Source organism: Hypanus sabinus, chromosome 1 (assembly GCF_030144855.1).
Source record: "Hypanus sabinus isolate sHypSab1 chromosome 1, sHypSab1.hap1, whole genome shotgun sequence".
NCBI lineage: Eukaryota > Metazoa > Chordata > Chondrichthyes > Myliobatiformes > Dasyatidae > Hypanus > Hypanus sabinus.
Genome location: NC_082706.1, coordinates 154,720,059 through 154,864,237, shown reverse-complemented (window position 1 = coordinate 154,864,237; position 144,179 = coordinate 154,720,059). Strand labels below are relative to the sequence as shown.

The following is a 144,179-nucleotide window of genomic DNA, read 5'->3' as shown; positions in this document are numbered from 1 at the left end:
ACATCGTAAATGTAGGGCATTGAAGAATGCAGTAGAACAGAGTGATCTAGGAATAATGGTGCATAGTTCCCTGAAGGTGGAATCTCATGTGGATAGGGTGGTGAAGAAAGCTTTTGGTATGTTGGCCTTTATAAATCAGAGCATTGAGTATAGGAGTTGGGATATAATGTTAAAATTGTACAAGGCATTGGTAAGGCCGAATTTGGAGTATTTTGTACAGTTCTGGTCACCAAATTATGGGAAAGATGTCAACAAAATAGAGAGAGTACAGAAGAGATTTACTAGAACGTTACCTGGCTTCAGCACCTAAGTTACAGAGAAAAGTTGAACAAGTCAGGTCTTTATTCTTTGGAGCATAGAAGGCTGAGGGGGGACTTGATAGAGGTATTTAAAATTATGAGGGGGATAGAACGAGTTGACGTGGATAGGCTTTTTCCATTGAGAGTAGGGGAGATTCAAACAAGAGGACATGAGTTGAGAGGGGGCAAAAGTTAGAGGGTAACACGAGGGGGAATTTCTTTACTCAGAGAGTGATAGCTGTGTGAAACGAGCTTCCAGTAGAAGTGGTAGAGGCAGGTTTGGTATTGTCATTTAAAGTAAAATTGGATAGGTATATGGACAGGAAAGGAATGGAGGGTTATGGGCTGAGTGCAGGTCAGTGGGACTAGGTGAGTGTAAGCATTCGGCACAGACTAGAAGGGCTGAGATGGCCTGTTTCCGTGCTATAATTGTTATATAGTTACTTTCCTATTTGCACCAATAAATTTCAGTAGCAGCACTTCTTATTTTCCTGTGGAAGAGATTTGGAATGATATATATTAAAACACAAGGAGGTGTAAGCATGTAAAGCGGTACTGTGTGTTGCCAACAAAGAGAACCAAAGGAAAATGTAACAATGTCTTGAATTGTCTTTCAGCACATCTTGCTCAGGTTTCGCATGCTTCATCTCTTCGGGCAAGGTAAGGCCCTGAAATGGGTGACATTGTTTTGTAACTTTGTAAAACTGTCTGTTATCACAGTAGAAGATGTAATGTCAAGGAGTCACACTGCCCAGAAACAGGCCCTTCAGTACGTATCATCCACGCCTGACTCTTTTAATCCCATTTGGAGTAACACCACACAAAATGCTGTTGGAATTCAGCAGGTCTTTGAGCATCTATGCAAAGGAATAAAGAGTCACCATTTCTGGCTGAGACCCTTCATGAGTTCTTCCAGCATTTTGTGAGTGTTACCCTTGACTTCCAGCATCTGCTGAATCTATGTTTGTGGCTTTTAATCTTATTTCCATGCCTTGGCTTTTTCCTGTCTAAATGTCCCTTAAATGCTTATATTTTTATTTAAAAGGTAGAATATTTAGTTATCTGCTATTCCAAAGTACGCTTAGCATAAAGTGAAAGTTAAGATCTTTCAAAATTGTTAATTTGTCAGGAGGCTGCAGTTAACTGCAGATTTTTTGATAATCACAGTGCAATAATAACAAGGGGATTTTTTGTATACAGTCGGCCCTTCTTATCCGCGGGTTCCACATGTGCGGATTAAACCAACTGTGGATCGGGAAAACCCAGATGTTCTCTCTCTAGCACTCGTTGTTTGAGCATTGTTCACCTCGCGTCTTGTCTACAGACTTTTTTTTCTTGTCATTATTCCCTCAACAATACAGTATAACAACTATTTACGTAGCATTTATATTGTATTAGGTATTTTTAGTAATGTAGAGATGATTTAAAGTACAAGTTTACCCGCTATCCAAAAGTAGAGCGCTCCTATGAAACCTTTCGTAAGCCGAAATGACGTAAAGCAAAGAAGCAATTACCATTCATTTATATGGGAAAAATTTTTGAGCGTTCCCAGACCCAAAAAATAACCTACCAAATCATAACAAATAACACGTAAAATCTAAAATAACACTAACATATTGTAATTGCAGGAATGATATAATAAATACACAGCCTATATAACGTAGAAATAATGTATGTACAGTACAGTTTCACTTACCGGAATCTGGAAGGTTCACACATTTTCCTATCGTACAGTTCTTTGTAAGTGCTCAAAACATCCTTCAAACCTGCCTTAAACCTTCGTGCCCTTTCAAAGTTAAAGTCATACTTTTCTGCAATCGTTGCAGCACTGTCAGTCATAGCGAAAATCTCACGCAATTCAAAGCTGTGGCGGCTTGAACCTGAGTGTAGTTCCTGGGGAAGGAGCTTGGTGGCGCCACTCTTGCTGCTTGGGGTGCGTGCTGCCTCTATAACAGCTCACTGCAAAACAAATGCTGTACGCTATTTTCACTTTTCGCCTTTTTTTGTAAATGCAAAAATCCTCTTTGGATTTCTTTCAGTTAGCAAAAACAGGTACTAATGTAGTTCTTTCATAAAAGCGAAGTGACGTAAGGCAAACTCTCGTAAAGCGGGGGATACCTGTATACGGGAGGATGTGTGTAGGTTATATGCAAATACTATGCCATTTTATATAAGGGATTTGAGCATCCACTTTTTTGGTCTCTACGGGGGGGGGGGGGGGGGGAGGTCCTGGCACCAATACCCCATGGATAAGGAGGGCCAAATGTATTTCTTTAAATAGTAGCAGTCTAAGATTTTTTGTTTTGAAAACTGAGACAATTTGGGAAGCTGGGATGTTGGTTGGAACATACATGTTCTCTGCAGAATAGACAGATTGACTGAGTAATACAAAATAAAGGTCTAAGCTGGCACTATTGGTAGGATGTTGAAGGCCAATGCAACATTTATTGATAGGCAGCTTCCATTATAAATGTGAAAATGAAAATTAATGAGGGGAAATTGGTCAGCTTTTATACCAGTATGAGGTTGATTTTATGTATTAGCTGTTGTATTTATTTTGAACACAATAGCAATTAGAACTTTGTCTTTCTTTTTAAATCTTTTTATTGATTTTAAACAAACATAAATGAAACATTGAGTACAAAGAGCTTGAGAGTACATAATTAATAGGTTAAGGTATAAATACAAATAGTTGATAATCCATATATAATAACCTCTCAAACTCATAGTGGTTACAGAAAATGGAAAAAAATAAGAACCCCCTCCCAAAAAAAAAGCGAAACAAAACCTAACCTATAATGGGCCATTGCATTATATCAAATATACACAGTCTGCAATAACTCTGCACCTCTATCCAAATAATTAAAGATGATAAGAATAAGGTTTAGGAAAAGTCAGTTTAACTGATATGAAAATATTGAATAAATGGTCTCCAAGTTTCTTCAAATTTAACTAAAGGGTCGAAGGCAACACTTCTAATTTTTCCTAAACTCAAACAAGAAATAGTTTGAGAAAAACACTGAAATACAGTTGGAGGATTAATTTCTTTCCAGTTCAATAGAATAGATCATCTAGAACTTTGAAATAAAACAAAACCAATGGATTAAGATCAAAAAAGGATCAAGGAGTCATGAAACCAGCCTCTCCCAAGTGACATGTTAGTAATTTAATATATTGAGGCTAGCAATCAATGATCTGGAGTAAAAATATTCACCTTTATCTTATTTCTTGTGGTCCAGGAACAGCCTGACCTAAACACATCCCACAGTGATTAGAATTGTGATCCTCCCTTGTGCTGTCATAGATCAGACAACCTGTTCCTGCAGTCTATGTTAAAGATATTCCTCCCCAATGCTGGGTCTCTCAATCAAACTGACTTCTAGACACAGAAAAGCTGTCAGTAATAAAATACTGACATAACCTGTAGTTTTCAATTATCCAGCCCATTGTAAACATAAACCTGCAATTTTGTACTGTTCCTCGTTTCAGCTGTCTGCTGAATATCTCCATCCTGCTTTGGTTTTATTCCCATAATTGAATTTTATTTCACAGAGTGTTTTTTTTTGTGTGTCTGACAAGCACAATAACACTAAATTTCTGCCACCACGGAATTTCAGACATAGTACAATTTCCAACAATTCAGTCAGCTGTTGATATGACAGTAATTATTGAGGCTTTCTTTGTGTCTTTTGTGTGATTGATCGTTCCATGAAGTAGAATTTAAAGGTTTTAGAACTCTAACGACATTATAAGGCTGGGTCACGTTTTTTGCTAAAATTGAAGAATTGTATGGAGTTTTTTGTGGTGGTACTGAATATCTGGATATGATTTTATTTCTTGTGCAGTTCCAGTCTGTTATCTGTAAGGCCACAATATGAAGCTCAAAAAGGAAATTCTGGTATGTTTTCCTGTTCTATAATCCAGCAGTTGTCTAAATCATATCTCATTTCATAATACTACATTTCTGTATGTAACTATTAAAATAAAGCTCTGAATCTGAGAAATAAAATATTTTGCTTTACTTAAATATTTAATTCGTAACCACAATGCTCTAATTTCCATTCATTCTGATGATAGTTTGTCTGCAAAGTAGTTAACAATTAATAAACCAGGTTAATGAATTAGTTATCACCAGTTCTGTTTTAGGAAAAACTGCACCTAGTGATGTTTGATTTGATTGAGTGATTTCAAACAGTCTTTAAAAACAACTCTTTTACAAACATTTTCATGGGTAAATGATCAAGTGGTCGAGTGACAAGGACACCCTGTAGCAGCAGATGAAATAAATGTGTTTGTATTTGAAAACTGCCATATATTTTTGCAATGCAAAGAATATTTATTCTTATTACAGTGCAATGGAGTTAAGACTAAATACAGCTGGTTGGATGAAGTATTTCTATCAAGACATTGAAAATGGATCCTATACTCCAGAAATTAGGAGCAGGAATAGGGCACCTGGCCCTGAAGCTTGCCAGTATCCCATTCAATATCATCATTGCTGCTCTGCCCCACTCTCCTTTGCTATCCCAGTTCTCCTATCAGTTCCCCATTCTTTTAAAATGTATCCATCTCTGCTTTAAATGTCTTCAGTGATTCAACCTTCACAATTCTCCAGGATACAGAATTCCTGAGGTTCATCACTCTATGCGAAAGAAAATTCAAACATACATAATTTAATAACTATGTGCCCCCTCCCCAGTTTAAGATTATTTGACTGGTGGAAACATCTCATCTACCTTGTTACCCCTCCTTAGCAATTTGTGTTTCAATAAAATCATTGTAAATTTCAAAGAATGCAAATCCAACTCTTTAAACTCTAATGATAGGAGAACTCTCTCAAACCAAGAAGTACCCTTGTAAACCTCCCTCTTTTGCACCACTTCTGACAATGTGGTGTCCACCTCCTTTGGACCATCGTACTTTCTAAAATAATGGAACTAAAGTGTTACCCAGCTGTAACCTTGCCAGTACACTGTGCTTTTGTAATATATGTTCTTATTCTGAACTACAAACTCCTTGTGTGGCAGTAGAGGCCATTTGCCTTCTTAATTACTTGCTGTACAAGCCTGATAGTTTCTTGTGATTGAAATTACTTATTTGAAATCCCTCTCCATTAAAGTAGAAGTCTGTCTTTCGATTCCTCTTATCATATGTGATCTCACATTTTCCCTTATGAAAGTACATGCAAAGTAGGGCCACAGTGTTTAGCACATAAGTGCATGCACTGAAACAAGATCCCTGCAATTACCCTCAAGAACTAGGCAGAGCTTGCAGCAAGCTGAATTATTGCTGCCTTATAACCAGTGGGATGTGAATTAGTGCTTATCTATGAATGATACAGTACAGTGGTGTCATAAAATTGAGCAAAGAGGGGATGCAGGGTTTTCTGGTACAGTTTCTCTCACCCACTTTCCCCCAAAAATGTGGGCTGATTAAATAAAAAGGAATCAAGTTTGTTTTAATAGGCTGCAAACCAATGGAAGGAACACCAGTGAATTATCTAATGTAATTCCAGGTATTGAAAGAGATTGTATTCTCACATCTTCCGCCTTCCTAAAGGAGGGTCTCGGCCCAAAAAGTCAACTGTTTATTCACTTGCATAGACGCTGCCTGACCTGCTGAGTTCTTTGTGTAAGCGGGATAAGTTTTAACATACTTTTGAAGTTAATCTTTTATAGCATTATCATCTATATCAGAAAATATGGCCTCTCTGTTCCCCTGCTTTATTTTGGTGTTGTGGGTTCTTTTTGCTTCTCTCTAGTTTATAGTAATATTAACAGCAATATATAATAGGAACATAACCATAGTAGGCAAAGTGATGAGGACAGGAGCTTTGTCAAGCTATAGGACTTCTAATATGCTGTCAGAGAAAAGTAAGATGGTATTCAAATCCCATTAAGGTAGATTGTGAAATTGAATTAATACAACTTAAATAAAAAGAATCAGGTAAGTGGTTGAATGGTTGTAAAAACCCATCCGCTCACTTAGTCCTCTTTGCAGACGGATTGCTGGTTACCGTGTCTGATACAACAGCAGAAACCATTGATGCTACTCAGTTCATTTATCACTCTTGTGTGAGCAGGTTCTTATCTCTGCTCTATTGCTACTCCCATTGAAAGTAATTTAGTAATTTGTAATGTAATAAGACTTTAACTGTAACAATTCAATCACCAGGCTTTCTTTGTAATCTAAAGTAATATTTTGGTTAGGAGCATTCATCTGTTCATTTTAACCTCTCAAGCCATTCCTTAATTCATCTTTCTTGACTAAAATCAATGCTTATATCCATTTTCTTGGGCTTGATCTGGACTTCGTTAGAATCTGTGGATTCTTATGTATCTTCACTGGTAATCTATTGTATAAAATGTTTTCTATAATATAATTTTACTTTTATTTTATCTTTCAGAGGTTCATTGTATTGCAAAAGTGTCACCGTTTCATTCTGGGGAGAATGCTTCAAATAGTTCAGGGAAGAGATCTTATGAAACACAGCTGATGGCTCGGGGGATCAAATTATCACAGCTCCCTGCAAAAGCTTCTCCTGGTAAGGGTATACATTCAGTTGGTACAGTATGTAATGGGAGCTGTACACCTCACAAAGAATGAAAATATAAAGACGCTTTCAGATTATTCTTTGGTGAGCGAGTTTGCCGGAAGCATTATCCATGAGATACAAAACCTGAGGGATAATTTTTCATTTTTTTGTCACAGTATATTCATCCTTCCTTTGGGGGGGGGGGGGGTTAGAACAAAGATGGGCTTGGTGACCTCTGTTTCAAATGTTGTTCTTCTGGAACACCGTGCCTGGTACACACTCTGAGGCACGTCAACCTGCTGTATTTCTCTGAGCTTCACAGTCCTTTTTAACTTGAATGCATTCCTCCTTTTCACATGGCTTACTGATAATGTGCACTGAACTCATTATTATTTGGTTCAGAGGAGAGCAGTGTGTATAATAGGTAAAGAAACTTCTGTTGTAAACCTGCTATTTTGCTTTATCTGGTGTAGTGTGTAATATCTCTGCTATTCCCTCATTCCTTTCCCACCCTTCCATTTCTATTAGTTAATTTTGGATCCTTTAGGGACTTTGTCATTCTATTAGAAGATTTAATACTAATACTTTCTCTTTTTCTTACTTCCCATACCTTCCCTTCATTCTACAATTAATTCGTCTGATCATCCCCTTTGCCCTGAGGATAGAGATCTATTCTGTCTTTGTTCTCATCACAAATACCCAATGTTGCCATGTTTTTATTTCAACTTTGTAGTATTTTGTTTTGAAATTTACAGTTCTGCTGAATTGAAAAGAAAGACAACATTATTTTTAGTTTTTGTATTAGCTTGTCTAACTGAAGGATTGGGATGATTGTCTTGCAATAAATCTGTGTACAGTGCACCTTTGTCTTAGTGGATAGCATTTTTGCCTCTGCTCCGAAGTTTGCTGTTTCAAATCTCATTCCTGAACTGAGGTTGTGATGCTGCATGGTGACAGTGCGCTCTTTTGGATGAAATAATAAACCAAGGACCCAACTATTCCCCTAGGTTAATATAATAATATGCTCCGTGACCTCATTTTGAAAGACACCAGGCCACTTAACCCTTCTGTGCTAGCTAATAGTTTTACACGATCAACATTCTGGAAAAAAAAAACAGATTTCCTGATGGTTATCGCTTTGCTACTTATGGAAGTTCAAACTGTGGAAATTATTCATTATAACATTATTCTCTGGCTAGGTGTGAAAAGGTGTTTTATAAAAGCACATTGATTTCTTTAATTTTGCTTACACTGGAAGATCATTAAGAGATGTGGAAATGTGGAACGAACTTGACTGTCCCCTTTACAGTAGTTTGACTAGTTGGTCCTATTGCCCCAAGCTGCCACACACCAGCTTACTGTCAATACCTTCTGCCTTTGTGTTACTGCATGGTGGTGTTCATGTAGTGTGTATGAGAGGAAAGTTACCGACTGACTACGTGGGCATCATTGCTAACAGACTCCCATGAAAGGCGTTTAACTCTCGTGCATGATATTTTCACTAATCTGCAGTTTCCTGATGACTTCAGTCATTACCACTTGGTGACCCTAAACATTAACTCATTTTCTCTTCCTGTAGGTACAACCTGACCTGCAGTATTTTTGTTCTTGTTTTAGATTTGCAACAAATGCAGATTTATTTATTTTTTACTTCCTTTAAATTGTTCTCTTTCCAAGATGCTGCGTGGAATATTTCCAGCATTTTCTATTTTTTTGTATTTATATTTATTCCAGTTTTGATAGTTTTAAGTGCTCTGTCCTTGCCTACTTCATTAAATAGATGAATAGGCAGCATGGTAGCATAGTAGTTAGTACAACATCTTATAGCACCTGTCGTTAGGGTTCAGTTACCATCACTGTCTATAAAGAGTTTGTATTTCTCCCTACGACCACTTGGGTTTCCTCTGGGTAGCCCGTTGTCTTCACACATTATAAAGACGTACAGGTTAGGGTTAGTAAGTTGTAGGCATGCCATGTTGGCGCGGAAGCATGGTGGCGCTCACAGGCTGTCTCCAGCACGTCCATGGACTGTGCTGGTTGTCGAAGCGAGCCATGATTTTCACCATGTTTTGATGTACACGTGACTAATAAAGCTTACCTTTATCTTAAATAGATCGTGTAGCAAAGAAGAAAATTGATCCTGTAAAGCAAGCTGTAGATCTCTTTCATGATTTGCATATTGACAAAGTGGCTAACACGTTTGACTTGCTAAAACCTCCCCCAAAAAATCAAGGTAAGTAATCAGCTTGAAATTACATGTTTAAAATAAGTAACTTGCTTTTTCTTAGTTGACCTGGTACTGTATTTCCGTACATTACTTGGTGGGCTAGGAATTCACTTAGATAGAAGTTTTACTGTGCTGCTAGGTACTTGAAGCACGTAAAAGTGATTGTTAAAGGCAGTCAGAGTTTTCATGTACTGTGGTAAAATCACTGTGTAAATCAGACAGGTATTGAGTCCACTTGGCATACTGTACAGCAGCAATGTTATTCATTATACAGTGCAAATTTGGCGCCAGAGTTGTAAAATTTTATTGCCCATTGTCTTGCATGAAACTGTAGCACCTTTGAACGCAGGAGTAGGCTTTACTTGAAGGTAACATTCCTAGCCACTATCTTACTTAAAGTGGTGATATTAAAAGCCATCAATGAGAATATATACTTCAAAAAAATCATTGAATGTACTTATCAATTATTATACTGCACTACTAGTCTCAACCTAGTATTTATGAAGTACAATGTGCAGTGGTCTTCTGCTGCTGAAAAGGACAGCCAGAAAGAAATTGTGAGCAGTGTAGATGGATTCACGTAAGGCACTGTACTCTCTGACTGATCATTTTTAGCAATACAACAAAAGCAGAAATATTCTTTTTTCATTCTGAAAAATCCACCAAATTTCCAGGTGATCAAAGGATCCTGGGCAATTCTGTCCTATATTCTTGCATAAGACTAGAATTATGGTGTAAACAAGTTTAACTTTGTAAAAAATAATGCATCCAGGAGTGAGATTGTTAGTTGGCTATAACACCAACTTTACCTTAATGTGTTTCCATTTACATAAAATACCCTTTGTTTTAAAAGAGATCAGAATATTTATTGAGTATACTAAGTCAAGTAATTGATTAGAAATGAGGTGGAGTGTTGGACTCACAGCATTTCGTCTGTTGTATTGCTAGCTAATTTAAGAGAATAAACAGCAGCAATGTCTTCAGCTAGGAGGAGGGAATTATTTTTCTGTGACAATGCTATGAGGAAACAATAGTTGCAAATAAATAATATGCATTAAATCAATCTTAGTCACTTAGAACAGTGAGGTTATTTGATTGACAGAATTGTAGCCTCTGTCCTGGATGGGAATACTACTGTCAATGTTTGCAGCCTATAATGAAAACTGATCTTTAAAATAAATGTGCTCAAGAGGAAGGATGCAGTTACGGATGTTTCCCACATGCAGTCTGATAATACTAAATTACACAATTTTGACTTTACGTTTGCTTTACTTCCTGAAAATATGGCTGATTTTACATTTTCTTCTGCTGGTATTGAATCAGGTTTGACTTCACATCGTACTCAGAATACAAGCTTGTATGAGGACAAACGGAAAGTGCTGGTACTCAACATTCCTGCTGATTTACCAGAGCACAGGATGAAAGATAAACTTGTCATGTTTTTCCAAAGCTGTAGAAATGGTGGTGGGGAAATTGCTGACTTTCACTATCCAAATAGGAACGCAAGATCTGCCGTTATCACCTTTGCCGATGCCAAAGGTAAGGTAAAGTAAGGTTTGGGTGTACTTTAGATTATGTAATATGTTTCTAAACAGTAATATAGACTCTACCTTTTGTACCCAGCCATATGATTTTCTAAGCATTATTTTGCATTCAGATTTAAAGTTTGCAACACACCATCAGTGTTAAACCTATCCCTGATCATAAAATAACTTCATAGTTTTGTAGCCCAAAGCAGCTGAAGGAAGGAAGGAAGAGGGGTGATCAAATTTGGATGCAATCTGCATGGACAGTAGTTTCATACCCACCCAGCCTAGTAACCAGCACATGCTGGTTGCCAGTTTAAAATTTAATTGAAATGCTGTGCATTTCTGTTACTTTCTAAAACCAGCTGATGTAGTATTAGCAGTGGCCAGGTAGATCGTGTGGAGTAGGGAGGTCAAATGAGCTGGTGAATGAAGGGTTGCAGTTTCAAGATTAAAGGGTGAAATCATGATTTTTGAGGTTTGGGTCAAGGCACCGAGGGGCCTAATAGCAAGGTAGTTTCATGGTCACATCCATCTGGTATGGATTTCGGGTTAACAGGAGCTTATCTACGGAAAATAGCGCCTATGGCAAGCACTGAAATTGTGCCAGACCAAACATCTGACTCCCATCTTTTAGATAACCTTACCATAATATCAGCTCAAAAATATGAGTCAAGCTTGTTAATCTTTTAATTAACAAATTATGGCACTACATGAAAATTATAAATGCACCTTCCTTGCTTTCACTGATGCAAACTGGTCTATGATGTGATCAAAGTCAGTTTTTTCAGTTTATTCTCTTTCTGCACTCAGCAGAGCAAGATCACAGAGTCTGCCTTGACTCACAGAGGCTCTCAAATATGAAAGTTTAAGTTCTAACTTGCTGAATGATGTCTCACGGCTGGCGATGGAAACTGCGATGGTTAGCATTATCTGAATAGCAATGTGAAGATTGGGGAAGACACTTTCATCTCCATACTGAACAATAAATTCAAGAAGCTGTTCAGGCCTTGATAGCAACATTCTGCAATCCAAAATTTCTTCATATTGCTGCTGTCCATCAATATCAGAGCTGTACAATTCGCCCAAGTCTTTGCACTTCTTCTTTAGGTCACTAGTGTCGGTGCTGTAACACAGTCCGTCGACATCGAGAAGGAAACCAAACTTGGTGTCAGTGTTGTGCAAATGAGCGAACCTTTCGTCCATTTCTCTGACGATGGTCGTGTTCCCTTCGAAACTCTTTCCATTTCCTCCTTAGCTGTTAACCCGGCGTCTCTCAAGTTCTCATCAGCCATTCGTTTCTTTCTTCTCTGAAGTCTCTCAACTTCAATATTTCATTCTTGACAGAGACCGACTTTTTCTTCGAATGACTCACTGACCAACACTTCTCTTTCATCATAAAAATGATCTCAGAGGGCTTTCTAATCCAGGTCAGCATCATGAAAGTTCATGCTAGGATCCTGCCGCCTCTTTTGAATACAGTCAATGCGATTGAGTATTTTGTTCCAAAATCCTAGCAAAATCAGAAAATTGTAACTCAACATGCGGTTGTACAGCTGCCTTGCATCACTTCTTGTTTCACTGGTCTCATTTTCATTGTCTATCATGTCCTGGAGAACTTGAAGTATCTCTTTCTTTCTATTTCTTTTCACTGTGTGATGCATTCCCGAAGATTCTTGGCATTTTCATGAACACTGATCCTTTCAGGTGCTTTCCACTGGTTGAATCCACTTTCTTGCTCCAATGAGGATTGATTGTCTGACCAGGAATAGAGAAGACAACAGATACAAAATGCAGACTTTTTTGAAGAGGAATAGACCAGCCATGAGTGAGTCATTTCCTCACCATGACCATTTCCCAATTTCCTTTTGAACCATTGAGCGGTTATTTGTTGGTAAGAAAGGCCCCTCACTGTTCTGGAAATACTTTGAACCCAGCTTTATTATTTCTGTTCTCAACGCATCAGGCAGAATTGCTTTTCCAATATCCTTGTCAAACTTTAGAAGTCCAATGTCATGCTGTTCACTTCTGGTATGACAGTTCGAGGCTCTTTGACACCATCCAGTTCACTAGGTTCAGTGTCATCAGGTTCAATCTCGTCAGGTAAAATCTTGTCAATAAACTCAACATCACCACCACCACCATCGTCTTCCCCTCCTGTCACGTCCACATTCTCTGTGGCAACCTCATGCTTAATCTTGTCATACTCTGATTTATCTGACTTGACTTCCTCCTCGGCTTGTGAAGCATTTGTACTTGATCCACCTTTGGATTCTAACAAACTTGTAGCAGGTGCAGGTGACTCCATGGAATGTGTTGAACTACTTGTTCCGGGCTTTTCAAAGACGGGCATGAAGAACTTGCTCGACTTCTTGGCATCCTCCACCTCCAACTTCTGTCTTTTTTGTCCTTCAGCTCCACTTTCCTTCTTCTTCGTGAAGAAACGTATCATGGTCTTCTTACCCAATGCTCTGAAATAAGGCCATGCTAGTGCTTCTCACCCATGATAATCAAAGGCAGATCATACATCTGAAGAAAATGCTTTTTTCGCTATCCGAGGTTGGCTTGTCTGATTTTAATAGGAACTGCTCAGTGGTGCCCCCTTCAAGTGGCGCCCAGGACACGTGCCATACCTTAGATACACCACCGGTGCTTAGGTCATGTGAATTAGTAGAGTGGAGGCTGCACTTAGGAAAGGGAAACCGTGGTAAGAGCTTTTTGGACCTCTTCATGGGTTTTATGTAACCCTGCTTCAGCCTAGGAAAAACTGGGCAATACAGTCATGTTCCAGTGTTCTATACTATGTTCTGTTTTTGATCAAATTTCCTCGTGTTACACACATAGCATTATGGTATGTGTAAGAATTGCAAGAGCCTTGACCTCAAATACAAAATATGTATTCTAATAAAAATGACCTCATAAAAATGTAATCAAATGTAACCTATTTACTGTTGAGGCCAGAGTATAGGCATGGGCCAGCTCAAATCGCTGCTCCATGAGGTTTACTTGTCTCCACACTAAACTTCAACTCCTTACTCCATGAGATTTACTCATCTATGCACCGAACTGTGGCTGTGGCCTGCAGCTATCACATTGTGAACTTCAGTTCTGAAAGCTATTTTCTTACTTTTATTGTTTGTATGTCTTTTTTCTTTCTGCACGTTGGGTGTTTGATGGTTTTCTTTAGTTTTAATGGGTCCTATTGAGTTTCTTTGTTTTGTGGCTGTCTGTAAAAAGATAAATCTTAAGGTTGTATAACATGTACATACTTTGATAATAAATGTACTTTGACTTTAGAAATTGGATAGTTACACAATAAGGTTGAACAAAAATGTGCATAAATTATTTCATTTTTTTATTCAGTTGCAGAAAGAGTTGTCCAACAAAGACACCATTTATTCACTTATAATAATAAGATTTCTCCTGTGGAGTTGAAGTTTTATGATGAAAATAGAGTTTTGGCTGAAAATGACAGTGGTAAAAATATTTCCACTGTGGGTGGTGTACATAACGCCCAGAATTGGGTAAGTACTTTGAATATTGACATACTGATACATGTGGGCTAGAATTATAGTTTACCTCAGTTTATTGGGTTTTAACACCAACTACCTGCCTTGCAGATGCAATGTGGAGAGGCACATTGGTATAAAGCATTATGTGATAGTTTGAAATGTTTTCTTTTAATCATAGTATTTTTTTATTTGATAGCAGGGATTACCACCAAGACCTATTGATCCTTCAAAGAAAAAATCAGACCTTTTTCAGCAATTACTGAGCACAGAAAACCAGAATTTCTGTGTTGAGGATGTGATGGAAGTTGTGCAGTCTGGTTTAAATTATGAATCGGCTTTGCGGTATCTCTCTCATGAATGCCCCATTTGCAGCGAACACGTAATCTTTAGCAAGGTATATAATGTGCGGAATTTTTTATCTCTCTTTTTATGACTGTCCTTTGGCTGGGGTGAAGTGCACTAAACTTTGCAATATTTATCACCCAAGTATTACACTACCACCTCAGCCAGAACTGATACAGAATATTTCATTTCTGACCTGGTGTTTTATGTTATGGCAGAATAAAATCTGCTTTTTATGAACTTGGCAACATAATTTGGTAATACTAATTATGAGTCAATGCTCCCTAGTGGGTAGTATACAGTTCGTCAATACAATGCTAGAAATTCCTTTAAAGTTACAAATTTTTAAATAATTCCAGGTTTTTGCCCTAAGTAATCCATTTTGGGTATCTGTGTGCCTATGACCTTCTGACACTGATCTTGAACTTTTTATCCCCTTATGTCTGACTTCTCTTGGCTTTCATCCGTGAACCTCTGTGTATTTCTTCACACTTACTGATCCAGTAGGACATTGGGCCCACTACTATATCCTATCCCAATCCAGATTTTATTTCTGAGTTGCTGATCCTGGCAAGCCATCTGAGATTATCCAAAAAAAAAATAATGAATATATTGCTTCTAACTTTCTTCAGATCAGAAATTAATATATTGAACAGAAAGAGCTAGCACACCAAATTCTGGACTTTAACCTAGCTCCTATGTCCTGCATTATAAAACTGCCCATTTCAAACCACCCACCTTTTGCCATCCTTAAGACATTTTAAAAAAGCTTATTTTCCCTTTTACCCCAACATATTGTTGTACCTGAATCCTTGCCGATACTATGTAATGAAAAGCAGTCATTGCTATTAAAATTTATAGTGGAACTCAAATGTAATTCACTTTGTTTCAATTTAAAATGTATATATTGTGTGGATGCTTTTTCTCAGTAGTTTATCTTAAATAGAGTGAGCTAGATAAATGTGGTTTATTGCATAAATGACATAAATTTAAAACTTTACACTTTTATTTTTAAAGGTTGTCACAATGACTCACTGCAACTGTTCTTTCTGTGAAAATTGTTTTAAGAAATATTTCTCATTAGTCATAAAGGAACAAAGTATTGTCAACGTTGTTTGCCCAATATGTAGGACCCCAGATCTGCAAAGCCACCATCTCCAAGAGAATATCACAGAGTACTTCAGTTTCTTGGACATCCAGGTTAGAGTTCTAAAACCTAAGAAAAACGAAATTGACGTAACAATATTATTGCAATCATTGAAATGTGGTTGAGTGAAGGGCACGAGAAGCATGTTAATGTTCTGGACGAGTTTCAGATGTGGTGGAGGGGGAACAAGAAAGTAGGGGTAGCTGCACTCTGATAAGGGGGTGCAGCTCAGCAGTGCACGGGGAGGACGTTCTGGAGGGATTATCCAGTGAGACCATGTGGATTGAATAAGAGAGAGGGAATGACGTTCTTGGGATTTCACAATAGACCTCACAGCGATCAATATAAAATTAGAAGAACTGACATGTGAACACAATGCAGATGGGTATAAAAGCAATAGTTTATAGTATTGGGAGTTTTTAACATCCCCATTTATTCATTCATGTTGCCTAATGGAAAGGGTGCAGATGCAGCAGAATTTGTTTTTCATCTCAGGTAGTCTTTGAAACAATGTAGATAGTCATACCAGACGGAAGCCTTAACTGATGTGGTGTCAAGAAGTGAGACCAGGCAGGTAGTGGAAATGTTGCTTGGGAAACACTTTGGAAATAGGGATCGACTATAATCCTGTAAGTTCCTAGGTAGTTACGGCAAAGGATAAGGTTTGTACTCAAGTTTTGGTCCTAAGCTGGTTTGAAAGGTGAAAAAGAATATCTGGCAGAAGTAGATTGGGAACTGATGCTGAAGGATAAAGCATCATCTGACGAGAAGGAGTCTTGTTCAAAGTAAATTTATTTTCAAATTATATATGTGTCACCATATACAACCCTGAGAATGATTGTCTTGCAGGCACACTCAATAAATCAGTAGAATAATAACATAACCAGAATCAATGAAAGACCATAGCAGCTTGGCATTCAACCAGTGTGCAAAAGAAAAAAATATGTAAACACAATAAGAAAGAAATAATAATAAATAAATACTGGTATGCAAAAATAAGCATATTGAGAACATGAGATGAAGAGTCCTTGGAAAACGAGTCCATAGGTTGTGGGAACATTTCAATAACGGGCAAGTGAAGTTTTGGTTCAGGAGCCTGCTGGTTGAAGGGTAATAGCTGCTCTGAACCTGGTAGTGTGAGTGCTGAGATTCCTGTACTTTCTTCCTAATGGCAGCAGTGAGAAGAGACAATGTTCTAGGTGGTGAGTGTCCCTGATGATGGATGCTTTCTTGCGATAGCATTTCGTGCAGAAGTGCTCAATGGTGGTGAGGTCTTTACTCGTGATGTACTGAGCCATATCCATTACTTTGGCAGGACTTTCTGTTCAAAAGCATTGGTGTTTCCATACCAGGCTGTGATGAGGCCGGTCATTATACTCTCCACTAGGCATTTGACAGATACATTAACAGGCAGGGAATAAAGGGATATGAGCATAGTTGAAATTGGCATCCTGGTCGGCACAAACATTGGGCTGAAGGGCCTGTCATGCTGTGTGGTTCTATGTAGGCAAGGTTATCAAAGACACTTATAGAAGTTTGTCAGTGTTTTAGATGATATGCTGAATAATTGTAAACTCCTAACAAAGTAGAGGTGCTGCCATGCTTTCTTCATAACTGCATTTACATGCTGGGCCCAGGACAGGTCCTCCAAAATAATAACACAGAGGAGTTCAGTTGCTGACCCTCTCCACCTCTGATCCTCTGAGGGCTGATTCATGGGCCTCTGGTTTCCTTCTCCTGAAATCAGTAACCAGCTCCTTGGTCTTGCTGCCATTGAGTTGGAGGCTGGTGTTGTGAAAACACTCAGACAGATTTTCAGTCTCCCTCCTATATGCTGATTCATCATCAACTTTGATTGGGCCTACGAAAGCGGTATCATCATCAAACATGAATGTGGCATTGGAGCTATGCTTAGCCACAGTCATAAGTGTAGAACAGGGGCTAAGCACACAGCCTTGTGGTGCACCTCTGCTGATGGAGATGATGGAAGAGATGTTGTTGGCAATCCAAACTGACTGGATTTTGCAAGTGATGAAATCATGGATCCAATTGAACAAGAAAATGCTGAGGCCAAGTTTTTGAAAATTGTTGATTATTTTTGAGGAGATAGTGGTATTGAATGCTGAGCTGTAGTCGAAAAAGAGCATCCTGATGTATACATCTTTGCTGTCCAGATGTTCCAAGGTGAGTGAAGAACCAATAAGATAGCATCTGCTGTGCACCTGTTGCACCAGTAGGCAAACTGGAGCAGATCTGAGTCACTTTTCAGATAGGACTTTATATGTTTCATCAGCAACCTCTCATCACTGTGGATGCACAGTAGCTCCTACTGGATGATAGTCATTGAGACAGATTACCATAATTACCTTAGTATAATTGAAGCCTGTTTGAAGCAGGTGGGCAGCTCAGTCTGCCGAAGCACGAGGTTAGAAATGTCAGTGAACACTCCAGCCAGATGATCAGCACAGTTCTTTCGTACTGGCTAGGTACCCCGTTTGGGCCAGATGCTTTACGTGAGTTCATCCTCCTGAGGGCTGCTCGCATGTCGGCTTCAGAGACCAAAATCGCCGGATCGTCAGGGTTGTGGCGTTTTGTGATGGTTCCTCCATTTCTTTGATGGTCAAAGCAAGCGTAAAAGGCACTGAGCTCATCTGGAAGTGAAGCTCTGGTGTTGCTTGTTTTAACTTTATAAGAATTGATAGTATTCAAGACAACTATCAAGCATCATTTGTTGATTCAAGTTTAGTCCGGAAATTTCACTTTGACCATGGATTTCTGGAGAATGTACCTGGACTCTTGTAACTTTCTTGGTCACCTGACAAATGCCTCTGATCTGGCGCTCAGCAGATTATGGGTCTCATGGTTCACCCAGGGTTTCTGACGGGAAATCTCTGAATGGTTTTGTGGGGACAACCATGGGATTTTCATTCAAATCCTCAAGTGAGTCATTGAACATAGCCCCGTTCACTGACTCAGAGTAATCTTGTAGTTGCTCTGATCACCTCTTCGTAGTCCTCGTCTTTGGAGCTTTGCTCTTTGGTTTCTGCCTGTATGCAGGTAGGAGAAGGACAGACAGGTAATCTGTAGTAGGCATTCCTTGTCTCAGTATAACAGTGTGCTGGGACCTCTGATGCTACAGGTTATATGCTGTTGGTAATTAGGCAGGGTTTTCTTCAAATAAGGCTGGAAGTTGTGATCTGAAATGCTTCTTGTTTGGAGACAGCATCACACAATATCTCGAGTGCCTGATTATACTCAGCTGCTGGTGGTGTGCAAACTGCTGTCAAGATAATTGAGGAGAACTCTCTTGGTAAGTAGAAAAGACAGAATTGTAAGAGAGTCATCAGGAGTTCAGAAACAACACATTGGATAAGGGTGAAGGGCAAAGGTATTAAGATTGCGGATCTTTGGATGACAAAAGCTATTGAAAGTTTGCTCAGGAGAAAAGAAAGGAAGTATATGGCATGTATAGGAAATTGGAATCATTCAAGTTCCTTGAGGAATATACAGAGTGTCAGGGAGTACCAAAGAAAGAAAGGACAAAGAAGGGCCATTAAATACCTTTGGCAAATAATATTGAGCAAAGCCCTTTGTTCTACATTAGGAGCAGGAGAGCAGCTGATGAATGAGTGGGTACTCTGAGGCAACAAAGAGGTAATCTATCAGGGGAAAATGGGATAAGGGTGAAATCCAAAATGAATACTCCTCATCAGTAAATCACCACTGAGAAGGAAGGTGAAGGACAGTAAGTTCAGGGAGCGATGCTGATTGACTGGAGTATGTCATTATTGTGAGGAAGGTGGCAGTTGCCGTGGAATACATAATAGTTGATAAATCCCTAGGGTTGTATTGAGATCTGTGTTAGAATGCTATAGGAAATAAGGGAGGTGATTGCTGGCGTTTTGACAGATTTTTACATCTTCATTAGCCGCAGGTGAGGTGGAGGAGCACTAATGTGCCTTATGCTGTGAAATTATAAGGCACTGGTGTGGCCTTATGTGGAGTATTGTGAATAGCTTTCTGCCCTTCCCAGTGCCAGGGTCAGGGACATCTCGGATCAAGTCCACAGCATTCTAAGTGGGGAGGGGGTAACAGATTTGTTACACATTGGCACCAAAGACATTAGTAGGATAAAGGTGGTCCTGAAGAGAGAATTTAGGGAGCTAGGTAGAAAACTGAAAAGCAGACCCACCAGGGTAGTAATCTCTGGATTTCTGCCGGTGCCACACGCCAGCAAAGGTAAGAATAGGATGACTTGGCAGATGAATGTGTGTCTGAGGAACTGGTGCAGGGGGGCACAGCTTCAGATCTCTAGATAATTGAGATCTCTTCTGGGGAAGGTCTAACCTGTACAAAACGGATGGGTTACACCTGAACCCAAGGGTGATGGGTTTGCTAGAGCTGTTGGGGAGATTTAACTTAATTTTGCAGGGGGCTTGGAAACTGTGTGATAGGGCTGAGGAAGGGTAGTTGGTATACAAGCAGAGGCAGTGTTTAGTGAGACTGTCAGGAAGGACAAGCAGATGATAAGGCAAAATTGCAGTCAATGGAATGAGTTGCATTGTAACAGGTGGACAAAATTGAAAAGGGTGATAAATACAAGACTGCAGGTGTTATATTTGAATGTTCGCAGGATATGGAATAAGGTAGATGATCTTGTAGTACAGTTAGAGATTGGCAGGTATGATGTTGTGGGCATCACTGAACTGTGGCTGAAGGAAGAGCTTAACATCCAAAGATCAAGTCAACTCTAATTATCATTCAAGCCATACATAAAGGGTAAAAAAAAACCCATGGGAATCATATATAGGCCTCCATCTAGTAACCAAGATGTGGGGCTGAGATTGCAAAGGGAGCTGGAAAAGACATGTAATAAGGGTAGTGACACAATTGTAATGGGTGCTTCAATATGCAAGGGGTTTGGGAAAATCAGGTTGGTGTTGGATGGCAAGAAAGAGAATATATTGAATGCCTAATAGATGGCTTGTTAGAGCAGCTTCTGTTTGAACCTACTTGGGAAAGGCCATCTTAGATTGGGTGTTGTATAATAACAATATTACCCACAATGTGGGTAATAACCCACATCTTATTAGGGAACTTAATGTAAAGGAACCCTTAGGAGGCACCGATCATATGCTTGAATTCATACTGCAATTTGAGAGGGAGAAGCACAAGTAAAATGTATCAGTATCATAAGGGAATAAAGGGAATTAGAGAGGCATGAGAGAGGAGTTTGCCCAGGTGGATTAGAGGAGGATATTGGCAGGGATGACGGCAGAGCAGCGATGGCTGAAGTTTCTGGGAATAGTTCACAAGGCACAGGATAGATATGTCCCACAGAGGAAGAAATTCTCAAATAGCAGGGGTAGGCAACCGTGGCTGACAAGGGAAGTTATGCGTAAAAGCCAAGGAAAGGGTACATACAGTAGCAAAAGTGAGTGGGAAGTTAAATGAATAGGAAGCTTTTAAAATCCAACAAAAGGCAACTAAAAAAGCTATAAGAAGGGAAAAATGAAATATGAGAGCAAACTAGCCAATAATATAAAACAGGATGCCAAAAGTTTTTTCTCAGTTATATAAAGAGTAAAAGGGAGGTGAGAGTTGATATTGAACTACTGGAAAATGATGCTGGTGAGGTAGTAATGGGGAACAAAGAAATGGCAGATGAATTTGATGGGTACCTTGCATCTGTCTTCTCTGTGGAAGACACTAGCAGTGTCTACTAGCAGTAGGAGTGAGTGCCATTGCTATTACAAAGGAAAATGTACTAGGCAAACTGAAAGGTCTTAAGGTGGATAAGTCACCTGGCCTAGATGGACTATATCCCAGAGTCCTGAGAGAGATTGCTGAAGGGATATCGGATGCGTTGGTCAGGATCTTTCAAGAATCACTTGATTCTGGCATGGTCCCGCAGGACTGCAAAATTGCAAATGTCACTCCACTCTTTAGGAAGGGAGGAAGACGAAAGGAAATTATAGGCCAGTTAGTCTAACCTCAGTGGTTGGGAAAGTGTTAGCATCTGTTATAAAGGGTGAGGTTTTGAGGTATTCAGAGACTAATGATAAAATAAGTCAAAGTCAGCATGGTTTCTGTAAAGGGAAATCTTGCCAGACAAATCTGTTAGAATTCTTTAAGGAAGTAACAAGCAGGGTGGACAAAGCAGAGGCAGTGGATGTCATTTACTTGGATTTTCAGAAGACATTCGATAAGGTGCCACATATGAGGCTGCTTAACAGGATAAACTCCTATGGCGTTACATGAAAGATACTGGCATGGATAGAGGAATGACTGACAGGCAGGGGGCAGCGAGTGGGAATATAAGGGTCTCTTGGTTGGCTGCCAGTGACTAGTGGTGTTTCTCAGGGGTCAGTATTGTGACTGCTAATTTTCACATTGTTTTTCAGTTATTTGGATAATGGAATTGAAGGCTTTATGGCAAAGTTTGCAGATGATATGAAGATAGGTAGGTAGTGCTGAGGAAGCAATGTGATTGCAGCAGGCCTTAGCCAAATTGGAAGAATGGGCAAAGAAGTGGCAGATGGAATACAGTGTTGGGAAATGTACGATAATGCATTTTGGTAAAAGGAACAATAGTGTGGACTATTATCTAAATGGGGAGAATGTTCAAACATTCGAGGTGCAGAGAGACTTCGGAGTCCTCGTGCAAAACTCCCAGAAGGTTAATCTACAGGTTGAGTCTGTGGTAAAGAAGGCAATTGCAATGTTGGCATTTATTTCAAGAGGAATAGAATATAAAAGCAAGGAGATAATGCTTATAGGACACTAGACACTAGACAGGCCACACTTTGAGTATCACCAACAGTTTTGGGTCCCACATCTCAGAACGATTGTGTTGCCATTGGAGAGAGTCCAGAGGAGGTTCACAAGGATGATTCCGGAAGGATTAACATACAAGGAGCGTTTGGCAGCTTTGCACCTATACTCACTGGAACTTAGAAGAGTGTGGGGTTCTCATGGAAACCTACTGAATGTGGAAAGGACTAGATAATGTGGATGTGGAGAGGATGTTTCTTATGGTGGGGGTATCCAGAACTAGAGGGGTGATCTTTTAGAACAGAGGTTAGGAGGAATTTTTTTAGCTGAATCTGTGGAATGCTCTGCCGCAGACCACAGTGGAGGCCAAGTCTGTGGGTATAATTAAGGCCAAATTTGATCATTTCCTGATTGGTCAGGATATGGCGAGATGGCAGGTGAATGGGGTTAAGTGGGATCGAAGATCCAGGATCAGCCATGATGGAATGGCAGAGCAGACTCAATGGGCTGAATGGCCTAGTTCTGCTTCTATGTCTATGTCTTATGATCTATACATAGATACAGCTGAATGAGACAGTATAGTTCTGGCCAAGGTGCAAAACAATCAAAAATAATGAGTAACGTAATCACAAATAGTGAGAAAAGCACCATATTTACTCAAAAAAAAACACATTTGTAGTCCAGGACCCAGTGCAACAATGTCCTGCAATCAATGGTACAGTCCTCTGGAAGTGTCGAGATGCACGCAATCCAGCCTGTCATTCTACTGCTCAAACACAGGAGGGCAGCACTGACAGGAGAGACCAGATCCCAACCAAACTTGGACACAATGCTGTAAATACTTCCACATCTCTCGCCTGGTCTGAGAGACGTATAACAGAGCAAAAATTAGTGGTAAGCTTATAAAAGCCAACAGATGGCAACTAACAAGCTATAAAGAGATAAAAGGTGTAATTTTTGTGAGAATACAGTAGTGTTTAGCCTCTGTATTACTTTTAAACCCCCAACCAATCCACTTGATTTTATGATTTGCAGAATTTTAAATTATATGGATTGACAGTTCATTAAAATGTATTGCAAAATATTTAATAAATCAGATGATTGCAAGATAATTGAAGCTTAACATTTTTTAATTAAAAGAAAATTTGTCAATGTTGGGGAAAAATTTGAGGTGTGACATTTTTATTGAACATATATACAAATATTGCGAAATTTAATTGGTGACTTCAATTAAGTCATCATAAATGTATGTTTTTAAAATTAACTATTAAGTGTGATGGATGAGAAAAATTTGTTCTTTTATAACATGTAGATTCGCCATTATCTTGATGAAAAAACACATGAATTATTTCAAAAAAAGCTACGAGACCGAACGCTAATGGAAATGCCAAACTTCAGGTGGTGTGCACATGTAAGACAATTTATTTTATTTCAGTTTCAAAATAGGGGCATTATTTTAGCAACTCTTTATGCATGTTAAAATTTGTTTTTTTATGAATATTTGTAACAAGAATGTAGGGAAATCAAAGCAATGAAAAAGATTCTAATCAGACTTATTTTAGGCAACGTTATTAGAAGTTAAACAACCAAAACAGATAGATAATCTAATTGAAAAGCATAAGGTGTGAATGCCTTTTCCCGATTGTTTCTCCTCTCTTAGACGCAATGCCTGTATCAGTTGCTGTTGGTAATCTCAAGGACTTGATTGTGACCATTCTTTATTTTAAGGGCAAAACTATATGGTCATTTGCATATAGGAACATCCCATAGAAACTGCCGATACTTAACATGTAGAAACCCACATATTATAACATGAATTACAAGGTGGTCAAAGGTGTTAGAAACCTTCTTCCCGGTACTGAACTATTGGAACCTGTTCTGGGATGTCACTGTGTCGAAGTTCTATGATTCTACATTAGAGGAAGATAAACTGCAGCAGGAGACCACACTCAAATGTCTTCAGCAAATCAATAAGATTTTGGCTCACTTCCCTGCCTGATGATTGAATATTTTAGAATCTAATAATATGTTGGTTTTAGCTTGTATCATATTGGGCAATAATCTGTCTGCTGAGCTCAGAGGAGCTTTGGGCTTGTACTTCTGTGAATAGTCTAGGTACAGGGGAGATGCCAGGGGTTAGCTTTTGACGCAGAGAGTGGCAAATGTGTGGAATGGGCTGCCGGCAGTGGTGGTGGAGGCAGAAACGATAGGGTCTTTTAAGAGACTCCTAGATGGCTACATGGAGCTCAGAAAAATAGAGGGCTATGGGTAAAGCCTAGGTAGTTCTAAGGTAGGGACATGTTTGGCACAGCTTTGTGGGGCAAAGGGCTTGTATTATAGTGTAGGTTTTCTATGTTTCTAATCTACATTAAAGATTGTTCTTTATTTCCTACGCATTTTCTTGCACCTTCACTCTACATTTTGGCATCTTCTGTCTATAAGATTTTGAAATACTCCACCGATTACCATTTCACATTTAAAATGGTTCTGTCAACCCTCTTTCACATTTTATGAAAACGTTCAGCCGAACTTTATCAGGCAATGGCTTCAAAATAGCAGAATTAATGAAACGAAAACTAGACTGGCGGTCTTGAGCTGTTTTAACATGTTCATTTAAGAATTGTGTTAGTTTGGCTTTTTATACCAGCACTTAAATACTAGGACTTGTTAGTTATGGACTTTTTGCTTGATCTCCCCATTGAATCTGGGGAGGCTGTCTGATCATCTGATCACTTTAGCCGTTGCTGGTGAGCAATGGCTGCAGCTTGCAGCTCTTCCTTAGTTTACAAGCTCCCATGGAAACAAATCTCTTAAAGAAGCCATTTCATTGAAATTATTTGGTCAAATTCTTAATACGAACTGGATGAGCTATGTTTTGAGGCAGTATTAAAGGCATATGGTTTCCCTGATTAAGATTATATTATTTCTTTCAGTGTTCCTTTGGGCTGTTGCATGATCTCAATAGGTTGAGAATGGATTGTCCGTCCTGTAACAAAAGCACATGCTCCCAGTGTAAGAGTCCTGTAAGTAATCTTTTCAGATTATACAGTTCTTTGCCTTTGATTAATCTACATTACAAAACCCTTGTGGAACGTCATGTGTCCTGTTCTTTCCTCAGTGGGAGCAACAGCATGAAAGGATCAGCTGTGAACAGTTCAAGATCTGGAAGAAGCAGAACAACCCTGAGTATCAGGCAAGCACGCTGGACATCTATCTCAGCAGGAATGGAATAGGTAACCAATGCACTCAGCAGTAGCCGCTGCTGATAAATTAACTCTTTTAGCACAACCTAGTGAACTGTAGCTATTGGACACAACTGGAGCTGCGTATTCCACTTCCCAAGAACAACCAGCCCCTGCTGCTGGGGGTCATGTACATTCAGGGTCTATTTTCTCAACCTTCTGAAGGCCTGTCATCCTCAATTCTGAGGGACTGCTGCCACAGTGGTTGAGAGTTGACAAGATTTCTTGTTGGAAATAATACTGCAGTTTTGCTATGTAAATCAATGTGATAAAACTGTATAGTTATCTACAATGAATGACATTATATAGCTTTTAAAATCGGCTTTTGACACAGTACTTGACTAAGTAAAATTTAGAGTCCTGTAGCAAAGAAACAGACTCCACAGCCCATCATGTCCATGGCAACCATCAAATTGCTACCTACATGATTCCATTCACTAGCATGTGGTCCATTGCTTCTGTGCCTTGGCAACTGAAATACGTTAATGTTGTGAGAATACCTACCTCTACCATCCCCTTAGGCAACATGTTCTGGATTCCAGGTATCTGGGTTTAAAGAAACACCATCCTCAGATTTACTTTAAACCTCTTACCCCATACCATAAACCTGTGTTTTATTGCACACCTTTAGTCTGGGGAAAAGTTTCCTACCATTTTCTCTGTCTGTGTCCTTCCTAATTTTGCAGACCTCAGTCAGATCCTCCTCTGACTTCAACTCCAGGGAAGGCAAACCAGCCGATCCATGCTGTCCACATAACTAGAATGCTGCATCCAGTACAACCTTGTGATCCTCCTTTGCACCCTCTCCAACACATCCTTTACATCCAGCATATCCTGTCTAGGACATGCACTACTCCAGCTTTGGCATAAGGAACGATGAAGGAAACTGTTTTGACAGTGAGTTATTTATTAGTGTAAAAACATTGTTTTTTTGATTTTCCAGCATGTAGGCTGAACAATTATAGGGCGATTTAATGATAGAGTTAGGAATTCCCTTAGACATTTGTTGATTTAAGGGTTCAAATCATCAAGGGAATGCTTAAGAGTCATAGAACAAAATAGCATGCATGCAGGCACTTCAGCTAAACAAATCCATGCCAACTAGTGTCAATTTCCTGTCTTTGGCCCATATTCTTCCCAGTCCTGGCCTCCCATGGACCTGGTGCAGGGAATAATGCGGCCGAGAAATTGTATTGGATTTGGAAATACAGAGACACTGAGCAAAGAAATGGACCCTTCAGTGTATGCCAGACTTTTGGCCTGTCTACACCAATTCCATTTGCCTGCACTAGGTATATATCCTTAAATGCCTTATTTCGTTTTAAGGTGCAATTCTAAATATTTCTTAAATAAAACAATTACTCCCAATTCCCTTGCCTCTTCTAGGTGCAAATTCCAGATATTAATCACTCCGAAAAATTTTGTTGCTTCTTTGTCCTATACTATTACTACTACGTCGACTCAGGCCTAGGGGGCCAGCGTTGTCCTATAGTAAACCAATACTACAATATTATATTAAATAATAACATTTCTGTGCTGAAATTCTTTCAAAAAGGTTTACTGAGATGGATTCCTTTTTGAGTTTACCAGGTGCAAAAACTTATTATGGCTGTTCCTGATTGTGCCCGCAGAGTTATGTAGCTTCTTCAGTGCTTTCTTTCTAAATAAGCATCAGGATCTTTTGAGAAGTGACAACGGGTATCCTAATTTACTTATAAGCATACAAATTTCTAACAGGTTGACACTTCAAGCCTGCGCTGCCTTGAAATTAAATTATGGCTGATCAGATCTATAGTCATAGAACACTACAGCACTGAAACAGGCTGTTTGCCCATCTAGACTGTGTCAAAATATTAATCTGCCTAGTCTTGTTGATCCACACGTGGATTATAGCCCTTTATTCCCCTGCCTTCCAAGTACCTACCCAAATTTGTCGTAAAAGTTGAAATCGAACCCAAATCCATCACTTCTGCTGGCAGCTCATTCCACACTGTCACCATCCACAGAGTGTAGAAGTTCCCCCTCATGTTCCCCTTAAACATTTTACCTTTCACCCTTAACCAATTACCTCTAGTTCTAGTCTCACCCACCCTCAGTGGAAAAAGCTTGTTTGTATATACTCGATCTACGCCACTCATAATTTTGTATATCTCTACCAAAACTGCCCTCGTTCTTCTACGCTATAAGGAATAAAGTGCTAACCTACTCAACCTATCCCTATAACTCAGCTCCTCAAGGCCTGGTGACCTCTTTGTAAGTTTTCTCTGCACTCATTCAATCTTCTTTACGTCTTTCCTGTAGGTAGGTTACCAGAACTGCACACAATACAAATTTGACCTCAACAACATCTTATACAGCTTCAATATTTCAACTCCTGTACTCAGTAGTTTCATTTATGAAGGCCAATGTATCAAAAGCTCTCTTTACAGCCCTTTCTACTTCTGACACCACTTTCAAGGAATTATGTATCTGTATTCCAGGTAGTTCTGTTCCACCACACTCCTCAGTTCCCTACTGCTCACCATACCCTGGTTTGTTCTCCCAAAGTTTAAAACCTCACAGTTGTCTGCATTTAACTCCATCTGCCAGTGTTTCAGCTAATTTTTTTCAGGTGCTCCAAATCCCACAGCATCTTTGATATCCTTCCTCACTGTCTCTTACGTCACTACTCTTGAAATTTGCCAATCCAGTTTACTACATTTTCATCCAGATCATCGATATAGATGAGAAACAACAATGGACCCAGTACTGATCCTTGTGGCGCACCACTAGTCACAGGCTTCTGCTCAGGGAGGCAGCCATCTACTACCACTCTGGCATCTCCTGTAAAACCAATGTCTCATCCAATTTACCATCTCTAAATGAATGCAAAGTGACTGAACTTTCTTGACCAACCTCCCATTCAAGACCTTGCTAAAGTCCATCCACTGTCTTGCCTTCATCAACTTTCCTCATAACTCCCTTGAAAAACTATGACTGGTTAGACATGACCTACCACGCACAAAGCTATGTTGACTATCCCTAATCAGTACCAGTTTATACTTCACCCACCTACCTGCAGTAACCTTTCACCTCTCTGTCCCTTACTCATCAAGAATCCATCTACATCAGCCTTAAAAATATAGAAAGATCCTGCTCACTTCACCCTTTTGAGGAAGAAAGTTCCTAAGACCATCAGTCTTCTAAGAGATGGAAGAAAAAAACATTTAATCTGTCTCAAAATGTTGACCCTTATTTTAAATTTAAATTTAACGTTAATTTCTATGTTTCTATATCATATAATGTTGATCTAATATAATATCGATATATATCCACTTTTAACCAGCGATATGTTTTGTATTCTTTTTCATTGTGTGTATTTGTGTTTCTTTTAGATTGCCCCAATTGCAGCACTCGATTTGACTTGTCCAGAGGAGGGTGCATGCATTTTAATTGCCCAGAATGTCAATATCAGTTCTGTGGTGGCTGTAAAAGACCTTTTAAGACAGGATCAGTAAGTTGTTGCTCTTCCTGAATCTTGTATCAATGTGTTACTCTGCATGTTGTTTTTCAGTAGTAAAGGCCATATAATAGACATCTGAAGAATACAATATTCAGGCCATGCCATTCAGGAATTTCTGTTAATATTATTTTGTGACTGTTTTACATCATTACTATTTGCTGTGTGTACTGGCCCCAGAGGAACGATGCTTTGTTTAGCTGTATACATGTGTATGTTTGGATGATGATAAGCTTGAACTTGATCTGGTTTTGTGAATTGTGGATTCCTATTCTGCCTTGACATTGAATAGAACCTGCTTTGACTAACCATGCACGGCAGGCTGATGTACATTTTTTTTTGTGCTAGGGCACATCATAAGATTCAGCAACATATACAGTCAGGCATCAAGAATGGGCCTTGTGCCAAGTAGAGCCCCTCCTGGGTCTGCTGAATTAAGTCCGAGGCCAAGGTTGAATGTGGAATTCATGGGTCATGGGTGAGAGAGGCTCGGGAGTGCAGGATGAGGGTCATCAGTCAGTAATGTCAGGGTGGGACTGGAATGGATGTTGTCAGACAGGAACTGGAAGGGCAGATCATTGAGCTTGGGTTGTAAATGTTCAGCAGGAGGGAGCTAGCCATGTTGGGAGTTCGTAAAACTTTGATCTAGGATGCTGCTAGTGAGGAGGTATTTGAAGGATCATGGTCAAAGTTAAGGTTGGTTGAACTACCAGTAATGAATGGGGACCAGTAGTAAGGGTCTCTGTACCACCCTCTGCAACTAGATCTTTGACTTTCTCACCGGAATACTATAGTCAGTACAGATCAGAAATAATATCTCCTCGCTGACAGTCAACACTGGTGCACCTCAAGGACGCATGCTTAGCCCACTGCTGTACTCTCTCTCCACCCACGACTGTATGGCTAGGCACAGCTCATCTATAACTTTGCTGATGACACAACTATTATTGGCAGAATTTCAGATGGTGATGAGGAGTGAGATGGATTAGCTGGTTGAGTGGTAGCACAACAGCAACCTTGCACTCAATGTCAGTAGCATCAAGGAAGTGATTGTGGACTTCAGAAAGGGGAAGTCGAGGGAGCACACACCAGTCCTCACCAGCAATGCAATGGATGAATAGGTTTGGGTTCCAATGTGTTGACTTCTCTGAAGATATAACCTGGGCCCAGCGTATTGATGCAGTTACAGAGAAGGCACAACAGCAGCTTTACTTCATTAGGAGTTTGAGGAGACTTAGAGACTTGGTATCAAAGGCTCTAGCAAATCTCTGCAGATGTACCATGGAGAGCATTCTAACAGTTCGCATTGCCATCTAGCATTGAGGGGCCTCTGCACAGGATCAAAAAAGACTGCAGGGTTGTAAACTCAGCCACCTCCATCATGGGCACTAGCCTCCCAGTATCTTCAAAAGGTGATGCCTCAAAAAGGCAGCATCCGTCATTAAGGACCACCGTCACTTAGGGCATGATCTCTTTTCATTGCTATCATCAAGGAGGAGGTGCAGGCGGTTGGAGACTTGCCTCTGCTGTCAGATTTCTGAATGGACAATAAACCCATGTACTCTACCTCACTAATACTTCTGCTCTCTTTTTGTGCTACTTATTTAATTTAATTTTAATATATATTTCATATTGTTTTTATTATTTGGAATTGGAACGTATTCTGTTGCAAAAGAACATATTTTATGACATATATCAGTGATATTAAATCTGACTGATTCTGAGGTGAAGGTTCAAACGAGGGCTACAAGCTGGAAGTGAGTATTTATAACAATGACAAGGTTAAAGTACAAAAAAGTCCAGACAAGTATATTGGCGAAGGCAACCTACCCCAAGGCAGTTTTCAGCGTTTAACAAAATCTTTTTAGGAATTTGAAGCAGGATTCAGTAATGCTGCAAGTTTTATTTCTGCATACATATTTATATTGTCAATGCTCAAGCTTGGATGAAAATCACAGAACTGGCATGTTTCCAGATGCACCAGGGGCCAGATGGAAACCGATGGACTTCATACAACTTGTACTTTCCCTTTCCATTTGGTTTTCTGATAATACCATCTCTCCTGTCCTCATCCATTCACTTTTTCCTGTCTAGATCCCCTTAAAACCCCTCTGCCTGCTTCTCATAACTCACTCTTCTCATCCAAATGTGTACTTGTGATATGTAGATCTGCAGGTAATATAGTACTTTCTTCCACTTGTGGTAATTAAACTTCCTAAATCTCATTGGGCCTGTGGGTCACCACTAATTCTAACATATTTGTAACTTATTGAAGTTAGATACAAAAATACTTCTGTGATGTCTAATAAATGCTCTTATTCCCCATTAAATTTTAATTTGTATTTTGTTTCCTTGTGACCACATGGGTTTCTCTGCATGTTCCAGTGAACTCACACATTCCAAAAAGTCATACACATTAAGGTTAGTAAGTTGTGGGCATGCTATTTTGGCACCAAGCATGGCAACACTTATAGACTGCCCCAAGCACACTGCAAATGATGACACAAATGGTGCATTTACATAGAACATAGAATAGTACAGCACATTACAGGCCCTTCAGTCCACAATGTTGTGCTGACCCTCAAACCCTGCCTCCCATATAAACCCCCACCTTAAATTCCTTCATATACCTGTCTAGTAGTCTCTTAAACTTCACTAGTGTACCTGCCTCCACCACTGACTCAGGCTGTGCATTCCACGCACCAACCACTCTCTGAGTAAAAAATCTTCCTCTAATATCCCCCTTGAACTTCCCTCCCCTTACCTTAAAGCCATGTCCTTTTGTACTGAGCAATGGTGCTCTGGGGAAGAGGCGTTGGCTGTCCACTCTGTCTATTCCTCTTATTATCTTGTACACCTCTATCATTGTCTCCTCTCATCCTCCTCCTCTCCAAAGAGTAAAGACCTAGCTCCCTTAATCTCTGATCATAATCCATACTCTCCAAACCAGGCAGAATCCCGGTAAATCTCCTCTGTACCCTTTCCAATGCTTCCACATCCTTCCAATAGTGAGGCGACCAGAACTGGACACAGTACTCCAAGTGTGGCCTAACCAGAGTTTTATACAGCTGCATCATTACATTGCGTCTCTTAAACTCTATCCCTCGACTTATGAAAGCTAACACCCCATAAGCTTTCTTAACTACCCTATCTACCTGTGAGGCAACTTTCAGGGATTTGTGGACATATATCCCCAGATCCCTCTGCTCCTCCACACTACCAAGTATCCTGCCATTTACTTTATACTCTTTCTTGGAGTTTGTCCTTCCAAAGTGTACACCTCATACTTCTCTGGGTTGAACTCCATCTGCCACTTCTCAGCCCACTTCTGCATCCTATCAATGTCTCTCTGCAATCTTCGACAATCCTCTACACTATCTACAACACCACCAACCTTTGTGTTGTCTGCAAACTTGCCAACCCACCCTTCTACCCCCACATCCAAGTCGTTAATAAAAATCACAAAAAGTAGAGGTCCCAGAACAGATCCTTGTGGGACACCACTAGTCACAACCCTCCAATCTGAATGTACTCCCTCCACCACGACCCTCTGCCTTCTGCAGGCAAGCTAATTCTGAATCCACCTGGCCAAACCTCCCTGGATCCCATGCCTTCTGACTTTCTGAATAAGCCTACCGTGTGGAACCTTGTCAAATGCCTTACTAAAATCCATGTAGATCACATCCACTGCACTACCCTCATCTGTATGCCTGGTCACCTCCTCAAAGAACTCTATCAGGTTTGTTAGACATGAGCATTTAAAGTATGATTCAAAGTACATGTGACAGATAAAGCTAATTTTATAAAGCTCATCTCAATGTGTTAGCTTACTCTCATTTTCTACTTCTCTTATAATCAATCTTTGATGATCTGATGGTTTCTAAACGGTATTGGGCTGCAGTCATTAATCAGGTGAGTTACTGAAAGGGCATGGAGAGTCAAACGCACGGCAGGCTGATGAAACAAGTGGGCCAATCCTTTCATCAATCTGTAATGTCATTGTAATCCAGAACTTTTCCTTGTCATTTTACAACTTGTATGGTGAGATTTGATGTGTACAAGCGACTCCTTGAAGGAGAATTAATTAATGACTCTTATGTTTGCCTTTCCTTGAATTTCCGTTCCTACATACCGCTTCTTTGCCTAAACCCACTTGAGTAAAAGACATACACTGTGCCCAATGTCGTCTGATATTTAGCTTTGAACCAAAAATATACTTCACTTAACTAGTCCTCTTTAGCTTGCTTTCTTTTCTACATTTTCACTTTGCATACCTTAACAGTAACCATATTCCAATAATAGAAACTGCTTTTGATTACAACAGGCTTGTTCTTTCACGGGTAACTGCCTTAAAAATGGTTTGCATGCCCACCATCCACGGAACTGTGTTTATTACCTCAGAGACTGGAGTGTGGATCGGTTAAAGCAGCTGCTAAATGTGAGTCATATTTACTGACTTAACTTCCTACTCTAACAAATGCACAAGACACATTTTATATAATTAAGTAAGAGGGGAAAATAATAGAAGAATTATAACATACTGTAGATAGCTCTGTACAAGTCAACCCCGTGATTGGTGAACCTTGGGGACTAGGCCTGAAGGGGCGATATCCTTAAGTCTGAGAATCCAAGGCTATGGACTGACTGGAGGTCCTGGGGGTGGAGACCTGTCTGTGGGTGAGTGGGTGGGTGGGACGGATGGAAAGGCCATGGACCAGAGGCCCAGAGACGGCTTATCCTGGGGGTGGAGACCTGTCTGTGGGTGGGACGGAGGTTTGTTTTGCTGTTGTTTTTGTTTTCATTGTTACTGCATGTGTTGTTCTGCGGAACATTGTGAGTATGCAATGTTAGTGCCAAAATGTATGGCGATACTTGTGTGGCTGATTTTATTAACCTGATTTACCTGCCTTCCCCATGTAACCCTTAATCCCTTACCAATCAAAAGTCTATTAGTCTCTGCCTTAATAGCTATTGGTTCCCATTCTCACCTCCAGAATCCAGCATTTGTGTTGTTCCTACTTATCTCTATCCAGCAGCTGTCTCCCCTCTTCATACTCCACTCCCCTCCACCTTGCTAAGTTTAGTTCCTTGTTCCTTTTCCTCTCTTTGTCCTCCCGCATCTATCATTCACCTGCTGTTACCTCCCAACTGTGCCTCTGCTCATCTCCATAAGATGTAGGAGCAGAATTAGGCCATTTGTCCCATCGAGTCTGCTCCACCATCCAATCATGGCTGATCCTTTTTTTCTCCCCCTCAACCCCATTTCCCACTTTCTCCCCGTAACCTTTGACGCCATGTCCAACCAAGAACCTATCAAACTCTGCCTGAAATAAAACCAACAACCTGTCCTCCACAGCTGCACGTAGCAATAAATTCCTCAAGTACTCCACCCTCCGGCTAAAGAAATTTCTCTGCATCTCCAGGTGAGGCGACACTTCACCTGTGAGTCGGCTGGTGTGGTATACTGCATCCAGTGCTCCCGATGTGGCCTTTTATATATTGGTGAGACCCGACGCAGACTGGGAGACCGTTTTGCTGAACACCTATGCTCGGACCGCCAGAAAAAGCAGGATCTCCCAGTGGCCACACATTTTAATTCCATGTCCCTTTCCCATTCTGATATGTCTATCCATGGCCTCCTCTACTGTCAAAATGAAGCCACACTCAGGTTGGAGGAACAATACCTTATATACTGGCTGGGTAGCCTCCAACCTGATGGCATGAACATTGACTTTTCTAATTTCCGTTAATGCCCCTCCTCCCCTTCTTACCCCATCCCTGACATATTTAGTTGTTTGTTTGTTTTTTTCTCTCTCTGCCCATCACTCTGCCTGTTCTCCATCTCCCTCTGGTGCTCCCCCCTCCCCCTTTCTTTCTCCTGAGGTCTCCTGCCCCATGATCCTTTCCCTTCTCCAGCTCTGTATCACTTTCGCCAATCACCTTTCCAGCTCTTAGCTTCATTCCAACCCCCCCTCCAGTCTTCTCCTATCATTTCGCATTTCCCCCTCCCCCCACTACTTTCAAATCTCTTACTATCTTTCCTTTCAGTTAGTCCTGACGAAGGGTCTCGGCCCGAAACGTCAACAGTGCTTCTCCTTATAAATGCTGCCTGGCCTGCTGTGTTCCGCCAGCATTTTGTGTGTATTTTTTAATACATCAGCTAGCTTTATAGTAAAGTTTTTCAACTGCCATCATATCACTGAGTTATTATCTTAATAATACCAAACAATAGTTTTTTACTACTTAGTTAATGTCTGTGATTTCCATTCTTTCAGATGGGGAATGTTCCCTTGACTGATTTCATAACAGATAATAATCTGGGTCACATGGAAGGTAATTATTATAAGAATGATACTATGTGTATGAGTTAGTTTGTACAGTATGAACATATGTGAACATTCAGCACATCCTTTGACATTACAATAAAGCTTTCCCATAGATGTACATCTACACCAGCAGAGATCAGTATTTTAAATACATATATCTTTCCACATGTATTGGGTATGCAGTATTAAACCATTCATTTGATAAAAGTGAGTAGTGATGGAATTTAAGGCTGCAAATCATAAAATTGGCTCTTTAGGATACTTTTAAAATCCTGGAATTTGGGAAGTGTACAGAAAGAGGAAGTATCATTTTTTTTGTGAAAACGTGTTTCCAGATGACACAACAGACTATTTCCAGTTTGCTAGAACAATCCCATTCTCCCATCATTTTTCCTTATAACCTATTCTTCCCAATTCCCATCAAGAGCTCCTCACTCACCAAAGGACCAAAGGCAGTTTACTGTGAGCAAATAACCTATGGAGCTTGACACGTTCAGGAACTGGAGGACCCAAGGTAAGCCGTGTGCTGAACCAGACCATTGGAGCTAAGGGCCTACAGATCAAAGCTGAAAGCTAGTGCCCCTTCTAAAATTCAATAGATTTTTGTCATAGCAACACAGATTTTGTTGCTCACTAAGAACATGTTTCCCAGGTCATCTGGATCTACATGTAAACAAGAAATGCTTACTATAAATAGGTACAAAGATAACTTGTGGGATTTATATTGCTTCTAATCGTAGTGAACAATACAATTCAATCATGTTTTTTTCTTTAAATGTCAGAAAATGCAGTCTTCACAAATGGATTACCAAATTTTCCTGTGATAAACACTTTCTCCTTTAGGTAAATGTAAAGTTATTGAGCAGAGGGAAACCTCGCACGGTTTGAAGGATGAACAGTGCGGCCAACCTTCAGTGAAAGGCTACACAGGATTCTGCAAGTATGTGAATTGACATCTCTCTGAACGTCAGCTGGTTAAACATACTGGTTGAGCAATCGTATGATACCTGCAAACCCCTGTTAAATAGGCACCATGCAGAAAGCCAAAGAAAACTTTGTTTGAGACACTCAACAGTAAAATTCTGTTGTCCACCAGGTCCAGGGAGTCCAGTGCAGAACCCACTGTTCTGGGTTATCAGAGTAGGACATGGGGAAAGGCTGATCATCAAATAGTTACCAAAGGCTAAGGGAGGGAGGGTAAGGGTGCTCATTATCCAGGAGACAATCAATTTTCAAGGCTATGTAGAGACTTGAGGTGGACTGTGTGTTGTGGTAGACTAATGGAGATTCAGATCTTGCTACTCCCATTGAATGAGGATTAGTGGTTTGTATAACACTCTAAGTGTAATTGAGGATTGGCCCAGAGATCGGTAGGTGGACAGGCGAGCCTGAGGTTGCTAAGTGGTGGGGGGGTACATCATATCGGAGATAGGCAGTGGGGGGTGGGGGTGTAGGGTTGTGCGTGAGAGTGGTGTGACCAAAATGACGTGAGTGGCATTGATGCATGATTTTCATCTACTTGCACATGCATTGCCTTGCCAGAATCGTAGACGACCCATAATTCTGGCTTTGACATAACTTCAGTTGGTGAAATTGACTGCATATCCAGACCATGATGAATGTTTCAGGTAACGAACACTTGACTTGAATACAGACTGTACGTGGGAGTTCGGTGGGATAGAATTGCTGGCTGCTGTAGACATCTTCTGTCGTGTGGGAACTCAGTTTGTGGCAGGATCTGAATGCTTTGGGTTTACTACACGCTGTCCAGTTGACTTATGCATTTATTAACAGCTCACATTGCAAGCAATTCTCAAAAAGTGAATCCTATAAAATCTGAGAAAGATCTGTAAATATTAAATATTTTCTGAGCCATTGTTTGGAGTGATAACTATTGATATACAGTGGATTCCTGGTAATTTTGCCATTGGTTAATAGGGGCAGCCACTTATTTGGGACAATTCTTGAAGAACAAAAGCTAATCGATACAATAGCCCTTTGCTTATTTAGGATACTATGCTGCTTAATTGGGGTAGGAGACTGTTACCAAACGGTTTCTGACTAGTGTTAGACGCCTACTCTTGTGTGGCCATTAGACTCTGTGCCATACTTAGAGCGAACAGTTTTTTAAAGTCAGATGTGTGTGCTTCTGTTTAAAATGTAGTGATTTTTGTCACAAATAATTGGCAAGAAATAATCAGTAAGACAACTCAGGACTATTTTGCTTACTGTGGTTTCAAGCATTCAGACTTGGAGATGCCAGAAATGGCCGAGAATGAAAATTAAGCAATTTCACTAGGAACTACAACGAATTGGAAGATACCGATAATCATCTGTAATGTAACAATTAAAATTAAGACCTGGAGAATGCAATTAAGAGTTGGAAAATTGTATGAAGGCAGTCCATTAGCTACACCGGTGGCTGCGCTAATTTTGCTCATTTACGAGTCAATCAAAAGAACATGGCAGTGTACCACTGAGCTCTCACCTGAGACTGTGTGCATGCGACAGAGGCCGCACCATGGTTCACCTTTTCAACAGGTGGGCTAAACCAAGTGAGGGTAGCCTGTGGACCTTATACCTCAGTGAGATAGGGTCACGTCTGTCCTAGTGTGTGAAGTGAGGTCTGCTGGACTGTGCGAATGAGATTTACAGTGAGAGCCAATGGACAGGAAGGTGATTCTGCAATGGTCTGTGGAGAGCAAAGGGTGTGACGAGGCACAGAAGAAGTCACGGTCAGCCTCTGCATCCAAGGAACCCCAGTACCAACAACTTTTGTACCACTGGACCTGGACTTCTGACACTGAGAGAGTGGAACTGCCATCATCGAATACAAGCCATCAACCAACAATTAGGAGCAAATACAGTTCTACAGTACTGTAGTAGTATTGATAGTGTTCTAATTTGTTCTGTATTTCATTTAAATACATAATTTGTTACTCAGTTAAACAGTAGTTCGTCTTTTTTATACCTTTTAAGCTATTTCCATGAAACTTTGGCTAATTGGTGCAGCCATTTAATTGGGCCAAAATGTACTGGTCCCAAGATGTCCAAGTTAACTGGAATCCACTGTAATTGTTTTTTGTAATATTTGTAAATCAGTAAATGTGTCTTTTTTCTATATTCAATATTTTCAGTATCTCAGTGTTTTATGTTAATATTTGAATCCTGCTTCTGTTGTAGAGCAAGAGATTCACTCACACAGTCTATCATCAGGCAGCCAGGAACAATTATTTGATCAATTTTTTACCTTGGAAAGAGAACAATAAGTATCTTAAGTGCAGACTGTTGTTTGTCCTCGCCATCTCTAGTTTGTACAAATACTCATAGAGATAAGGTCTTTGCCAGTATATAACGTCCAGCTATCATCTCTTGACCAGGCTGAGATGAGGAGATTTGTGTTCTGTCACTTCCGACAGTACCTTCACATCATCATCTTGTGTTTATGGGCTCCTGGTCTTTTTAGGCTCATGCTTAAAGTATTTCTCTTTTCATGTAAAGCCTTAGTATTGTTACAGGGTCAGATGTCTCCAGTTGCTACATTCATCACAGGAGCTTCTGGTATCTTTACTCTTGAATCAGAATAGAAAATGCTGGAAATGCCCAGCAGGTCAGGCTGTATATGTGGAAAGATAAAACAGTTAACACTTCAGTTGGAAGACCTTTCCTGACACCTGAAACATTAACACTTTCTCTTCCCAAAGATGCAGCCTCACTTGTTGAGTATTTACAGCATTTTCTGTTTCTAGTTTAGATGGCCAGCGTCCACATTTTTTGTTATTTTCTTTTATCTCATACTCAGTTGCACGAAACAGATTTGACTGATTTGACAGCATAGGAATGTATTTTTATCTTGCACTTTGCTTTCATATTGTAGAAAGGAAGTCAAACCCAAAGGCTAAATCTGAACATTTCATCTTCCTCTCTTTTTAATTGTTTTGATAAACTGTGGTGAACAACTGCCACAGTTTCCGTAAGTAAGGTCTGAAAAACAATAACAATACAAACACTTCAATGATGTTATCAACGATAAAATAAATTAGTTTTTACTTTAGTTTCCTCCTATTCTGAATAAATCTGTTTTATGTTTTGGTTAAGCACTGATATGTTTATACTGCTGCCATTATCACAGCCCCTTTCTGAAAATATCCTGCTGTTAAAAATTGTTGCTATTCAGATTGAACAATGCATAAATGATGACTTATATTTTTTATAGTAGCTTAAGCAGTCTAGAGCACACATTTGAGAAACTGGTGTACAAAGACTTCTACTTCAACATGATGTCCTCATCTTTATTTCAGTGGCCATTTAAAACAGCACTTGGCTGAACTCGTGAATAGAAATAATTTGGATCCGGCTATTCTATACAGCAAAGATGAAATATTAATGGAATTTAACCGCTGGAATATTGCTGTCCTGAATCAACAAATTAATGAACCAGAAGAACAATTTATACAAAGGTTAAGAAACGTAAGTTAACCAAGTATTCATAAATTAACACCTATGTTCAATTTGTCAAAATATTAACTACTAAGTCATTACTTATTTAGATTTGTAGCAGCCAATTAAACTTTGGAACAAGAATGCAGATCTATTCCTGGCAGGTGAAATGAAAGTCTCCCCCATCTGCCAGTCATAGAAGCCCGAATAGAAAAGCTTTTAATATTATCAATCCACTTCCACTTAGCACGGTGCTTTCTATAACTCTCCCTCATTTGTTAATATTACATAATGGGTCATGGTAAATGAAATGGGTGTTCTGTTGTAGAGGATAATCTTCCAAGGTTAAGGCTCTGGTGCTACTTTAGAAATAATGTGACAGGCACGTTACCTTGAAGGGTACATTTTTTAAAGAACCTTGTGTTGGTGATCTAGAGCACACAATTGATATTTTGGTCATAATTTACAGTGTATTACTTGCAACCAATAGCATGGAGCCTTGAAATTTATTCTGGCTACATTAGGCAAGAGTCTAAGCATTGAAGTTGCTGATTCTAAGATCTTCTAAATTTGGTTATCAGTCCTGTTAATTTTATATTGGAAGATTATCATTAGGAAATAGCTTACTCTGCTGATTTGGTTCAGTCAGACCAGACTGCCCTTTAAAACTGCAGAACCTTCAATGGAATCACAATCACCTGACGTTGACAGATCTGATCTTTTTATCTGATCTTCATCTTCATGTCTGGCAGGTCTTGGGCTGTATTCCCTGGAGTTCAGGAGAATGAGGGGGAATCTCATAGAAACATTCCAAATGTTAAAAGGCCTGAACAGATTAGATATGGCAAAGTTATTTCCCATGGTAAAGGGAATCTAGGACAAAAGGGCACAACTTCAGGTTTGAAGGACATCCATTTGGAACAGAGATGCAGAGAAATTACTTTAGTCAGAGGGTGGTAAATCTGTGGAATTAGTTGCCACGAGCAGTTGTGGAGGCCAGGTCATTGGGTGTATTTAAGGCAGAGATAGATGGGTTCTTGATTAGCCAGGGCATCAAAAGGTATGGGGAAAATGCAGGGGAGTGGGGATGACTGGAAGAACTGGATCAGCCCATGACTGAATGGCGGAGCAGCCTTGATGGGCCGAATAGCTCACTGCTCCTGTATCTTATGGTCTTTTCAAAAATGTCTTGTATACCATCATTAGCAATGGGAATTAGTTCGCAAAAATAGATTGAATCTTCTTTTTATTCCTTTATCTGAGCAAATTACCATCATTAAGGACCCCTGCCATCCCGGCCAATCTCTCTTCTTGCTTCTGCTACCATCGGGAGGAACGTAAGGAAGCCTTAGGCCACACTCCACCATATTCAGGAACAGTTATTACCCTTCAGCCAGCGTGAATAATTTCATTCAGCACAACACTGAACTGATTCCACAACCTGTGAACTCACTTTCAATGACTCTACAATTCATGCTCTCAGGATTATTTTATTTGTTGTTTGTTTTTTCTTGTATTTGGACAGTGTCTCTTCTGTTGCACATTGTTTGTCAGACTTTGTGTGTAATTTTTCATTGATTCTATTGTACTTCTTTGTTCTACTGTGAATACCTGCAAGAAAATGAATCTCAGAGACGTACTTTGATAGTACGGTAAATTTACTTCGAACATTAAACATTACTCTGTGGGACTACAGGAAGGGAAAGAGTATTAGTTATTTAGTATTGGAAAGAGATAAGAAAGACAAGCTACTTCTGCTTGAGATATCCCAGCTGTTTATTGACAGTTGTAGACATGTCTGCCAATTAATGAGTTTGATCATATGGAAGAGGATAAACAAATACATTGATACTGAAATTCATTCCCGTTTATAAGGCCAAATGCGGTGGCAGAGCACTACATTTCAAAGCTATGCTGATACATAATATATTCAGCACGCTGACTGGGGCTGAATTTCCGACCTTGAGTTTTTTCTTCTGAATCTTCACAAATAACTTTTCCCACCAGAAGTTTGGGATGTGTCTATTTTAATGCAGGAAGCATCATGAACAAAGTGGATGAGCTTAGGGCGTGGATCAGTACTTGGAGCTGTGATGTTGTGGCCATTACAGAGACTTGGATGGTTCTTCAGAGTGCCAGACTTTAGATGTTTCAGAAAGGACGGGGGGGGGGGGGGGGGGAGGCAAAAGAGGTGGGGGCATGGCACTGCTGATCAGAGATGGTGTCATGGCTGCAGAAAAGGAGGAAGTCATGGAGGGGTTGTCTACTGAGACTCTTCGGATGGAAGTTAGGAACAGAAAGGGGTCAATAACTCTACCGGTTTTTTTTAATAGACCACCCAATAGTAACAGAGACATAGAGGAGCAGATAGGGAGACAGATTCTGGAACGGTGTAATAATAACAGGGTTGTCGTGGGGGGAGATTTTAATTACCCAAACCTCGATTGGCATGTCCCTAGAGCGAGGTTTTACATGGGGTAGAGTTTGTTAGGTGTGTTCAAGAAGATTTCTTGACACAATACGTAGAATAAGCCTACAAGAGGAGAGGCTGTGCTTGATCTGGTATTGGGAGGTGGTTCATTTTGGTAGGTCAAATATGATGGCAGAATATAGTATTACTGGTAAGACTCATGGCAGTGTGGAGGATCAGAGGGATCTTGAGGTCTAAGTCCATAGGGCACTCAAAGCTGCTGTACAAGTTGACTCTGTGGTTAAGAAGGTATATGGTGTATTGGCCTTCATCAACCATGGGATTCAGTTTAAGAGCTGAGAGGTAATGTTACAGCTATATAGGACACTGGTCAGACCCCACTTGGAGTACTGTGCTCAGTTCTGGTCACCTCAGTACAGGAAGGATGTGGAAGCCATAGAAAGGGTGCAGAGGAGATTTACAAGGAGGTTGCCTGGATTGGGGAGCATGCCTTATGAGAATAGGTTGAGTGAACTCAGCCTTTTCTCCTTGGAGCGATGGAGGATGAGAAGAGACCTGATAGAGGTGCATAAGATGATGAGAGGCATTGATCGTGTGGATAATCAGAGGCTTTTTCCCAGGGCTGAAATGGCTAACACGAAAAGGCACAGTTTAAGGTGCTTGAAAGTAGGTACAGGGATAATGGGTAGGTTTTTTACTCAGAGTGCGTGGAATGGGCTGCCGGCGACAGTGGTGGAGGCGGATATGATAGGGTCTTTTAAGTGACTCCTGGATAGGTACATGGAACTTAGAAAAATAGAGGGCTATGGGTAACCCTAGGTAATTTCTAAAGTAAGTACATGTTTGGCACAACATTGTGTGCTGAAAGGCCTGTATTGTGCTGTAGGTTGTCTATGTTTCTAAGATTCATTCAATGATTCTGTACATAGAATCATATTTAAATATGAATTAAAATATAGATATTGGAAAACCGCACAAATAAACTAAAATTGAAGTAAAATATTTGTAACTTAGTGGATTTTGTTACATCTGTTAAGTTTAGTTGCAGTTCAAGTGCATTACAATCTTCAGCATGCATTACATGATAAAAGTTCAATTTTTTTAATTTGTTCTGTATCAGAGGAAGAACTCAACCAAGGTAAGCCTTTCAGATAACATATGTACTGTAGTGGCAACTACTAGCTGCCTAATGCGCAATGGCACTGATAGTGGTAAAGTGAAACTAACAAATTGTTATCTGGCTTACTTTAAACAGAAAATCATGATCGAGTTAAAACTGGATGATCAACAACACACACAAAATGCTGGTGGAACGCAGCAGGCCAGGCAGCAATCTATAGGGAGAAGCACTATCAATGTTTCGGGCCGAGACCCTTCATCAGGAGTAGATTGAAAAGTTGAAGGTCTAAAGAAATTATAGATGGAGAGCAGCGAGAGAGGGTTTCACTGAACTCCCGTCGAAGAGAAGATTTAAACTTCTTCAGTGTAGGCATCACTGCAGAGGCTTCGCAGTAGTGAATTCCAAAAGCAAACACGAGGAAATCTGCAGATGCTGGAACTTCAAGCCACACACACAAAATGTTGGTGGAACGCAGCAGGCCAGGCAGCATCTATAGGGAGAAGCACTGTCGATGTTTCAGGCTGAGACCCTTCATCACGACTAGACTAGTCCTGACGAAGGGTCTCGGCCCGAAACGTCAACTGTGTTTCTTCCTATAGATGCTGCCTGGCCTGCTGCGTTCCACCAGCATTTTGTGTTTATGGCTTGAATTTCCAGCATCTGCAGATTTCCTCGTGTGTGGACAATCAACAAACTGTTTTCGCCAAGAACTCGGGATTGCTTACATCCCTTCAGTCAAATGTATTCTGAGAAATGTAATTACCACAGTGGGCGAGAGATTCTCACGTGGTAGAAAATGAATGCTTCACTGACACTACATGGAGATTTGACCCAGTATCACACACCATAAAGGAATCGGCTTTTTTTGTGTGAAAATTGCAGCAATACATGCAGATAAGTATTTTGCACAGTTCTGTATAGTTACATTTAGTAACTTGACCTAAGATGCACTTTCCTACCTTGTTGGAAGTTTACTGTAAGACTTCTCCGTGGGAACCACTGTCTCAAGTATCGGGGTTGATTTGAGTCAACTTTGTACTTAAGTAGTAGCTGGCATATGGGTAAATTGGTAAGTTATTGTCACATTGGTTTAACTATGAAAGTGCTTAATTTTAAGAAATCTTTTGTTAATATTTTAAATTTATTTGGCTTCAATCAGTTACCTTAGTTACAATAGTCACTGAAAGCTAACATACAAGTGCGGCAAGTAATATGGAAGGCAGATGTCATCTTAACCTTTATTATGGTGATGATTTGAATGCAGGAATAAAGACGATTTACTGTAACCACTTAGGATCATGGTGAGACCAAACCTGGAGTATTGTGTACAGAGTTAGGTCTCCTTACCAGATGGAATGCAATAAATAATTCATTTTTTTAGTTTTTTCTATATTTATTATGTATCACATTGTACTGCTGCCGCTAAATTAACAAATTTCATGACATTTGCTGGTGATATTAAACCTGATTGTGATTCTGATCCTCAGTTGTTGGGTTCATTCAAACAGAAATCAATTTCTTTGTTGTTTGGCTTCACGGAAGTAGGGCAGAATAAATGGAATAAGGGATGAACAATAATTAGCCGGCTAGTGGTGTGGTGGCATCCGGACTGGACTTGGAGGCGAGTGGTTCTGGGCTCGAATCCGGCCGGCTCCCCGCACGCTTTCCATCTGTGCTGGGTTGAACATCGGGCTAGCAACCCAGCTTCATAAAAAAATGGACAAATACTGAAGAAATGGCAAGGTTGCTGCCCGATGCGCACCCTGCCTTGTGTAGCTGGATCCTGGGCTTTCTGTTAGATCACCGATGGATGGTAAGATTGGGCTCCCTCACCTCTGCCCCTCTAACCCTCAACACAGGTGCCCCTCAGGGCTGTGTTCTAAGCCCCCTCCTTTACTCTCTGAATACCCATGACTGTGTCACCACCCACAGCCCCAATCTGCTAATTAAATTTGCTGACGATACTACACTGATTGGCCTAATCTCAAATAATAATGAGACAGCCTACAGAGAAGAAGTCATCACCCTGACACAGTGGTGTCAAGAGAACAACCTCTCCCTCAACATCGCAAAAATCAAAGGAGCTGGTTGTGGACTACAGGAGGAATGGAGACAGGCTAACCCCTATTGACATCAATGAATCTGGGGTTGAGAGGGTGAATAGCTTTAAATTCCTTGGCATAAACATCACCAAGGATCTCACATGGTCTGTACATACCGGCTGTGTGATGAAAAAGGCACAACAGCCTCTCTTTCACCTCAGACGGTTGAAGAAGTTTGGTATGTCCCCCACCACCAATTACTAAGAACTTTCTACAGGGGCATAATTGAGAGCTGTACATTCCTTATTCACAAGACTTTGCAGGGAGTGGTGAGGATGGCTAGATGTGAACTTCCCACTATTCAGGACATTTACAAAGACAGGTGCGTAAAACGGATCATTGCCTGTAGGATCATTGGGGACCTGAGTCACCCCAACAACAAACTGTTTCAGCTGTTGCCATCCGGGAAATGGTACCGCAGCATAAAAGCCAGGACCAACAGACAGGACAGCTTCTTCCAGCAGGCCATCAGACTGGTTAATTGTATCTCTATGTTATATTAAATATTATGTTGTGCATACTGTTAATTATAATTGACTATAAATTGCACTTTGAACATTTAGGCAGAGACATAATGTAAAGTTTTTTACTCATGTAAGTAATAAAATCAATTCAATTCAATACGGTGTGCAGAGAACAACAACACTAAATTCTGGTTTTGCCAACAATGTCCAATTTCAGAAAATTACTAAATAAAATGACATTATTTTATTAATTATATAGCAGACTCTGAGTTGGATGGCTGTTTCCTGTTGTCCTGTTTTCTTATATTTTGATGTAGTTTAAAGTAAAAAAAAACTGGTTCAGGGAATACAAAATTCAAATGAATTTCTCGAAGTATCTTGCCAGTTTTTCCGGAGGCCCAATCGGATTGGGAGTGAAAGAGGAGGTAACTTAGGGTCTCTGTGTGAGATTTAAAAAGGAGTGTTCACAAGCTTTCACAATATATTAATTAGCAAGGGCACATAAAAATAAGGAAGGGTCAAGCAGAGTGGCCAGTATTCGAATGGACCAGTGTTAGAGGGATGAGCTTTGGTGAGAACAGGCTTGGGTGAGGTAAGTTTCTTCTTTATTCTTCATTCTTTGTCTGTTAGTACATAGTTTAGAGGTTGTATGTTATTTGTGTGAGATACAGCCTCCAGCCTCTCAGTTAAGCACATCTGCACCAGGTGCACTGAGCTGTAGCTTCTCAGAACGTTTCACTGAACCGGAGCTTCGGCTCATTTGAGGTGATAAACAGGAGCTACATGGATGTAGTCACCCCTAAGTTGAAGGAGGAAAGTACCTGGATGTCCGTCAGGAGAGGGGAAGGAAATGGACAGCCAGAACAGAGTACCCATGGCTATTCAATATAATAAGTACACAAGTTTGGATACTGTCTGGTGCGATAACCTATGGGGGGAGGGCTGCAATGACCACGTCTCTGGTGCTGTGGCTCAGAAGGTGGGGAGGAGAGAAGAGGATTGCAGTAGTGATAGAGGATTCCATAGAGGAATAGACACTAGATTCTGTGGACACAATAGAGACACCCAGGTGCTTTATTGCCTCCCAGGTGCCAGGGTCAGCTCCACGATATTCTAAAGGGGGAGGGTGAGCAGCAGAAGTCTTGGTATATATTGGAACCAATGACATAGGTAGGAAAAGGGAGGAGGTCCTGAAAACTTTACGGAGCTGGGCAGAAAGCTGAAAAGCAGAACCTCCAAGGTAGTAATCTCTGGATCTCAAGCCAGTGAGGGTAAGAATCAAAAAGTGTGATGAATGTGGGACTGAGGGTGTTATATTTGAATACATGCAGTATATGGAATAAGGAAGGCGATCTTGTACCACAGTTAGAGATTGGCAGGAATGACATAGGTGTCACAGGGTCATGGCTGAAAGAAGATTATGGTTGGGAGCTTAACATTCATGGATACACATTGTATTGAAAGGATGGGAAGGTTGGTAGCAGGGGTGGGAGTGTAAAAAAATGAAATCAAATCCTTAGAAAGTGCTGACAGGGCTGGAAAATGTAGAATAATTGTGGTTAGAGTTAAGGAAGTGTATGGATGGGTAAAAAGACCCCGATGGCAGTTATATATAGATCTCTGAACAGTAGACAGGATGTGGGCTACAAATTACAATGGGAGATAGAAAATGCGTGACAAGAGGGCAATGTTAAGATAGTCATTGAGGATTTCAAAACGCAGGAACATTGAGAAAATAGGTTAGTTCTTACTTTGGATTCAGGTGAGAGACTTTGTATAATGCCTACAGGAGGGGTTTTCTGAACAGTGGGTGGTTGAGCCCACAAGCAGATCAGCTATTCTGAAATGAGTGTTGTGTAATGATCCTGATTTGATTAGGGAGAGTAAGGTAAAGGAACCCTTAGAGGGAGTGATCTTAATATGATAGAATTCACCCTGCAATTTGAGAGGGACAAGCTAAAGTCAAATGTATCAATATTACAGTGGAGTAAAGGAAATTACAGAGGCATGAGGAGCTGGCCAAATTTGAGTGAAAGGGGACACGAGAAGGGATGATAGCAGAGCAACAATGACTGGAATTTCTGCAAGTGATTTGGAAGGCACAGGTACATCCCAAAGAAGAAGTACTATTCTAAAGACAGGATGCACAACTGTGGCTGACAAAGGAAGTCGAAGCCAACATAAAAGCAAAAGAGGGCATATAATAGAGCAAAAACTAGTGGGAAGTTAGGGGATTAATAAGCTTTTAAAAACCAACAAAAGGCTACTAAGAAAAGCCATAAGATGGAATGTGAAGCTAAGCTACCCAATAATCAAAGAGGATACTAAAAGTTTTTTTCAAATATATAAAGGGGCAAGAGTAGATATTGGATTACCTAAAAATTACACTGAAGAGATAATAATTGGGGCAAGGAAATGGCAGATGAACTAAATAAACATTTTTTATCAGTTTTCACTGTGTAAGACACTGGCAGTATGCCAGAAGTTCAAATGTCAGGGGGCAGAAGTGATTGCAGCTGCTATTACTGGGGAGAAGGTGCTTGGGAAGCTGAAAGGTCTGAAGGTAAATAAGTCAGCTGAACTACACCCAATGGTTCTGAAAGAGATCGCTGATAAGATTGTGGAGGCAGTAGTGATCTTTCAAGAATCAATAGATTCTAGCATGGTTCCATTGAACTGAATATTGCAAATGTCACTCCAGTCTTCAAGAAGGGAGGGTGTCGATAACTCCAGTTGAACTTTGTCTTTTTGCATGTTTCCCCCAGCTGTCAGTCTGTGGTTTTGTATTGCCATGTGCTCCTGTCCCCGCTCCTGCTCTACTCCGGCCTGAGTACTCCGCCTCTCACCTGTTTCTCATTATTACCTGTTTTGCTGCCACTTCTATCTCACTGTGCTCCACCTATCATCTGCCTCTCTATTTATTGCTCAGTGTATTTCAGTCCTGTGTTTTTACCTGTTTGTTGCCAGATTGTGCCAGTGAGTTTTCCTGAGCCTGTTCAGCATTTGTATCTGAACTCTGTCTGAATTTTGACTCTGCCTGTTTCCTGATCCTGGTTTTTGGATATCTCTGGATGTTTTGATCTCTGCCTGAACTTTGACGCTGACTTGGTTTGCACCTTGGGATTTGTTACTCAATTACTATCACTGTGTGCACAGTGCTGAGTCTGCAATTAGATCCCTGTTCCATCATCCTGGCTGTACAATCTGGCCACAATGGATCCAACATACCCCAGTCGGCTGAGAGTGCCCTGGAACAGGGAGTGATGCTGGGGAGGCCCCAGAATCAGCTGGACTCCGTCTGTTCAGGGCAGTGGAGTCGCTTTCTGCCAATGTAGCCGATCTTGTGGCCCAGACTCGGGTCACTCCAGCTGTCCCAGAGCGCCCATCAACATTCTGTGACTGCACTTTCCTCTTCGCCCTCCACATTCTCGCTTACTCCTCCCATCCAAGAACCCCATCTGCCACCTCCAGAAAAGTACTCAGGTGAGCCCGGTACCTGCTGCTCTTTTCTTTCCCAGTGCACCCTCATTTTTGAATTTTTGAACCAACAACATTTCTGACTGATCGAGCCAAGGTGGCCTACGTCATCACTCAGCTCTCTGGTCACGGGAGAGAATGGGGAACAGCCATCTGGGAGGCAGGCTCACCTTTCTGCATCAGTATTTTCAGAGGGAGGTGTTCCAGAGGGTCCCTGGAGGCACTGGGTGAATTCCAAGCTCCTCATCAGTCTACATTGCCCTGCTGTTTTCCCCATCTACAATTTCCGTTCCAGACCCTGAAGCTATGAAGTTTGCCTGTACCCACCTGACGCCAACTGAAAGACAAAGGAGAATCAACACCCGCTCCTGTCTGTACTGTGGCCAACCAGGCCCCTTCATCTCCACCTGCCCAGTAAAAGCCAAGCACTCACCAGTACTCTTCGTCCTACTGGTGAGTGTGACCCCTGTCCGGCCCTCCTCAATGCCAATCACACTCCTACCTGCTTCTGGACTGGGGCGTCCAATGGTGAGCAATCTCCGTCTTGGTCAATTCTGGTGTGGAGGGGTGTTTTATCAATTCTGGCTTGGCTGTCCAGTGGGGATTACCCACGTCTGCTCTCTAGTCACCATTGATGGCCAGAGCCTTGATCGATCAGAGACTGGCGAACATCACCCATGTCACGGTCCCGGTGAATCTCTCAGTGGAAAAGAAGGACAGCTCCCTCTGGGGACTGAATGAAGTCACTGTTAAGATGTGTTATCCACTTCTACTCGACCTCGGCATTTGAGCTACTGCAAGGAGCCTCAGTTTTCACCAAGCTTGAACTCCGTAATGCCTACCATCTTGTCCACATCTGCAAAGGGGCAACGCACCTCAGGCCATTACGAGTATCTGGTCTCACCAATGCCGCTGCCGTCTTCCAAACCCTGGTATATGATGTTCTCAGGGTAATGCTGAACCAATTTGTTTTTGTGTATCTCGACGACATTTTGATTTTTTTCTAAGTCCCTTGCTGAACACACAGGTCACATTTGCAGACTTCTCCAGTGCCTTCTGAAAAATCAGTTCTTTGTGAAGGCTGAGAAATGTGAGTTTCATCACAATGCTGTCTCCTTCCTGGGGTATGTAATTTCAAGTGGTTCCATTCAGATGGACCAACAGAAGGTCAAGATGGTGGTTGATAGGTCCCAACCTTCGACTCATTGGGAGTTTCAACGCTTCTTGGGCTTTGCTAACTTCTATCGCCATTTCATCAGAAATTACAGTATACTGGCTGCACCTCTCACTGCTCTTACCTCATCGGCTGTCAGATTCTCCTGGTCCCCTGCTACATTGCCCTGGGTTTTGTCACCAGTCTTCCCCCGTCTGATTATAACACCACCATTCTCACATCAGTTGATCATTTCTCCAAGTTTGTATTCTTCATTCCTTTATCCAAACTCCCCTCTGCCTGTTTTTAAATGACATGTTTTTAAATTACTAGTACTGCATGTTTTTAAATGACATGGTTTAACTGTAACTGTTGTGTCAGACAGGGGCTATCAGTACACATCCAGCTTCTGGAGGGCATTCTGTAATCTTCTGGATGCCTCTGAGTTTGTCTAGAGAATTCCACCCACAGACCAATGGCCAGACCGAGCGGGCCAGCCAACAGCTAGAGACAGTATTGCGGTGTCTGGTCTCCCAGAACCCCTCTGCGTGGAGGCAGCAGCTATCCTGGGCCGAGTATGCCATAAACTCTCATCCGTCCTCATTCACTGGTTTGTCCCCCAAGTGCTGCCTTGGCCACCAGCCTCCACTGTTTCCTGCCCAGGAGGGTGAGGTTGGCGTTCCATGTGCCGTTGTCAGCGGAGGTGGAGGCACACTTGCTCTGCCCCTCTCCATGCCTCTGCTAGGATCAAGCATTTAGCTGGCCACATCGCTCCAAGGCCCCACGCTACCACCAGGGACAGCATGTATGGCTTTCAAGCCGAGACCAGCTTCTCAAGGTGGATTCCAACAAGCTCGCAACCCCCCTCCCCCCACTTCATCGGCCCCTTTCCCATTGCTAAAGTCTGTCTCAAGCTCCCCTCAACTCTCCGCTGCATTAATCCCACCTTCCATGTGTCCTGCATCAAGCCTTTCATGAGCCACCCCTGTGTCCTGTCCACAAACCCCCTCCTCATCGATGGGTCAGAAGCCTTCACGGTGCATCAACTGCTGGATGTTTGTCGCTGGGGTCGTGGCCTCCAGTACCTTGTGGACTGGGAGGGCTACGGTCCTGAGGAGAGGTGCCAGGGCCCCCGCCCGTAACATCCTGGACTCCTCTCTCATCAGGGACTTTAATCGGCAGCACCCAGCTTTACCTGCTGTGACACTAGGAGGTGTCCGTAGAGATGGGTGGGGGGTTACTGTCAGTACTTCTAGTTGAACTTTGTCTTTTTGTGTGTTTTTCCCCCTCGCTGTCAGCCTGTGGTTTTGTATTCCCATGTGCTCCTGACCCCGCTCCTGCTCTACTCCGGCCCCTGTATCACTGAGTACTCCACCTCTCACCTGTTTCTCATTATTACCTTTTTTGCTGGCGCTTCCATCTCATTGCGCTCCACCTATCATCTGCCTCTCTGTTTATTGCTCAGTATATTTTAGTCCCGTGTTTTCACCTGTTTGTTGCCAGATTGTGCCAGTGAATTTTCCTGAGCCTGTTCAGCATTTGTATCTGAACTCTGTCTGTCTGAATATTGACTCTGCCTGTTTCCCGATTCTGGTTTTTGGATTTCTCTGGATGTTTTGATCTCTGCCTGAACTTTGACACTAACTTGATCTACACCTTGGGATTTGTTACTCAATTAATATCACTGTATGCACAGTACTGGGTCTGTGATTGGACCCCCATTCCAGCATCCTGACAGAGGGAGGCAGAAGAAAGGAAACTACAAACCAGTTAGCTTGACCTCAGTGGTTGATAAGTTGTTAAGGATGAGTTCGGTACTTGGAGGCATATAATGGACCAAAGTCAATTATTATTTCCAAAGGGAAATCTTACCTGTCAAATATGTTGGAATTGGTTGAGGAAATAACGAGCACGATAGACAAAGGTGAATCGGTGGATATTGTTTACTTTGACTTTCAGAAGGCCTTTGATAAGGTGCTGCATATGAGGCTGCTTAGCAAAATAACAGCCCATTGTTTTATGGGGAAGGCATTGGCATAGCTAGAGCATTGGCTGACTGATATAAAGCAAACAGTATGAATAAAGGGAGCCTTTTCTGATTGGCTGCCAGTGAATTGTGGTGTTCCACAGGGGTCAGTGTTGGGGCCACTTCTTTTCACGTTATATGTCAATGATTTGGATGATGCAGTTGATGGCTTTTTGACCAAGTTTGTGGACAGTAGAAGATGGGAAGAGCAGCCAGTAGTATTGAGGAAGCAGGGCAGCTGCAGGACTTCAGTTTCGGAGCACGGGAAAGAAATGGCAGATGGAATACAGTGTTGGGAAGTGTATGGCCAAGTGGATTGGTAGAAGGTATAAATGCATAGACTATTATCTAAGTGGGGGGGGGGGGGGGGGAAAGAATTCAAAATTCTGAGGTGAAAGGGACTTGTGAGTCCTCATGCAAGATTTCCTAAAGGTAACATACAGGTTGAGTCAGTGGTGAGAAGGCAGGAGATTGGCAAATGGATCAGCCCTGAGCATTCATTCTGGTCGCCTCACTACAGGAAGGATGTGGAAGCCATAGAAAGGGTGCAGAGGAAATTTACAAGGATGTTGCCTGGATTGGGGAGCATGCCTTATGAGAAAAGGTTGAGTGAACTTGGCCTTTTCTCCTTGGAGCGAAGGCTGATGAGAGGTGACCTGATAGAGGTGTATAAGATGATGAGAAGCATTGATCGTGTGGATAGTCAGAGGCTTTTTCCCAGGGCTGAAATGGTTGCCACAAGAGGACACAGGTTTAAGGTGCTGGGGAATTGGTACAGAGGAGATGTCAGGGGTAAGTTTCTTACTCAGAGAGTGGTGAGTGTGTGGAATGGGCTGCCGGCAACGGTGGTGGAGATGGATACGATTGGGTCTTTTAAGAGACTTTTGGATAGGTACATGGAGCTTAGTAAAATAGGGTTTGCTTGTTCCATCACAAGTGCCAGACTCAACTCCTTTCTGGGATTTCAGTTAGAGGCCATTCAGTATTCCAGGTAGACTATAGGTTCATGATGGAATCTGCTTAAAGAGAAGACTTCCACAGCTGTGAGAGATGGATAGTTTGGCTGCCTGCAACAGGGTAAAGGGTGTATTGAATCAAAGAGGCATGGCTGAAGGAATTCTGGACCTTGAGGCCTTGGTAGGTGAAGCCATTCTACATGGAACTCTCACAAATAGTTGTACATCAGATACACACTGATGTAAGACTATTCCTCGTGGACTGTAAAATCACTTGCTGAGCTGGTATACTGTATAGTTAACAATGTGAAATAAGTTGCCCCTGCAAATGAACAAACCCGACTGCTTGCTGATTCTGGATCTTACTTTCACAGGTTTATATAAAATTTAAAAAGTCTCAATTTCTTATGTATTTAGATTTTACTATGTCTGCAGTAGCTTTTTAGAAAACCATGATCTGTGGAAGTAAACTGAGCCGCCTTCAGATGTTTCTCCCGTTGTGGCTGACTAAAGCTGAGCCATACAGAAGTTGTGACTGGGAATATAAAAGCCTTTATTCACACAGTAAACCTCCAGGAGAGAGTCCAAGAAAATCTCACTCTTAGACAAACACACACACACTTTCATATTTACCAGTTAAGCTATCTGCCATGTTCTTTGATATTTTGTGATCCTGTGGCTGTTGACCTGAACAGATCAAAGTGTGGGATGCTATTCTTAAAAAGAAATTCAATCCCTTAAACTGTTAAGGTCAGGCCACATGATGGGTCATGAGTGTGTCCCAGACAAGCATTCACATGTGCCCAACTAAAACTGAGCCACACAGAATCTGTAACTGGGAAATATAAAAGTCTTCACTTACACAGCAAACCTCCAGTTGAGAGTGTCTAGGAGCACCTCACTTTCTTGGCAGGATGTTTTCTACTTCAAATCAAAGATAACAAACAATTAATTGCTATAATCACTTAACTTTAACATTTTGAACATGGGTAAATTTACAGCAATACATATTTACAATGGTAGGAAATCCCAACTAGCAGAACCACTCTGAATACAAATTTCAGACACCCAAAGTATACCCCTTTTGAAACCAGTGGTGAAGGATGGCTCCATGAATATACAATTAACCAGAAGGTTAAGTGACAAAACTGAACCGTGCAATAGGTGGGAACAATTACATTAGTGGGAATTGTTTATTTGATTTGAATTAGTTTTAGTTGCTCTGTTCTTAATTCTAGTCCATATCTTCTAAGAATAAATAGCTGGCACCAAAATACACCTGTCCCTACACCTCCTCCCTCATTACCATTCAGGGCCCAAACAGTCCTTGCAGATGAGGCGACACTTCATCTGTGAGTCTGTTGGGATCAGGTGCTCCCAGTGCAGCCACCTGTATATCGGTGAGACCCGCTGTAGATTAGGAGACCATTTTGCCCAGCACCTATGCTCCATCTACTAGAAAAAGTGGGATCTCCCGGTGGCCACCCATTTTAATTCTACTTCCCATTCATATCCTGACATATCAGTCCATGGTCAGTTCTCCTCTCCGTCCACCTTCTTGTTCTAACTTCTCATTTTTTCTCCAGTCCTGATGAAGGGTCTCAGCCTGAAACACTGACTGTTTATTCTTCTCCATTGATGCTGCCTGGCCTGCTGAGTTTCTCCAGCATATTATATGTGTTGCACCATTTGTTAGCCTTTCTTGGTAAACATGAGGTTGTGCTACTCTCCATAATTTACAACATATGAATACCCACAAAAAAGAGTCCAATAATTCTTAAAACTTGAGGATCTTACAATACTTAATTAACCTGTTCACTTGTAGGCAACAGAAGAGTTAGAATTGAAATGGGTGGCCACTGGGAGATCCTGCTTATTCTTGCAGACCAGCATAGGTGCTCGGCAAAGCAGTTTCCTCATCTAAGCATGTAATTTAAATAATATGACCAAACAGTCTCAAAGGTGCACAGCATTTTAAAATTGTTCAACGAGGAAAATTAAGTAAAGCTGAAAAAGACAAAAAGATTAATTTAGGAATTAGATCTGAAGCTCACTGACCAAGGATAACAGATGTCCTGCAAGCAAGAATGGATAGAATTTTTAAAAAATCTATTAAAAAAAATACCTGGATATATCTAATAAAAATACCAAGTCTTTCCACATGAAAAGTACATGGCATAACAATATTCAACTTATATCAACCCCTTTTATTACTACATATATGTATAAATTGCATTTCACTTATGTACTTATTTCCACTCATTAAATATAAAGAAGATAAGCTTTTGTATACCATTCAATTACAAGGAAATATCCCATACAACAAATGATAGCAAAGGTCCAAATTTTAATTATATTACTCTAATCCATCAACTTCAGCAGAAGCAGGATTTTTTTTTTGGTAGTATATTGATAACATTTATAACATTCAATGAAACTGTGCTACATGCACATTCATGTCAGATACTGAACCTGACTAATTTATCATTTTCACTTACCGGGCTCAAATATTCTCAGTACATGTGCAGACAATGTGAAAATCTATTTAAATTGGATTACATGTAGTAAACGTTTAAGAAATACATTTCATTATCTTTATTCCTGATCATCCCTCTGATAAGGGATTATATGAATTTCCTGTGCAATCCTTTCTGCAATTGCCTTGCTGCTTGCAGCAATCACTCTCCGTGACATCAGATCAAACGTGCCTCCTAAAATAAAATACATCAAAAGAAATAAATATTAATAGTAAAAGGCAAAACAAACCAGTGCTAGAAATCCAAAATAAAAAGAAGATTTGCTGGAAATACTCAGGAGTTCAAACAGTATCTCTGGAGGAAGCACAAGAGTTGCCTGGCACATAAAGTAGCTCCAGGTTTTCTACTTTTATTTAGTCTTTGTTCTACAGACCGTGTGGAAACAAGTCAGAAAATAAACCTTGTACCATTAGCATGAAACTTAATTTAGTTGAATTTGATAAGCAAGCAACAACATCCAATTGAACAACACCTTTAAAATAAAAGGATTTAAGACATTTCTGAGACTTCAGCAAAATAAAACTGACACTAAACCAAGTAATACTTCAGAAGTGAACAGAAATATGTATAATGATGAACGTTTGAAGTGTATTAAAGGAAAAGGCAGTTGGGAAGTGGAGAGCAGCAGTAATTCTGGAAGAGAATTGTAGACAGTGGACCCTAAAAGCCGAAATCACAGATGAAAATTGTGGGGAAATGAGTTGAGAGTATACATAAAGGACCAGAGTCAGGAATATAGAGAAAATATAGATGGTGTACAATTAAAATTGATTTGACAGACAGACAGATGAATCCAATGTGAATAAGAATTTTAAACTTGTGGTTCCTTGGGTTAGATAAAAAAGCACAAATGGAATCAGAAAGGGATGCAAAGATGCTAATGATCTAACTCAGATGGCAACAGTGCAAGGTAGCAAAGTGGAAACGGTGACAAAGATAATGACTGGTGTGGGAGCTAAAAATAATTAATTCAGTTTGTTACAGTAAGAAATTGCGATGACCAGAGATTGGATATTGGATGTACATCAACACAATTAGAAAGGCAGCAAAGTAAACTGAGAGATGCAATACAAAATACTGGCACACCAACTATAGGTGCTGAGATCCAGCCAGAAAACAAACTCAGCAGGCCAAGCAGAATCGGTGGAGGCAACGAGATAGTCAATGTTTTGGGCCGAGATCCAGTATTGAGAAAAAGTGATGCTGGTATCAAAGAACACGTGTGGATTAAAAAGATTAGAGCTGAAAAGATTGTGAATTGGGATTGTAGATGTAACAAGATACCCTTTTATTAGGAAAACCATGATCTAAAAAATAATATGTTACATTTACAAAACAGAATATTCAAGGCTACCTGATATATCCACCACAACACCGCCAGCCTCTGTGACAATGAGTGCAGCTGCTGCCATATCCCAGCAGTGAATACCCATTTCATAGTAGGCATCGGCACCACCAGATGCCACCATGCACATGTTTATTGCTGCAGATCCTAAAGCTCGAATTCTGAAAAATATTCAAGAAATAATTTAAAACTTAATGTAAACTCTCCTCACAAAATTTCCCCTCCCCAACTCCTTTAAAGTGCACAGTGAAATTGTGCCCCTGGTAAGAGGTTAATATGTCCCATGCAGTGAAGCATCTTCCCTTAGTTATTTTTGATATCATAAGACCTGAGCAGAAGCAGGCCATTATGTCATATCTGATTAACCACTTTAACCTCATTCTTCTGCCTACTCCCCATAACCTTTGACACACTGTCTAATCGAGAACCTATCAACTTCCACTTTAAATAAACTCAATGATTTAGTCATCACAGCTGTCCATGGCAATGAATTCCACAGATTCACCACATTTCTTTCTAGCTAAAGAAATTCCTCCTTATCTGTGTTCTAAATGAACATCCATCTTTTCTGAGGCTGTGTCCTCTGGTCCGAGACTCATCTACCATAGGAAACGTCCTCTACACATCCACTGAATCTAGGTCTTTCAATATTAGATAGGTTTCAATGAGACTCCTCTCATTCTTCTAAACTCCAGTGAGTATAGGCCCAGAGGCATCAAGAACTACTCACATATTAACCCTTTCGTTCCCAGAAGCATTCTCGTAAACCACCTCTGGAAACCCTCCAATCCCAGCACATCTTTTGTTAGATAAGGGTGCCAAAACCATCCAACCAATGCGTTATAAAGCCTCAGCATTACATCCTTGCTCTTATATTCTAGTCCTCTCAAAAAGAATCCCTAATATTTACCTTGCTTGCCATTACCTCACCTTGCAAGTTAACCTTTACAGAATTCTGCACAAGGACTTCCAAGTCCCTTTGCATCTAGATTTTTAAATTTTCTCTGTTTAGAATAGTCTTTGTTTTCCATTATCAGTAGCTGTTTTTAAATCCTTCTGAATCTTGGTAACTTCAAGAATTATTGAAAGTTTTGACAGGTAGTAAAGCTGAGAACTGCTGAAGGATTGGGGCTTGCTTATATGACTCCATTATGTAATGCAAAGCCTTGCTGGCAAACAAGGCCTCAAAAATCAGAAAGCTCAGTTCATGCCACAGGTAATCTCAGCAGTTAATTGTACTTGGATATGTCCTTGCTAATGATATTGCCTTCCACTCAGTTCATTTTCTGGAAATCATATTTAAAGACTATCTAACATTCCTCTCATAATCTGAAAGTTTGATGAGATCTACTCAGTTTTTCTTGACATATCAGTTCTCTCTAGCCCATTGTTTTTAAATCCATGCACAAAATATTGCATTTGATACTGCCAAAACAATTCAAAGGAGGATCTTTCCTGTCAGTGGCTAAATAAACAACAGCTAATGATTTGGGACTAGTCTTGAAAACTGGCTCCAAAAGTGATAGAACTTCTCAAATCATCCTGGGAGTTTCAAACAAAACAATCATTTGCTAGCTATTAAGAAAATCCTTATCCCATTGAATAGCAAATTAGAGGGATTAGCTTTATTGCTTTATTTGTTGAATATACATCAAAACATAGAGTGAAATGTGTCATTTGCATCAACAACCAACACAGTCCAAAGATGTGCTGGGGGCTGCGATCATGTCGTCATGCTTCCAGCAGCAACATTGCATGCCCACAACATATTAACCCTTACTAGCCTGCAGGTCTTTGGAAGGTGGAAAGAAACCTACTAGATTATGGGGAGAATGCACAAACTCCTTATTGACAGTGCTGGGAATTGAACCCATATCACTGCTGCTGTAGTGTGTTACGCTCAGTGCTACACTACTGTACCACACCTTAATATAGATTAGTTTTATATTTCACTTGTGAAAGATACCTACCCATGACTTGGAATAGAAATTAGTTTCTCCATGTTTGAAAGTACTGTCTTCACAATCTCTGGTGTGCGATTAGATCCAAGCTCAGTTACAATAAGAGCTTTGCTTATATCTATAAAATTTAAAGTAATTATTCAACTACACAGAATGACATGTTAAGATATATAAATGGCAGTTATGCAACAATAATGGAAAATAATAACAAAATACTACGAGATTACTTTTCATGTTCTTCAAATTATTTGTGGATTATTAGATTTTTACAGGTGTTAACAATTTGGAATTGGAAGCTTATGACCACACATCCAAGTACAGCAAGACTCAAAATACTTTCCAAATCTTATCCAAATTGCAACACCTACCCTTTCACAAACATGGAAGCATAGAAAATCTACAGCACATTACAGGCCCTTTGGCCCACAATGTTGTGCCAACCATGTAAGCTACTCCAGAAGCTGCCTCGAATTTCCCTACCGCATAGATCCATGTATACTATATAAGAGACTCTTAAAAGACTCTTGGCTCTTTCCCATCATTCAGGCACCCTGGTATTTCTTCAAGGTGAGGCAGCAACTTACATGTACTTTTTCCAATTTCACCTGCCATTCAATGCTCACTAGTTATCTCCTCTACACTGGGAAACCAAATGTAGAATTGGCTAACACTTCATAGTACATACCTGTTTAATTTGTAAGAGTGACCACAAACCTCGAGTTGCCTGGAATTTTAATTCCCCATTTAATTTGTATTTTTACTTTTTAGCTCCCTTGAGACTCAATGCAAGCTCAACGAGTAGTGTCACATGTGGCACAACACTGAATTTAAATATATATAACTATAAAATTTTCTGTTCTTGCAATCCTATGATGCTGCCAATAAATTATATCTAAGATTTGTTTTTATCTCATTATGTTTACAAAATTTGTCCATTATGAATGAAAAATCAGTAAGGACCAAACATAAATGTTATAATCATGCCTCTTGCCCTAAAAGGTAAATATATAACCTAATGTTGCACTAAGCGAGGTTTCTGCCTTATGTTATATTATCAGGTTTCAGCAAGAGTACTACAATTTGAGAGTAAACCCATATGGAAACTTCAACCAGAATTCTCCACCTGCTGACCAGGCACAAAAAACACACTGGTTCAGCTGACTGAATTGGGCTACAACGATTAGTACTATCAAAGAGTTTGCTGAAACTTGCAATGTGCACAAGTTACTAAAGAATTGCCTATATTCATGGTGTTACATTTCAGCATCAAAAAACTAAAAAAACTAAAAAGTAACGGGGGGGGGGGGGTAGTAATATGTACTTAGAAAGGATACTATTAACATACAAAACTTAATGCACAAACAGAGCACTAAGACATTGTCAGTGGTTTAACCTAACAAACAAAATATTAAATAAACTTCCTGATTAACTCATCATTTTGCAAAATAGTGTTTGCAAAATCCCAGTCACTAGAGTTTAGCAAAAGTCAGTTATCCTCAAAAAAAAAAGAATGAACATCTTTATACATTAGACTTCTTTAATCCAGTGAAAAGAGTTGCACATTGACCTCATTCTACAGAAATACATCTCCTTCAGCTTCCTGGCAAAGCTAATTTACACATAATCATTGCAAATCAGATCCAAGTGTCTGAATTTCAGTGTGGATTTTCAAATGGAAATATTCCTTTCCACTGCAAAAGCGACACGATAAGATCGTGTTAAGCATCCTGTTTATTCAATGTGTCTTAGGAGAAAATCAATCTAGGGTGCCAATTCCAAATAATTCAATTCAAGTGAGCAGTTTTAAAGCAATACATCAATTGTGATTTTTTTTATTAACTATGATGACCACTATGATCAACTGAATAGTAAATTTGGGCAACTTTTCAGATATGCTATGTGTAACCAATATAAACATCCCATTTTCTCTTCACTAATTCTTCATCACCAGTCATCTGTTACTTCTATAATGTTTTATTTTGAAATCCTGCAAAGCAAGGGAGTCTTAAAGTCTTGCTTTATAGTTGTTGCCAAAGCCCCAAGATTGCCATTCTCGCTATCTTAGAGCAAGTGAAGAACATTAACTTACTTTCCTGTTTAGAAACACACATCTGGTGCCCATTGCAAAATGCTCCTTGCCCTCTTCGAGCTGTGTACATCTTATCCTCCACACAGCTATATATAACACCAATTTCACTCTGTGCGATGTACAGAAAACAAGATGGTCAGTACTCTATATCAGCTTCATAGCCTGTATTAAACTGAGGAAGCAAAATTAGAGATTGACATGCAGTCATAGAGCCACTTTAGCAAAATTAAATGCTGCAAGGTGCTTCACAAGAATCTAATCATACAAATACTTTGTTTGAAATGAAGGACTCTGACAAATTAATAGTCAAAGAGATAGAATTTAAACAGCATCTTAAAAGGAAGAAACATGCAGGATATGTGGATTCAGAAAGAATTTTCAGCTTAGTGGCTAAAAGGCTAGATGCAAAGTTAATAGCAGCAATAAAGGAATTAGCAAGCGTGTTTATCATTGGAACAAATGCAGACTATACTTAAAGCAGAACATTGCAAGATTGAGGGTAGGCATTTAAATTTCTGTAATTGCTAGGCTGTAAGATGATATAGGTTAGGGGGAGCGGCCAAATTTCAAGACTAGAACTGAATGTACTCCACAATCTAATTTCACCTTTTCAAGTTGAATGCAAACTTTACAACACTCCCATTATTCACAAATATTTCTCAATGTCAAATAATGCAATACTGCAAAGTAAATATTTCTGTTCACCAAATTTGCATTACCTGTTTATTTACATAAAATCCAATAGAAACCGCTACAAAAGGAAATCTGTAAAAAAAGAAATCTGAAATGAGCAACCCATAGCTATTTCTCCAAATTTAAGTCTTTTCAGTGATTTCAAAACAATTTGTGTTATTACGTTTAGCAACACAAACCAGTTCTAGTCTGCTCATATGATACGCACTTCTCCACAAACATAAAACCTATTGCAGCTAAATTATCATACCTGTGGACAAAATTAGTGGTCCCATCAACGGGATCAATGATCCACGTGGGATTGTCTGTAAGTATACTTGCTGCTCCATCTGCAACTGACTCTTCACCAATAAAGCTGAAATAAAATGTTAAAAGTTAATCCTTTTGTAGTTTCATTGGATTCTGCCGATTTCCAATACTTCACTATTTGATGGCACGTTATAACGAATCCCGGGCTGGAAAACCAGGAAGTCCTAATCCAAATTCTGATTTATACTTATACTGTAAATTTCTGATTATCTGGCACTTCACAAATAGTGTACTCCAGGAAGCCAGCATTTTAGACATCCTTAGTGAAGCCACATTGAATTCAAGATTCAAGTATATTTTTTATTAAAAAGTATATAAATTATACAAATTTGAGACTTGTTCGCTCACAGGTAGGCACAAAGCATGAATCCTGAAAGAACCCAATTAAAGCAAACAAAATCAATTAACCATCCTATTCCTTTTACTGACATTGTCAGATTTAGTAGAGACCAAATAACCACGTTTTTACAATAAAACCACAACCCTTTTACATAATGGTTATTTAGCATCTACTTAATCTGACAACAAAAGGTAGACGATTTTTATCAGATAAATATTTTGATGAAATTGAAGATCAACAACTATCTCTTCCTGACAATAAATTTATAGGAAAACAATTTTATAGGAAACAAACCTTTCCTTTATACTGTATAAATACAGTGGGGGGGGGGGGGGGTGGGACCCAATCTGCCCATCAGGCACATACATACACTTCAAAATTTTAAAAAAAGATTTTTTTTAGCCATTCCTACTTCTGGTCCCACAGACTTCAGGTACTTAGTAAATATAGAAACATAGGAAACCTACAGCACAATACAGGCCCTTCAGCCCACAAAGTTGTGCCGAACATGTCTCTACCTTAGAAATTACTAGGCTTACACATAGCACTCTATTTTACTAAGCTCCATGTATCTATATAAATGTCTCTTAAAAGACCCTATCATATCCGCCTCCACCATCGTTGCCGGCAGCCCATTTCACGCACTCACCACTCTCTGAGTAAAAAACTTACTCCTGATATCTCCTCTGCATCTACTCCCCAGCAAATTAAACCTGTGTCCTCTTGTGGCAACCATTTCAGCCCTGGGAAAAAGCCTCTGACTATCCACACAATCAATGCCTCTCATCATCTTATGCACCTCTATCAGGTCTCTTCTCATCCTCCATCGCTCCAAGGAGAAAAGGCTGAGTTCACTCAACCTATTCTCATAAGGCATGCTCCCCAATCCAGGCAACATTCTTGTAAATCTCCTCTGCACCCTTTCTATGGCTTCACATCCTTCCTGTACTGAGGTGACCAGAACTGAGCACAGTACTCCAAGTGGGGTCTGACCAGTGTCCTATATAGCTGTAACATTACCTCTCAGCTCTTAAACTGAATCCCATGGTTGATGAAGGCCAATACACCATATACCTTCTTAACCACAGAGTCAACTTGCACAGCAGCTTTGAGTGCCCTATGGACTTAGACCTCAAGATCCCTCTGATCCTCCACACTGCCATGAGTCTTAACAGTAATACTATATTCTGCCATCATATTTGACCTACCAAAATGAACCACCTCCCAATACCAGATCAAGCACAGCCTCTCCTCTTGTAGGCTTATTCTACGTATTGTGTCAAGAAATCTTCTTGAACACACCGAACAAACTCTACCCCATCTAAAACCTCGCTCTAGGGACATGCCAATCGAGGTTTGGGTAATTAAAATCTCCCCCCACGACAACCCTGTTATTATTACACCGTTCCAGAATCTGTCTCCCTATCTGCTCCTCTATGTCTCTGTTACTATTGGATGGTCTATTAAAAAAACCCGGTAGAGTTATTGACCCCTTTCTGTTCCTAACTTCCATCCGAAGAGTCTCAGTAGACAACCCCTCCATGACTTCCTCCTTTTCTGCAGCCATGACACCATCTCTGATCAGCAGTGCCATGCCCCCACCTCTTTTGCCTCCCCCCCCCCCCGTCCTTTCTGAAACATCTAAAGTCTGGCACTCTGAAGTGACCATTCCTGCCCCTGAACCATCCAAGTCTCTGTAATGGCCACAACATCACAGCTCCAAGTACTGATCCACGCCCTAAGCTCATCCACTTTGTTCATGATGCTTCCTGCATTAAAATAGACACATCCCAAACTTCTGGTGGGAAAAGTTATTTGTGAAGATTCAGAAGAAAAAACTCAAGGTCGGAAATTCAGCCCCAGTCAGCGTGCTGAATATATTATGTATCAGCATAGCTTTGAAATGTAGTGCTCTGCCACCGCATTTGGCCTTATAAACGGGAATGAATTTCAGTATCAACGTATTTGTTTATCCTCTTCCATATGATCAAACTCATTAATTGGCAGACATGTCTACAACTGTCAATAAACAGCTGGGATATCTCAAGCAGAAGTAGCTTGTCTTTCTTATCTCTTTCCAATACTAAATAACTAATACTCTTTCCCTTCCTGTAGTCCCACAGAGTAATGTTTAATGTTCGAAGTAAATTTACCGTACTATCAAAGTACGTCTCTGAGATTCATTTTCTTGCAGGTATTCACAGTAGAACAAAGAAATACAATAGAATCAATGAAAAATTACACACAAAGTCTGACAAACAATGTGCAACAGAAGAGACACTGTCCAAATACAAGAAAAAACAAACAACAAATAAAATAATCCTGAGAGCATGAGTTGTAGAGTCATTGAAAGTGAGTTCACAGGTTGTGGAATCAGTTCAGTGTTGTGCTGAATGAAATTATTCACGCTGGCTGAAGGGTAATAACTGTTCCTGAATATGGTGGAGTGTGGCCTAAGGCTTCCTTACGTTCCTCCCGATGGTAGCAGAAGCAAGAAGAGAGATTGGCCGGGATGGCAGGGGTCCTTAATGATGGTAATTTGCTCAGATAAAGGAATAAAAAGAAGATTCAATCTATTTTTGCGAACTAATTCCCATTGCTAATGATGGTATACAAGACATTTTTGAAAAGACCATAAGATACAGGAGCAGTGAGCTATTCGGCCCATCAAGGCTGCTCCACCATTCAGTCATGGGCTGATCCAGTTCTTCCAGTCATCCCCACTCCCCTGCATTTTTCCCATACCTTTTGATGCCCTGGCTAATCAAAAACCCATCTATCTCTGCCTTAAATACACCCAATGACCTGGCCTCCACAGCTGCTCGTGGCAACTAATTCCACAGATTTACCACCCTCTGACTAAAGTAATTTCTCTGCATCTCTGTTCCAAATGGATGTCCTTCAAACCTTCAAACACAGTTGACGTTTCGGGCCGAGACCCTTTGTCAGGACTAGTCTAGTCGTGATGAAGGGTCTCAGCCTGAAACGTCGACAGTGCTTCTCCCTATAGATGCTGCCTGGCCTGCTGTGTTCCACCAGCATTTTGTGTGTGTGGCTTGAAGTTCCAGCATCTACAGATTTCCTCGTGTTTGCTTTTGGAATTCACCACTGCAAAGCCTCTGCCAGTGATGCCTACACTGAAGAAGTTTAAATCTTCTCTTCGACGGGAGTTCAGTGAAACCCTCTCTCGCTGCTCCCCATCTATAATTTCTTTAGCCCTTCAACTTTTCAATCTACTCCTGATGAAGGGTCTCGGCCTGAAACATTGATAGTGCTTCTCCCTACAGATTGCTGCCTGGCCTGCTGCGTTCCACCAGCATTTTGTGTGTGTTGTTGATCATCCAGTTTTAACTCGATCATGATTTTCTGTTTAAAGTAAGCCAGATAACAATTTGTTAGTTTCACTTTACCACTATCAGTGCCATTGCGCATTAGGCAGCTAGTAGTTGCCACTACAGTACATATGTTATCTGAAAGGCTTACATGGTTGAGTTCTTCCTCTGATACAGAACAAATTAAAAAAATTGAACTTTTATCATGTAATGCATGCTGAAGATTGTAATGCACTTGAACTGCAACTAAACTTAACAGATGTAACAAAATCCACTAAGTTACAAATATTTTACTTCAATTTTAGTTTGACTGTGCAGTTTTCCAATATCTACATTTTAATTCATATTTAAATATGATTCTATGTACAGAATCATTGAATGAATCTTAGAAACATAGACAACCTACAGCACAATACAGGCCTTTCAGCCCACAATGTTGTGCCGAACATGTACTTACTTTAGAAATTACCTAGGGTTACCCATAGCCCTCTATTTTTCTAAGTTCCATGTACCTATCCAGGAGTCACTTAAAAGACCCTATCATATCCGCCTCTACCACTGTCGCCGGCAGCCCATTCCACGCACTCTGTGTAAAAAACTTACCCATTACCCCTGTACCTACTTCCGAGCACCTTAAACTGTGCCTTTTCGTGTTAGCCATTTCAGCCCTGGGAAAAAGCCTCTGATTATCCACAAGATCAATGCCTCTCATCACCTTATACACCTCTATCAGGTCTCTTCTCATCCTTCGTCACTCCAAGAAGAAAAGGCTGGGTTCACTCAACCTATTCTCACAAGGTATGTTCCCCAATCCAGGCAACATCCTTGTAAATCTCCTCTGCATCCTTTCTATGGCTTCCACATCCTTCCTGGAGTGAGGCGACCAGAACTGAGCACAGTACTCCAAGTGATCTGACCAGGGTCCTATAGAGCTGCAACATTACCTCTCAGCTCCTAAATTCAATTCCACGTGTGATTAAAGCCAATACACCGTACGCCTTCTTAACCACAGAGTCAACCTGCACAGCTGCTTTGAGCATCCTATGGACTCAGACCACAAGATCCCTCTGATCCTCCCCACTGCCAAGAGTCTTACCATTAATACTATATTCTGCCATAATTTTTGACCTACGAAAATGAACCTTCACACTTATCTGAGTTGAACTCCATCTTCCACTTCTCAGCTCAGTTTTGCATCCTATCAATGTCCCACTGTAACCTCTGACAGCCCTCCACACTATCTACAACACCTCCAACTGTTGTGTCATCAGCAAGCTTACTAAGCCATTCCTCCACTTCCTGATCCAGGTCATTTATAAAAACCACAAAGAGTAAGGGTCCCAGAACAGATCCCTGAGGCACCCCACTGGTGACCGACCTCCATGCAGAATATGACCTGTCTACAACCACTCTTTGCCTTCTGTGGGCAAGCCAGTTCTGGATCGACAAAGCAATGTCCCCTTGGATCCCATGCCTCTTTACCTTCTCAATAAGCCTTGCATGAGGTACCTTATCAAATACCTTGCTGAAATCCATATACACTACATCTACTGCTCTTCCTTCATCAATGTGTTTAGACACATCCTCAAAAAATTCAATCAGGCTTGTAAGGCATGCCATGCTGACTATTCCTAATCATATTATACCTCTCCAAATGTTCATAAATCCTGCCTCTCAGGATCTTCTCCCATTAACTTGCCAACCACTGAGGTAATACTCACTGGTCTATAATTTCCTGGGCTATCTCTACTCCCTCTCTTGAATAAAGGAACAACATTCACAACCCTCCAATCCTCTGGAACCTCTCCTGTCCCATTGATGATGCAAAGATCATCGCCAGAGGCTCAGCAATCTCTTCCCTTACCTCCCACAGTAGCCTGGGGTATATTTTATCTGATCCCGACGACTTATCAAACTTGATGCTTTCCAAAAGCTCCAGCACATCCTCTTTCTTAATATCTACATGCTCAAGCTTTTCAGTCTGTTGGAAGTCATTACTACAATCACCAAGATCCTTTTCCATAGTGAACACTGAAGTAAAGTATTCATTAAGTACCTCTGCTATTTCCTCTGGTTCCATACACACTTTCCCAGTCACACTTGACAGGTACTATTATTTCACATCTTATCCTCTTGCTCTTCACATACTTGTAGAATGCCTTGGGGTTTTCCTTAATCCTGCCCGCCAAGGCCTTCTCATGGCTCCGTCTGGCTCTTCTAATTTCCTTCTTAAGTTCCTTCCTATTAGCCTTATAATCTTCTAGATCTCTAACATTGCCTAGCTCTCTGAAACTTCTGTAAGCTTTTCTTTTCTTCTTGACCAGATTTATTACAGACTTTGGACACCATGGTTCCAGTACCCTACCATAACTTCGCTGTCTCATTGGAACATACCTATACAGAACTCCACAAAAATATCTCCTGAATATTTGCCACATTTCTTCCATAGTTTTCCCTGAGAACATCTGTTTCCAATTTAAGCCTCCAATTTCCTGCCTGATAGCCTCATAATTCCCCTTACTCCAATTAAACACTTTTCTAACTTGTCTGTTCCTATCTCTCTCCAATGCTATTGTAAAGAAGATAGAATTATGAATGCTCTCCCACTGAGAGCTCTGACACCTGACCAGGTTCATTTCCCAATACCAGATCAAGTACAGCCTCTCCTCTTGTAGGCTTATCTACATATTGTGTCAGAAACCTTCCTGAACCCACCTAACGAACTCCACCCCATCTAAACCCCTTGCTCTAGGGAGATGCCAATTAATATTTGGAAAATTAAAATCTCCCATCCCGACAACTCTGTTATTAGTACACTTTTCCAGGATCTGTTTCCTATCTGCTCCTTGATATCCCTTTTACTATTGGGTGGCCTATAAAAAACAACCAGTAAAGTTATTGACCCCTTCCTGTTCCTAACCTCCACCCACAGAGACTCCGTAGACAATCCCTCAGAAAAGTCCACCTTTTCTGCAGCTTTGACACTATCTCCGATCAACAGTACCACGCCCCTACCTCTTTTGCCTCCCTCCCTGTTCTTTCTGAAACATCTAAAATCCGGCACTTGAAGTAACCATTCCTGTCCCTGAGCCATCCAAGTCTCTGTAATGACCACCACATCATATATCCAAGTACTGATCCACGCTCTAAGTTCCTCTGCTTTGTTCACAACACTCCTTGCTTTAAAATGGACACATCTCAAACCTTCGGTCTGAGCGCATCCCTTCTCCATCACCTGCCTATCCTCCCTCACACACTGTCTACAAGCTTTCTCTATTTGTGAGCCAACCTCCTCTTCCCCAGTCTCTTCAGTTCAGTTCCCAACCCCCAACAATTCTAATTTAAACTCTCCGCTGTAGCAAACCTCCCCGCCAGGATATTGGTCCCCCTGGGATTCAAGTGCAACCCGTCCTTTTTGTACAGGTCATACCTGCCCCAAAAGAGGTCCCAATGATCCAGAAATCTGAATCCCTGCCCCCTGCTCCAATCCCTCAGCCACACATTTATCCTCCAATCTCATCCTATTCCTATTCTCACTGTCACGTGGCACAGGCAGTAATCCTGAGAATACTACCTTTGTGGTCCTGCTTCTCAATTTCCTTCCTAACTCCCTGTAGTCTTTTTTCAGGACCTCTTCCCTTTTCCTACCTATGTCATTGGTACCAATATGTATCATCCCCTCTGCCTGTTCTCCCTCCCACTGCAGGATATCTTGGACGTGATCCGAAACATCCTGGACCCTGGCACCTGGGAGGCAAACTACCATCCGAGTTTCTTTCCTGTGTCCACAGAACTGCCTGTCTGACCCCCTAACTATAGAGTCCCCTATCACTACTGCCTTCCTGTTCCTTTCCCTACCCTTCTGAGCCACAGGGTCAGACTCTGTGCCAGAGGCACAACCACTGTCGATTTTCCCGGGCAGGCTGTCCCCCCACCCCCCCCAACATTACCCAAGCAGGATTGTCAAGGGGTACAGCCATTGGGGTACTCTCTTGTACCTGACGCTTCCCCTTCCCTCTCCTGACTGTGACCCGTCTGTCTCCCGTGGGCCTGGTGTGATCACCAGCCTATAACTCCTTTCTATCACCTCCTCACTCTCCCTGACTAGGCGAAGGTCATCGAGTTGCATCTCCAGTTCCCTAACTCGGTCCCTCAGGAGCTGCAGCTCGACACACCGGGTGCAGATATGTCCGTCCGGGAGGCTGGGAGACTCCAGGACCCCCCCACATCTGACACCGAGCACAGAAAACTGGCTTCACACTCATACTACCTCCATTCCACAAATAACACAGTTAAACCTATCCCGCCTTGTTACCGCCTAAGCCTGTTGAGCCACCGTACTCTGCTGCCCACTGGATATGGCCGTCTTCATTTTAAACCCTGATGTGTTTCTTTTCCCATCACACTTTCAAGCACTGAAACACAGATTCTCAACACTGTGGATGGAGAAACAAATCCTTAACTCTTCTCTTATTCTCCTACCACTTACCTTAATTTATGAATATAACAGCAAAATCTTTTCCAAGTCATATACAGTAAACCAAATATAGATCAATATTTTAAGGGATTTGTAAACTATCACAATCAAAACACATTTGGAAACTTCTTGACAGATCTTTTTTTGTGTCATTAATCTTGTACTTAAGGGCACAAGGTATTCAGATTATTTCAAAAATCCTTTACCTGTGAGAAGGAAATTTTTCCTTTAAAGTACACAGAATCATTTTCTCCACATTTTGATCAGTCTCAGTCACTAAGTCTGCGGGGGAGCTTTTAATCTGAACAGTTTTTTCATTTTTCAAAGCTTCGCAAATAACCTACAGAGAAAAAAAGGGCAATTTAACAATCAGAACTGAAAACAATGGAATATTTCTTTAAACCTTTAATTTCCCCCATGACCTAACTCCATGCTGACTGATTAGAAACAGTTCTGTTATTGATTGTTCCAGGACATGGTCTCCAGCACTGTAATGATCTCCTCTTATCAATAGGGCTACCTTCACTTCTCGTGTTGTGATGCCACTTACCTTGCAAATAACCATTTCCTACTTTTTCTAATCTATTTACTATTTTTCACCGCTGTTTTGCTGTGCCAAGTCCCCAGACAAATCAATTTAAGGTCCCCCCGAAAGCACAAGTGAATCTTGCTGGGAAATGCTATCTGTCTGGCACACAGAAGCTTCATCTTCCTCAGAAATGGTCAAAATGTACTAGGGATCAAAAACCCTCCCCCCTCTGTACCACCTCGCCACTGCAAATTTAGCTGTGCTACCTTATTATTGCTATTGTCACTAGTGTTGATAAGTAAGTAATTCACAGATCCCTACCTGCTTTTGAGTCTCTTTCCTAACACCTTGAAGATATGCTCATAGATTTTATCTTCTTCTGATTATGCCATTAGTCCCAAAATGGACTAAAATTTTTTGGTTGTTCACTCTTTAACTCCATAACTTTCTGCAGCTGACAAAAGGGAAACAACATCTTGAAATCATATCTGCTACATCAGAAACACTGGATCTAGTCTGGATTGAGTATTGATCAGAGAATATAATTCTCTTAGGATCCTCACTTACCCTTTTAATCTCTCTGCTAATCACACATTCCCTGTTGGTCTGCACTCCAATTGCAGAATGATCATCACCTGAAACCTTTTTTTCGAAACACTCAGGCTCATGGACGGAACATAGTCACACTGATTATTGCTCACAGTTTAAAAATTCAGCCTCAGGGTTCTCCATTCATTGACATTTCCTGCACCCAGGGTTGTACAGCAGAGCACACAGGAATGATCCATTCCACTAAATCCTCCCTTCTCTAGCTCAGACACTGAACCCAACTGTTTGGGCAAAAACAGTCAATATCCACCATTTTCTAATTCTAGTTCTACCACAGTTTGTCTGCCAATGTGATCTTTGTTACCTCTACACTTGACTACAGTAAATTCCATAATCTATAAATACTCAATTTCAATTCTCTTGCACTCCTATAACCTTCTACAAATTCACACCAGTTCATCCTTCGTCAACATTCCCGATTTTAATTTAGCAGCTGTCTTCTGCTCCTTAGATCCCAATTTCTAGAATTATTTCCCAAAACTTCACATATTATCACCTCCTTTAAGACACCAATCAACCTACCCCTACATTACCTCTGACTCCACTTCATCAAACAAGTTTTCAGTCACCTGTACCTTTAATAGTTTTATAATTAGTCTGCTTTGATAATGTATTACAACACCAAGAAAATATAAAGCTCATTATAGTTCAAATATGCAACTTAATTTACAATTTGTCAGTAGCTTAATGAAAATCACCCCACTCATAAATGAGCTGTAAGGTTCAGTATTTTTCATTTAGCTTTCAAAACAGGTGTTGTTGGAAAGGGTGTCACTTATCACCCTTCCCTATATGTTCTGAAGCTGGTGGCTGTGAGCTGCCATTTCAACCATTGCAATCCTTCTTGTAAAAATGTCCCTGAGTGCAGTTAGGTTAGGCTTATGAGATTTTGAGCCAGTAACAATAAGAAGCAATAATATACTCCCTTATCAGGATGGTGTGCGTCTTGGAAGAGAACGTGCAGTTGATGGTAATACCATGCATGAGAATCCTTTGTCTTTCTTGTTGCAGAAGATCAGAGACTTTGAAGGTATTGTCAGAATAGCCTGAGCAAGTCTCGGCCTGCAATACTTCCTGCGGGTGGCACAATATAAACACCATGTGCCAACAGTGAATAAAGGTGGTGGTGGGAGGTGAACTAATCATGCAGGCTACATTATTGCAGGTAACACTGAGCTAGTGTCAACCGGTTTTGGGGCTGGAGTCACCTAGTCAAGTGGAAAGTACACTATCCCATTCCTGACATGTGTTTACAGGTGCTAAAAAGGTTTTGGTATGTCAAGAGTTAATTCAACTGTTGTTGGATACCCAGATACTGACCTCCTCTTCCAGTCACAGTGTTTACATGGCTTGTTCAAATGAGCTTGTGGTTAATGAACACGCCTCAGGCTGCTGATGGGGCAAGCACAGCTATTGAATGTCAAGAGTAGAAAGTTACCCTCTCTACTGAAAATAGTCTTACCTGACATTTTTGCAACACAATTGTCACTTTCTACTTTATCACTTTGTACCGAACGCTGTCTGGATCTTACTGCATGCAAGCATTGGCCAATTCATTTGTTCAGAAATTGTGAATGCAGTTAACACTGTGCAATCATCAGCAAGCTTCCAACTTATGACCTTACAGTGCAAGGAAGGCCATTACTGAAGCAGTGGAAGATGGCCAGGTCTAGGATGCTCCTTTGAGCAAACCCTACAGTGATATCCAGGAATGATGGACCCTTGACAGTTAAGAGTCCAGCCATTGGGGTGTTTTTCCTTTGATTCCAACTGACCAGTTTTATCAGGGCTCCTTGATGCACACTACCCCAAATGCTTCCTGGTTAATAATGGGCTGTTATCCTCACTTTGACCAAGGCTATGAGGAAGAAATAAATTTGTAGCACATCAAGTAACCTGACACAGAAACTTTTCTATTATCAATGAAACTGTACAGCATGATTAATTTACAGGAAACTCAAATATAACAATTCTGGAATTGTAAAACTATGTCTGATAGTGATATGCCAATTGAACAATTGGAAAAAAATATGTGCCACTGGGTCGCTGTGGACAATGGAATTAATCCTGCCAAAAGAGAATGAATTAAAGGAACCAAACAATATGAGAGCAACAGTGGAGTTGGTGAAAGGTTAAAAAAAATAAAGTAATGGCATTTTCTGCAGCAAACATATAATCAATAATTATTGTTGCACACATGGTTATTTATTTTTGGTTTTAAAAAATCATTACTCAAAACAATCAACTTTTTCCCACAGTATTTTCCAAGGACTAGAAATAAAAAAAAAGAAAAAAGCTTGAGTTTAAAATTAAGTTTTCTACCAAATTCTTCATCTGAACAATTAAAATAATGTTTTAAAATGAAAAAATATACAACGGGAATGGTCAAATGAATATAAAAATGTTAACAAAATTCAATTTCCATTATTTACTCACTCCTCCAGCTTTTCGGGCAACAGCAACTGCCACGTCCATACACTCTTGCCATGGATCAGAGGCTCCACAGTTAGTTGCCATCTTTCTACTGAAAATTCCTATGTAGAAATGGAATTTTAAATTTCACAGACATTTGAAAGAATTTCTTTGCCTCATACATTCATGCAGCTCCAGAATATTAGATCTTCACTAAATGATGAAAACCACTGAAACGGAACTACTTCTGGCTTGAATGTGCAAGCTTAGTCTAGATGTTGCAAAATGTGACTGTCAAATATTTTAGGTCAGCAACTCTGTGATGGGTAAAATAAAATAATTGCTTATGTTAAAAGCTTTGCCCATTTAGTATTACTCAATACCTATTTTTTTTGTAAATGGAAAGCACATAATTTTATTCTCCTTTAGTGCTTTTTATGCTCATATTACACGTTATTAAACATTCTATGTAATTCTAATAGATATGCTCTCAGACAGACTTCGTGCATGTTCACCAATTCCTGATTTAGTATTGACTACAAAGTTGCAGGACAAAATCCAGTGGTGCAGTATTCTGCATTTTGAAGTGAGGCAATCTTTAGGTGGCACGGAATCAAATTATTAACCCATCATATCTGTATTACCACTTGATCTTGCATTTAAATATTTCATTGGAGCTTGTTGGGAGTGAGAAATGAAGTCATAAGGACAAGGATTCTGAGGTACAGTCAACCCTCCTTATCCGTGAGTTCCGCATCTGCGAATTCAACCAACCATGAATCAAGAAAACCCAGAAGTGCTCTTCCAGCGCTTGTTGTTTGAGCATGTACAGACTTCTTTTTCTTATCATTATTCCCTAAACAATGCAGTATAACAACAATTTTACATAGCATTTACATTGTATTAGGTATTATAAAAAATCTAGAGCTGATTTAAAGTATACAGGAGGATGTGCGTGGGTTATCGTGAATTGAGATTAAAAAAAAATCGGAGGTTCTCTTACTAAGTCGGAACAGGTACATCCGGTATTATTTAATGTCAGTCAAATGTTTGTCTTAGTATATATTTTACCTTTCTATGCATATAAAACACTTAAAAGCGTATGTTTCAGCGCTGGGTTCGATCCAGTGACACACCGCTACCGAGAGAGCTCTCCATTCGTGCCAGGTTGATGTGGAGGATCAAAAACTCAAAACCCCAAAACCCAATAATTAAACCACTGCGTTGCTTAGTAATAATTGTAGCTTTCATTGGGGCAGGGCCTTTCTCTTTTAAAATTGTTCCGATCATTGACTGACTGTAGCCTAACGCTTTTACAATGACCGATGGTGTTTCACCTCTTTCCAATCGCTTTATTATTTCCACTTTATTTTCAATCGTGATTATTTTTGTGAACAGAAACACTGTGGATTCAGAACTGCGCCACCAGGTCCTAATGTCCACCGCACGGAGACATGTTAAATAAAGTCTGGGGTTCTGCTGGGTCCTAATGTTCACCGCATAGAGGCAGGTTGAATAATGGACTTGAGCATCTGCATTTTTTGGAATCTGCGGGGGGTCCCGGAACCAATCCCTCGCGGATAAGAAGGGCAGACTGTATTGACATGGTAAAATGTCGAGGGGCTGATTCATCCAGCTGGATTGGGAAGAATCTCAGGATAAGGGATTCTGCAGTTTAAGAATGAAAAAGTAAAACATTTAGTTTTGTAGTGAGTTATGACTTTATGTAATTGTCTACCACAGAAAGCTGCAGATCTTCAGTTTCTGAGTGTGTTCAGGTGGAAAACAGAAGATAATTAGGTCCTAATAGAATCAGAGGTTTGGTTAAAAATGTTTAGAAACACAGAGAATGCAACTCAGGATCAGCCATGATTTACTGAATGTTTATATTGCTTCCAAATTTTGTATTGTGTATACACAGGCAAGGTAAAGGTGACTTAAATACTAAACCAAAACATAAAAAGTGAAGAAACTAAACCATGCATCACTTTACACTTGATTTTGTTCCCATGTTTCAGAGAATTTGACTCATTCCATATTGACACATAATGGAATTAGTGTGAAATGCAGTATGTAGATTTTTTTCATGTACCTCAACATAACTAAAGATATGGTATAACCAAGAACTACTTTGGTTATGGACACACAAGAGATTGCAGTGCTAGGATCTGGAGCAAAACTTGCTGGAAGAACTTGCCAGCCCTTCAATGCCACATCCCATTCTGCATTGATGACTCTCCCCGTGAGTCCTTGGTTTGCTATTTCCCTCCCCATCCATCCTGCCTCATCCCCAAACACTTTCCCCTGTAACTGGAAGAGATGTACCACCCCTCTGTACACCTCCTCCTTCATCATATCCAGGGACCTAACAGCTGTTCCAGAGACTCACATCCACCTTCTTCAACCTCACCTGCTGCATTCAGTGCTATAGACCTCCTCTATACTAGTGAGATCAAACTTCTCCCAAAAAAAATGTTGTGTCCTCAACAGCCACCTTAAGCTCCTGGTTGCAAGCCATTTTACTCCCCTCCCCATTCCCACACTAAACTATCTCTCCATGGGCTCCTCCAATGCTATGATGACCCAGTGAATGCTAGAGGAACAACACTTCAATAGTCTACAATCCAACGACAAAGACATTGAACTCTCCAACTCAGGTAACCTACATATCCTCTTTTTATCTAATAATCCTCCCAAGTCCTTTCCCTCCTTTTCAAACCTATAGTCTCCTTCCCCCACTCACACACTCAACCCACTGGATCCCATTTTTTTCCATCATCCCTGTTATCTGGTTTCACTTACCATCTTGCTTTCACAGCAACTTCCATAATTGCCTCCCAATCTCAACTCTCTTCCTCCTCCACCTGGCTCTACCTGTCCGTCAGCTCCTCCTCCACCTGGCTCTACCTATCCACCAGCTCCTCCTCCACCTGGCTCTACCTATCCACCAGCTCCTCCTCCACCTGGCTCTACCTATCCACCAGCTCCTCCTCCACCTGGCTCTACCTATCCACCAGCTCCTCCTCCACCTGGCTCTACCTATCCACCAGCTCCTCCTCCACTTGGCTTTACCTATCCACCAGCTCCTCCTCCACTTGGCTTTACCTATCCACCAGCTCCTCCTCCACCTGGCTCTACCTGTCCACCAGCTCCTCCTCCACTTGGCTTTACCTGTCCACCAGCTCCTCCTCCACTTGGCTTTACCTGTCCACCAGCTCCTCCCCCACCTGACTCTACCTGTCCACCAGTAGTCCATACATGCTAATAGTATACATGTACAGCATACTTGAAAGCCATACATGCTGTCCCTGGTGGTAACGTGGGGCCTTGGAGCGATGTGGCCAGCTAAATGCTTGATCCTAGCAGAGGCATGGAGAGGGGCAGAGCAAGTGTGCCTCCACCTCCGCTGACAACGGCAGATGGAACGCCAACCTCACCCTCCTGGGCAGGAAACAGTGGAGGCTGGTGGCCAAGGCAGCACTTGGGGGACAAACCAGTGAATGAGGACGGATGAGAGTTTATGGCATACTCGGCCCAGGATAGCTGCTGCCTCCACGCAGAGGGGTTCTGGGAGACCAGACACCGCAATACTGTCTCTAGCTGTTGGCTGGCCCGCTCGGTCTGGCCATTGGTCTGTGGGTGGAATTCTCTAGACAAACTCAGAGGCATCCAGAAGATTACAGAATGCCCTCCAGAAGCTGGATGTGTACTGATAGCCCCTGTCTGACACAACAGTTACAGTTAAACCATGTCATTTAAAAACATGCAGTACTAGTAATTTAAAAACATGTCATTTAAAAACAGGCAGAGGGGAGTTTGGATAAAGGAATGAAGAATACAAACTTGGAGAAATGATCAACTGCTGTGAGAATGGTGGTGTTATAATCAGACGGGGGAAGACTGGTGACAAAACCCAGGGCAATGTAGCAGGGGACCAGGAGAATCTGACAGCCGATGAGGTAAGAGCAGTGAGAGGTGCAGCCAGTATACTGTAATTTCTGATGAAATGGCGATAGAAGTTAGCAAAGCCCAAGAAGCGTTGAAACTCCCAATGAGTCGAAGGTTGGGACCTATCAACCACCATCTTGACCTTCTGTTGGTCCATCTGAATGGAACCACTTGAAATTACATACCCCAGGAAGGAGACAGCATTGTGATGAAACTCACATTTCTCAGCCTTCACAAAGAACTGATTTTTCAGAAGGCACTGGAGAACTCTGCAAATGTGACCTGTGTGTTCAGCAAGGGACTTAGAAAAAAATCAAAATGTCATCGAGATACACAAAAACAAATTGGTTCAGCATTACCCTGAGAACATCATATACCAGGGTTTGGAAGACGGCAGCGGCATTGGTGAGACCAGATACTCGTAATGGCCTGAGGTGCGTTGCCCCTTTGCAGATGTGGACAAGATGGTAGGCATTACGGAGTTCAAGCTTGGTGAAAACTGAGGCTCCTTGCAGTAGCTCAAATGCCGAGGTCGAGTAGAAGTGGATAACACATCTTAACAGTGACTTCATTCAGTCCCCAGAGGGAGCTGTCCTTCTTTTCCACTGAGAGACTCACCGGGACCGTGACATGGGTGATGTTCGCCAGTCTCTGATCGATCAAGGCTCTGGCCACCAATGGTGACTAGAGAGCAGACGTGGGTAATCCCCACTGGACAGCCAAGCCAGAATTGATAAAACACCCCTCCACACCAGAATTGACCAAGACGGAGATTGCTCACCATTGGACGCCCCAGTCCCGAAGCAGGTATGAGTGTGATTGGCATTGAGGAGGGCCGGACAGGGGTCACACTCACCAGTAGGACGAAGAGTACTGGTGAGTGCTTGGCTTTTACTGGGCAGGTGGAGGTGAAGGGGCCTGGTTGGCCACAGTACAGACAGGAGCGGGTGTTGATTCTCCTTTGTCTTTCAGTTGGCGTCAGGTGGGTACAGGCAAACTTCATAGCTTCAGGGTCTGGAACGGAAATTGTAGATGGGGAAAACAGCAGGGCAATATAGACTGATGAGGAGCTCGGAATTCACCCAGTGCCTCCAGGGACCCTCTGGAACACCTCCCTCTGAAAATACTGATGCAGAAAGGTGAGCCTGCCTCCCAGATGGCTGTTCCCCATTCTCTCCCGTGACCGGAGAGCTGAGTGATGACGTAGGCCACCTTGGCTCGATCAGTCAGAAATGTTGTCGGTTGTAATTCAAAAATGAGGGTGCACTGGGAAAGAAAAGAGCAGCAGGTACCGGGCTCACCTGAGTACCTTTCTGGAGGTGGCAGATGGGGTTCTTGGATGGGAGGAGTAAGCGAGAATATGGAGGGCAAGGAGGAAAGTGCAGTCACAGAATGTTGATGGGCGCTCTGGGACAGCTGGAGTGACCCGAGTCTGGGCCACAAGATCAGCTACATTGGCAGAAAGCGGCTCCACTGCCCTGAACAGACGGAGTCCAGCAGGTTCTGGGGCCTCCCCAGCATCACTCCCTGTTCCAGGGCACTCTCAGACGTCTGGGGTATGTTGGATCCATTGTGGCCCGATTGTACAATTTGTTTGTACAATTGTACAAACATGATTGTACAGCATGTCTGGACTCCCTAACAATCCAAACAGCAAAAGCGCAGAGAAGAGCTGATGTTCCACATCCTTTTAATCTTAAGTAAGTTATCTTCATGCCTCTTCCCCATGCAATGACACTTTGATCAGCTTGTCCACGTTATCTAGTTAATTTTGTCAAACACACAAACTGACTGCTGATGACTGTGATCTCCTACGTTACAACAGTAAGGACACCACTGTGGTGTGAATATTATACAAATTCTTTCTTATAGCGCTAGATAATATTCTCTAAGATTACTCTTCTGGCCCCAAAGCGGGTGAAGGTCAGCCACCCCCGGAGGTGAGATGGTAGGCAGCAGTAGTCTTCTCAGACCCTAATCCCCATTCCCTTCCCAAAAGGTGAGGCGGAACTCTTTCCAGTTCCACGGAAGCCAGTAACATTCGGGATCTGGGGAAAGGGGGCACCGGCCCTTGGGCTAATTCTCTGTCAGACCCGACGATTGCAAGAAGCAGACACTCTTACCACTCCCGTCCGCACACCAGCCGCCGCTGCTCTTCCCTGGAACCAACCCCTTCCGGCGACTCTCACTGCCCATGCGCGCTTCCAGGGACCGTCTCCAAATCGGCAGCCACAGCGCAATGAAGAACGGTTTCGCTGCAGCCTGACCTCACACATCCAGAACCGTAACTCTTTGCGTAACACACGAACGCTATAACACGGCGCTTCTAGCTCTCAAACAGGACCTCGACTGTTTATTCCCCTCTATAAATGTTGCCGGACCTGGTGAATTCATTTTGTTTGTTGTTCTGGTTGTTAGGTCAGAGTGCCTTGAAAGGAGAATTATACCCCGAACTCTATGTCCAAAGAGTTTTAGGATAGAGAAAACAGGACAAAATTTTCTCAAAGTACCGATGAAAATTATGACATTATCATCAATTCAATTCCTGGCCCGTGATATGTCAAAATACTGAAGGTGCCTCTAAGACAGCATTGGGTTTCTGTGATGGAAGCAAGCCGTTGGCAAACAAAACCTTCTCCAAAATACCAACGTGAAAGCAAAACAAACCTAATTCCAATGAAATGCTTAACAAAATAATTTTTTAAAAGCACCAGATCTACCTTCCCGTGGGCTGATGATAGAGCATTGAAATGTACAGCACAGCACAGGAACGAACGGGTCTTTCAGTCCACAATGTTATGCTAAACGAATTAAATCGTATTTTTGAACACTTTTTTAAAAAGTCTGCTTCATTTGCCAAACCTCTACTGCTGTCACGTAAAATTTTGCTCTATGTACAAGTTTAAGGGAATGAAACTGAACAAAATGTGTAGAGATACAAATAACATTTTGCTACTCGTATCCTACCCATTTTCAAAAGAGCTTTCACCATCAGGCTTCATGTAGCTTGAAAATGACTTCTTTGCCAACTCAAATACTTCAGTAATTTAAGCAGTAAATGAAAGAACTGTTGAACATCCACTCAAATATTAATGTACATTACCAAATGATGCCAGCCCATAAATAGCACATTAAAGGCAAGTTTTAAATATTCCAAATCTGGAAAGGCTTAAAGATTAAACTCAAAACCATGAAATTAATATACAATTTTAGGCAAGAACCAGGAATTGAAATATTTTAAATGTTTTACATCATGAGCTTATTTCAAACATGACTACACCAAATCTTGAAATTTAAGAAACAGCAGATGCCAAAAATGTGAAATAAAAACAGAAAATGCTGGAAACATTCAGGAGGTCAGACTGCATCTGCAGAAAGGGAAATGGAGTTAATGTTTCCAATCAAAAGCCACATTATCATAATTGGGAAAGAAGAAAAAAAAGCTTTTTTTAAGTTGCACAGAGGTTGGTGGGGGGTGGGGTGGGGAGAGGATCAATAATGCGTGCCCGTTTCACCATTTCAAAAGTTTTTCTCACAATCCTGGCCTTACCCTATTAGATATTTCTTTGGTCCTAGCTATCTCTCTCCTACCCTCTCACTCTTTTTCTTTCATTCTAGTTCTTGCAGAGTGTCTTTGTCCTGAAACATAGTCTATTTCTTGTTTCCACAGATGTAGTCTGACCCACTAAGTGTTTATCCTGTCCCAATGGTCCTAGCCCAAATTGTCGACTGTTTATTCATTTGTTCCTCCAGCATTTTGAGAGTGTTGGGAAATGTTTAGAGCATTTTTTTTTTGTTTTTATTGCATCAAGTTTCATTCACCCTCTTGCTGGTCTGGTAAACTGACAGTTGAAATTTATCATGAGTTTTCTCAATTCACAGAATAGATATCGTATTTTCAAAATTTTTTCCAGTTCTAAAACCACCCAAAGTCTCTATGTTCCTCCAATTCCAAACCCTGTACATCCTTGACTTTACTTATGATGGATACCAATGCCCAAGGTGCTTAGGTCTTGTGTCTTGAAATCTCTGAGCCTCTCTAAAACCCTTTAAAATGTTTACCATTCATCAAGTTAGTATTTCAAATTAACACAGTAAATACAAACTATCTGAAGCAGGCTAGAGTAACATGTAATAAACTACTTTGTACTACAGTATGTCAAAGAAAGAATTAATACAGCATGGGAATACAGGTAAAATGGCAGTGCATATATACTCTCTGGGGCCAACCAAAGGTGTTCACTTTCTTTGTAAAATGTGTTTTTATACATAGTAAAAGTATTCTTGACTCCAATAACTGCATGTACAGCAGATCTACCACATCAGTGTTCATTGTTCGGAGTAGCCAGTCAGGGTGCCAATAGAGCCAGTAGTCCAAAGGAGGCGAGTTGGGCCTTTGGCCTGAGGGATTCAAGTCTGACCATTGGGCCAAGGGATTCAATTTGGCTCCTGGAGCTGGATGGGGTTTGAAAGACTTTGCTGTTGCCTGCTACTCAGAGGCAGCAGAGTTGGTGCCTTCAAGTTGGCACAAAGGTAGTGTGTAGTGAAATCGTGATTGCCTTGATGATTGTTTTACAATCGCAAGACCCTGTTGGACATTGATTCTCTCAGGCCTGCTTCCCTTGTTTGGTGATGGGTCAGGCAGCAAGGCAGCACTGTTGCTTCGGTTGTAGCAAGGACTGGGCCTCAAGAAGCAGGCTAGCAATGTACCATGGTGTCCAAGCTTGATTGGTGGTACTGTGGCCTCTCCTGTTGGAGCTGCCCTCCAGTGTTGGATCAGTGGAATTACAAGCTGGACTGTTGGGTACCATCAAATTGCCGTACTTGGAGCTCAAGGTCTTGGACTAAAAATGTGGTTTCTTATGTGACTATGTTCTTTTCCTTTCTTGCTATTATGAACGTGCATATATGTTTTTACACCTTGGTCCCAAAGGAATGCTGTTTCATTCAGCTGTATACATATATGGTTTGATTAAGCTTGATTTGATTTGAGGTTTTTTAACTAACAAGCATTTTCCCCCTCCACACTGGTTAACTAGTGTCTGCTTCAGATTGTTTCACTCCCTCTCTGTTCTTTGGGGCAAAGGCAGTATTTGTATATATTAAGTTGCTATCAAACTGTACAAGGTAAAGCTCAGATTTCACAGGAGTGGTGGATTTACTTCTGTTTTGGAGATTGGTACAGCAGTTTGACTTTTAAAATGTCTATAAGCTTCAGATCAATCAGGTGCTGGACTATAAACAATCAGAATCATTGACATCAGTTTTAGAATTTGATGTAACTGAAGCACAGACATCTATATTTTTGATAGGGTACCACCATTGCCAATTTACAATATTCGGTAATAACTGGTATCAAATAGATTTAAAGAGGTACACCAAAATTTATAAAAATAGAAACGAGAGATCATTTTTGAAAATCCATTTTCAGCTCCAAATAACGTCAGTTCAACTTCAGTTACAATTGCCCTTAATAAAGTTAACTGTTTTGGATAGATTAAAGGTTTGTTTTTTATTAACAGGCACAGTCCTGGCCATACAATGATATTTTACTTACACAGCATTTTGACAAGATTATATTACATCAACGTATACATAACCAGAAGCAAGTTCTTTCCTATCACAATGATTAAGTCTGTTTATTATACTTATGGTCATTCAATGTATGAGCTTGTGTTTCCTAATATTGAAGTATCATTGTCTAAATACTCCAGGATAACTGTTGTACCATTTTGTAGTAGACTGTTAGTACTTGTTATCCACCATTCCAAAGTATTTGCCATTGAGAGTACATTTCCAGATTCACCATGACACAGTTTCAATTTCTGTGGAAATATAAAGATACACATGAGGCAAGCTGGAAAAAAAAAATATTGATCCCTTTAAAGCTGGTCCTCATGTCATGTTTCAACTTAGCAGTCATTAAAAAGTCTCATTGTATTTTAGACTTTATCTTTTGTTTGATTATTCCAAAGCACATGTAACAAGCAAGGGTTTTACTGAGCAACTTTCAAATTTCCTTTTTTAATAATTTCTATGTAATTTAACTGTACTTCCTGATACACTCTGAAGTAATATTTATCTTGCATATATTGGGATTGAATGTTTTGATATGACTCAATCTATTTCTACATTACAGCACTTCAGTTTCATTAATATTTCCATTTACCTCGATATTTCTGCTCTTTAAATGAATTCTAGTGCTCCTTTAGTGGAAATATTGCTTTGCAAATGCAATGCATAATTTCTGTAAACTTGTGGTCTGTCTTTCAACATGGGCAGTCATTTCTCTACTGCAGCTTTAATGTCCCCCTTCCAACTCATCATTTACTATTTTAATCCACCTCATTATATATTTAATTTTTCTCTTGCCTTTTAATCAATTTATATTATTTCAAATTTTACAATTTCATTTAATCTGCTCATATTCGTAACAAATCTAAATCTTCTTGGATATTCGCTTTCTTTCCTGTTTATGTACGTTTTACTTACTTTATCAATGTTCACAAAGCAGAGCAGCAATCTGGTAGGCAAATCAAGACAGGGTCTTTCTCTTCTTTTAACCCAGTAGTTACTAGAGCTTTAGTAATGGTAGGCAGTGAAATGATATGCTTCCCATATGAAATGGAGATCAGTGAGAATTCAAATATCCTTGATGACTATGTTTCCAAGAAAGGTGACCAGCTCAGCTCCTTTCTGACTGCATGAATCAGCTGAATTCACCAAGAAGCACATTGGGTGCTGAAGGTGTCATAGATAGGAGCTTCAGGGAGTTGGTCACACTGCAACTCAGCAAAAATGAACTGGGTGACCAGGAGAGGCAGGCAGAGTAGGAGTCACCTCTGGCTATTTTCCCCCTCTAAAAGGTATAGCACTGTGGATGCTGTTTGGGAATGGCCTGTATATACAACAGGATGGACAAAGTCTAGTCAAGCAGCAGTGAAAGGGGACTCAATAATCAGTGAGATTGCCAGGTATTTTTATGGCCGTGAGTCCGACCCCATCATGGTGTGTTGCTGATGCTAGAGTCGATGATATTTTGGTGCAGTACATTCGGAAAGGGGAGGATAAACAGCCAGATACTATGTTTTACATTGGTACTAATGAAATAGGTAAGAAAAATGGATTTATTTATAAAGGATTACTCTCTGTGCTGCATGTAGTGATTTACAGTGGCTATAAAAAGAATTTACCTCCCCCTCCCCCCAGAAGAATTTAGGTTTTATTATTTTACAACATTGAATCACAGTGGATTTAGTTTGGCTTTTTTTTGACACTGATCAACAGAAAAACTCTTTTGTGTCAAAGTGAAAGCAGATTTTTACAAAGTGATCTAAATTAACTTCCAAATATAAAACACAAAATAATTGATCGCATAAGTATTCAGCCCTTCAAGTCAGTATTTAGTAGATGCACCTTTGGCATCAATTACAACCTTGAGTCTATGTGGATAGATCTCTATCAACTTTGCAAATCTGGACACGCTATTCTTCCTCATTCTTCTTTACAAATCTGCTCAAGCTCTGGGAATCATGAGTGAACAGTCCTTTTCAAGTCCAGCTACAAATTCTCAATTGCATTGAGGTCTGGACTCTGACTTGGCCACTCCAGGACATTTCTGTGTAGCTTTGGCTTTATGCTTGGAGTCATTGTCTTGCTGGAATGCAAATCTTTTCCCAAGTCACAGTTCTCTTGCAAACTGCATCAGGTTTTCCTCCAGGATTCCCCTGTATTTTGCTGCATTTATTTTACCCTCTACCTTCACAAGCCCTGAAAGACTATAGGGACTATTTCTTTTCATGTTATACATCAATGATTTGGATGAAGGAACATAGCTTTGTGGCCAGATTTGCAGACAATATGAAGATAGGTGGAGAGGTGGATGGTGTTGAGGAAGCAGTGCATTTGCAGAAGGAAGTAAGCAGATTGGGGAATGGGCAAAGAAGTGGCAAATTGAATATAGTGTAGGAAAGTGTACGGTCATGCACTTTAGCTGAAAGAATAAAGGCGTGGACTATATTCTAAATGGGGAGAAAATTCAGAAATCAGAGGTGGAAGAAGACTTGGGAGTCCTCATGTAGGATTTCCTAAAGGTTAACTTGCAGGTTGAGTCAGTTGTAAGAAGCAAATGCAATGTTAGCGTTCATTTCAAGAGGACTAGAGTACAAAAGCAAGGGTGTAATGCTGAGGCTTTATAAGTCAGACCACACTTAAAGAGTGCTGCGAGCAGTTTGGGCTCCTTATCTAAGAAAAGATGCACTGGCATTGGAGAAGTTCATGAGGATAACGCCAGGAATGAAAAGGTTAGCATACGAGGATCATTTGATGGACCTAGGCTTGTACTTGCTGGAGTTTAGAAGAATGGGGGGTTGGGGAGGATCTCATTGAAAGCCATTGAGTATTGAAAGGCCTAAATAGGGTGGATGTGGAGAAGATGTTCCTATAATGAAGGAGTCTAGGACCAGAGGACACACAGAATTGAGAGACATCCATTTTGAACAGGGATGAGGAAAAGTTTCTTTAGCCAAAGGGTGGTGAATCTGTGAAATTCACTGTCACAGACAACTGTGTATTGGGTATATTTGAGGTTGATAGGTTCTTGATTAATCAGAGTGTTAAAGGTTATGAGGAAAAGGCAGGAGAATGGGATTGAAAAAGATAATAAATCAGCCATGATGGAATGGCAACAGACTCAATGGACTGAATTCTGTGCCTGCCTTATGGTCTTATAAGGGATATACACAGGCAGGATATATAGTCAGAATCATTTTTCTAGAATTTTATGATTCTATAATGTTTCATTAGACCAAAAGTATTGCTTAATATTTGTTTACTTTTGTGCTAGCATCAATTTTTCCTGTCACTAAGACCTACAGCCTAGATAGCGGATTTATTTGTCAAAAGAAAAGTTTGAAAAGGATATTTTTAGTTGACTTCCTTAACAAGAAAGACTATTCAAACTCAAGGCCTTCTAGACATAACTATTCCAATTTTTTTTTGGCTGCCCAGCTATTTTTAACTTCCACAAACATTAGATCAGCCAAAACATTGACTATTTCCTACCTTCCATCAATTCCCACTTACCTACAAACATTGTGGTTTTGGATTTTTTTCATTTTTAAGCAAAACTACTGATTTAAAATCAACTCTTCAATCTCTCCATGGCGACAACTTTCTCTATTGCTGTCCAACACCATAACACTCTACGAACTAGCACTTGTTTGTCCTAGATCTCCTTTGCCCTTTTGATAGTGCTTACGCCTACAGCTATTTAGGCCCAGCCCAGGAATTACTTTTCAAGATCTTTCCATCTATGTCTTAGTCTTTAAGAAGCAACTTTTAAAATGCCATTCGTTGACCATGCTTTTGTTCAAGTTTCCTAGTAGTTTTATGCAGCTGAATGGCAGATTTTGTCTAGCAGCACTCTCACTGATACTTTACTGTATTACCAGAAATTTGCTTAACAGAAGAATGTCATCCTTACTCTGCCTCCTGCACCACTGTATATTTTGTTAGTTTTCTGTCAGAAACTGGATAAATTGGGCTTACTAATATGAAGTAGATTGGCATAATATGTTAACTAAATAATGGACAATGAATGCAAAAATGGTTTGCTATGAATAAGGTTATGCAAAACTTGTATTTTTATCAGATATTACCTTGCATGCCAAAATATTGTTGTCATTCCTGAGGTTCAACAATGAAGCTGCTTTATCCACAACTTTCCCAATACTCCATTTCGAACAGAAGAACATTGGTCTGCTTTTCTCATTGCTTCCTTTCGGCAAAAACACTTGAAAATATACTCGCTCACTCTGCAAATAACATGAATTATGGCATTGTCACATTCATAGCTTATCTTCTGCTTGTGCTGTGAGCCTATAGCAATTAAACTGCAAGTTATTCAAACACAAACTCATGTTAAATGTCAGGAAATTTTTTTCTTTAAAAAGTAGGGAGTGCCCTGTTAAAATAAATCTCTGGTTTGGCAGATTCAATTAAGATATTCAAATGGGAGCTGGACGAGTTCTTCCATATGCAAAATTGTAGTAAGTCTGCAGGTATTTAAAATGATTAACTTTGTAGCAACATCTGGAACTTAGATTTGATCATCTTTAGAGAGTGGAAATTTCACTATTCTTTCTCCTCAAACTGCTAATTTTGAATGTTATTTCCATGTGTACCAAGAGCTTATATTTATTTTGGTGTATGAAAACATTGAGGATAGAGATGCAGTATTGCAATATGAATTGCAAGGCATACGAATCTGTTAGTTTTTTAATGGTTTGTCTTTTTTTAAATTAATAATTAAAATGGCACAGCTAACACAATAGATACACACCAAGAAATTTTCCTGTTCCACCTTACCTCCATCTATGTGACTTAAAGATGCAGATTGTCTTAAGCTTAAACTCCTATAATTAAATTCTATTTTCTCAGTTCATAAACATTAAATTATATCAGATAAAACAAAGCCTTTGCTGAACCACTTTGACAACTGAGTTGTTTGAATTTTAGCTTACTGCAAGTAGAAAGTAGACCTTTTGTTACACAGCTCAAATTTTCATCAATTATACAAAACTTATTGCAAGATAAAATTATTTTTAAAAATTACCCATTCAGCATTCTCTTACTTTTTTTTGTAATTTATTTTTTTATTGAAGTTCATTATCAAACATCTCCATAAGATGTATTTCAGACATTGCACATACATATCATATAATCATATATGTCACAAATCTCCACATAGTATTTATCTGAGGTATACACTTATAGAGGAGTGGAGAGAAAAAACAAGCAAAAGGAAAAAACTATGTACAAGTAGGGAGTGATTTTTTTTTACAACTTATTCATTGATTTGTGAGAATAAAATCAGGCCTATGAGGCATTATGTAGTTAAACCATTTTTCCCAGTATGAATCAAATGGTTCCAGCTTATGATTAACACTTGCTGTTACCTTCTCCATTTTGTAAATGTCCATTGTAATTTCCATCCATGCATTTAAAATTGGGCTCTCCTGTGATAACCATTTCCTAGTAAGAGTCTTTATACCAGCCACTAACAGTATGTTCATTAAATATTTATCTCTTTTTTGAGGTGTATCTCATTCTTGAGGTATATATCCAAAATATATGGTCTTACTCTCTAAGGGTATGTCATACTTAAAGATGTCTTGTAAGGCATTGTGCATCCCCCTCCAATAGTCTTTGATAACAGGCAGTCCCGAAAAATATGATAATGATTTGCATTTTGATTTCCACAATTTCTCCAGCAAACAGGGAGGTTACTATCATAATGGGATTTCTGAGAGGGTGTAATAAAATACCTTATCAAGTTTTTCCATCTGAACTCCCTCCATTTCTGTGAACTGGTACACTTCCATTGATACCTGCATATTATTGTCCAGTAATATGAAAGTAATTGGGTTTTATCTATGTTGATTTTGTATCCTGATAATTGACCACATTGTTCAAAGGATTGCATCAATTTAGGTAAAGAGTATGTTGGTTGCCCTAGATAGATCAAAATGTCATCCGCTTAACAAGCAATTTACGCTCTGTCCCTTTAATAGTAATTCCCCTGATACCTTCATTTTGTCTGATGTATTGAGCTAATGGAAATGTCTAGCTGTGGGGGATAACCCCTCCTACTTGTGATTTGAGGGCCCCCATTGCAGTACTCATAAAAGTCAGTGAACACACATATACATATATATTACATACATACACATATATGCACACATATATATATTCTCAATTTGGTGGGGAAAAGGAGAAAGTGAGCGAATAAAGAATAACAACTAAGTGATATAAAATCCACATTATACCTCAAAAAAATTCATTATTCAGTTCTTAATTCGGATCTAAAGTTCCATAAGGTCTGGGGACCTTTTATCGAGTACTTTCATAACCTTCCTCTTGACTAGGGTTTTTTTTCTTTTCGGTCCCTTGCTTTCAGCTCCCTTTTTTTTCTGGTAGTAGGCATTATTATCCTCTGTTGCTAAGTGTATTCACAGTCTGGGAGTTTGATTGTCCTGATTTATATTCTCTATATTGTGTTGTGGTTGGTCTGGAGTTTTTCTTTTGTGTTGTGGGGCTTGGGGAGGACACTAAGTTTACTTGTCTTCAATTTAGGTGCTTTTTTTAAAAATTCTCTTTCTTTGTATCATATTATCATTGTATGCTTAATTTTGCACTGTATGAATGTTCCTCATTGTGATTTGGGGTTTTTTAATTTGTAAAATGTATAAAAAACTAATATTAAAAAAAATCCACATTATAATAAGTATTTATCGTGATAGGTACATCACCGTCTACTTTTGCTTCCGTTCAGCTTCTCAACATTTTTAAATTTAGCCCAACCTTATGGCTCTTCTACAAGGGGTGAGGGCTGCCTTTGGAAAACTCCCGGTCTCTTCCTGATATCCTTCTCTCGGCCTCTTCCCGTCTTCTGCCTTCTTGATTCTCGCACTATTTCCCAAGCGAAGTGGGATAATTCCTCTGCCAGGCTTTCCCTTGGTTTGATCACGCTGACGGGCAACCCTCTGGCCTTCATGTCTGTAGTCACCTCTTCCACTGTCTGATACAGTTGGATCCCATCTTGATAAAATACTTGAAGTTTAGCAGGGTATGAAGTTTGAAATTCTTTACGTTTCTGCAGGACTGCGTGGGGGGGGGGGGAATCTTGGTCAAAATATATTAATTTATTGTGTAAAAACACCCTCTTCTTACCCCAGGCCCTTTGTAGAATCTCCGCCTTGGTACTGTATCGAAGGAATTTAATTATTATTGAGCGTGGCTTATCTGCTCTATCTCGGGTAGGCTTCGGGACAAACGCACAATGCACTCTCTCAATTTCCATAGTCGAGGGAAGCTCCAGCACATCCCGCAGCAACTTTCTGACAAACTCCGTCATAGACAAGCCCTCCGCTCCTTCAGGAACGTTGTATATTCTGATATTTTTCCGCCGTGATCTTCCCTCCAGGTCAAGCAGTTTACCTTCTTGTTGATTTTGTTACGAATGTGGAGCAACTCTGACGGGCTCTGACGGGCTTTGTACTCGAAGGGTACAAAGTCGACCCCCCCCCCCCCCCTCCTTTTTGAGAATCGCAAGATTGCTATTATTTCGGGTCTGAGACCCAGGAAATGAGAAAGATACACAGCATGTCAGGAAATGAGAGAGAGAGAGAGAGAGACACACACAGAATACACAACAAGGTGGAATGTCTCCTGACATAAGCAGAACGGAACCACTGATTACTGCCACTGTCTCTTGTAGAAGGAATTGTGTATTGAGTACTGTACTATTCATTGAAACCCCTCAGGGGACAACCAGAGTGGTCTGGTTGAGGGATTGCATCATCCCAACCTGATTGACATCTGAGACCCCGTGAGTGAGGATAAAAGAGGAGTCTGGGGAACACCACTTTAGACGCACCAGGAGAAACGAAATCCAGTGACAGCGTTTTATAGCGAAAGCTGGTGGGAGCTCATGTGCATCCTCCCTTGCCTGGGTGGCGGGCACACCACGGAAGAACGGTTTAGCTAAAGGAGAGGTCACACTTGAACGGCCACGGCAACGAGACACCTGACGGATCAAAATCATAAAGGAAAGTCGGCAAGTTTTTCTCTCTCTCTCCAACAATTGCAACCCAGCGACACCCGAATGACGGCAGCCTGCGTGAACTGCAGTGAACTTTAGATTTCCATCGGACAATTCATTATCCCCTAGACAACGACAGAGCTTGTTTCTTATTATTATTATACCCGCACTTTTAGGTTTAGTATTGACGACATATATTATCTGTATATTTGCATTGATATTATTTTTGTGTATTTTTGCTAATAAATACTGTTAAAGTAATACTGTAATTAGTATTATCAGACTCCAATGGACGTCTCTATCTTTGCTGGTAAGTAACCCAGTTACAGGGTTCGTAACAACTTGGGGCCTCGTCTCGAGATTTGATACCAAATTGGAGGGCCAGTAAATCGGGCTTTTAAATCCAAACTTGGATCTGGTTACGCAGGTAACCAGACGGGAAACCAGCAAAGATGGACGTAGATGAATTTATAAAAAACCCGACTCCGGAGGCGCTAGAAGCTGCCACAAAGTCAGACTTGATAAATATTGCAAAAGGACTAAATCTCACAGAGGTGAGGTTGTCAATGAAAAAGCGGGAGGTGCGGAGGGCCATAACTCAGTGTTATATTGTGAAGAATGTGTTTTCGGCTGAGGTATTGGAAAACATCCCTGAAAAGGTACCAGCTAGTGGGATGGCTCAGTTAGAGTTGGAAAAATTAAGGTTGGAACATGAAATTAGGTTAAAACAGCTGGAAGCAGCTGAAAAGGAAAAGGAAAGAGCTGAAAAGCAGAGGGAGTATGAGGAGAAGGAGAAACAGAGGCAGCATGACCTGGACATGGAGACGTTAAGGAAAGAGCGAAGAGCTCAAGGGCCAGAACGAGAGGAGCAGTTCAATGTTAGTAGGGAGTTTAGGTTAGTATTAGTACCTCCGTTCGAGGAGATGGATGTTGATAGTTATTGCTTGCATTTTGAAAAGGTGGCAGTGAGTCAGAAGTGGCCCAGAGATCAGTGGGTGGCGTTGTTACAAAGTGTGTTAAAAGGGAAGGCACAACGGGCATATGCGGCGTTGTCTGTGGAGAAGGAGGAGTCTGAGAATTATGAGGAAGTAATGCAGGCCATTCTTCGGACCTACGAATTGGTACCTGAGGCCTATAGACAGAAGTTCAGAAATTTAAAGAAAGTGTGGAATCAGACATATGCAGTTTGCCTATGAGAAGGGTGTGCTCTTGGATCGTTGGTGTGCTGCAGAAATGGTGGAAGAGGATTTTCGACGTTTAAGGGAGTTAATTCTGATTAAGGAATTTAAAGGTTGTGTTTCGGATGATATCCGGATGTATTTGAACAAGAAGCCGAATAAGTCCATATCCGAATTTGCCAGGTTCGCAAATAAATATGCCCTAACCCACAATACAAAGTTTTCCTCGAATAAGAGTGACCAGAAAGACCGTGGAAACGATAGAGAAAGCCCGCCAATTGAGGTAGAGATTCAGCCGGGAGCTAGTGGTAAAAATAAGAAGGAAGAAAGGCAAGATGGCAGGAGGGGTCCTGGCTTGACCTGTTTTAATTGTGGAAAGGTGGGTCATATTGTATTGAAGTGTTTTGCTCTGAGGAAGGAGACAGGAAAAGGGAAAGCAGCAGTCCCTACAGGGTGTATTGTGTTAATCAGTAAATCGATGAGAAAGCCCAAGGTAAATAGAATACGAGAGGGGCGTGAGAAATTGATTTTAGAAGGGACTGTGTCGGTGAAAGAGGGAGAAACACCAGTTCCAGTGCAGACCTGGAGAGGTACTGGAGCTGAGCAGTCATTGATTCTCAGTAAGGTACTAGATTTTGGTCCCGAAACTGGAGAGGTAGCTTTGAGAGGCATAGGAAAAGGGCAGAAGCTGTGCCTTTGCATAGGATCATTATAAGTTGTGAGGTGGTATCTGGACCAGTTGAAATAGGGGTGCGATCAGAATTTCCGAGAACCGACATTGACGTCCTTCTGGGTAATGATTTAGCCAGGGGTGAGGTTTGGTCAGCCATGGAGCTGACGAGCCAGCCTGTAAATGTTGAGGACCTGCCCCTAGGTTCCAAGATCTGTCCCGCATGCGCGACCACTCGCAGCATGTTGAGAAAGGCAGCTGAGAAAGAGACCAGTTTAATTCAGGCCAGTATTGATTTGGCTGAGACGTTTTTTCCGACCCTGTACCAAGAGGGGTTAGAAGGTGGTAAAACGGAGAATAGGGAGGTGAAAGAGAGTAAAGGAGAGGAGGTAGACCTACCCTTAGCCAGGAGGAAATTTATAGAGACACGGAGTAAAAATGAGAAACAGATAAGGCTGTTAGAAGGTCCAGGGTTGGACATGGATGATCTGTCTGGCTTGACAGAACTGTTTGAAGAAATTGAAAATTTTAAAGGTGTTCCCGATAATGAAATGAGGGCAGTCCTAGATGAAAAGGATGCCATTATCTTGAAGGAGTCTGCTGGGTTGGCAGATGAGGTTGTTTCAGCCCGCAGGGTTGAGTTTACTCCGGAAGGGAGTTGCCCAGAGAGTAACTGGGAGGATCAGGGGAACTTAGAATTTGAAAAGGGGACGGGTATCGAAAGCCTGGACGAGGCAGATGTCCCGTTTGAGTGTGTTCAAGATGTGGATGCATGTGGTACTGAACCTAGTAATGGAACTCAGGAAAAGTCTGAGGTATTTGATTCAGTTAAAAAGGAATGCAGTCCTTGTGGGTCAGATGGACTTGGTTCAGTGAAGAAAGGGTTAACCTTGGTACTAGTGGGAAGTGAGAATTCCCAGTTGTTTGTGTTCGAAGGTGTGTTAAAAGTTAGTGAGGAGATAAAAGGTGGTGATGTGGATATTGTTATTGAAGGGAAAGGGAAAAGTGTAGTTCCTAAATTGAATGAAGAAAATTTAAAGTCTGGATTGGTGTCAGAAGCAGTAACCAGACTGAAGGGGCAATGGCTTGTTAACACGGTGCCTGCGAATCAATTACAGTTTGATTTGGAATGTAAAGGTGCCCCACACGCTAATTTTATTCAAGGGTGTGCTGTGAAGAGGCAGAGTTTGAAATGTTGTTTGGACAAAGAGGGATCGCTTGCAGATATTAAACTGAAAACTAATAGAATGAAGGGTCCTGAAGACAACACTAATGACTTGCTTAAAAATAAAGAATTGTGTAGATGTTCAGAAAATGGGCTACGTTTGGAAAACATTGTTGATAAAATAACTCCTATGAAAGGAGCATGCAAAAGCCTATTCCACAATGGTACGCAAGCTAACCACGTGGGAGTTAACTGGAAAAGGAGTGAGGGTTCACGGGATGCCACTTTAATTAACTGGATCCGGTTTTAAGGGATTTCGACGATGCATGTAAATAATAAAGACAACCCCGTGGAAGATTGACTGTTAAGTTTGAAAGTAAAATAAAGATTAGTATTTGCAGAAACTTTTGTAATATAAATGTAAGCTAAGATCACAACTTTTTAGTTTTGTTTTGCTGAAGAAAAGGAATAAAAATAGGTAGTTATTAAATTGGAGTCTGATGCTACAAGAATTCATTAAGGTACAAGATATTAAGATATTAAAGGAAGTGACAATGTAATCGCTAACTGTTTAGATGCTGAATTGAATGTATAACTGTATTACTCTGTAGTGAAAAAAACTCTTTTGTAGTGTGTTAGATTCTGAAATTCTGTGAGACTCTGTATTAGTCAATTTTTACCTGTGGCAAAAAATCCTTAGAAGGATGGGGGTGTTACGAATGTGGAGCAACTCTGACGGGCCGAAGGGTACAAAGTCGCCCCCCCCCCACCCCTTTCGAGAATCGCAAGATCACTATTATTTTGGGTCTGAGACCCAGGAAATGAGAGAGATACACAGCATGTCAGGAAATGAGAGAGAGACACACAGAATACACAACCAGGTGGAATGTCTCCTGACATAAGCGGAACGGAACCACTGATTACTGCCATTGTCTCTTGGACGGAATTGTGTATTGAGTACTGTACTATTCATTGAAACCCCTCAGGGGACAACCAGAGTGGTCTGGTTGAGGGATTGCAATCATCCCAACCTGATTGACATCTAAGACCCCATGAGTGAGGATAAAAGAGGGTCTCGGAGAACAACCCCTTTAGACGCACCAGGAGAAACACTAGAAATCCAGTGACAGCGTTTTATAGCGAAAGCCAGTGGGAGCTCGTGTGCATCCTCCCTTGCCTGGGTGGCGGGCTCATCATGGAAGAACGGTTTAGCTAAAGGAGAGGTCACACTTGAACGGCCACGACAACGAGACACCTGACGGATCGAAATCATAAAGGAAACTCGGCAAGTTTTTCTCTTTCTCTCTCTCTCTCCAACAATTGCAACCCAGCGACACCCAAACAACGGCAGCCTGCGTGAACTGCAGCGAACTTTAGATTTCCATCGGACAATTCATTATCCCCTAGACAACGATAGAGCTTGTTTCTTATTGATTATTATTATACCCGCATTTTTAGGTTTAGTATTGATTACATATATTATCTGTATATTGCATTGATATTATTTTTGTGTATTTTTGCTAATAAATACTGTTAGAAATAGTATCACCAGACTCCAGCGGATGTCTCTATCTTTGCTGGTAAGTAATCCAGTTACAGGGTTAGTAACAACTTAATATTTTATCATCTTACTTAGTACCCGTTCCACGTTTTGAACGCGATTTTCCACCTTCTCAATGCGAATCTCTGCCACCGCCATTTTTTGATTGATGTTGGCGAGCTCTGACTTAATATCATGTAGCTGCTGTTTTATATCTTTCTGGAACTCCCTTATCTCTTTCAAACTTTCAATCAAATTTGCCGCTTTGCCTGAACAAGTCCCAGCATTCGCCTCGCTACCACACAGTCGGGTAGGAGAGCCGCTCGCTGCACTCCTCTCGGCCGCAGGATCCGCAGTGTTGCTTTTTTATTTCCATTCTTTTTCCCCATTCTTGCCCCTCTTATCAGTTCAAATACTTTTGAAAAATACTATATTTGATGGGTTAACAGGGCTTAATACACATTTTTCCAGAGGAGCTAGTGACTTAAGCTGCCATTCTCGACGATGATGTCACCGCAATAAGGAAAAACATTTAAACAATTTCTAACACTGATCAGTTAATATAAAATAAATAAATTCCGCAAATAGCAAAGTACATTCATTATTATCTTGTATGAATCCTAGATTGGAAAATGTCATTAGTATACCCAAGGTAGGGAAGAAGAATCCACAGATCAAAAGATTCTGAGTTGCAATGACCTACATGTAGCGTTGCTATTATTGTGCAGGTGATATGAAGGGCATTTTACAATCTGTAACATAACTATATACTGGTGAAACACTGCCTTCACACGTATTGCAAGTGCTGTGCTAAAACAGCAATACTGTGGAAATTGCAGCACCTGAAATATCACTATCTCACATTGCTGGCTCATCACATCAGGTGATCTTGTATTTCAGGAGATCAACATAATTCCTGTTCCTTGAATCTCTAAACTCCCTCTCGAGACTCGTGCTCCATCTACCTAATTCCAGGACAACATTTTTTCTGCAGTAAGCTTTTATATCACTGTATATAAATGTCATTTTTCTACAATATTGGCTACCTTGCCCACAGTTCAGCCTGAATTTTAAGTTTACCCTGCGAGTTGATGGGGCCCAATACAAAGCACATCTGGCTGGTGATTTTTAGTACTAAGCATTGTATTACTCACAATCCACATATTACTGCTCTCTTAAATCAAAAGACGATCCCTACAATGGCAGGTAACATCCAACAACCCAGAAATTTTTAAACAGGAACTATGTTTATTCGTTAAAAAAAAATCTATTTGTATATAGCATGAAGGGACCAATTATTTTGGAAAAAAAAAAGGGCAATAAATTCAGATCACATTTTTTACATTTATAAACGTTCTGATACTTAAATGGCATGTCTTGAATACTGGTTTGGTGAAGAAGAACTTTAATCATGTTAAAAATTAAGATAATTCATATTCTCAAAATGACCAATTTTCCTATTTATTTAGGACAGATGGTAAAAAAGCAAAAACAGCGTGCAGTCAGACTATCAGAAAGGGCAGGCAGATGACAGGACAAAACTGCAGCCAGCAGAATGAGTATCAGTGTTTTAGGGATGCAGGATCAAAAAGGGTAGCAAATATAGTACTCCAAGTATTATATCTTGACGCATGGAGTATAACAAATAAGGTGCATGTTCTTGATGCACTATTCCAAATTGTCAGGGATGATGTTGTGGACATCACTGAAGCATGACTAAAGGATGTTGTAGTTAGGAGCTGAATGTCCAAGGTTACACATTTTATCAGAGGGAGAGGAAGGAAGGCAAAGGGGTTGGTATGGCACTGCTGGCAAAGAATGGCATCAGATCAGTAGAAAAACATGACATAAGATCAGAAGATATTGAATCCTTGCTGGTTGAGTTAAGAACTGCAAGGGTAAAAGGACCCTGATGGCAGTTATATACAGACCTCCCAACAATAGCTGGGATGTGTACCACAGATTACAACAGGAAATAGAAAAGGTATGTCAAAAGGGCAACGTGATAATTGTCTTGGGAGATTTTAATATGCAGGTCGATTGGAAAAATCAGGTGGGTAATGAATCTCAAGAGAGTAAGTTTTTGTTGAATGCCTACAAGCTGGCTTTTTAAGAACAGTTCATTGTTGAGCTTATTTGGGGATTAGCTATATTGGTTTGGGGGTTATGTAATGAACTGGAGGCAATTTGAGAGCTTAAGATAAAAGTACCCTCAGGAAACAGTGATAACAATACGATTGAGTTCAACTTGAAATTTGACAGGGAGGAAGCAGAAACAGAATTTCAGTGGTGTAAATGAAATTACAGTGGTATGAGAGAAGAGTTGCCCAAAGTAAATTGGAAGGAGATGCTGGTAGGGATGACAGTAGACCAGCAATAACATAAGTTTCTGGGAAAAATGAGGAAAGTGCAAGATAGATCTACTCCAAAAACAAATAAATATTCAAATGGCAAAATAGTACAACTGTGGCTGACAAGGGAAGTCAAAGCTAATGTAAAAGCTGAAGAGATGGCATACAACAAAGCAAAAATTAGCGGGAAGGTAGAGGATTGGGAAGCTTTTAAAACCCTACAGAGAGCAACTAAAAAACTGCTTACTAAATTAAGAGCCCATGGTATTACAGGATAGTTACTGGCATGGTTAGGACATTGACTGATTGGTGGAAAGCAGTGAGCGGGAATAAAATGATCCTTTTCTGATTGGCTGCCTGTGACGAGTGGTGCTCCACAGGTGTCAGTGTTGAGACCACTTTTTATGCTGTATATCAATGATTTAGATGATGGAATAGACGGTTTGCTTTTGCCAAGTTTGGAGATGATACGGAGATTGGTGGAGGGACAGGTAGTATTGAGGAAACATGGAGGCTGTAGAAGGACTTGGGCAAATTAGGAAAATGGGCAAGTAAGTTGCAAATGAAATATAATGTTAGAAAATGCATGGTCATGCACTTTAGTAGTAGAATTAAGTGTGCAGATTATTTTCTAAAATAGAAAATCCACAAATCTGAGATGCAAAGGGTGTTGGGAGTACTTGTGAAGAATGCCCTAAAGGTTAATTTGCAGATTGAGTCGGTAGTAAGGATGTAATGTTAGCATTCATTTCAAGGGGTCTAGAATACAAGAGCAGGGATGTGATGTTGAGGATTTATAAGGCACTGGTGGGGCCTCACCTTGAGTACTGTGAACAGTTTTTGGCTGCTATTCTAAGATGTGCTGGAATTGGGAGTGTTCAGAAGAGATTCACAAGGATGATTCTGGGAATGAAAGGGTTATCATACGAGAAATGTTTAATGGCTCTGGGTCTGTACTCACTGGAACTTAGAAGGATGAGGGGGGATCTCATTGAAACCTTTTGAATGTTGAAAGGCCTAAACAGAGTAGATGTGAAAAGGATGTTTCCCATGATGGGAGAGTCAAGGACAAGAGAGCACAACCTCAGTATAGAGGGCCATCCATTTAAAACAGAGATGTGGAGAACTTTCTTTAGCCAGTGGGTGGTGAATTTGTGGAATTTGTTACCACAGGCAGCTGTGGAAGCCAGGTCGTTGGGTGTTTTTAAGGTAGAGTTTGATATGTTCTTGATTGAACAGAGCATCAAAGGTTACCGGGAGAAAGCCAGGGAGTGGTGCCGAGGAGGGTAAACACAGGATCACCCATGACTAAATGGCAGAGCAGACTCGATAGGACAAATAGCCTAATTCTGCTTTTATGTCTTAAAGTCTTATTTAAATATTATGAACCTCTCACTTGTTTTAGGCAGGAACATCTGCTGCATACCCAATGTACACAAAAAATGATTAACAATCAATTGGCACTGCTTATTTTTACACTATGTATCTGTTTTAAGAAAAACAATACACTAAAAATCACATTTGGAAAAATCGATTAACAACACTAGATAGAACAGCAACTTCAATGAGGTTTCATTTAAATAGATTAATTGACAATACCTGTGGAATGGACTTGTCACCAACAGCGTGCAGCTTCAACTTCATCAGAGCAACTTTTGCTGCTGTTGCATCATTCTTTGCTCCAGTTCTTCCTTTCTTCACTGGGTTAGGTTGATTGGCTTTTGATTTAAAACAAAATCAAACAAGTCATAAATAAAGTGTGATAATTTTCCTTTACTTTCAAATCACTACAAATCACGCTGTATCCACAGTGTGCATTTTAATAATGGGATGGATTGTGCTTGGTTCAACCTGCACATCACTTTTGCATTAACCACTTATGGCCTAATATTTGCAGTCAGTCCACAAATGGCAAGGAGTGTACAGGCAGTGAATTGCAACACTGCAGCCCTGGACTACCCTGACAGCATTCTGACAGATTTTTGGTGTCAGAATACCTTTTCCATTGTCCTATGATCTTCAATCATTGGAAATATTTGAAAAACATTTAACTAATTAAAAACCATTAGACTGTACTTTTATAGAATACTCATTTAAAATTCCTTATGTAAATTTATAATTTTAGAAAGATAAATATTTAGAAAATGAAGGGAACATCATATTTTTCATATTTTAATGATTGGAGGAATGCTCAATTACTGAGGAGCCAGATATCAAGTGCATCTGGTCCTTTAGCTCAATGTGTTATGAAAATACTGTAGAAGATCAGACGCACTGTCCCCTGACATTCAGTGCAATGTATATCATCAGACTGTATTCTACAGATTATAAATCTGGAACATGACAGATGCTTGCTTCAGATAGATAGCATTTTTTAATGGAGTTGCTGGCTAAAAAAGAATCCATCCATTATCCATAAAAAAGGTTGTGTACTGTATATATTTTAATGCCATTTATTTATAATATGGTAAATACTTGCCAAGAGCCTCTTCTTTTGATTGCTGAATGACAACCAAGTGTGATTTAGACACCTGTTGCTTTTCACAATCATGGTCTGACTGGTGTCGATGCCTATGCAAAAAAAATCAATATACTGAAGTGCAAATCATAATCAATACCTTCATCAAAATTCAGCTTCTGCAAATACTTACTTCAGACAAAAGTGTTTATCGCATTCCGGGCAAATTATTGGCACAAGTTCATTTGTCTTACAACTTTTGAAACTGCAACTGTAAGATGAAGATCCTTTAGACTGAACTGGTTCTTTTCTTATTAATACCTGAAATTTGAATATTAGACCTTCATTATTTCAGATCCCTTATTTATAGCACTTTATTACATGAAACTGGCTGATCTTCAACTGAATGACTCAGCAAAAAGGCAGATTTATATAAACATAACATTGGGCTACATTATGGTCAAGTCAACCCACATCAGAATTCACCCCACTATGCTAATCCTATTTCTGTGCTTATTTGATATGAACATCAGCATAGGCCATGCCAAGGGTTCCTATTCTGTGTCCCTTCCATAAAACAATATGGATAGCAAATGGTATCTGGCCTCAGATGACAAGGCCCAAGTCTCTTCCCTAAGTAAAATTCCCGTGGGCCTTTGACAGCTCACTGCTTTCAAAGATACCTTTTAGTTTTAAATATCTGAAATTTTGGCACAATTAAAGCCAGTTGAAATGGATAATAAAAGTTTAAAATAAAGTGATGAAGATAAATTTATTAAAATATACCATTAATTTAAAAATATACATTGAAATAAAGAAAGAAATATCATCTAACCATACAACTGTAATTAAAGTAAGCAACCTCAGGGGCAGTAATTTTCATGTCAGTAATGGCAGGTTTAAAGCTGACAAACTGGCTGAAAAGTGTTGACTCCATTCCTTTGCAGCATCTGACTCCACTTCATTACATACCTCTACACCACTCAATGTAGATGTGAAAATCAATGTCATATTGAAAAGCAAAGAGGTTGAAAGTATGATCTCTCCAATTATGAACACTGATAACAAAACTTTTATAAAATCATTCTGTTATTATTCCTGGTGCTATGGTAACTGCATTCCACAATTTTACCAATTCCGCTGAAAATCATGTCTTCTAACTGAAATAATATATTACAGCAAGTTTCTCCTTCTGGATTAACAGTATTAGCCAGAATGAGAATGTTTAATTGGATCAGACTTTGGCAGCACCAATCTATCAAAGGGAATTACCAATTAGAATCTTTAATAACTTCTGTTTTAAACCAGTAATGTGATACTTATTTTGCTTTCCTATTTTGAGATGGTGGTGGTGATGAATCTTTCTCTTAAAGTCTTTGTTTTCCTTGTGGTGATGAACCAGTTTGAATTATATGGAACAGAACTTTAATATAATCAAAGCATAAAGTCATGGAGCTTGGCGTCATTATATTATGATACTTGGAAATTCTGCAACATTGTAGAATATTAATTGGTCTTTTAAGAGTCTGGATCAAAGGTTTTGGGAGGAAAGGGGTACAATACAAGATTAATGCTCAAACTCGCTAGTCAATGGTAGTTATTTATTTGTAGTGAAATTATATGCACATCCAGCCACACTGGTTTGTAACTTCCTAAAAGATCTACCCAAACATGAAGTTTGGCGCTACATATTTTCTCCACTCAGGTGCCTACCCGGACATACCTTCCTATGGTTATTCTGCCTCTGCCTCAATGAAATCAGCCATTAGAATATTTATATATTTCATTTGATTTTAAAATAACAGACACTGGTAAGTGAACATTTATTTTCATTCCAAATGACTTTGAGACAGTGATGGATACTTTCCTTGATCCCTCCCTGCTCCTGTGCTGACGATGGCTCTGTGAATTGAAGTATACTGACCAGTAACAATATATAAAAAAAATACAAATGTACATCTCAGTGTGGCTTGGAAGTGATCCAATGATCTTGTTCAGGTTTACTTTGTCAGAGATCATTAAGTACCATGAAGTAAATTAAGTGATTTACTGCAATGCATCCTGTAAATGGCCATACACAAATATCGTAGACATTTTATTTTAGATTACCAAATCAAAGTGACATCATGTTTATAGCAGGATAATATAGCCAATTCTCAGCAGTCATGTGATGCTTATTTTTGCTGGTATCAAAATGGTGGTTGTGATGTTTCGTGTGGTAGCGCAGTGGGTAGTGCTTGTCGCTCTCACTTTCAGCTTCCACCGCTGGCTAGCAGTCTTGCAAAAAGGAGTGCTGAATGTGCAAGCCTTTCCCTGCCTCTCCAACAGCAAGCCTCATGTAGTGCCTCCTCGATGGCAACACATGGAAACTGAACTCCTTTTGAACCCAGGCTCAACTACAGAGGACAGGGAGGAGGTCTGGTCCTTACACACATAGCACATAGACACACCCTGGTGCTTGTGAACCAGATCCTCAGCTATGAGTAAGTAGCCCTACTGCCTTGTGGACAGCCTCTGGAGAGACAAAGGCAATGAGAGAAAACCAGACAGCAAATCCTGAGTGGAGCTCCTAAAGCAGTTGAATGTCATTAAACATCCTGCAGCCAAGCTGGTGCCAAACAAATTGCTTCATAAGCCTTCCTTTGGACTACACTGGTGAGGCCGAGAGGGGGAATCTTGATGACTGGGCATCTCAGAATCGCCATACCTTCCACCGAGGCTTGTGATGATGATAATCATCACCCATTGTCCTTCAAGACAGACAGATGCCAACCATTTTTGTTATTCCCATTTTTAATTTTCCAAAAACTAAAAGGTCCATTTCGTGTTTCCTGCATGCACGTCATTTGTCAGCAAATGAGAAATTAGGTAATAATTTCTTATCTTCCTGCTAAATGTTTCCTGTTTCTCATTAGTAGACTTACAAGTGAAACAAACTGGATCTTTCCTATCAGCTTTATATCAAGGGGATCCTCTCACCTCCATTCATTTATGGTTTAGAAAATAAATAGGTCATTTTGAAGGAGACAGTGTTTTTACAAGAAAAGGTGATGTCACTAATAAAATACTACATTTTGTTTCCCAGTAAATCTTCCCAATTATTATATATTTTAGTTCTAATTGGTACATTTAGAGCGTTAGGATTCACCATAAAAAAGATGTTTGAAATATTGCTTTAACAGAGCTGAAAGCATTTTTGAACAAAAAAATTATATAACATAGACAACTTACAAACAATTATTGAACTAATTACTACTCAAAACTGTCTAACACATTATAGAGCCAACAAAACAATGCGGCACAGAAAACAATTTAAGTTATATTTTTAAGAAGAAAAGAAGCCCCTCTGTACCCCATGTTAACATACATGGGTTTGGACCACAATAACTCACCCCAGAACAACCATGAGCATCTTTATTTCTATGTTCAAGGCTAAAGAAAAAGGAAAGTTATAGTAGCTTGAGATAACAATTTGAGATAACAATTTGCAATATGTAGCCAAAAATAATGTATTATACTGTACCAGTAGGTTCCTGAACAAGCATCACAAACAAATGGTAGAAAATCTGAAAGTTGGTAAAGGAGAAAATTACTTGAGTAAAACTTAATTATTCTGTTCACATTTTTTTTTGATAGATATGTTGACATTTCCAATTACATTAGTGTTTACCTGGAATGATTCTCACCCTTTTGAAAAAAATGTTATTTCTCAAAAGAGATAGATTCACACTCAAATTATGATAAAATAAATATAAAGATCACTTGATAGCATATGATGAATTTGTTGTGGAGCAGAATTATTAATATATTTGAATAAATATTCTTAACATTTATTAAATTAGGATAAAATCTGACTGCAACAACTTCTAGTGTGGGAAGGAGCTCGAACACCATCCAGCTCCTATTTACCTGGGTGTGACACTGGATAGAACGCTCTCATTTGCCACCCACATCCAAAAGCTCTGAGGGAATGTTGGCTCTCACAATTCTTTCTAGAAGAAAAAAATTGGCCGGCACAAAATGGGGAGCTAATGCTCACACACTTCGATCAACTGCCCTTGCACTGCTATGCAGCTGCAGAATAATGTGCACCCGTGTGGGGCAGATCAGATCATGCAGATCTGTTGCTTGATGAAGCCTGCCAAATAATTAAGGGCACACTGCGCTCCACACCCACTAACATCATTTACAGACTTGCAGGCATTGCTCCCCCAGAGATCCGAAGACACACTATAACAAAAGTTGAAAAAGGTAAACAGAACAGAACAGGATCCACGGCACCCACTACATCATCACGTGCCAGTTTCCAACCACCTAAAATCGAGGAAAAGCTTTGCTACAGTAGAGGAACTACCACATGGACCATACCCCCCAAACATACAGGATTGGCAACAAACGGAAGCCAGAACCCCACCAAACAAAGCAGTGCAAGACCACACAGAAATGTTACCAGATGGGGCACTGCTTGACAGGCTGAAGTGGTGAACTCTCAACAGAGCGAGAGCGGGAGTTTGTAGGACGGGAGACAGTATGGTGAAGTGAGGTTTAAAGACCAGCGAATCCTGTGAGTATGGCGAAAGGGTGCAGAATATTGAACACGTTCTGCGGAACTGTCCACTCTCACCTGGTTTAGCTGACATGGACCTGCTCCACATCAACCAAACAGCATTAGTGTGGCTGGCTGTCTGGTGTGACAAGCTGTGATGATGATGATGATGATGACAGCAACACACAAACTTACAGCCTGTTAGGGATGTGTACTGTACATAGAGGAAATTAGATCAAAACACTTCTCTCACTTCCAGCTGAGTTTCATGTTTGGAATACAGTGACTTCTGAAGAATTAAAATCACTTTTTAAGACTTCAGCTTAATAAAAACACATAAAAGGTATGAATTTGGAAATATACTTCCCCTGATTCTGCCCTCTTCAGGATCTCTGGACCGATTTTCTGCTAAATGTCCAAATTCAAGAAATGTTCTCATAAATTTCTCCATCCATCTCTTTCTTTTTTTAATATGTACAGAATTTACCTTTCTGTTCAAGCTAATGGTTATTTGATTTAAAAGAAAATTTGATTTGTTAATTCTCCTGCAATATATTGCTATGAGAACACAATTTAATGCACTTCAAATGTTAGGAAGTCATTAGACATGTGGAAAACAGCACTGAACTGGACGGCACTCATATTCAAAGTAACGAACAAATTAATCTCAATCAACATCAGAACTATTCATTTTATTTCAATTCTGTATAAAATTATATAATCTGAATAATAATAATTTCAGTGAGGCAAAGACATAACTTAATAGAACTACATTAACTTCATTTAAAGCATGATATACAAGTTTTTTTGTGAAATCTTAGAAAGGGTTTTGAAGTCACAATCCTTCAACCCAAAAGCTCTTAGTGAAAAGGTACTAAGCCTAAAATGCAAGATATAAATGGCTTTAAAAAAGGAAAATATTAGAAAGTTTAATCAGTGTGGCAGAAAGGATATTTTTCTGAGCAAGGACCTCCTATTATCACAGTAAAGATCATTTAAAAAGTTTCCAATCATTAAAATTTAGAGATCTAATAAAAAACTATTAAAAAAAAACTCAATATGCAACAAGGAAAGTCAGTGGAAATACAATGCAGAAATTTCACCTGTCACTTCAGGTTCCTGTCTCACCTTCCATCTCTCCTCTTTATGCTGGCATCTCCCGAATCTTGCTGCAGTGTTTCAACTCAAAATGGCGACAATTCTCCTCCTCAACCCCCCTCTCTCCCACCCCCAGCCCAGATGCTGCCCAACCTCCTGTTGCTGCTGCAGAAATTATAAAATGAGCTAGGTAAAATATGCAAGTTGACACTACAGTGCCAAATGAAATAAAATAGAGATGAAATTAGAATATTGGAAGAAAAATGAGTAACACAAGCAAATAACTGTGAAACTACTGAAGATGAACTGAAAAGATCTAATATTAGTAGGGAAATGAAGAAATCCAGCAAAATGTTAATTTCCAGACTTGAAGCATAGCTTGAATACCACGTCACATTCTTACCGAAACGTAAGATTCTTAGAGAGCTCAGTGTTGTTTATGTTTTCTCTAACTGGGGACCATTGATGCAGAAATCAGAGTCTTAAGAGTAAGAGGCGGGTAATTTATGACGGAGGATAAAATTTTGTTTTCTCTCAGACACTGGTAGATATTTGAAGTCATTACCCTAGAGCTGTGATATCCCGTCACTTAAGTTCTTCATCTAAAATTTAGAATATTCTGCTATTAATAGACATATTCCCAACTACAAACGTCAAGCTCACTGGTCCACAATTCCTGCTTTCTGTGTCTTTCTATTTAAAGTTTTCCAATTCTCTTGGTATACTACAGAAACCAGAAAATGACCAATTACAGCCAGTTCATTCCACTATCACTTTTACTTTACTGTAGAAGATGTGGGCCATTATGTACAGGGGGAACGATGGTCATTCATTCTATTGTTTCGCTTAGTACTCATTTTGTCTAATGATAAAGATTAAGTTTCTGACCACTGGGTAACAATGGTGAGAGTGGCCTCGGTATCAAAGTCCCTTCCTCATACTTCGCAATCGTGCATGAACCACAATCGACGCCCTTAAGCTGAGGCGCTGCACATTTAGCGTGAAAAGACAAACAATAACACACCTATGTAAAAATTCCTAACCCTACCCCTCCCAGATTCCTACCTAACTGCCGACAATGTTGTATAGTGCACTGCTTTCCGATTTCCAACTCCGCCATTTTGTCAGGGGACAGCTACGCTACGCTATGCCACGCCCCCTCGCTGAGTGACAGGTCAAATATCGGCCACCACGCCCCCACTGTGAGAGACCGGTCGTGTATTGGCCGTTGAGCCACGCACCCACAGTGATTGACAGGTCAGGTATCTACCACCGCGCCCCCTCGCTGAGTGACAGGTGGACTACCACCGGGCCCCCTCGCTGAGTGACAGGTCAAATATCGGCCACCACGCCCCCACTGTGAGAGACCGGTCGTGTATTGGCCGTTGAGCCACGCACCCACAGTGATTGACAGGTCAGGTATCTACCACCGCGCCCCCTCGCTGAGTGACAGGTGGACTACCACCGGGCCCCCTCGCTGAGTGACAGGTCAAATATCGGCCACCACGCCCCCACTGTGAGAGACCGGTCGTGTATTGGCCGTTGAGCCACGCCCCCACGGTGAGTGACAGGTCAGGTATCTACCACCGGGCCCCCTCGCTGAGTGACAGGTGGACTACCACCGGGCCCCCTCGCTGAGTGACAGGTCAAATATCGGCCACCACGCCCCCACTGTGAGAGACCGGTCGTGTATTGGCCGTTGAGCCACGCCCCCACGGTGAGTGACAGGTCAGGTATCTACCACCGCGCCCCCTCGCTGAGTGACAGGTGGACTACCACCGGCACCCCCGAGCTGCGGCGCTTTCCCTGTTCGGTGTAGCGACAGTTGGTCGTTATGAGTAAACTTTCAAACTTCTTTCGAGGCGGCTCGAGCTCCTCGAGGTCGTCCCGTTCCAGAAAGCCGGGTCCGAGCCCGCAGGAGGCCTTGAAGCGTCTGCGAGAGACGGAGGAGATGTTGACCAAGAAGCAGGAGTACCTGGAGAGCAGGATTGGAAAAGAGCTGGAGATCGCCCGGAAAAATGGCACCAAGAACAAGCGAGGTAGGAAGTAGCCAGGCTACAGTGGCTGGAAGATAGTCGTGGCGTGCTACACGGTATAAGACAGAGCGACATTTGCACTGAACCATTGCACTATACACAGCACCGGGGAAGAGATGGTGTACAGAGTAGGGTACCAGAGACTGGGACGTTGTAATGTGCCACTGCATCAGGGACGTTGCACTATGCACTGCAGTAGAAGCAGGAACATTGCACCTTACACTGTACGAAGGCCAATATATTTGATATTTGGAACTATGCCAGAGGAAGAGGTGCCATCACGTGCAATCACGATGTTTAAGAGGCTTTTAAAATACTATTAAATAGGCAAATGGCATTAGAGAGGATGAACATAAAGGTTGGCGTGCATGTGTTGGGCTAAGGGGTCATTCCTGTGCTGTTCAAGTCTATGACTATAACATTGTTCTGTGCAAGGTTTGCAAACAATGAAGAACAGAAACTGGAAACTCACTGAGTAAGGAAGGTGTATTCAGATATATGCTATAGAGGAGATGCTCACCTTCATTAATCTTAGGCATTAATATTTCTATTTTGTTAGATATGGCTGTTAATTTAAATACTTTTTCTAACTTCTTTAATCTAACTGAATGTCACTTACTACAAACGGATACCCCTTGCTGTGATTATACTCTGGACAAAGGATAAGTCATGTAATTAAGCACTGGAGCACCCATATTTGCAAAATAGCCTTCGAATATTGAGCTAAGACGACAAAAGTTCCACAGCAGATATCATGAATTAACAGAGGAAATATTCAGATCGGTAGCCATAGATATTATTCTGGCCAGACTTGATACATTTGTGTACATCAAAAACAGCATCAAGAGGATGAGCAAGAGAAGAATGCTAACTGGCTTCAAACCTTAATATAAAGGAATATAAATATTTCACAATTTTTTTTGAAGAGTTCAGACTTGAGGAGGTGTTGTATTAGCAATCATTATTTTTCATAAATCTATTATGTACATTTATAAAAGGATGTGTAAAGCACAAAATATAACTACAGTATTACTAATAATCAGCAGGTATTCAAATTGCAAATGAGCAGACAGGAAGACGAAAAGTATGTTGACCATTATTATGAGAGAATTTGAGTAAATATGTAGAGACCCCTTATTCTAATTATATAGGGTATTGGTGACACGCCATCTGGGAATATTAGGCTTCCTTGCCAAAGGAGGAACATAGAGGCAGCAGAGGAAATATTATTAGATTGATCTAGTTTGATTTCTAGAATGGTGGGTTTGTTATATGAGAAACAATTATACCTCCTTTGCCTGTGACTTTTTTTTATTGAAATTGAATTTTTACTGGACTTGAAAGTGTGGGTGCAGGGATTTGGATGTTTAGAACCAAGGCTTACTATCTCAGAATAAGTGCCTGGCCATTCCGGATGAAGATGAGAAGAAATTCCTCTGGTATATATGAACCTGCAAAATGCTCTGCACAAGAGGGAAAAAGAGCAATCACTGAGTAAATTTAAGGCAAAGAACAATAGAGTTTTGTGTAAGTTAAGAGATTAGTGTCACCTCATTGCACTGCGATAAAATATCAGCTATGATTCTAATGAAGACAAGAAGAACTGATTGGATTACTCCTACTTCTATTTGTTATGAATCTGTTATCATATTTTTGTTTTTACTGGCTATAATAATACATCAGTATACTAGTTTCTGAATATTTGTTATTGTACATTGCAACTTGAACTATATTTTTGATTAGCACTGAAATATAAGAAATGCAATTGCTCAAAATGCAGGTAGATAGAGTTCTATCAAAGAGCAAGAACTGTTTAGAGTTAATGCAGTTTTACATTGAATCAGATTCATACATTTTACTTCAATAAACCACCTTGCTAAAGGTTAACTCCTCACAACGCACAAAAATGCTGGAGGAACTCAGCAGGCCAGGCAGCATCTATGGAAAAGAGTACAGTTGACGTTTCAGACCTATATCCTTCAGCAGGACTTGTATTTGTGTCCTCCTGAAGGGTGTTGGCCTGTAATGTCAATTGTACTCTTTTCCATAGATGCTGCCTGACCTGTTGAATTCCTCCAGCATTTTGTGTGTGTGTGTGTTGCTTGGATTTCCAGTATCTACAGATTCTCTCTTGTTTGTGATTGTTTAACTCATCAACTGTCCATAATTTCTTCAGCTTTTCTAATTTTTTAAACCTCAATTTTGTTAAAAGTTGTATTCTTGAAAGCTCACTTGGGTAGTCATTCTGCCTGCTTTTAAATTCTTTAATTTTTTTGTTTCGTTAATGTTTTTACTAATTACATGGTCCTTTAAATATTAATCAACACCTGATCAGCACGTTGTTCCCTTATTTGTACAATTTAACACCAGTTTTCTTGATAGAGGACTGTTTTGGTCTGATGTCTTTTGGATTTTAATCATGACTGCCAGATCCCATTAGTGAATTATTTTGGTCTTATAAACATAAATATTGTTTTTTATATTTCCAAGTCCACCACCCAATCATGAATGTTTTTGTGATTTTTCTCTCTACTTATTTTTAAGGAAGTAGAAGCTGTACTGAATGATCTAGAGGGAATCTGCTATTTGCCTTCTTTATAGAGTGGAAAGCATGGCAGCCAATTTGCATTTGGCAAAGGTTTACAAGTATTGAGGTACTTAATTACATAATCATAAGAGAAGGATGAAATTATAGAATTTCTCCCTTTAGAGATAATGCAGGAAGACTGGATGATTGTAAATGTTATATTCTTGTTTACAACGGGAGAGACCTGGCCAAGTACAGGCTAGCCACCTGTCAAACGTGAAAAAGTCTTAAGAACCAATAACACAGAACAAAATTTATATTTGGAAGTGGATAAGCTAATGAATGCTATATTTGTGGACTTGTGAAAGGTAAATAGTCATTGAATTACTTGTTCAGAACTTTTAATTAAGTAATGGAGAGGACTAATACTAGTGTTTCATATGAGAGTTTCAAAAAGTGTTTGACGTAGACGCACTATCACAATTATTGCCCATGGGATAGAGGAAGACACCAATACCGTGGATATAATACAGGCATAAGCCAGGAGCATAAAAGAATCATGATGAATAATTGTTTTTTACAGGAGGGATATTTGCTGAGAGGTCAATAGGAGAACCATGAGTCAATTTTTACTAATTGAAAAGCTGGGCGAGGATACAGTTTAAATGTCTGCAGTTGATATGAAACTTAGAGATCAAAAGAACAACTAGGTAGACAGAAAAATCATTAGGAAGGTACAGATAACTTTTCAAGATGGGTGGGCACACAACAGTTGAACTTTCATGCAAAATGCCTTTTGATAGAAAAAAATTAGAAGAGGCAATATGAAATAAATGGTACGCTTTCAAGATGGACGAAAGGATAGATTATGAATGTAGGTAAATCTTTGAAGCTGGAGAAATATTGAAAACACTGTTAAGTGCATATGATCTCAGGCTTGATTAATATAAACAGTGCAAAAAGAAGGAAAGTTATGCTAAAACTTTGTTTTTGAACATGTATTAATATTGAGGTATTAAGAATTAAGGTATTGCTATGTCATTTAGAAAGAGTGCTGAAATAGCTAGATAATGAAAAAATAAGAAGGTAAGAAGGTAGCTTACATGGGAATCTATGGACAAAGGCGTAGGATGAAGCTGTTGTACAGGGTAATTGTTTTGATGATCAGGAAAGCAAAAAATGTGTGTGATGATTGTATTGTTACGAAGGATGAACAGCTCTGATGGGCAGAAGGTTGCCCATGTCCCCCTCCCCTGGGAGAATCACAAACTGTTACTGTTTCCACGTGTTAATGAGAGAGAAAGAGATGGAACAAAAACATACTGGGACTGGAACATCTGCTGCTGATAACACCGGGGGAGATAGACGATATTATGACTCCTGTAAGGCTCACGGCTCCGGAAAGGGCTGTTTACTTGGTACTATTCTGTTCATTAAAATTCCTCAGTGGACAGTCGGAGTGGGCTGGTTTGATGGACTAAGCCATTCAAAACTGATTGACACCTGAGACCCCGTGAGTAGGGATAAAAGTGAGGTCTGGGGAGACACCCCTCTGACACACCAGGAGGCACACCAAGAGACACACTAGTGAGCACTGTTTAAGTGTTGGAACCCATGAGAAAGGGTGGGGCATCAGAGACCGAACGAAGGATTGGTCAATTTTAACTCACAGTGTTTATAGCGAGACCAGTGGGGGCTTGTGTGTGTGCCCACCCTTGCCTGGGTGATGAGTCCACCATAGAAGAACGGTCTAGCTAAAGGACAGAGGGGTCATACCTGAATGGCCACAACAACACATCGACGGATCAAGATCATAAAGGAAGGTTTGCAAGACAATAGCTGTTACTGTTTCTCTCTCTCTCTCTCTCTCTCTCTCTCTCTCTCTCCCTCTCTCTCCCTCTCTCTCCCTCTCTCTCCCTCTCCCTCTCCCTCTCCCTCTCCCTCTCCCTCTCCCTCTCCCTCTCCCTCTCCCTCCCCTCTCTCCCTCTCTCCCTCTCCCTCTCTCCCTCTCTCCCTCTCTCCCTCTCTCCCTCTCCCCCTCTCCCCCTCTCCCCCTCTCCCCCTCTCCCCCTCTCCCCCTCTCCCCCTCTCCCCCTCTCCCCCTCTCCCCCTCTCCCCCTCTCCCCCTCTCCCCCTCTCCCCCTCTCCCCCTCTCCCCCTCTCCCCCTCTCCCCCTCTCCCCCTCTCCCCCTCTTCCCCTCTTCCCCTCTTCCCCTCTCCCCCTCTCCCAACAACTACCTCAGCCTACATGAACTGAACTGAACTTGATACTTTCCCATGATAATTCCTTATCCCCTAGACAACGATACAGCTTGTTTATTATTGATTATTATTATACCCACACTTTTAGGTTTAGTATTGCTAATGTGTATTATCTGTATTTTTGCATTGTTGATATTGATTTGTATATTTTACTAATAAACACTATTTGGTAAATAGTACCAGATTCCAAAGGATACTTCTATTTTTGCTGGTAAGACACCCAGTTACGGGGTACATAACAGTATCATGTTGAAGTGTTTGTTAAACCACAATGTTTCAATTCTTAGATATTCAGCTCATCAGCTTTAAGTTCCTGATCAAATTTCCAAAACTTCAGAAGCATTAACACTAGCAGTTAATCATGTGAACTGAATTGAATGATGCTTTCAAATGATTTTATCTGAGCCCTCTTCTCCAGAACATACAGTACATTGCCAAACAATAATTAGCCCTTTCATCTGGCTTGTTAAAGTGGTGTGTTACAACTTATTACATGTCTACAACTTAATTTTTTTCTATTTTTCCTTTCTTTTATAGACAATAGGTGCAGAGGTAGACCATTCAGCCCTTCAAGCCTGCACCACCATTTTGAGATCATGGCTGATCAACTACTATCAATACCCTGTTCCTGCCTTTTCCCCATATCCCTTGATTCCCCTATCCATAAGATACCTATCTAGCTCATTCTTGAAAGCATCCAGAGAATTGGCCACCACGACCTTCCAAGGCAGTGCATTCCAGACCCCCACAACTCTCTGGGAGAAGGAGTTTTTCCTTAACTCTGTTCTAAATGACCTACCCCTTATTCTCAAACCATGCCCTCTGGTACTGGACTCTCCCAGTATCTGGAACATATTTCCTGCCTCTATCTTGTCCAATCCCTTAATAATCTTATATGTTTCAATCAGATCCCCTCTCAATCTCCTTAATTCCAGCGTGTACAAGCCCAGTCTCCCTAACCTCTCTGCTCAAGACAGTCCAGACATCCCAGGAATTAACCTCGTGAATCTACGCTGCACTTCCTCTACAGCCAGGATGTCCTTCCTTAACCCTGGAGGCCAAAACTGTACACAATACTCCAGGTGTGGTCTCACCAGGGCTTTGTACAAATGCAAGAGGATTTCCTTGCTCTTGTACTCAATTCCCTTTGTAATAAAGGCCAACATTCCATTAGCCTTCTTCACTGCCTATTGCACTTGCTCATTCACCTTCAGTGACTGATGAACAAGGACTCCTAGATCTCTTTGTATTTCTCCCTTACCTAACTCTACACCGTTCAGATAATAATCTGCCTTCCTGTTCTTACTCCCAAAGTGGATAACCTCACACTTATTCACATTAAACGTCATCTGCCAAGTATCTGCCCACTCACCCAGCCTATCCAAATCACCCTGAATTTTCCTCTCTTTTATCTTTTGTTCTAAACTTTAGTCTCAATCATTTCTGCTGTGTAAATGATTTCCTGTTGCATAAGAGTAACAGGAACCTGCAAATACAGTAAAGGACTAAGCAATAGCTGAAGAGATAAAATAACAGGCAACAAAAGATGTGGAAGGTATAGTTGGCTTTGAATACAAGGTTCTTAAGATTTTTTAGCTGTGACTAGGCAGTTTTTATGAACTTTTTTGGCAAGCTTTTAAAAAGTCCCTTTTAAGTTAGAAGCAACTAATGGTGTTTGACAGGAATTGCTGGACTGTGCAACTTCCATTTTTGTGACTTAATTGCATAGATTGTGTCTGTGTAAACCAAAATAATGAGACAAAATAGTCTATTCTGGAAAATTAAAAATGTGCCAAATATAATTTAAATATTTAAATACTTTTTGATGAGATACCAGAAGAAGTTTTTTGGCATGCAATAGTTATTTTTCAGCATGAAATTACTCATGCATTTATGAATCTATTTATTTCTGAAATATCTCTACACAGTCGGCCCTCCTTATCCGCGGATTCAACCAACCGCGGATCAGGAAAACCCAAAAGTTCTCTCTCCAGCACTCGTTGTTTGAGCATGTACAGACTATTTTTTTTGTCATTATTCCCAAAACAATACAGTATTACAACTATTTACATTCTATTAGGTATTATAAGTAATCTAGAAATGACTTGAAAGTACAGGCAGTCCCCAGGTTATGAATGAGTTCCATTCCTGAGTCCATCTTTAAGTCAGATTTGAAGTCAGAACAGGTACATCCGGTATTATTTACCATCAGTTAGTCAAACAATTTTCTTAGTATATAGTACATATTTTACCTTTCTATACATATAAATCACTTAAGAAACATACGTCTTTCAATAATTAAACCACTGCGTTGCTTAGTAATAATTGTAGCTTTCATCGGGGCAGGGCCTTTCACATTCTCCATTAAAATTGTTCCGATCGGTGACCAACTGTAGCCTTATGACTGATGGCGTTTCACCTCTTTCCAATCGCTTTATTACTTCCACTTTATTTTCAATCGTGATTGTGATTATTTTTGTGAACAGAAACCCTGTGGATTCCAAGCTTCACCGCCAGGTCCTGATGTCCATTGTACTGAGACATGTTAAATTATGTCCAGGGTTCTGCTGGGTCCTAAAGACCACCATATTGAGCCGGGTTGAATAAGGGACTTGAGCATCCATGTTTTTTGGTATCCGCGGGGGATCTCGGAACCAATCACCCACGGATAAGGGGGGCCTACTACTTTTGAAGTAAATATTACAGGTTCTAGTTGTTTTGAACTGATCTTGGTGTTAGGGTTACTGGAAGCAAATTTACCAAGGTGTGATCATTGGGGTATATGCCGACTAGTTGACTGTTGGTGGAAGTGTTACCATTAGTTGTCTACATCTTTTCAAAATTGTGGGATAAGGTAATTGCAATATTTTAGAATGAACATTGCCTAAAATCAACAACATTTGTTGTATTAAAATGTTCATAAATATGAAATAGTTCCTATTAATATAAAGAGAAATTTTATTAACTTTACAAGAACATAAGAAATAGGAGCGGGAGTAGGCCATCTAGTCTATCAAGCCTGCTCCGCAGTTCAACAAGATCATGGTTAATCTGGCCAGGGACTCATCTCCACCTACCTGCCTTTTCCCCTTTACCTTTAATTCCCCTACAATGCAAAAATCTAACCAACCTTGTCCGAAATATATTTACTGAGGCAGCCTCCACTGCTTCATTGGACAGAGAATTCCACAGATTCACCACTCTCTGGGAAAAGCAGTTCCTGCTCATTTCCATCCAAAATCTACTCCCCTGAATCTTGAGGCTATGTCCCCTAGCTCTAGTCTCACCTACCAGTGGAAACAACTTTCCTGCCTCTATCTTATCTATCCTTTTCATAATTTAATACATTTCTATAAGATCTCCTCTCATTCTTCTGAATTCCAGCGAGTCCCAGGTGACTCAATCTCATGGGCTAACCCCCTCATCTCTGGAATTAACCTGATGAACCTCTTCTGTACCACCTCCAAAGCCTGTATATCCTTTCTATTTATTTTAAAGATACTTTTATAAACCATTTATCTTGATTTGTTTCTGTCATTAAAGGTTATCACATGCTTGAAAATAAAATAATTATAAATGCTGAAAATTAGTAAATGCTAGAAACATTCAGCAGGCAAATAGCATCTGTGGAAAAAGAACGAGTTTATTTTTCAGTTTGGTGACCATTTGTCAGTACATTTGGTTTGAAGTTAAGAGCTGTTCAATGGTACAGTTGGTAGAGCTGCTACCAAACAACTCTGGTGCCCGGGTAATATCTAACACAGTCTTCATGACTGCATGGGTATTCCTTGGATGCTCCAGTTTCTTTGCAAGAAGATGTGTGGATTGGCTAGTTATTTGGGTTATAATGCTTATGTGGGGAGAATAAAATGAGATTAATAGAGCATTACTGCAAATGGATGCTTGGAGGTCAGTTGAAACTCACTGGGCTAAAGGGCTTGTTTACATACTGTATGACCCCAGGACTTTCTTTTCACTAGTATTTATAACAAAATTTAAACAGAAAGTGAGATGCCAACGGGTAAAGTTAATTATTATCATTGAATTCTAAATTGTTAAGCTTTCCTTCTACTTTTGCAAGATGTGCAATTTGCACAAGTGACATTCCTGTCAGCAAATATATCATTATATTTCTTCATAGTAATAAGAATTTTGGAATTATGCTTATTTTCCTTCTGATTTTATTTCACCAGTTTTAATTTGATACTTTTATCTTGACAGATCATTTCAAGTTTATTCACTTACTTCATGCTTGCAAAAGGAACATCTCCAAATCTTTTCAGTTTCTCTGGGCTGATCTGTGGTAAATGCTACGTAAATTGTAATCTTCACTCTATCAAATCATCTTGGCGCTTGTAAGTCTCAAATGGTGAATGGCTGAAATTCTGGGTCCGCTTTTTCTTTTCCCTTTTCTAGAAACTTCGATTTCTTTTTTAAAAGATAATGTATAATGAAATAAAAGAGTAGCATTTTGCTTAATTTGAATTTGCTTAAATATTAAATATGTTTTGGAATGATGAGAGGAATTTAAGTGTAGGTTCAAATTGTAATGAAAGTTGTTTTGATTTAACTCACAATGACGCTTTGTGTAGTTTTGGTTGTTTTCAGCCATATGACGAAATAGGGCTTTTTTTTTTGCTTCCAGAATTTGAATTAGCTATTTGTCAAATGTGTGAGAAGTATTGTTTTTACTGAACAATTACAATGCTGTTGTGCAGATGACCGAGCAGGTTTTGTACTAATTTCCATTTTGCTTGTGGATGTATTATTTTGTGTCTGCGAATTTTAGATTACTTAATAAATCCTTTTTAGTCAGTATATAATGAAAATTCACATCAGTGCAAATAAACTACAGTAGAATTCACCTAAGTTTTGAGTAAGTGGATATCTGGAACAATTTGAAGTCTTAAGCCAAAAGATACTTAGAGAATGTTATGTCCAGTAGTACTTTCAGTCTGCTTTGAATAACATCCTTCAGAAGTCATTTTGATTACAAATTATGAAACTTGTATGGAAATGATAAAGCAATACTACATTAATTATATTACTCTGGCATGTTCTGATAATGAACATCACTCTATTTAACTTGCATTAAACATGGAGACAACCTGCAGTTTTGTAAGAACTATTACATATATAACCGAGAATCTAAGTTAGCTGCATTGTAATAGATTGGATTTCACTAAACAATTGAAAGTTGATGCTAGTCACTGTTGTTATAATTACAAGCAAAGGTTTTGTTGATGTCTAATTCCAACATTTGCAAAATATGCATATGCTGTATCTTAGGAACAAACTGACAATATACAGTATTTGATTATTCAGTTTCTCTCACTGCAAGGCAAGCATTTACAATAGAGTAATAGACTTGTTTAAGTAGTATACAATATGTAATTAAATGTGGCAGTGCCTAACTGTTTGATCACGTGTGTATAGTTCCATGTTGTATGAGTCAGTTGCACCTTTTAAAGTTTGTGGCTGGATGATAAGCAGAAGTGACATTTGATTTCAGTTTAGTTCACGAATTGTTCAGTCTGAAGTGTCTGTCTGATTTAATGTCCCATTGGAAAAAATTGGATGAAGTTCTTCAGTACATTCAGGGTTGTGTATGACCTTCATGGTTTATCTCAGTCTATTTTCGAAGCCATCCACCAATGCCAGGTAGTGGATCCCACCTTTTTCATTGCCATCCATGTAGAGATGCTGAATGGCCTTCAGGACTGTTTCTGTGTTAAGACTGGCATGTTTATTGGTTGTGATTTATCGACTGTGTCTTCTTCTTTGCTAGTTCTTTCGTATCTGAGGCATCATGCTGGATTGGAGTTAGCTGTTTTTGCAATCCAAGCATAATGAAAAGTTATGTGAATGGAAAGTAAATGCCTCTGTTTCTACAGAAAAGAAGAGTTCATACAGCCCCTATACTTTCTCAATGGAAGAAAGCAATCTAGTAATGGAGAACAGACAGATGTTCCGATGCAGTATACTGTTGTGTCGAAAGAATTGTGAGCTACTCTGTATAGCATGATGTTGCATATTCCCCTGTGATTAATTAGAGGAAATAGATTATTTTTTTCTGTAAAACCTGGAATGGGAATGTTTTATACCCTTATTCATCCACCTATGTAGTCAATGCAGCCACACAATGGTTTCTTGTGTTAATATTGGATCTTCCTTCATCTATTTTGCTGTATCTACTGTTAACTGCTGAAAAATCATCCTATATTACATGTTGGGTAAACTGTGAACTCTTGGTGTTTATAATAGCATTTCCCTGCTGCAATCTTAATAGTGGATCTATTCTTGCATTGTATTCAGATGCTCAAACAGTAATCAATTAAATTGATTCATTTCATTTTTTATTTTCAGTTTCACTACAAGCATTGAAAAGGAAGAAGAGGTTGGAAAAGCAATTAGCACAAATTGATGGAACCCTTTCTACAATCGAATTCCAGAGAGAAGCGTTGGAAAATGCAAATACAAATACTGAAGTGTTGAAATCTATGGGCTATGCCGCAAAGGCCATGAAAGCGGCTCATGAGCATGTGTGAGTGATTCATGTTTGTCGCGTGCTCGTGAGTTTATTCCCAAATGAGCAATCATTGGATTTGAATTTTATAAATAAGATGAGTTTGAATAATATGCCCCATAATTGATGTGCAAATTAGCTGGCGAAGTATTGAGGAGATTTTCTTTGAATTGTAATCCTTCACACCGCTGAAAAGCATCCTTCATTTAACCTTTCCATTATTTTCATAAAGTTATCAGCGTCCACTTTTTGCAGGTTTGTGAACAAAAGTTTTAAAGGGCTGTACAAATATGTTCAATTGACACCTTGTTCTGTAAAACTTGGCCTGTTATAATCAATATGAATTTAAGTTATTGTGAATATTTTTTAAAAATCTTAGTTACGATCTGCTGATTCTAAGTGTATAGCAGAATCCAGTGATATTGTTGCAGGTTGACAAGACCTAACCATTTTACAGGTCCTTGGGTAAGAAGGATAATCTTGCTGTTCTGTCCTGAGATCAAACAGAATAATATGATAGATGTATTGGACTTAGGACCTTATTTAAATAAAAATAATTGTAATAGTTGCCTGCTAAGCATCCCTAGGAAGCACCACAATCTCACTGGTTTGAGCAATGACCGTAAAGTTCCTGTTCTATTCTTTGTGATGAGCTTTTGAATTTCATATTGTCACGTTGCCCTCAAGTAAGGATTGAGAATAAATGGGGAGTATCATTTTGGCATCCTGTGATGTCTTTTAATTGGCCATGGTTTTAAAACAGGGTATGCTCTTCTCAGATTCAAATTCAGTATGTAGTTGTTGCTCTACCAACATGTCAAGCCTCCTCTAGGCCTGAAGTTCAGGTGCCAGCTATATTCAGCGTAGTCTACCTTCAGTATGAGGAAACAGACTTGTTTACATAAAGCACCTAATGCTTCTGGGTACAACTTCTGCGAGTTTTTTTTTACTGCCTATGCAAAAAACATGAGAAAGATTTCTCAGAGGGCTCTTTCTGCCTGCCGTTTTGGAATTTTGGCTACCTACTGAGTTCTCAGAAAAGATGATGTGATGACATGCTGCTATTTTTTAAGACCTCACTTTACTTTAGGTAAACATTGCTTACTGAGAAATTCAGATACATGTCCAAAATAACTAATGTACTTTCTGTATTCACTAAGATATCACGTGTCATTGGATAACAAATAACGCTTATTTCAACTTTATTTACAGAAAATTTATAAATATTTTATGACTCATTGTAATCATCCTTAAAATGATTATTGGGAAAACTCAAGGCAAATCAGGTGTAGCTCTTTGGGACTGTTAATGAACGCACCACAGCTCTGAGGGGCTGAAGGGTGCAGGGGAGCCCCCTCCTTTGTGAGAATCGCAAGAGCATTATTGGGTTGTGTCAGAGGACCCAGGAAATGAGAGAGAGAGACCTGGCCATTGTCTCCTGTGGATTGGAGACTATGCTACGTGCAAGCCCTCGGGCAAAGTGGGCTGGGTGAGAGAGGGATTGCATCATCCCAACCTGATTGACATCTGAGACCCTATGAGGAACTATAAAAGAGGGTCTGGGGGAACAACCCCTTTCAGATGCACCAGAAGAAACGCTAGCGATCCCGTAATAGCGGGGAGCCATTTGAAGGAAGCCACGTGCGTTCGGGTCCCTTGCCTGGGGCCTGGTGGCTGGTACCACGGAAAACGACTTGGAACTAACAACGGGGAACCAACTCCCCGACGCAACGGATTGGCCTCATAAAAGTCCCGGGCAAGTTTAAAACCATCTCTCTTAAACCCAAAAGCTGCAGCTTGAAAGGACAGTGACTTTTATCTTACCATCGGACAATACAATATCCCCTAGACCAGGGGTCAGCAACCTTTACCACTGAAAGAGCCACTTGGACCCGTTTCCCACAGAAAAGAAAACACTGGGAGCCGCAAAACCCGTTTGACATTTAAAATGAAATAACACTGCATACAACGTTTTGTTTTGCCTTTATGCTATGTATAAATAAACTATAATGTGTTGCATTTATGAAATTGATGAACTCCTGCAGAGAAAACGAAATTACATTTCTGCATGCAACAAAAACATTTTGAACTCCGAAAAAAAGACGTTGGGTTGAAGGTTACTTTTAAGTAAAATACTCAACGTCTATTTGAGTCCTTCTTGTATTTATGAAAAACGCCAAACTTAAATTTGCCGCCAGCAGCAAACCAAAAATAACGTCAGCCAGCTGTCAACCTGAAAAATAAAAGGACTATTTCACTGAACAATGAAAACATATGAATATACGTAAAATAATACGCAATTAAAATATTTATCATACTTCTTCAGGTTGACTCACACCTGACAATGCAGTCGTATTCAGTAGGGATGGATCGATGCTTAGGGGAGTGACCGGGAAGGATAATGTGTTTTTTTCCTCTCTGAACTCACAGAAGCGTTTCCCAAACGATGTTTGCATTGCGATGATTGCAGAATGTAAATACTCCGAATTTATCATGTCGTGACATTGTTTGAACTCTCTCAAATTGGGGAAGTGAGACAATGTGCTTTTCTGTAAATCTCTGGCAAGCAACGTCAACTTGCGCTCGAATGCAAAACATCCTCCAACATGTGCAGGGCTGTACGTCCTTACCCCGTTGAAGAGCTGTGTTCAGCGTGTTCAGGTGCGCTGTCATGTCTACCATGAAGTGTAGCTTTTCCAGCCACTCTGGCTGTTCCAGCTCAGGAAAGTTGAGCCCTTTGCTGCCCAGGAAAGTTTTCACTTCTTCCAGACGCGCGACAAAGCGTTTCAGCACCTCCCCTCTGGACAGCCAGCGATAAAAACACGTTGTAGCGGTTGCTACACGCAGTCAGTAAACTGCAGTCAAAGATAGCTTTATTCGAACTAAACAGCCTTGCTTTTAAGCCTCCCTCAACCCGCCCCCCATGGGCGCGGATGCTGCAAAAGACACGTACTCACAAACCCCCGTAGGCTATCTCCCTTAGCCTGAACGCTGGCTAATTGTGAGCCGGTTCGGATGTGTCAGGAAATGGGTCGCCACAACGTCTTATTTAGATTGTACAAGATCACCATAATCTTCAAATTTAGATTTACATTTCAAAAACTAACAAACTAACATAAAATACATATTAATTAAATACTGACCATGTAGCGGTGTGCTACACGCAGCGCTAAAATTACGACACGGAGTCGGTAACTGCAGTCAAAGGAAAAAAACTTTATTCGAAATCTTCAGCCTCACTTTTAAGCCTCCCTCAACCTGCCCCCCCCCCCCCCATGGCGCAGAGGCTCCAAAGTTCTGTGCTCGCAAACCCCCGTAGGCTATCTAATTGTGAGTCGGTTCGGATGTGCCAGGAAAAGGGTCGCCACAACCAATTATTTCCCAAAGCAACAGGGAGCCGCAGCACAGACGTAAAAGAGCCACATGTGGCTCCGGAGCCGCGGGTTGCCGACCCCCGCCCTAGACAAACGATAGAGCTATTGCTTAATTGATGATTATTATACCTGCGTTTTTCGATTGAGTATTGACGACGTATTTTATCTGAATGTCTGTATTAATCTTATTTTTGTACCCCTTTATAAATAAAGACTTTTAAAAATAGTACCATCAGACTTCAATGGTCCTCTCTATCTTTGCTGGTAAGTGACCCAGTTACGGGGTTCGTAACAGGGAGGGACATTTTCTAAGGAAGCCTAAAGCAGTAACAAACTAGTTATGTGTTTTAAAGATCAACATTGCATTAAAAACTTCTTCCTCGATAAATAAAATAAATTTTGAATAAAGGGTGTATCGATAAGGTTAATGTCAGAAAGGGTTCAAAGAAAAACTAACTTTGTAAACTGTTGATAATATTAATTATTTTCTCTTCCAGAGATTTGGATAAAATCGATGAGATGATGCAAAATATCACAGAGCAGCAGGAAATAGCACAAGAAATCTCTGATGCAATATCCCGACCAGTTGCATTTGGTTCAGAATTTGATGAGGTACGTAGCAAACTATTTCATCAAATATATAAAAACAAAGTTAGAATTGGTTTGTGAGGGGGAGAAAATATGACACAAAGAAACTTCTGTGTTTTAAATAAATTCAGTTGGGTGTTTCATTAATAACTTGTCTTGAGCCAACTGATTTGTTTATCAAAGTGGTCTGTTGGCTGCTTCCCACCATAATGAAAGTGTCACCAGTGTACAGATGGTTGTGTTGCTGCAAATTATTTGCTTCCCAAACTTGTTTCAAATTTGTGTTTTGATTTTTCCAATGTGTTAACATTTTATTTTTTGATTGTTGGTAAAGTTTCTTCATACTATCATGAATTTATTCACATGTTGTTTCCAGGATGAATTGCTAGCTGAATTAGAGGAGTTGGAACAGGAAGAATTAAATAAGAGAATGATTAAAGGACTGCCAGAAGTTCCAATCACCAATCTTCCATCCAGACAAGGTGAGCCTGTTGGAGCTTGGTCAGGATCAGTAAAACATAGAAAATGTGATTTACCATAATGCATCAGAGGATTGGTGAAAATCAGGTGGGAAAAAATGAATAAATTATTTTCCCATATATAATTATTTTCTTACTGTTGAGACCAAAGTCTTTTATGTTTAACAGGAAACATATATTTATTCCCATTCAGAAAACGGCAGTTTTATCAATTATTATTTATATTTGTTTATCCATAATGAAATACACTTTCAATATTTCCTTTGAGGCTCAGTAATGATCTCCTATACAGTTGAGATAAATATTATCTACGGTTTCTAATTGCTACAGTCTTTGACATGATTTTCTACATCATCCTTCTCATCTGCTGGTCCGTAATTATTCAGCTTGGTTCTACTGGTTGTACTCTCGTATGTCAAAGTCATATCAAATCACACTGATTTGATGGCTTCTCTTTTTTTTCACCCAACAGTCTCTGCTTGCCCTCCAAACACTCCATATTATTCCTTGGCAACATGGTCCAAAAACAAAGCATCAAATTAAACATGCATGTTGACATTATTCAGCCCTACCTATGTCTTGAGAGCTTTGGATGTGCACATGATTCACAATAATTTGTCGGAGTGCTTGTGTATCAACCCATTCTGGACAGACAGAAATTTCTTCCAAGTATCAGTGAGATCAGTCTTAACACAAAATGAACATTGGACCACATATCCACACCTTCAGTATGACCTCCAGGCTTTGCCTTCAAAGCATATGTTTCTATCACAGTCTCAGATTGCCTTTTGCTAAATCCCTTGCCTATTCTTTATTGCCTTTGGATTTTGCTACTCAGATGCTTTTCCAACTAGCCTGTCTTCAAGCTATTGAAAATTGCTATCTGTTGTGTAGAATCAGAATCTACTTTGCGTACATTAAGGGTATTGCATGAACTTCAAATGGAAGACAGAAAGCTGCTTGTAAAGGTAGATGAAAAGACCAAAGCCCAACTGGTTGAATGGCCAGAAAGAAAGGAGTCGATGGAGATACAAAAACACAGGATTCATCAGATGATGTTGTGGATGAGGAAGCCAAAGGAGAGATCAGATTGTAAAGGGAGCAATAGAAGGATTAATAAGAGAGAATACTCCAGTGAACTAAATGCACCTTCCCAAAATCAAGATGCATAAACTAGAACAGTAGTTCCCAACCTTTTCTATGCCCCACACCCCTAGGAAATGTTTGATTAATGTTCGCACCCCCTACAAAAGTAATTTGAAGATGAAGAAGTCTAATTTCTATTTAATATTTGAATAATGTTGTAAATATATTGTTTGATTAAGCCTTCTTTATTTAAATAATTCATTATGGGCTAAATGTAAAAATTGCATATGTCATGATGCTACCACATGATAAGTGCACACCTCACCTAAAGTAGAAGTGAAGTACATGATTTATCTCCTGACTCTTTTGTTTTCCTTTCAATTAGATTTTATGTTTTGGAATTACAAAACATAACACTATCTATGCCCAAACTTTCAATTTCCTGTTCATCCACCATCCATATGCTGGTTATGAACATTGGCTCCCAGATATACAACACCATCCTGTTTCAGATCTTACCCTTGCTCTTTCCTGTTTTGGTGATCACTTTTTGCTTGCATTCCTGAAGTTAATAATTTTGCCATTGTTAGTGGAATCTTTAACATTCGGTATCCTAAATTTTGGCCATCCCTCCTTAAAGCTTTCTATCTCCATGTTTTAAGATGCATTCCACTCAAGTTTTGAGCTTTCATAGTTGATCATTTGATGTGCTACTGACAAATTTTGATTGATTACATTTTTGATTTGTACCAGAAAATCTGTTGTTATATTAAAGGTTGAAAGGTTAAAGGTTATACTACAAGCTTGAGTTATTTTTGCTAAAAGACTAAAGCAAAGAAACATTTATTCCTATATTAGGTGGTGAAAGTGGTGGAGGGGGGAGGGGAGTGACAGGAGAGATGAAAATTGAAAATGTAAAACTTTACTTAAATATATTTAGGTTCTTAAGAAACATATTCACCTTTTTTGGGTAGGATATTGTGTTTTGTAAAACTGGAAAATATTTAAAACGCATGTGACATTGATGCACCATCAATAACTCTTGGAGACAGGAGGCGAACGATAGGCTTTTATTAGCAGCAAGAGACCACCACACAACATCCTGGAGACTGAGGGAGGAACAGTACCTCCAACCGCCTTTATACAGGGGTCTGTGGGAGGAGCCATGGGAGCAGTCAGCAGAGGGGCGTGTCCAGACTGGTATATGTAGTTCACCACAGACATCTTTTGGTATCCTAATATGGTTGTAATATACAGAGTTACTGCCCTATTATGAGGTGAAAGTCCCTGGATAGCTTGGGATAGCCATTCACTAGCTGAAAACTTCTGGTAAACCATTTAAGTAAAGTGATTTTAACTAATAATTTTGTTAAGATTTCTGGAAAAAATCATTTTCACTCTCCACCCCCCCCCATCAATTTTATGTAAAATTGTTTGTGATATGCATTTCCTAACATCATTTTGAATATTGAGCATAATCTTGTTTTCCCTTTTGATTCTCCTATAAAACATCACCAACTATATGTAATTTTAAACTGATTTTCGATTAGTTTTATGATGATTGGGATCAGTATTTCAACTATTATATTTTATATGGACCCTATGAAAATGAAGTGGAAAGAGGATTTCAGACCTCTGGTGGAAGAACTATTTTTATTATGTGAGAGGTGAAAAAATACTTATCAGACATCATAAAATAACTATATAGCTTCTTTTCCAGCTAAATCTAAAATGAGAACACCTGCTGAAGATGCAAGTATAAAGCATTTGACACCTGGGCATCATAAAATGGGACAGAAGAACCAATTATACAAAGCAACATGAAGATGACTTTGTAGTTCTGGGTGTGACGGCACAGGGTACTGAACCACAGTATGTATAGTTAGAGAGTGTCTGAGGTGTGGTAAGCTCCCAATATTCACATAAAATTCCTGCCAGAGTCAATAAATTATCTACATTTTGTGCATTACCATAGATTTAGTCTGACTTGAAGCACATGGTGATTGTTTTATGTACACTCAGTATAAAATTAGAGATTTACAGTTACTGAGTTATTTTCTCCAGTCTTTATGAAATATTTTGAGTAAAGAGCTGATGAAAACCTGAAATTTTATAAAGATATTGTCAGTTAATGCAAGAACTTTTTTTAGTGATCTCAACAAAATTTGATGGTTAATTTGAATTAACTTGGTTTTATTCTGATAATCCTTTTATATTTTTTCCTGAAATTCATAGGACTATAAGGTAGACTATTTGCTATTTTTTTTTAAACAAAGTGGATGTTTTATAATTAGAATTGCTCTGCCTCTACATTCACTGTCACATTTGAAAGCAGAACATTTAAACTTCCATTTTCTCTTCGTAATTGATTCATAATTCACTCCTTCAATTAAGTTTTGGCTTTACAGTCAGTGGTACCTTTTATAACTAAGTTGTTACCCATAATGGTCAAATGAATTGACCATACCAATTCAAACAGAACAACAAATGCTTTCTTTTCCCTGTCTTCTCCCAACCCCACCCAGTATAACTTATTCCTCATGATGCAGTATTTGATGTCATGCTATTAAGTCAGCAGAGTGCTTTCTCTATTCTGAACAGTTAATTCAATCGCATTTCTGAAAACTCATTTCTCCGATTTTTTTTGGTCATGGACAGCCCAGCTGCAATTTTCTTTTAATGAATAAAAACTTTTCTAATATTATTGTTCTTTCTCCCTGTAGAAGATATTGAGTATAGGAGTATACATACATTGGAGTACACTATACATTGAGTATAGAGTTGGGATGTAATGTTAAAATTGTACAAGGCATTGGTAAGGCCAAATTTGGAGTATTGTGTACAGTTCTGGTCACCGAATTATCGGAAAGATGTCAACAAAATAGAGAGCGTACAGAGAAGACTTACTAGAATGTTAACTGGGTTTCAGCACCTAAGTTACAGGGAAAGATTGAACAAGTTAGGTCTTTATTCTTTGGAGCGTAGAAGGTTGAGAGGGGACTTGATAGAGGTATTTAAAATTATGAGGGAGTTCGAGTTGATGTGGATAGGCTTTTTCCATTGAGAGTAGGGGAGATTCAAACAAGAGGACATGAGTTGAGACTTAGGGGCAAAAGTTTAAGGGTAACATGAGAGGGAATTTCTTTACTCAGAGAGTGGTAGCTGTGTGGAATGAGCTTCCAGTAGGAGTGGTAGAGGCAGGTTCGGTATTGTCATTTAAAGTAAAATTGGATAGGTATATGGACAGGAAAGGAATGGAGGGTTATGGGCTGAGTGCGGGTCAGTGGGATTAGGTGAGAGTAGGCATTCGGCACGGACTAGAAGGGCCGAGATGGCCTGTTTCCGTGCTGTAATTGTTGTATGGTTTATGTGGTTATATCATTTATCAGTTGTTGCAATCTTGACCTATTGTTCTCAGCTTGTTCCTGCAAATTATCTACATATAAAAGTTTGTTACTGTGGTAACTTTCTTAGCAACATTGTAGGGTTTCCAATTAACCATGTTTTCCTCTATTTCTAATAAAAAATTTAAGTATGTTTGGAATTTATTTCTTTGTAAGTATCATGTCCTTGTATATATGTGACTTTTTAATTTCAGCAGCTGTCAATCATGTTGCTGAGGATTCAGTCACACTTTGTAATTCATACCTGACTTAATTGCAAAGGGGTAAACAAGCCATTCTGATCGAAAAGGCCTTCAATAAACTGTTACAATCCTTTGTGCAGTCTGAAAACAGGCAACACACACAAAACACTGGAAGAACTCAGCAGGCTAGGCAGCATCTAGGAATAGAGTACAGTCAAAGCAGGAACCCTTTGGCAGGAGAATCCCCTTCTTGGAACTACGTGACATAGCGCTTTCAATTTCTGGTCATAGACGAAATAGTTTTCTGAAATTTTCTTTGAACTGCCCAACAACTGTGCAACATCAAGTACTGCATTGTTGCAGCTTATCCCTTTATATCCCTAGTAGCACCTGCAGGATCACCCCCACCCCCACCCAGTATAGTTTAGCTTTGTTTTGAATTTGGATACATTCAATTATAAATAGTTTTGAATAAATGGTTGCTGATTATGTGGATTTACTAATTAACTCATTCTAATTTCTTATATCATAGTTTTAAAAATCTTTCACTCTCTAAACTCACAAAATTGTAACTACATAGAAAATTGAAACATAGAAAACCTATAGCACAATACAGGCCCTTCAGCCCACAAAGTTGTGCCGAACATGTCCCTACCTTAGAAATTACTAGGGTTACCTATAGCCCTCTATTTTTCCTACGCTCCATGTACCTATCCAAAAGTCTCTTAAAAGAACCTATTGTATCCGCCTCCACCACTGTTGCCGGCAATTACATTTTAATTGCCCTGTGAAATGTCAGTAAACAGTGGTTATTTTGATTATGACTGTATTCCTATTCATAAGATTATGATAGTAACCTTACCATTTTTAGAAACTATCTCCTTTATTTGGACTTTTCACTTCAGAGGCCTTGCCAGGTAATTTATTCCAATTCCACTTTTTGTGATTTATCTTTTTATCTGTTACTCTCTATTCTTTTAATTTATACCTGAGTCTGTGTAATAAATAATTTTGTTGAATTAATCATGTTGATTCTTTTATAATTTTCAGTTGGGTTATTGTAAGGGAATAACTTCAGAGCTTTAAGTCTTTCTTGTTTTGTCTGTTTGAAAACTATGTAATTAAATTGAGAGCAACAGACATGAGATAATGTATAGTTAATTGTTCTCACCAGAGAGATATTGAAAAGTTCATCTTCTCTTGAGTTCTATTATAAAAGATGGAAAAGTTGCCCAAAGCTGCTGTTTTGCACCTCCTATCAGCATGTTCTGCCACCTGGAAATTGGGAAGTTTTATTTGAAAGAAAAGGAAAAATAAAAGCAAAGTGTTGTTTTTATTTTGAAAAGAAAGCAATGAAAGGGTTAAGAGTAATTTACATTTTTTATGGGAAAGAGTATTTGTCTAAATTCTCTTTGCCCATCATCTCTTCCTCATTTTCCCAGTTGATCAATTATCTGTTTTAACCTTAGATAACCTTCTTCACTGTCATGAAGAAGGTTACCTAAGGTTATAATGGGATATTTTGGTATAAGCTTACTAATTGTGACAGCAATATTTTCATCCAAATCATTAATATATGTGACAAACAACAGAAGAGGTGACACTGATCCCCGCAGCACCCTACTGGTGACAAGCTTTTGATTTGAGAAACAATCCCCCAATACCACCCAGCCAATCACGTATCCAGTTTGCTAACTCACTCATGATCCCATGTGTTCTAACCTCCTGGACTAGCCTAACATGTGGGAACGTCACAGGCTTTGCTAAAAATCATACAGACAATGCCAATAGCTCTGTCCTTCTCAATCCTCTACAACACCCCTTCAAAAATCCATGAAATGTGATTCCCATGTACAAAGCCATGCTGATTATCCCTAATTAGTCCTTGCCTTTCCAAGTGCAAATAACTCCTGTCCCTCAGAATCCCATTAGTAACTTTCCCAACTGGTGTAAAGCTCACCGGCCTATTATTACTTGGCTTATGGTTGATGCCACTTTTAAATAAAGGTACAACATTTATTATCCTCCTGTCTTGCAGTACCTGTGGCTAACAAAGATACAAATATCCTAATAATCTCTCTTGCTCCTCATAACATCCTAGGATACACCTGCTCAGGCCCTGGAATTTATCAGTACTGTGTATTTCAAAGCCTAATGTTGCATTCCTTGATTTTATTGTATTCATCATGGAGGTGAATTGCCTCGTTTATTGTTCCAAGTTAAGTTGGCTGCTAACTGGATCTGGCTATGTAAAGTTGGATGAAAATCGGAACTTGGATTTCACATTAAAACAGAATAGCTGTGCAGAAAATTCATGTCATGGCTTACCAAGAAAATGTACATAAACCTTTTCTTTGGATTTCAATTGTATTTTGTATCACAAAAATTTGATTTTAATTAATACATGAGAAGATTAATTATGTGATTTATTCTGAGTAGGTTGTTCTTGTTAAACTTCTTGATTCTTTTAGTCAAAGCAAAGTACAGTATAATTAAAATCCATGGAGAAAAAAATCAGATTTGCAAAGGTCTAAATTACTTTTGTTATTAGTAATCTGCTTACTAATAAAATTTTCTGTTTCAGTTAAGATGCAATCGAGTAATTAAATCTGCTATTTAAAAATAGTTTTATTTTGCTTGATCATATATGCTTGAGTACTCGAGAGGATACAAAGTATCCAAAACAATCTTTAAGTAGAATATATGTATATATTGATTTGATTGTGTAGCTTTTTATTGAATCTAAATGTATACATTTGGGAAAATAAAGAAATGTATTTTGTAAATAAAAATACTTATTCTCTAAAACCTTTGGGTTGAATGTTACATTATTGCATAGCTAACCAAAAAGCAATGAATAATATAACAGATGGTTTTTGGAATATGAATCAGTTCACTGATTGAAGTGACGTAACACAAAATCAAGAGCATTTTGCACACACATTAGAATAAGGTTTAATATCATGGGCTTATTGTGAAATTTGTTGTTTTCTGGCATTAGTACAATTCAATACATAAAAGGGTTACTATTATTTGCAATAAGAAATGTAATAAAATAAGTAGTGCAACAAGAGACAAAATAGTGAGTTAGTGCTCATGGGTTTATAGACCGTTTAGAAATCTCATGACGGAGGGGAAGAAGTTGTTCCTAAAGCACTGAGTGTGTGTTTTCAGGCACCTGATGGCAGTACTGAGAAGAGCATTCCAGTAGAATGGTTGGATAGTTACAATGTTCTAAAATTCTGGACAGTTTTCCATTTCCTGAAGCAGGATGTGCAAGATTGCCAAAATATTTTGTAAAAGTGATCATAACTTGAATTTTCCTTTTTGTACAGTTTGTAGAACAGCATAAAAATAGGCCCTGAAGCCCACCATGTCTGCACTGACCATGAAGGCAAGCGAACTAATCCCATCTGTCTTCATGTGGTCGGTATCCCACTAGTTCAGGGGTTTTCAACCTTTTTTATGCCATGGACCCTTGCCACTAACTGAGGGGCCCCTAGACCCCGGATTGGGAGTCCGTGCTTTAGTTCCTGCCTGTTCATATGTTTGTCTAAATGTCTCTTAGCATCACTCTTGTATCTGCTTCTTCCAATTCAACTGACAGTGCATTTAAAGTACTAACCACTCTCTGTGTACAAGTTATTTTCCTCTTAGCTTAAACCTATGCCCGCGAATATTTGACATTTTCACCCAGAAGAAAGACTATCTACCCTATTTCTGTTTCTCATAATTTTATGTACTTCTATCAGATTACCCCTCATTCTCTGATATCCCAGGGAAAACAGTCCAAGTTTGTCCAGCCTCTTGTTACAGCCAATGCACTCCAATCCTTACAACATCCTGGTGAACTACACATTCTACAAAGTCTCCAAATCTAGTCTGACTGGAGTGCAGCAATCAGAATTGCACACAGTACCTTGAAAGTGGTGTAACTGAAAGTTTTATACAGCTGCAAGATGACTTCAATGCCCTCAATGCACATGGAGCCCTCCGAGTTCCTTGATATTAATTTGCATCTTGTGCTGTTTGTGGAAGGAGTGTATTTACTATTTGAGTAATATTGTAAAAATACTGTTTGATTAACCATTCTTTGTTTACATAATGCAGCACAAGTTATATGTAAAAGTACGTAAATGACATATGTCCTTACGCCACCATGCCATATGTATGCGCCTTGCTTAAAGTTAAAAAAATGAAGTTAGATTCACATTGTGGACTTCCTTCTTTTACTTCCAATTAGTTCTATCTTCTGAAATTAGAAATCATAACAGTGGCAACAAGTAGGTTTTAAATAAACCCAAGACGACTAGCTATCAGTTGAAAGGCCGCGATGTGTTTCAGTTAAAACAAAATAGCAGTTCGAGCTCTTCAGCCGGGAAGTCATGGTAGAGTTAAAATAAGGCAGAAAATTGACAAGTTCGTGGTTCATTAACAGTGAGTGCCAGTAATCACACATTTAAAAAGAAATGGCTGGCTACATCAGAAAGGCAGATATGCTTGATTGTGTAAGAGATAACTGGATATAGTATACTGAGGATATTGACCAGCATTTTAAAGCAAATTCCAATGTAAAGCAAGTGCCAATTTTGCTGAGTGCATTGGATATTAAGGCATACATTTTGCTTAGGAGTTTGACTGCTCCAACCAAAACAGCTGAAATTGACCTTTGCGGGTATCGTGAAAGTAATGCAGGAACACTTCGAATCAAACCATTATTGGTAATAGAATTCCTTAAGTTTCATAATCTAAATCAAAAGGAAAGAGTCCATTTAGGTGAATGTGGCTGAATTGAAGAAGTCGTCTTGAGCATTATCAGTTCAGAAATGGGCTTAATGATGCACTGAGAGATTGTTTAGTTTGTGGAATCTTAAAAGAAAGCCTTCAAGAACAGCTCCTAACTGAAACACAACTTATATTTTAAAAAGCAATTGAAATAGCTATATCAATGGAAAAGCAGACAGATGCAATTGAATTGCAGTCAGGAATAAATGCGATGTCAAAACAGAAACCAGCCTGGCCAAACAAATTGTTGTTTGTGACAGGCAGTCACGTACACCAGGCCAAACCAGGTTTAATAGTGAAACTTGTAGAAAATGTAATGAAGTAGGACACATACAAAGAGCATGTCGTGCAGACAAAAATAAATGGACCCACTATAACCTTGTGTGTGTGGGGGGGGGGGGTTACCTGCATTGGTTTTATTTTTACATACTTTAAGGAAATTTGAATTCATTATTGCAATAATATTTACCATCCTGTATTATCTGACTTTTAATCCATTTTAAACAGCAAATTTGGTCAAAATTAATGTTCCTGAATCTTGCTGCTCCCATAAGAAAATCAAGGGTTCCCCTTGCATATTTGGAACAGATTAATATACCAACTTACTTTAGATCCCAATATAATGAAGAGCCAGAATTACAAAGTCCAAAATAAATTTTAATATCAAAGTACACATATGTCACAATTTACAACTCGGATTCATTTTCTTGTGGGCATAACTCAACATATCTACTAAATACTAAATTAATGAATGACCATCACACCAGGGCTTCAACCAGAGTGCAGAAGACAAGAAAATGCATAAATGCAAATAGAGGAAATAGTAATATAAATAAACAATAAATATGGTTAAAATGAGATGAGCCCTTGAAAGCGAGACCTTTGGTTGTGGGAACATTTCAATGATGGGACAAAAGAAGTTGAGTGAAGTCATCTCCTTTGTTCAAAAGCCTAATGATTGAGGGGTAGGAACTGTTGCTAAACATAAGGCTCTTATACCTTCTTCCTGATGGCAGCAGCAAGAAGAGAACATGTCTTGGGTGGTGAAGGTCTCTAATGATGGATGCTGCTTTTCTGTAACAGTGTTTCAAGTAGATGTGCTCAATGGTAGGGGGATTTACCCATAATAGACTCTGCCATATCCACTACTTTTTGCAGAGTTTTCCATTCAAGGGTATTAGTGTTTCCATACTGGGGCATGATGTAGCCAGTTCAATATACTCTCCACTACATATTTAGAGAAGTTTGTCAAAGTTTTAGATACCATGCCGAATCTCCATAAACTCCTAAAGCGGTAGAGGCGCTACCGTGCATTCTTTGTAATTGCACTTACATGCTGGGCCCAGAATAGATAATAGACAATAGGTGCAGAAGTAGACCATTCAGCCCTTCGAGCCTGCACCGCCATTTTGAGATCATGGCTGATCATCTACTATCAATATCCGGTTCCTGCCTTGTCCCCATATCCCTTGTTTCCCCTATCCATAAGATACCTATCTAGCTCCTTCTTGAAAGCATCCAGAGAATTGGCCTCCACTGTCTTCCGAGGCAGTGCATTCCAGACACCCACAACTCTCTGGGAGAAGAAGTTTTTCCTTAACTCTGTCCTAAATGACCTACCCCTTATTCACAAACCATGCCGTCTGGTACTGGACTCTCCCAGCATCTGAAACATATTTCCTGCCTCTATCTTGTTCAATCCCTTAATAATCTTATATGTTGCAATCAGATCCCCTCTCAATCTCCTTAATTCCAGCGTGTACAAGCCCAGTCTCTCTAACCTCTCTGCGTAAGACAGTCCAGACATCCCAGGAATTAACCTTATGACTCTATGCTGCACTTCCTCTACAGCCAGGATGTCCTTCCTTAACCCTGGAGACCAAAACTGTACACAATACTCCAGGTGTGGTCTCATCAGGGCTCTGTACAAATGCAAGAGGATTTCCTTGCTCTTGTACTCAATTCCCTTTGTAATAAAGGCCAACATTCCATTAGCCTTCTTCACTGCCTATTGCACTTGCTCATTCACCTTCAGTGAATGATGAACAAGGACTCCTAGATCTCTTTGTATTTCTCCCTTACCTAACTTTACACCATTCAGATAATAATCTGCCGTTCTTACTCCCAAAGTGGATAACCTTACAGTTATTCACATTAAACATCATCTGCCAAGTATCTGCCCAGTCACCCAGCCTATCCAAGTCACCCTGAATTCTCCTAACACCCTCATCACATGTCACACTGCCACCCAGCTTAGTATCATCAGGAAATTTGCTGATGTTATTTTCAATGCCTTCATCCAAATCGTTGATGTAAATTGTAAACAGCTGTGGTCCCAATACCGAACCCTGTGGCACCCCACTAGTCAGCACCTGCCATTCCGAGAAACACCCATTCACCGCTACCCTTTGCTTTCTATCTGCCAACCAGTTTTCTGTCCATGTCAATGTCTTCCCCCCGATGCCCTGAGCTTTGATTTTACCCACCAATCTCCTATGTGGGACCTTATCAAATGCCTTCTGAAGATCGAGGTACACTACATCCAATGGATCTCCCCCGTCTAACTTCCTGGTTACATCCTCGAAAAACTCCAACAGATTAGTCAAGCATGATTTACCCTTTGTTAAATCCATGCTGGCTCAGCCCAATCCTATCACTGCTATCTAGATATGCCACTATTTCATCCTTAATAATGGACTCTAGCATCTTCCCCACCACCGATGTCAGGCTGACAGGTCGATAGTTCTCTGTTTTCTCCCTCCCTCCTTTCTTAAAAAGTGGGATAACATTAGCCATTCTCCAATCCTCAGGAACTGATCCTGAACATAAGGAACATTGGAAAATGATTACCAATGCATCCGCAACTTCTAGAGCCACCTCCTTTAGTACCCTAGGATGCGGACCATCTGGACCTGGGGATTTGTTAGCCTTCAGTCCCATCAGTCTTCTCATCACCATTTCCTTCCTAATGTCAATCTGTTTCATTTCCTCTGTTACCCTATGTCCTTGGCCCATCCATACATCTGGGAGATTGCTTGTGTCTTCCTTAGTGAAAACAGATCTAAAGTACTCATTAAATTCTTCTGCCATTTCTCTGTTTCCCATAACAATTTCACCCAATTCATTCTTCAAAGGCCCAACATTATTCTTAACTATCTTCTTTCTCTTCACATACCTAAAAAAGCTTTTGCTATCTTCCTTTATATTCCTGGCTAGCTTGCGTTCGTACCTCATTTTTTCTCCCCATATTGTCTTTTTAGTTAAGTTCTGTTGTTCCTTAAAAACTTCCCAATCATCTGTCCTCCCACTCACCTTAGCTCTGTCATACTTCCTTTTTTTTAATGCTATGCAATATCTGACTTCCTTTGTCAACCACTGTGGCCCCTTTCCCTCCTTTGAATTCTTCCTTCTCTGGGGGATGAACTGATTTTGCACCTTGTGCATTATTCCAAAGAATACCTGATGCCCCATCAATAACTCTCTCTGAGACGTAATGGCGAGATATCAGCTTTTATTGACTGGAAGAAGGAACAAGCAGTGGTTGACCACCATACTACATCCTGGAGACTGAGAGGCCGGGCTCAGGCTCAATCGCCTTTATACAGGGGTCTGTGGGAGGAGCCACAGGAGCAGTCAGCAGGGGGCGTGTCCAGACATGTATATGTAGTTCGCCACAATACCTGCCATTGCTGTTCCACTGTCTTTTTTGCTAGGCTCCTCCCTCATGGCTCCATAGTTTCCCCTGTTCAACGGCAAAACTGACACCTCCGAGATACCCTTATCCTTCTCAAATTGCAGAAAAAAACTTATCATATTATGATCACTACCTCCTAATTGAAGTGATAATACATAGGTACTTAAAATTGCTAACCTTCTCCACCTCTGATCCTTCAATGAGGACTGGCTCATGGACCTCTAGTTTCCTTCTCCTGAAAGTTATTATCAGTTCCTCGGTCTTGCTAATAGTGAGAGGCTATTGTTATAACACCTCTCAGCCAGATTTTCAATTTTCTTTCTATATGCTGATTCATAACCATCTTTGATTTGGCCTATGACAGTGGTGTAACCAGCAAACTTGAATATGGCATTGAAGCTGTGCTCAGCTACATTCATAAGTGTAAAGCAAGTAGAGCAGAGGGCTAAGCACACAGCCTTGTGGTGCATCTGTGTTGATAAAGAACATGGAGGAGATGTTGCCAATTTGAACTGACTGTTGTCTGCAATTAGTTGTACAGAGACTGCATCTCTCTATATTGTAGCAATTTTAGAAAAGCAAGGTTAAGGTTTTACTTTGTACTTGGAAGTTTTTTGAAAAAGGTTGTAGGAATGGAAGTAATCTTAAACACAAGAGATTGCAGATGCAACCCAAAGCAATACACACAAAATGCTGAAGGAACTCAGCAAGTCATCTATGGAAATAAATAGGCAGTCAATGTTTTGGGCCAAGACCCTTCATCAGGAAGCCAGAATGGAATGGAACACAATATTTTTCCTGTAGAATTCAAATGTGACTTTTTCTTGTTAGAACTACCTTTCTTATACAATATATCTATTTGAAAAAACTTTTGGGCCCTTATTGCATTGTTTAGCACCCAAACTTCAGAATCAGTCAGTAACATAGAACATAGAATAGTACAGCACAGTACAGGCCCTTCGGCCCACAATGTTGTGCCGACCCTCAAACCCTGCCTCCCATATAACCCCCCACCTTAAATTCCTCCATATACCTGTCTAGTAGTCTCTTAAACTTCACTAGTGTATCTGCCTCCACCACTGACTCAGGCAGTGCATTCCACGCACCAACCACTCTCTGAGTGAAAAACCTTCCTCAAATATCCCCCTTGAACTTCCCTCCCCTTACCTTAAAGCCATATCCTCTTGTACTGAGCAGTGGTGCCCTGAGGAAGAGGTGCTGGCTGTCCACTCTGTCTATTCCTCTTAATATCTTGTACACCTTTATCATGTCTCCTCTCATCCTCCTTCTCTCCAAAGAGTAAAGCCCTAGCTCCGTTAATCTCTAATCATAATCCATACTCTCTAAACCAGGCAGCATCCTGGTAAATCTCCTCTGTACCCTTTCCAATGCTTCCACATCCTTCCTATACTGAGGCGACCAGAACTGGACACAATACTCCAAGTGTGGCCTAACTAGAGTTTTATAGAGCTGCATCATTACATCGCGTCTCTTAAACTCTATCCCTCGACTTATGAAAGCTAACACCGCAAAAGCTTTCTTAACTACCCTATCTACCCATGAGGCAACTTTCAGGGATCTGTGGACATGTATCCCCAGATCCCTCTGCTCCTCCACACTACCAAGTATCCTGCCATTTACTTTATACTCTGCCTTGGAGTTTGTCCTTCCAAAGTGTACACCTCACTCTTCTCCGGGTTGAACTCCATCTGCCACTTCTCAGCCGACTTCTGCATCCTATCAAAGTCTCTCTGCAATCTGCAACAATCCTCTATGCTATCTACAACACCACCAACCTTTGTGTTGTCTGCAAACTTGCCAACCCACCCTTCTACCCCCACATCCAGGTTGTTAATAAAAATCACAAAAATTAGAGGTCCCAGAACAGATCCTTGTGGAATACTACTAGTCACAACCCTCCAATATGAATGTACTCCCTCCACCACGACCCTCTGCCTTCTGCAGGCAAGCCAATTCTGAAACCACCTGGCCAAACTTACCTGGATCCCATGCCTTCTGACTTTCTGAATAAGCCTACCGTGTGGAACCTTGTCAAATGCCTTACTAAAATCCATGTAGATCATATCCACTGCACTACCCTCATTTATATGCCTGGTCACCTCCTCAAAGAACTCTATCAGGCTTGTTAGGCATGATCCGCCCTTCACAAAGCCATGCTGACTGTCCCTGATCAGACCATGATTCTCGAAATGCCCATAGATCCTATCTCTAAGAATCTTTTCCAACAGCTTTCCTACCACAGACATAAGGCTCACTGGTCTATAATTACCTGGACTATCCCTACTATCTTTTTTGAACAAGGGGACAACATTCGTCTCCCTCCAATCCTCCAGTACCATTCCCATCGACAACTAGGACATAAAGATCCCAGCCAGAGTTTCAGCAATCTCTTCCCTTGCCTTGTGTAGCAGCATGGGGAATATTCCATCAGGCCCCGGGGACTTATCCGTCCTAATGTATTTTAACAACTCCAACACCTCCTCTCCCTTAATATCAACATGCTCCAGAACATCAACCTCACTCATATTGTCCTCACCGTCATCAAGTTCCATCTCATTGATGAATACCGAAGAGAAGTATTCATTGAGGACCTCGCTCATTTCCACAGCCTCCAGGCACATCTTCCCACTTTTATCTCTAATTGGTCCTACCTTCACTCCTGTCATCCTTTTGTTCTTCACATAATTGAAGAATGCTTTGGGGTTTTCCTTTACCCTACTCACCAGGGCCTTCTCATGTCCCCTTCTTGCTCTTCTCAGCCCCTTCTTAAGCTCCTTTCTTCCTACCCTATATTTCTCAATAGACCCATCTGATCCTTGCTTCCTAAACCTCATGTATGCTGTCTTTTTCCACCTGACTAGATTTTCCACTTCACTTGTCACCCATGGTTCCTTCACCCTACCATTCTTTATCTTCCTCACTGGGACAAATTTATCTCTAACATCCTGCAAGAGATCCTTAAACATCGACGACACGTCCTGCAAAAACATCATCCCAATTCACACCCGCAAGTTCTAGCCTTATAGCCTCATAATTTGCCCTTCCCCAATTAAAAATTTTCCTATCCTCTCTGATTCTATCCTTTTCCATGATAAAGCTAAAGGTCAGGGAGCCCCAGATGCTCACCCACTGACAGATCTGTGACCTGACCCAGTTCGTTACCTAATACTAGATCTAGTATGGCATTTCCCCTAGTCGGTCTGTCAACATACCGTGACAGGAATCCATCCTGGACACACTTAACAAATCCTTCCCCATTTAAACCCTTGGAACTAATCAAGTGCCAATCAATATTAGGGAAGTTAAAGTCACCCATGATAATAACCCTGTTATTTTTGCACCTTTTCAAAATCTGCCTCCCAATCTGCTCGGTATTTCTGCTGCTACCAGGGGGCCTATAGAATACCCCCAGAAGAGTAACTGCTCCCTTTCTGTTCCTGACTTCCACCCATACTGACTCAAAAGAGGATCCTGCTACATTACCCACCTTTTCTGCAGCTGTAATAGTATCCCTAACCAGTAATGCCACCCCTCCTCCCCTTCCCCCCCCCCCCCCCCCATCCCTTTTAAAGCACTGAAATCCAGGAATATTGAGAATCCATTCCTGCCCTGGTGCCAGCCAAGTCTCCATAATGGCTACTACATCATAATTCCATGTATGTATCCAAGCTCTCACCTTTGTTCCTGATGCTTCTTGCATTGAAGTACACACACTTTAGCCCTTCTACCTTACTACCTTTATACCCTTTATTCTGCTGCTCTTTCCTCAAAGCCTCTCTATATGTTAAATCTGGCTTTACTCCATGCACTTTTTTCATTGCTCTATCGCTCCGGGTCCCATCCCCCTTGCAAATTAGTTTAAACCCTCCCAAACCATGCTAGCAAACCTACCTGCAAGGATATTGCTCCCCCTTGAGTTCAGGTGCAACCCATCCAATCTGTACAGGTCCCACCTTCCCCAGAAGAGATCTCAATGGTCCAAAAACCTAAAACCCTGCCCCCTGCACCAACTCCTCAGCCACACATTCAACTGCCATCTCCTCTAATTCTTACCATCACTATCACGTAGTACTGGCAGCAATCCTGAGAACGCCACCCGCGAGGTCCTGTTCTTCAGCCTTCTGCCTAATTCCTGAAACTCGCACTTCAGGACCTCATCCCTCTTCCTGCCTATGTCGTTGGTCCCAATATGTATCACGACTTTTGGTTGCTTTCCCTCTCATACCAGGACGTCATACCAGGATGTCAAAGACATCCCGGACCCTGGCACCTGGGAGGCAACAAACCATGCGGGTTTCCTTCTTACGTCCACAAAATTTCCTGTCTGCTCCCCTGACTATAGAGTCTCCAATGATGACAGCTCTCCTCTTCTCCGTCCCATCCTTCTGCACCACAGGGTCAGACTCAGTGCCAGAGGCCCTGCCACCGTGGCTCACACCTGGTCAGTCGTCCTCACCAACAGCATCCAGGACAGTAAGCTTATTATTCAGGGGAATGTCTACAGGGGTGCTCTAACACTAGAACTCTATCCTTACCTAAAATAATGTACATGTTCAAGCATCTTAAACATAGGAATTGCATCTAATTCCATCACTTACCTGTGTAAAACCTTAAAACTCTTAGGTCTCTTTAAAATTTTTGCTCTCACATTAAACCTATGTTTTATTTGTCCAGCTGCTGTGGGAATAAAGATTGGCCATCTACCCTAGCTATGCCTCTCGGTCACCAATCAGTCTCCTTCACTGCAGGGAAAACAAGCCCTGCCTATTCAATCTCTCTCCAATCTGAAGTCTCTCATTCCATGCAACATTCTGGTAAATTTCCTCTGTGTCTAACATAACCACATCCTTTACAGTGTGGCAACCAGAACTGCACACAATAATCCAAGTTGCAACATAACATCTCAAATTTTATATTCTATGTCCTGACTTACAAAGACAAGTATGCTTTCACCACCCTATCTCCTCGTGTTGCCACTTCCGGGGAACTATGGTAGATAACTAATTTTCTTGGGAGTGGGATACAGATTTTGCACTTAAGAGATAAATGGCACATCTAGAACAAGCAACGTTTTCAGACTTCTCTGAAAATACCACTGATGAGTTTGTTTCTAAATCTTTGGAAACAATTGAGTGTCAGTACAAACCATGAGAAAAGATATCCTGAAAGGAAGCTGAGGGCCACACCATTATATCACAATGAAAGAGGTTACAGTACTGTATATTCAGCTACCAACACATTTTTTTCCAACTGTGGTTTTTAAATCTGCCAGGCAAGTAGAAATATGTAACACAGTTATGTTTCTAATTTTTTCAAGATGACTGCAGAGGTATTTTATCCTAGAAGGCTGGAATGCAACTATGAGGTAGTGAAAATAAGTGTGATAATGAAGTGTGCATTAAAATGAACACTTTAATACCAACAATTTAAAGGCAAGATAACAATTGTAGCAACTATTGAGTACAGTTCTTTGCCATGTGTAAGTGATGGAGAAAGGTATTTGCCAAGTGAGCAAGTCCAAAGCAGTTTCAACTAGACTTAAGTTATGCAAATTTGTGCTCGGCAAACATTTATGCCATGACAGACGTAAGTCAGGAAGCAAATGTTGAGAGTGTTGTCACTTTTATTTTGCAATGTATTTAGAACATTGTTAATATTGGCACCCACAAATATACTCCTGAGATTGGTCAAAATGAGTAGTGCCTTTTATAACATCAGGGCCATCAAATCTTTTCAATTCATCCTGTACAGTTCTATATTTTATATCTTAAATAAATTTGCATTGTCTACTAACTTTTGTCAGTACTCATATCAGCCAGAAGTAATTATTTGTCCTGGATTGCCTCAAGGGACTGGGATATTGTGGCCATAATAGAAAGATGGTTGAGAAAGAGCAGAACTGGCAGCCCAATGTTTCAGGATACTGATGCTTTAGGCATGACTGAGGAACAGGTAGGAGTGTAGAGTGTGTGTGTGTGGGGGGGGGGGGGGGAGTGGTTTGGCATTTATAAAGGAGGATATAACAGCAGAGTTTACAAAGGATATCCTTGAGTGGTCTTTTGGGTAGAACTTAGAAATAGGAAGGGGATGGTCACTTTGGTTGGGCTATGTTATAAACTTACCAATAACCAGTAGGCACTTGAGAAGCAGATGAGTCAAGAAATTGCATGTAGTTGTGAGAATAGTAGGCGAGTATTTGTGGGAGATTTCAATTTTCGCAGTACTGACTGGGCCATCTGGAGTCAGAGCCTAGGCAGGTCAGAATTAGTGTGGTGTTGTTGAAGACTGTTTCCATAGAGGAACCTACTCAGGAAGTAGCAACCTCTTGGGGAATAAGACCAAATAACTTGAATGATAGCTGGGTTGCACTTTGGGTCCAATGACCACAATTCTATTGGTTCTAGAATAGTTAAGGAAAAAAATAACA

The 144,179-nt window shown here is 40.2% G+C and overlaps 4 protein-coding genes across 7 annotated transcripts in view; 2 read left to right on the top strand and 2 right to left on the bottom strand.

Annotated features, from left to right (window-relative positions):
- The window catches only part of LOC132399241 (uncharacterized), a 73,449-nt gene extending 29,552 nt beyond the window's left edge, over positions 1 to 43,897 (top strand). Inside the window, exons 6-22 of one of the 2 annotated variants that reach the window (XM_059979438.1) lie at positions 917 to 959; positions 4,145 to 4,197; positions 6,706 to 6,843; positions 8,948 to 9,067; positions 10,385 to 10,600; positions 13,951 to 14,111; positions 14,299 to 14,493; positions 15,459 to 15,641; positions 23,675 to 23,773; positions 25,296 to 25,385; positions 25,481 to 25,595; positions 28,979 to 29,097; positions 33,428 to 33,541; positions 35,379 to 35,436; positions 36,273 to 36,369; positions 39,731 to 39,899; positions 43,556 to 43,897. In XM_059979438.1, coding sequence (XP_059835421.1) covers positions 917 to 959; positions 4,145 to 4,197; positions 6,706 to 6,843; positions 8,948 to 9,067; positions 10,385 to 10,600; positions 13,951 to 14,111; positions 14,299 to 14,493; positions 15,459 to 15,641; positions 23,675 to 23,773; positions 25,296 to 25,385; positions 25,481 to 25,595; positions 28,979 to 29,097; positions 33,428 to 33,541; positions 35,379 to 35,436; positions 36,273 to 36,369; positions 39,731 to 39,899; positions 43,556 to 43,693 — 2,108 coding nt within the window. In that variant the 3' untranslated portion in view covers positions 43,694 to 43,897. Of the gene's footprint in view, positions 1 to 916; positions 960 to 4,144; positions 4,198 to 6,705; positions 6,844 to 8,947; positions 9,068 to 10,384; positions 10,601 to 13,950; positions 14,112 to 14,295; positions 14,494 to 15,458; positions 15,642 to 23,674; positions 23,774 to 25,295; positions 25,386 to 25,480; positions 25,596 to 28,978; positions 29,098 to 33,427; positions 33,542 to 35,378; positions 35,437 to 36,272; positions 36,370 to 39,730; positions 39,900 to 43,555 lie in introns of both variants that reach the window. The other variant, XM_059979429.1, reaches the window with a different exon arrangement.
- Positions 43,898 to 54,042: 10,145 nt separating this feature from the next.
- impa1 (inositol monophosphatase 1) lies at positions 54,043 to 80,375 on the bottom strand. Its single transcript, XM_059990637.1, has 9 exons — positions 80,303 to 80,375; positions 74,256 to 74,353; positions 70,888 to 71,021; positions 62,474 to 62,578; positions 62,250 to 62,295; positions 61,531 to 61,639; positions 59,451 to 59,559; positions 57,490 to 57,641; positions 54,043 to 56,309 (listed from the first exon to the last, which is right to left on the bottom strand). The coding sequence occupies exons 1-9, from the start codon at positions 80,373 to 80,375 to the stop codon at positions 56,194 to 56,196; spliced, it is 942 nt and encodes a 313-aa protein (XP_059846620.1). The 3' UTR covers positions 54,043 to 56,193.
- Positions 80,376 to 83,570: 3,195 nt separating this feature from the next.
- On the bottom strand, positions 83,571 to 107,945 carry zfand1 (zinc finger, AN1-type domain 1). 3 transcript variants are annotated; one of them, XM_059979398.1, is made up of 8 exons: positions 107,854 to 107,939; positions 104,668 to 104,710; positions 104,537 to 104,576; positions 101,338 to 101,465; positions 101,166 to 101,257; positions 100,286 to 100,404; positions 87,839 to 87,994; positions 83,571 to 84,004 (listed from the first exon to the last, which is right to left on the bottom strand). In XM_059979398.1, the coding sequence occupies exons 1-8, from the start codon at positions 107,906 to 107,908 to the stop codon at positions 83,834 to 83,836; spliced, it is 804 nt and encodes a 267-aa protein (XP_059835381.1). In that variant the 5' UTR covers positions 107,909 to 107,939; the 3' UTR covers positions 83,571 to 83,833. The 3 variants fall into 3 exon arrangements, with proteins under 3 accessions (XP_059835381.1, XP_059835391.1, XP_059835399.1); XM_059979408.1 differs by having other exon boundaries at positions 83,573 to 84,004; positions 106,819 to 107,920; XM_059979416.1 differs by lacking the exons at positions 83,571 to 84,004; positions 87,839 to 87,994 and adding an exon at positions 91,281 to 91,767 and having other exon boundaries at positions 107,854 to 107,945.
- A 552-nt stretch (positions 107,946 to 108,497) lies between these two features.
- LOC132399221 (charged multivesicular body protein 4b-like) lies at positions 108,498 to 132,048 on the top strand. Its single transcript, XM_059979387.1, has 5 exons — positions 108,498 to 108,827; positions 119,980 to 120,157; positions 124,011 to 124,125; positions 124,478 to 124,583; positions 127,387 to 132,048. The coding sequence occupies exons 1-5, from the start codon at positions 108,623 to 108,625 to the stop codon at positions 127,488 to 127,490; spliced, it is 708 nt and encodes a 235-aa protein (XP_059835370.1). The 5' UTR covers positions 108,498 to 108,622; the 3' UTR covers positions 127,491 to 132,048.
- The last annotated feature ends 12,131 nt before the right edge of the window (positions 132,049 to 144,179 follow it).

Coding starts and splice junctions, on each gene's coding strand:
- LOC132399221 (XM_059979387.1), top strand. CDS start 108,623: ATGAGTAAACTTTCAAACTTCTTTCGAGGCGGCTCGAGCTCCTCGAGG. Junction 108,828..119,979: donor TGGCACCAAGAACAAGCGAG/GTAGGAAGTAGC, acceptor TTTTATTTTCAG/TTTCACTACAAGCATTGAAA. Junction 124,584..127,386: donor CAATCTTCCATCCAGACAAG/GTGAGCCTGTTG, acceptor CTTCTTTTCCAG/CTAAATCTAAAATGAGAACA.
- zfand1 (XM_059979398.1), bottom strand. CDS start 107,908: ATGGCGGAGTTGGAAATCGGAAAGCAGTGCACTATACAACATTGTCGG. Junction 101,466..104,536: donor ATGCTCATGGTTGTTCTGGG/GTGAGTTATTGT, acceptor TTCAAATTTCAG/GTATTAATAAGAAAAGAACC. Junction 87,995..100,285: donor GTGACAAGTCCATTCCACAG/GTATTGTCAATT, acceptor TGTTATTTGCAG/AGTGAGCGAGTATATTTTCA.
- impa1 (XM_059990637.1), bottom strand. CDS start 80,375: ATGGGCAGTGAGAGTCGCCGGAAGGGGTTGGTTCCAGGGAAGAGCAGC. Junction 61,640..62,249: donor GATTTTATGTAAATAAACAG/GTAATGCAAATT, acceptor TACATCGCACAG/AGTGAAATTGGTGTTATATA. Junction 56,310..57,489: donor TGTTGTGGTGGATATATCAG/GTAGCCTTGAAT, acceptor ATTTTATTTTAG/GAGGCACGTTTGATCTGATG.